General features: G+C 35.4%; 10 protein-coding genes, 2 long non-coding RNA genes and 3 pseudogenes across 32 annotated transcripts; 2 read left to right on the top strand and 13 right to left on the bottom strand.

Moving 5' to 3' along the window:
- Positions 1-28: 28 nt before the first annotated feature.
- Positions 29-3159, bottom strand: LOC104890037 (glucan endo-1,3-beta-glucosidase-like; annotated as a pseudogene).
- A 5547-nt stretch (positions 3160-8706) lies between these two features.
- Positions 8707-10564, bottom strand: LOC104890038 (glucan endo-1,3-beta-glucosidase). Its single transcript, XM_010675392.4, is given in 3 exon segments — positions 8707-8909; positions 8912-9786; positions 10270-10564. Coding segments are annotated over 3 exon segments (1026 nt in total). The 5' UTR covers positions 10352-10564; the 3' UTR covers positions 8707-8840.
- An 8435-nt stretch (positions 10565-18999) lies between these two features.
- On the bottom strand, positions 19000-21184 carry LOC125497103 (glucan endo-1,3-beta-glucosidase-like). The gene is made up of 2 exons (XM_048643766.2): positions 21098-21184; positions 19000-20084 (listed from the first exon to the last, which is right to left on the bottom strand). The coding sequence occupies exons 1-2, from the start codon at positions 21159-21161 to the stop codon at positions 19138-19140; spliced, it is 1011 nt and encodes a 336-aa protein (XP_048499723.2). The 5' UTR covers positions 21162-21184; the 3' UTR covers positions 19000-19137.
- A 1086-nt stretch (positions 21185-22270) lies between these two features.
- Positions 22271-25282, bottom strand: LOC130591223 (uncharacterized). Its single transcript, XM_057394174.1, has 2 exons — positions 25097-25282; positions 22271-22723 (listed from the first exon to the last, which is right to left on the bottom strand). The coding sequence occupies exons 1-2, from the start codon at positions 25280-25282 to the stop codon at positions 22271-22273; spliced, it is 639 nt and encodes a 212-aa protein (XP_057250157.1).
- Positions 25283-28136: 2854 nt separating this feature from the next.
- On the bottom strand, positions 28137-29173 carry LOC104890269 (uncharacterized). Its single transcript, XM_057394173.1, has 3 exons — positions 29035-29173; positions 28527-28927; positions 28137-28475 (listed from the first exon to the last, which is right to left on the bottom strand). The coding sequence occupies exons 1-3, from the start codon at positions 29171-29173 to the stop codon at positions 28137-28139; spliced, it is 879 nt and encodes a 292-aa protein (XP_057250156.1).
- Positions 29174-31497: 2324 nt separating this feature from the next.
- Positions 31498-36955, top strand: LOC104890041 (glucan endo-1,3-beta-glucosidase). The gene is given in 4 exon segments (XM_010675396.4): positions 31498-31659; positions 33894-34390; positions 36163-36708; positions 36710-36955. Coding segments are annotated over 4 exon segments (1170 nt in total). The 5' UTR covers positions 31498-31574; the 3' UTR covers positions 36752-36955.
- Positions 36956-38557: 1602 nt separating this feature from the next.
- Positions 38558-40607, bottom strand: LOC104890042 (glucan endo-1,3-beta-glucosidase). The gene is given in 9 exon segments (XM_010675399.4): positions 38558-38833; positions 38836-38871; positions 38874-39086; positions 39089-39127; positions 39130-39206; positions 39208-39237; positions 39239-39349; positions 39351-39612; positions 40474-40607. Coding segments are annotated over 9 exon segments (963 nt in total). The 5' UTR covers positions 40538-40607; the 3' UTR covers positions 38558-38702.
- Positions 40608-47396: 6789 nt separating this feature from the next.
- Positions 47397-66549, bottom strand: LOC125497099 (glucan endo-1,3-beta-glucosidase-like; annotated as a pseudogene).
- Positions 50161-52275, bottom strand: LOC125497101 (uncharacterized). The gene is made up of 3 exons (XR_007273745.2): positions 52128-52275; positions 50992-51054; positions 50161-50318 (listed from the first exon to the last, which is right to left on the bottom strand). It is a non-coding gene; the product is annotated as an uncharacterized LOC125497101 (long non-coding RNA).
- Positions 58159-60275, bottom strand: LOC125497100 (uncharacterized). Its single transcript, XR_007273744.2, has 3 exons — positions 60055-60275; positions 58920-58981; positions 58159-58249 (listed from the first exon to the last, which is right to left on the bottom strand). It is a non-coding gene; the product is annotated as an uncharacterized LOC125497100 (long non-coding RNA).
- Positions 66550-82872: 16323 nt separating the features above from the next.
- Positions 82873-90561, bottom strand: LOC130591222 (glucan endo-1,3-beta-glucosidase-like; annotated as a pseudogene).
- On the bottom strand, positions 90508-92898 carry LOC104890043 (glucan endo-1,3-beta-glucosidase). The gene is made up of 2 exons (XM_010675400.4): positions 92737-92898; positions 90508-91669 (listed from the first exon to the last, which is right to left on the bottom strand). Exons 1-2 carry the CDS (start codon positions 92798-92800, stop codon positions 90711-90713), a joined length of 1023 nt encoding a protein of 340 aa, XP_010673702.1. The 5' UTR covers positions 92801-92898; the 3' UTR covers positions 90508-90710.
- An 11818-nt stretch (positions 92899-104716) lies between these two features.
- Positions 104717-114031, top strand: LOC104890044 (lysine histidine transporter 2). 3 transcript variants are annotated; one of them, XM_010675402.4, is made up of 8 exons: positions 104717-105004; positions 110793-110956; positions 111649-112041; positions 112254-112647; positions 112767-112872; positions 113014-113105; positions 113235-113303; positions 113675-114031. In XM_010675402.4, the coding sequence occupies exons 1-8, from the start codon at positions 104969-104971 to the stop codon at positions 113771-113773; spliced, it is 1353 nt and encodes a 450-aa protein (XP_010673704.1). In that variant the 5' UTR covers positions 104717-104968; the 3' UTR covers positions 113774-114031. The 3 variants fall into 3 exon arrangements, with proteins under 3 accessions (XP_010673704.1, XP_048499718.1, XP_048499717.1); XM_048643761.2 differs by lacking the exon at positions 104717-105004 and adding an exon at positions 106210-106359; XM_048643760.2 differs by lacking the exon at positions 104717-105004 and adding an exon at positions 108559-108797.
- An 861-nt stretch (positions 114032-114892) lies between these two features.
- On the bottom strand, positions 114893-125855 carry LOC104890045 (hypothetical protein). The gene is made up of 11 exons (XM_010675404.4): positions 123034-125855; positions 122671-122910; positions 121497-121623; positions 120310-120462; positions 119970-120214; positions 119824-119893; positions 117864-118070; positions 116665-116897; positions 116396-116474; positions 116182-116319; positions 114893-115577 (listed from the first exon to the last, which is right to left on the bottom strand). Exons 1-11 carry the CDS (start codon positions 125415-125417, stop codon positions 115377-115379), a joined length of 4077 nt encoding a protein of 1358 aa, XP_010673706.1. The 5' UTR covers positions 125418-125855; the 3' UTR covers positions 114893-115376.
- A 4696-nt stretch (positions 125856-130551) lies between these two features.
- Positions 130552-142702, bottom strand: LOC104890046 (hypothetical protein). Of its 19 annotated transcripts, none has more exons than XM_019248844.2 (14): positions 142389-142694; positions 142196-142293; positions 141120-141202; positions 140833-140959; positions 140508-140571; positions 140185-140282; positions 140006-140090; positions 139344-139464; positions 138331-138432; positions 138091-138155; positions 137298-137379; positions 136512-136631; positions 131065-131144; positions 130552-130964 (listed from the first exon to the last, which is right to left on the bottom strand). In XM_019248844.2, the coding sequence occupies exons 1-14, from the start codon at positions 142631-142633 to the stop codon at positions 130907-130909; spliced, it is 1428 nt and encodes a 475-aa protein (XP_019104389.1). In that variant the 5' UTR covers positions 142634-142694; the 3' UTR covers positions 130552-130906. The 19 variants fall into 19 exon arrangements, 17 of the variants coding, with proteins under 17 accessions (XP_019104389.1, XP_048499714.1, XP_010673707.1 ...); XM_048643757.1 differs by having other exon boundaries at positions 136512-136622; XR_008969205.1 differs by having other exon boundaries at positions 130904-130964; positions 136512-136575.
- Positions 142703-144179: the final 1477 nt, after the last annotated feature.

Here is a 144179-nt window from a genome sequence, read left to right as displayed (position 1 = left end):
ATAATTAAAATTTTAAACTAAATTAATATCGAGATGAAAATTCATCATCTTATTTATTATATATTCCCACAAATTAACTAGACAAGGATATATAACACATATCATTAAAAACTTATACTCATATATACTAGAAATACAATGATACATACATTGATTTGTTCCTTAAACCATACTTCATGCAATTAATTACTATGCACAAAAGTTGAGTTGTCCATACTTGGGTTTTTCATCAGGAGTAAAAAGCCCATAATTCTGCTCACTCACGCCATTTGTTTTATTATTCTCATCAAACATTGCAAACAAGTATGTCTCAATCTCTTCTCCTGGTGTCATAGGAGTTCCCTTCTTCACATGATTGATCAAATTTGGTGTAGTAAGTTCTTGCATTTTCTATTGTGGCATATTCCTCTCCAGGTATAGAAGGCTCCTTTTGATCATTGCTACTAGTGATTGTTTTCTTAGCATAATTGCGCGGCTTCTTGCCGCTAAATCCGCTTTTCGACGGCCACCCGCTTTCGGACACCGTCACTTTGACATTTTTGCCACCTTTCTTTTTATCATCATTCAATGAATCAGTCTGAAGTGTAACAACAACTTTCTCTATAGCCACATAAGTTGCATCATATATTGCGTCGAATAAGTTTTGGTAAATTTTCCTATTGTTAAGATCAGTAAATTCAGGCTCACTCTTCTTAAATAATGCATAGTCAATTTTAATATGCGTAGGATCTCCTAATAAAGAAATGTAAGGTTGTATATTGACCAACATAGGTGAATCATTTGTGGTTAGAAAGTTTATTATTGGTGTAATGTACGATAAATTTTTAAATGTGGAATTGGATGGTGGAAAAGTGTTATCGAGTAATCCTGTATCAGTAAATTCAGGAACCTACAATGTTAGGTGGCATTCCCATGAATTACTTGTTCCCCTTCATCTGTTGGGAGTTATGGATCCAAAGGAACCAACTAGTTTTCGAAAACAAAACGCTTCCACCTCCAGAAACTACTATCGAAAGAGCCCGTCAAAAGGCTACGGCCCATTATAAAGCGATCCCAAACCCCCTCACCTCTCAAAACCCGACTTTAAACTACTCAAAGATAGCCCCTCACCCGTGGACAACCATAAACGTTGACGCATCCTTTGTGAATATATATTCTGCTTCTTGTGTGGCTGGGGTTATGTTTGATTGTACAGGTATATGGATTCTCGGGTTCGAAAGGAAGATCTATGCAAACAGTGCTCTACATGCGGAGACTCTCGCAATCTATTGGGCTCTAACCATAGCACACTCAAAGGGCATGACCCATGTAGAGATTGCAACTGATTGCAAAACAGCGGCGCAACAAATTAACAACCCCAATATTTGCACAACACAAAATGACCAATCTATTATGCTATGCAGGGATCAAAGCCAGTATTTCCAAAAGATGAAGGTCCAATCTTGCCCAAGAATGCTCAACTCAATAGCGGACGCAATGGCTAAGGAAGGAAGAAGAAGTGTGTTAGATATGAATGTAACTATGCTTATCCCCACCCCCCCTAGTTATCTTTTGAACATGTGGGATGATTATGTACTAAGGCGTTTAGCCAATAACATTTAAGCTTAATTTAATCCGTATTTCACCAAAAAAAAAAAAAAAAAAGAGTAATCCTGTATCAATAGCCGTAGAAACCTTAATTAGGCTTTCTAAGCTATTTGTAATTAGTGAATTCAGAATGTTTTGCATAGCTGGTTCGACGGACGAGGCTAGTGGATTATTAGTCGGATTGATTTCGTTTCCGACGGCGATGTACTTGATAAATGATGCATAGGGGACGATGTTGGTTTGGACCCATTCGTCGGCGGTAGGTTGATCGGATGCTATACATGGAATGTCTTCATTAGGGACACCTAACATGAGTTTGATATTTTGTGTTCCTTCTAAGAGGGCTTGGAGTGTTGCTTGATCAGGACCATAGAGTCTCATGGCTCCTATTCCATTGGATTCATAGAGGTTTACCACATCTTGTGCGCAAGGTAAGTTGTTTCCAAGCATTCCATAACATACTCCAACACTTGCATCTAGTATATGAATATAATTATTAGTACAATATAAGATGTAGTATGTCTATTGGGGACCCAAATGAGTATAACTTGATGACCAAATATCAACTTAGCTAAATTAATTCAACTCTCGATAGCTAGTGGAATATAATAATAAAAAAGACCGACATGCTTTGAAATTTATTTAATTGACATGACATGACACGGTATAGACCCTAGACGATACAAGACCAAAATAAAAATTGAACCAGCTCATATATGTATCAGTTACGAATTAACCTTTATTAATCACAAATTGAGATAAAGATTTAATCGTACCCCATCCGAACTAGTTTGCCAAGTGAGACTTGATCATCCGTTCACATTACATAGCATGTACAATTCAAAGTTAAAGAATGTATAATGCATAATAAAAGAACATATTTCGACTTCATCTTTAAAAAACATGTAATTCATAAAGTAAATTAACATACACTAGTTAACTATAGTAATTTGATAAAGGAACATGGAGGAATAATGAAAAGAACATAATTAGTCGTAACCATATTCCATATCATGCTCTTTATCAATACGTGTATAAAAGCTAAGCTTCCTAATAATATGGGTGTTTATTAATAGTTTGTGAAAAATGCTCACAATCAGAAACCATTCAATTCATGAAATGTCTTCTGAAGCTAATAGAATATAGTTAAGGAGTAAAAGGTGTAGGACCATGGAGGGTGATAGTATTGTAATTAGGATTTTTTCCACCTCCTAGTTATTGTTCGAAACAACTACTTTCGAATTGTAATATGTTTAACATTATTAGGTAATGAATGAAATGCCATGTTTATCAAAAATAAAATAAAATAAAATGTATTTTAATCGCCAAAGAGTTAGAACCAAATATAGTTATAGAGAGATACCTGTTTGGTGTAGGCTTTTTAATAGAACAATTGCTGTGATGAATAGCGAGGTGGCAAAGGCCATGACAGGTTCCTACTTGAGGCCTTACAGAAAAATTTGAAAAGAAAAAGCAGCAAAATTCTTTGATAAATGCAGGTCATTGAATATATGTCCCTTTATATAGTCAAATCATATTGAAAAAACTAACAATTTTCACTGCGTGCGTCACAACATAGAAGTTGATCTTATAATACCATAAAGATAAAACATACCCTTGTTGTCTTATTTTCTTTTTGCTTAATTTTAATGCACACACCGGAGCAATAATATCTTGAAAATTTAATCGTACATAAGTATAAAAATTTAATATTCTAAAATTATATGTCCACACAAATCAAATGAATCTAAGTGACTGTTTTGTTTCATATATCTCGGTCGACTAAAATTTATGATCAAAGTTTTACTCTTTAAATGAAATATTTCAAGCACGAACACCAAATAGAAACGAAGAGACTACTTGTTTCGTTATTTTATAATAACAACATTTTGATCTTAAACTTTACTAATTTGTTACTTCGACCATTTATATTTCTAATATTTAATTAGTACATTTTTTTAGAATATTCATGTTATGAAAATAAATATTGAAACTAATCCAATAACATGTTAACTGATAATATCATTTAGCTTATATCTATTAGAAATAAATATGGCCAAACGTAATTATATAATAAATAGCTAGTATAAAAGTAACAATGTTGAAAATTTGCCATTATAAAAGAATGGAGGAATTACAACACTAATTAACAATATCATTGCGAAAAATCTAGCAAACGAAAAGTTTGCCGTCGTCTTACTCTTGTCGAGCTCCCGCTTAAGAAGCTAGATGTTACTTCTAGTATGCATTGAGGAGCATCATGTGCTCTTGATAACTTTGATTGATGTATGCATTGTCCTATTATTAACAAAAGAAAAGTCTTAATGGTCCAATTTTTGACAGCAAAAAAAGAAAAAAAAAAATCTAGCAGTGTCCTATCCTAATCAGGACACTGTCGACTCCTATAAATACCCCATGAGTTTGGTCATAAGATATGTTCATATATATTAATATACTCCACCTGAGATATACGAGTTATTATCCTTTACTAACTTATGCATCGGAGGGACGTTCCTCGGATCAACCCCCGAGGTAAGTTTACATGTTCTATTTTGCAGGACATCAAACCGGCTCACGTAGTTGAAGGATACCGGTCCATTCCAACAACATTTATTCCATACCGAAACAACATATATATAGATTTCTACAATAATATATATAAATGTACAAAAGGGGAGAATGGTTAATGCTATCTTGTTGATCAACAACCATATTAAAAGTTTTAATTCTACAAAGATTATTTTGCGCGACAAAGCATTATATAATTAGCGAATGTATTTCGTAGTTGTGTCTATAAGTGCAACACCAACTAATTAAACAGCTTGCCCCCTGTTGGTTGGGTACCCAGACCCATTTCCTACCCGCTCTACCACAAGGGTGGGTATCCACACCCGCTTCATATTTCTTCTATTAGTCTTGAGCTTTCAACGATGGATCGATCAATAGCTCAAAGCCCATATTATAGTATGCAAATTAAATAAGAATATCAATAATGCAACATGGATTCTTATAATTAATTTAAAAATATCTAATAGATAGGACGATAAGTCTATAGTGGAAAAAAGCCGGGGCGGGTGGCGATGGTTCGGGTGTAACATAAAATTCACACCCACTCTACCCTCCATTATGGGTAAGATTGTCATCTGTGTCGGCCATCAGAAGCAGTTCTTGGCCCATGCAATTAGGGCGACGGAACAAGGCCCCAATTTCCAAAAAATATATTTATATCAATTGTTTGAAAGAAAGACAAAAGCAAGTATTTGGATTAGTGGTAAAGTGGTAAGAGAAGGGTGACAAGGACGCAGGTTCAATTCTTGATAAGAGAAAAATTCATTTCTTTTTGTTGTTTTAACTTTTGGGAAATCCCATATGATGCACATTAAATATCACACGACGTCATTAGGTCATTTTACCCTTTTTTATGTTAAATATCGATGTATCAGTGTCCAATGAAAATAAATCTTCATATCCCCCAAATCTCATTAATTGCTACTCGTTTTTTCCAACTCTCTTTCATTAATTTCTACTCATCATCCTGTATTTTTTTTGACTAATTATTTAAAAAATAATATTAATCAGAATATTTGTCTGCTATCCTCCAGTACTTTAAAATTGTAAATTTTCAATAATATTTACTCTTATAATTTTTTAAATTGAAAATTTTATATAGAGAACGTATTGTGTCGGACTCGTCCGACCATAATCTTGGTCGGACGACTTTCAGGTGGTTCCAATTTTTTTTCAGGTAGTCTTCATTTTTTTTCAGGTAGTCTTCATTTTTTTTCAGGTAGACTTCATTTTGTTTTCAGTTAGTTTTCTTTGTTTTTCAGTTGGTTTTTGTGCTTCAATTAGACTTACTTGGGTTTCAGTTGGTCTTTATTCTTTTCAGGTAGTCTTCATTTTTTTTCAGGTAGTCTTCATTTTGTTTCAGTTAGTCTTTTTTTTTTCAGATAGTCTTCTTTTTTTTCAGTTGGTTTTTGTGCTTCAGTTAGACTTACTTGGGTTTCAGTTGGTCTTTATTCTTTTTCAGGTAGTCTTCATTTTTCTTCAGGTAGTCTTCATTTTGTTTCAGTTAGTCCAACTGAAAGAAAACAAAGTCCAACTGAAAGAAAACAAAGTCCAACTGAAAGAACACAAAGTCCAACTGAAAGAAAACAAAGTCCAACTGAAAGAAACAAAAGTCCAACTGAAAGAAACCAAAGTCCAACTGAAAAGAAAACAAAACACTAACCTCGAGTTCAGGGCCATGTCATTCATACCCAAGCATTTCTCAAGTAGTTGAAGGAGATTTCTCAAGTAGTTGAAGGAGATTTCTCAACTGAAAGAAGCCTTAATTTGAGTTAACTGCTTGCGTCTTAGAAAGGCGGTCTTTTAGTGGAGGTCAAGGTGAAACTTTCAATCTGCATCAAGCTTTAAGCAAGACTTGCTATCTCCGACAGATCTACGTTTGTCCTAGCCTCGGATAGGGCAGTAATCCTACACTAGTGGAATTTTCTGCTTCCCTCCCTGTAAATTTGTACCAGATAAAGCCAACTGATCTTTATCTTGGCTGCTGATATAGTACATCTTGTTGAATTTTACAATTGAATGTAGAAGGCAAATGTGTAATCAAAAAACAAACTTTTAGTTGGATTATAGTATTCTATATACGATGGTTTGAATTCTCTTTGTTTTGATTTGTGAGAGCCCACAATACCATGAATATATCTTTTATATGTATTTGTAATGTCATTTTCTGGTAAATGAAGGAGCAGTAGAAGAAGATCCGAATAAATTCGGAGTTGAAGAAGAAGAAGTAGCAGCGGAGGAGAGAGAAAAAGAAGGAGCCGATGAAGCTGAAGATGCGGCACCGAAGGAGAGAGAAAAAGAAGGAGCCGATGAAGCTGAAGATGCGGCGCCGAAGGAGAGAGATGGTGAAGGTGAAGCTGAAGAGGTGGCGCCGAAGCCTTAATTTGAGTTGAGGCCCATGTCGTCTGACGAGAATATTGGGTCAGACGGTCTGACCCAATACTTTCACTTTTATATATTTTATGAACTACATATGAAAGGTCCAATTTTAAGAGATTGTATAAGGCCTTTATTATGTTTGCCTCACCCCTATTGACCATCCGCGCCCTATTCCCACCAAACCCACACCCTCGAGAAAGCCTTGGTAACCAACTGTTTGAGTCCAAAAAAGACTCAAACACTCAAAAAGTTACACAATGGTACCATTATAACCTGGTATTGGTATCACATTGTTATCAGGATTGGTACCAAACAACCTTACTTTGGTATCAAAATTTTCGGACAATGGTACCAATCTAACCTAGCATTGGTACTAAACAACACGCGCGTGAAATTTTCAAGGCTTAAAATGACCAAATTGCCCCTGTTTGAGTCTCCTAAAAGACTCAAACAGTTGGTTGCCTAGACAAACTCCCAACTGGGGTCAAGTGGAATGGGACGGTCTCCTCCTTGACCTGCCCACTAACGTCCGTACGTAATGACATGGCTCCATCCACCTAATAAAGTTGCGTTGCCAGCTGAGTATCGTACGATCACATGGGTTAGAAAGAGAATATAGAGATACTTATGGATACTGCTCCTATGTGCCACATATTCACTCCTTGTCTAGATTTGCATTTGGTAATACCCCAAACATTTTGGTTGTATGGTTACAAGATTAGATTATTGTAATATAGAGATAAGTCAATAACTTGGTTGTGGGGTATGAATAAGAAATTCGGAACACAAATTCTTGATACCAAAATAGATTATTTATGTGTTCTACTATGTAGTTTTAAGATTGTAATCTCTCGTATTAAATTTGCCATAGGTATATTCTCTTCTCCCCCATACAACTATATGAAACATACTAAACAATAAGAATAACGTGTGTTTTCAGACTCGAAATGTAACCTTTGATTTGAAATATAAATACATTAATCAAGTACTCTATAATATCATGTTGGTCTATGTTAAAATAAAATTATTCGTAGATAAGATAATGTTTTTTTTGAAACAATCAAATAGAAATGTATGTATTAATACTCATTAAGCTAATGCTATTAATAGTGTGTCCTACATTTCATTATTCTTATGTTAAAAAAAACTCTCCAAATTTTTATAACCTCAATAATTAATATTACTGCACCACGTAAGTAATATATATATATATATATATATATATAATATATATTATATATATATATATATATTATATTTATATATATATATATATTAATTATATATATATATATAATTATATATATTATATTATATATATATATATATAATATAATTATCTATTTTAAAATTATTTAATATGTAAGAACATATATATACATAATCTCTCAAAGCCGATGGTTATACTATTGAATAATTCATATTATAAATTATTGTAGAAAATTTAAAAGTAACTGGAAGATATATGAGTAACTAAATGTGACACATTCACTAAAAAATCCTTTTGTAGCGGATCATTTATTTAGAAAATTAGGAAGCTTAACAAAAAGGCGGAAAAAAAATAGTAACTTAATTACGGAAATCCACCATGCATTATACCCACAATGATTGGTCACAAATTTGGTCGATATTTCCTAAGCACAATTTAATGCCTACAACTCTTTTTTTCCACTTTTCTCAAGCGTTTGATTTAAAACTTCAAAGTTACATTGGTAAATGATCCGTGGCATCGCTCGGGATAACAACTAGTTGAAATTCAAAATTTCCCATGTGCGTGGCACTAAAAAATCCCAATTAATATTTTTATTTATATTAGTAAATTCTGCCTCTGTTGCACAATACATGCATCACTATTACCCTCTTCTATATGTTTCATAATACAATGCACCATTACCTCTTTTGGATGTTCACAATACATCCACCTTTAAATCATGATCACATGGGTTCGAAATGCAATCATAATAACCCTCTTTCTGCTCACCCCCGTTTGTGTGCTATATAGAAATGGTGCTTGTATTGTCAAATGGAGATAGTACACATTGACAAAGATTACAATTCTAATTTGAACTTGAAAAATCAAATGATCAAACAACTAAAAAAGGATGAAATTATTGCAGAGGAAAATCTATTAGCTGAAGTTGAGTTTCCCATAGTTAGGATGCTTATCAAGAGTAAAAAGCCAAAAGTGATATTTTTATTATTTATATTAGTGAACATATCTTGACAAAGATTACAATCTTGATTTCAACTTGAAAAATCAATTGGAACAACCAAAAAAGGATGAAATCATTGCATAGGAAAAACTATTAGCTGAAATTGAGTTTCCCATATTTAGCACGCTGATCAGGAGTAAACAGCCCAAAATGACGCTCTGGTTAGCTCCCGTTTTATTGTTCTCATCAAACATTGCAAACAAGTATGTTTCAATTGCTTGCCCTGGTTTTAATGGAGTCCCCTTCTTTACTTGATTCATCAAATTCTTGTAATAAGTCCCCGCATTCGCTACCGTGGCAGCATCTTCACCTCCCGACGGCCACCCAGTTTCGGACACCGTAATCACCATGTTAGGTGCACCAACCTTCCCAAGAGCCGCGTAAACTGAATCCACCATTGCATCAAATAAATTTTGGTAATTCTTTCCGTTATTAGGGTCAGTAACCACAGTTCCATTGGACGTAAATAGTGCATAGTCAATACTAATACTTTGCTTATTACTAACGTAAGCAAAGTAAGTGTAAATATTAACTAACAAAGGTGACTCATTAGTACTTAAAAATCTGATTATTGGAGTAATATATGATGTGTTATTAAATTCGCCTTTTGAAGGTGGATACGAATTTATGATTAGGGTTGTATCAATGGATGTAGAAACCTTAATTTTACTTGTTAAGGTATTTGAATTTAGGGCCTTGCGGACATTTTTTAAGGCCGATAGAATTGATGGTGCTTGTTGATCGGATGGATGGATTTCGTTTCCGACAACGATATATTTGATCGACGATGCAAAGGGAACGACGTAGGTCTTAACCCATTGCATTGCGGCCGATCGATGCGACGCGAGAGACTTAATTTTTTCATTAGGAACACCCAACATGAGTTTAATGCCTGATCCTTGAAGGGCTTTAAGAGCTGCGAGATCCGGATCATAAAGTCTCATTGCGCCTATGCCGTAGGATTTATAGAGGTTCACCACATCTTTCTCCACCGGTAAATTGTCCGCAATTCTTCCATAGCATACTCCAATTTGTGCTTCTACATTGAATCATCATTAAAAATATTAGTACAAGCTTTAAGGCACGTAATGGTCGATTAGTAGTACTTCATTCGTTTCATATTACTCGCTACATTTCTCAATTCACGGACTCCTAGGCAATTTTTGGAGAAGAGAGAGGTAGATAGTAAAAAGAAAAGGAACCCATTTGAGAGGAAGAGATAGTAGAGAAAGCTTATTGTCCAAGAAGGAAGTGTAGCAAGTAATGTGAAACTTTCCACAATGGAAAGTGTAGCAAGTATTATGAAACGGAGGAAGTATCTAATATATTATTCATCCCTGGCCCACGCATCTCTTTCTCGAACTCTATTTCATGAAATATGATCAATCAATGTGATCATCCTTGGACTTTTTTTAACTTTTTATATTTTCTCTTATATGAAAAAAATGTATTGATAGCTTTGAATAATAACCGTTAATAATTGAAATAGACGGGATATATATTATATACATAAAAAAGGTACCTGTAAAGCGTAAGCTAAGTGATAAGAACACCATGATAATCAGCAGCAAGGTGGGGACAGCCATGGGATGATTACTTGGCATAGCTACGGAAAATAAAAATGAAATGTATTAGTTTCCTTGATTGCATTAAGTTCTTGTATATGTCTCTATATATAGAAGAAATAGCAGTGTGAGAACTGAGAACAGAAACTTCAATTACTGGGTCAACGGCCAAGTCAATTACTACCCGTGAATCGATGAACTTCAATTGATTATTTTCCACGTTAAAGTTAAATTATTATTGGAGAGAAGAGGGAGATAGGATGTAGAGAAGGAAAGAGCAAGGAAGCTTGCAAGAAGAAGGAGTGAAGGACCCTTCGATCTTAATTTTTTCTTCAATTGTCTTATCAAACTGGTGACTAAAGTTTTGGCCACTCATAAACACACACTTAAGTAGGATGACAATCCAATCCGATCCGCCCCTAGCAGCTCCGATCTGAAGGAAAAAATCCGAGTCAACTTCGACAAAAAACAATCCGAATCCGACTCCATTTGAATTAAAATCCTGACTCCAAGTCAAACGAGTGTTGGAGTCGGATCCCATTAAAAGATCCGACATCCGAATCGGACTTTAAGACAATTAATCCTTTTTTTATTTGTATTATTGTATTATGTATGTATAATCTGACTCTGACTTTAAGGCAATTGTATTATTTAATGTTTTTCCACTGAAGAAATAATTGTTAAAAATGATAGTAATGTTTAGATTATTTGTACTATATATGATTTTCGTACAATTATTAATAAAATAGTAATAATTAGATTATATGTATTATAGAAGAATTTTCTATCAAAAAATGGGACGGGAAAAAAATCGGATCAGATCGGAGTCGGATGTTAGGATTTTAAGTCGGATCGGACTCGAATTTTCGTAGTCAGATGTTGAGGTTAGAGTCGGATTCAGATTTCAAAAATGGGGCGGAAAAAAAGCCAGATCAAATCGGAGTCGGAAGTTAGGATTTTAAGTCGGACCAGACTCGGATTTTCGGAGCCGAATGTCGGGGTCGGAGTCGGACACGGATTTAGCTTTCGACTTCTTGTAGGGTCGAAGTCGGATTATGCATAATCCGATCCAAGTCCGACCCATTGACATCCCAATTCTTAAGACTATTTGTTCTTTTGGAATGAAATCAACCAAACTGAACCGAGACGGTGACATAAAACTCAATTGAACTTAACTGAAATTAAGTCAAAATAACATCGCCTTAGAGCTTGCAATAAATGATATAAAAGTATATCTATGGCTCTATATATAATTAATTAGAGGTAATCATCGGACTAGTAAGGTCGAGCAAGGCTTGGGTAGGGTCGTAGGGAGTAACATAGTCTAGTTCGCATCAAGTAATCGAGTTGTGTCGCGCTCAAATCCATCTAGGCACCGGCGTGCAAGAGACTCAATTGGGACCACTTTTTTTATTATTTAGAAAGATACTTGATGTATGGGTATAACCCAAGTTCATTAACGGCCTTCTCACTAGTGACCGCGAATATACTCATGGACGCGAATACGATAAAACCATTAAAAGGGTCGTTCGAGCCAGTTCATCACCCGGGACCGGCAGTGTTGGCGGACGCCTAACAAGACAAAATAGAGGGAATCTTCCCACCTGTCAAATGCGTCATAGCCCTACACGTGTCAAAGGATCATACGTCCTGTCAGAGGAATAGTACTTCTATAAATACCCCAATGGTACTATTCTGCAGGTACATTCTCTTACACACTAAAAATAGCTTATCTCTCTCTCTCTTATTTCTCTCTCTACGTCCTATTGGTCCAAATATCTGACTTGAGCGTCGGAGGGGTTTCCTCAAAACCACCCCGAGGGTAGTTTACGTTTGCATCCTGTGCAGCTTTCCAGCAAGGACGTGAGCTCTCAAGACTTGGCGGACTCTTGCGAGGACGCTAACCGTTTCGAACCGAAACACTTGACCTACTATGCCAACTTGCTAAGTGGGTTGATTCAATTGGGGCAGTTTGTACCGATTCATAACAGGATTTCGATCAAGGACTAACAACTAAGTAGAACAGTCCAAGCGGGGTTGATTTGGAGGCTTGGAGCTGTCTCACTACTTGGCTTGGAGGTTTGGAGCCGGGTTAATTATGCCACTATCTATATTGCTTTAGGTGATGCACAATATAGTGTACACGTACTTATAGATTACAATTAAGTTTTATAATTGAAATATAATTATGCCATTATCTTACTGCTCTTTTGATCAGCATATTGTTTTTCAGTACTTGATAACATAGATTATGCATACATAAGTGTTAAAAATATAATAATTATGTTAATTAGTTTTTCCTTTACATTGACATTAATCGTTCAAAGCATATAGAACAGCAAAAAAAAAAAAAAAAAATTACTTGCATTTCATTGGGTAGGAGATTATTGGTTATCAATATACTTCCTCCGTTTCAAAATAAGTGCAACATTTGCATAGTGTTTACTATTCACAGTTTAAACTTTTATTAGCTTTGGTGATTTACATTTTAGGAAAAACATAGTCATGTGGGATCTTGTTAGATTCGTCTGAATGTGAATTTTTTTAATATCAACTTTTTATAATTTTTACTTATTGATAATTGAAGATATTAACGGTTAAAATAATGCATTGGCAAACGTGAAAACAAGAAGTGTTGCACTTATTTAGAAACAGAGGAAGTATATCATTTCGACATTTCCAATGGGGACTTTAATGGAAATTGTCGCCAAACTTACTTTTTCTAGCTAAATGTTTTTCAATATCCCAACTTCCCAAGTATATATAACCAAGTAAAATATAAAATGCCCAAACAAATAATTGTATGTGAGACATGTCTATTATGAAGTTATGATACGTTTTGCTTAATACGTAATTGATGAAATCATGTACAAAGCAGCATTATATTTCACTAATGTATCTATATCTATACAAATATATTAAAAGGCGTGTGTCACAATGTATACACGCCATGTGTCACATTTGTTACTCCATTAGAATGTCCAATGTGTATATAAGTCATGTCGTATTAATAAAAGTAAAATTAGCTTGCAACAAGATTTGAACACGTGACCTCTTGCTATTATAACATGACACAATTACCATCTCAACCAATTTTGAAACATGCTTTAAGTGTCCACAATAAAAATTTAATTTAAGTTACCATGCATCTAGGACAAGACATAATACAATAAGAAGCCACCAGAGAATCAACCCTCTTGCACTAGTAGAAAAAGGTCAATTTGCGTCGCCCCATTTGCGTCGCACAAACACGGAAACGACGCAAAAACAAAATTTGCGTCGCATGCTCACTGGGGTACGACGCAAAAGACAACACACAAGCACCAGGTATGAGTGATGTGCGTCGCATCCTTCCTACCTGCGACGCATACGGACCATATGCGTCGCACCATCATGGAGGTACGACGCACATCGCTTGAAAATAAATGAGGCCTATCTGCAATGTGCGTCGGATGGTATGTAGAGTGCGATGCGGATAATTGGGCCCAATAATATAGACACGCGGATAACTTGTACACTCCTTTTTATTTCCAAACCCTACTTCATTACTTCCTCATATCAGCCGTCATCTCTTCTTTTCTCTCTCTCTCCTTCTCTTTTTCCTTCCTCATCATTAGTTCATTTTCAGTAACTTCTCTCCTTCCTTAAACTTCTCTCTCCTTCTCATTTTTCTTTTTATCTGTTACATTTTTATTTTCATTTTATCATCCCACATTTGTTTTTCTTCGCCGAAAAATCTGCAAGTTCTTCGTCAGATTAGTCAGATTTTTCAAGGTGCTTGTTGGCGGATTCTTCACTCAACCCTAATTGCGCTCAACAATTTTCTCAGTTCAAGTTCTCTTTCACTCAACTCCGTTTTCCGGCCATTCGAACGAACGAACGAAGGGAGACATTCGAAGAAGAGCTGCGCAGAAATCTGATTTTCGGCGACTACACAGGTTTGTTTTTTTTTTTTCATTTTTCGATCTGATTCATTTTTTTCAACTACTTGATTTTTCAACTACACTCGAAATCGCGATTTTCGGCGACTACACAATCGCCATTAAACAACTCGATTCCAACTACTCGAAATCGCCTTTTTTTCATTTTTTAGATTTGATTTTCGATTTTAATTTTCAGATCTAAAAATACGTTTTTTCATTTTTAGATCTAAAAACTAAAAACTTTCTACTGATGACCTTTTGTTTTTTTTTCATTTTTTTCCGTTTAAAAAACACAAGCAGCAGGTGCTTGGTGGTTCACGAAACAGAGCGGCAGCAGCAGCCAGGAACATAATGTGGTTTGGTGGTTCATGAAACAGAGCAACACGCACTAGTGTAGAACACAGACTCTTTGTATTTCGTTCCTTAGTTCGATTCAGTTAGAACAATCTTGTATTTTCTTGTAATTTCGATTCAAATTTACGTTCCTCATTTCATTCTTGTACTTCTTGTTGTTTCGATTGTATTTCGTTGTTTCGATTCAGATTAATGCAAATCAGTTAGTACTCCCATATTTTGTATATTGATTTTATTGTTGTGGAGTTGTATATCTGTAATTTTATTTTATTGTTGTGGAGTTGTATTCGTTTTTATTATATCGTTTTATCTGTTTATTATTGCGTTTGCAACAGAACGTATCCTTCATTGATTTTCCAGTCATGAACGTTTCTGTAATTAATTTTCTTTTCCCTCTCAAAAAAAATTTTTTTTTTTAAAAAAAAAATACCAATTTGCGTCGCACGTATCCCAAGGTGCGACGCAAATCACTCATCTGCGTCGCACCCAAGCAGATGTGCGACGCACATTACAGCTCTATGTTGGCTGGGCAGACTCATCTGCGTCGCCCCGTATATAACGTGCGACGCAAATAGCTACTTAATCTGCGTCGTTTCCACATACGACGCAGATCGTTTCTTAGTCATTTGCGTCGAGGGCTTTGGCGTTGTACCAGGGTCCGACGCAAATAGACGCTTCACATCCGACGCAAATTGCCTTTTCTGTACTAGTGTTGGTAAAAATAAACCCCGACGCCATCGCTTTGCATTATGAAAAAAGAAAACCTCACTTACAGAACTACATAAATGGAAGTAAGGATGTGTAAATCAATAAACATTAAAAAAAAAAAATCTGAAAATCTATTTAGCACGGAAACTCTCATGAAGGTCATGTTGTTTCCCATTTCCGAAACTCGAGAGGACAAAATTTCTTTGAATGACCTGCGAATTTCCTGCCTCAATGATATTCAGTAGAAATTACTTTTTTGGGTTTCACTAGAAATGAACAAATGTGGTGTTTGAAAGCTTTTGGAGGCAACGGGATTGGTGCGAAATATCCGCACAACGTTACAAGTCACGTCGGCTCTCCTAGGAACGTTTCAAGAAAATATCACCATTGAAAAAGAGTCATGTAGCTTGGAACGAATATGTGGATACCTTTATGTTCATTTCGAGACTATTTTGGATTTCACGAGAAATGAACAAATGGGGTGTTCAGAATCTTTTCGGGACAATGCAAATGGTGCCAAGCACTGGCGCAACATTACAAGTCACGTCAGTACTGCTAGGAACGTTTCTGGAGAAAATATGATCAGGTCCGGAAAAGTACAAACATGTCGCAAAAACAGCAAAAATTGATGGTTATAATACATCATTTCGAACTTTCTCGGGGGTCCAATCAACGAATGCCACATGATGCCTCCTAGGGACATGGAGGTGACTGGAATGGAGTCATGTGACTTGGAACGAATATGTGGATGCGTTTACGTTCATTTCAAGGTTTTGGGTTTCACGAGAAATGAACAAATTGGGTGTTTAAATGCTTTTCGAGGCAATTCCAATGGTACCAAGTACCCGCACAACGTTACAAGTCACGTCGGCACTTCTAGGAATATTTCGGGAGAAAATATGACCAGGCCCATAGAAGTCCAAAAATGTCCTAAAAACAGCCAAAATTGAAGGTTATAATACAAGCTTTAGGACTTTCCCGGGGCCGATCTCCCAACGCCATGGGATGCCTCCTTGGGGCATGAGAGGATATCGGAAAGAAGTCATGTGGCTTGGAACGAATATGTGTGTGGATGCCTTTATGTTCATTTCGAGACAATGTTCGGTTTGACAAGAAATGAGCAAATGGGAGTTCACAGGCTTTTCGAGGCAACAAAAATGGTGCCAAGTGCCCGCCAACGTTACATGTCATGTCGTTTTTCCTCGGAACGTTTCGGGAGAAAATATGATTAGGCCCGGAGAAGTCCAAAAATTTCCCAAAAACAACCAAAATTGAAGGTTATAATACACATTTTCGGACTTTCCCCGGGTCCGAGCTTCGACGCCACGGGATGCCTCCTAGGGAAATAGGAGGTCATTGAAAAGGAGTCATGTGGCTTGGAACGAATATGTGGATGTCTTTACGTTCATTTCGAGACAGTTTTATGTTTCACGAAAAATGAAAAAATGGGGGTATTTAGAGACTTTTCGAGGTAACACAGCTAAGCACCCGCGCCACGTTACAAGTCACGTTGGCTTTCCAAAGAACATTTCGGGAGAAAATATGATCAAGCCCGGAGAAGTCCAAAAATGTCCCAAAAACAGCGAAAATTGAAGGTTATAATACACGCTTTCTAACTTTCATGGGGTCCGAGCTTCGAACGCCACAGGATGCCTTTTAGGGACATGGGAGGTCATTTGAAAGGAGTCATGTGGCTTGGAACCCAAATATGGATGCCTTTACGTTCATTTCGAGGCAATTTTGGGTTTCACGAGAAATGAACAAATGGGTTTTCCGAAGCTTTTCGAGGCAACGCAAATGGTGCGAAGCACACGCGTAATGTTACAAGTCACTTCGGCAGTCCTAGAAATGTTTCGGGAGGCAACATGACCAGGCTTGGAAAAGTCCAAGAATGTCACAAAAACTGCCAAAATTGAAAGTAATACAAGCATTTGGACTTTCCCGGGGCCCAAACTCTGAACGTCACGGGATGCCTGCTAGAGACGTGGGAGGTCATTGTAAAGGATTCATGTGGCTTGGAACAACAATATGGATGCCTTTACGTCATTGCGAGGTAATTTTGGATTTCACGAGAAATGAACAAATGGGGTGTTCAAAATCTTTTCTTGGCAATGCAAATGGTGCCAAGCACATGCGCAACATTACAAGTCACGTCGGTACTGCTAGGAATGTTTCTGGAGAAAATATCCAGAGAAGTACAAACATGTCACAAAAACAGCAAAAATTGAAGGTTATAATACATGCTTTCGAACTTTCCCGGGGTTCGATCTTCGAACATCACATGATGCCTCCTAGGGACATGGGAGGTGATTAGAAATGAGTCATGTGGCTTGGAACGAATATGTGGATGCGTTTACGTTCATTTTGAGGCAAATTTGGGTTTCACGAGAAATGAACAAATTGGGTGTTTAGAGGCTTTTCAAGGCAATTCCAATGGCTCCATCCACCTAATAAAGCTGCGTTGCGCGATGAATGTCGTACGATCACGTGGGGTAGAAAGAGAACATAGCGATGTTGATAAATAATACTCTCATGTCTATTCACTCCTTATCTAAATTTGCATTTGTTTTTTTCCTATTGTCATGGACTCACCTCTACGAAGTATGGATAATAGGCCATTCAAAAAAAAAAGAAATATGATTGATTTGTCATAGTCTGATAGAATGAGGAGATGTCTTATAGGGACATGAGTGAAACAATGTATCATACAGTGATACAACCTTCCTAAAAAGTGAAACTTTTACGAAATAAGTTAAAAATATGCGTTGGCAAACATGTTAAAAAAAGTGTCAATTATTTTGAAACAGAGCAAATATACAATATGTAAATTTTATGATTGACGTCAAATTAATTAGTGAAATCAATTAGTATAACTCAACTTTTGTACGCTTTTCTTGAAGTATATATGTGCTTGCAAATAAACTTTGTAACTAATTGTAATTCCGCTAATTAAAAATTAGACAACGAAACTAATTCTAAGGGGCGGGTCGCTATAATACTACTATGTATTACGTTTGCGTACAACAAAATATTATTGTTCGCACCACTAATTTCATGCACAACGACCGACGACTTAGAAGGAAAAAATAGTCTTCTTGCTATTCTCAGTGGGCTCCTCTCGTTCATATAATTGGATGCATTAAGGAAGCTTGACATTCCCTCTTACTACGGAAATAGTACTGTGGCTACTAGCTAGTGTTACTGACAATTGTTTCTTTCTGATATACGTACTGTTTAGGAATGTGCAAATTTGCGGATTATCATTATGAATTATGATAAGTGAAAGAGTACATATTTCAATTAGCGAAAAAAGGGAAATATAGGGGGGGGGGGAGTTTCAGCAACGTACCGTTGACAATCGAGAAAGAAAGAGTATGAGGCCCTGTTCTTTTGGACTTATTTTTAGTTCAGTTCAGTTTAGTTCAGTTACTCTCAGCTGTTCGATTTCTAAAGTCAAAATAATTCATAACGAATTTCCTTTAAAAAAATCTATAACTAATTTTGAAAAGTTAAATATTGCTTTCAATACATATGCGCGTATTAGAAATATAGAGTATGTGAATATATTCATAGTAATTAGTCATAAGTGTCATCCGCTGATAAGGACAAATTCGTGGCTCACATTAATTTCTTACGGTAGCCTTTTTTAAAGAAGGCTATCATAAAAACATCTCATAATTGGTTGAGATGCTTATCAGAAGTAAAAGCCAAAAATGATATTTTTATTCATATCAGTAAACATATGTTGACAAAGATGAAATGGGATGCTTACACTCTTAATTTGAAGAAAAATGAAATGGAACAACTAAAAAGGATGAAATCATTGCATAGAAAAAACTATTAGCTGAAGTTGAGTTGCCCATATTTAGGAGTCTTATCAGGAGTAAACAGCCCAAAATGACGCTCTGTGTTAGCTCCCGGTTTATTGTTCTCATCAAACATTGCAAACAAGTATGTTTCAATTGCCTGCCCTGGTTTTAATGGAGTCCCCTTCTTTACTTGATTCATCAAATTCTTGTAATAAGTCCCCGCATTCGCAACCGTTGCAGCATCTCCACCTCCCGACGGCCACCCAGTTTCGGACACCGTAATCACCATGTTAGGTGCACCAACCTTCCCAAGAGCCGCGTAAACTGAATCCACCATTGCATCAAATAAATTTTGGTAATTCTTTCCATTATTAGGGTCAGTAACCACAGTTCTAGTGGACGTAAATAGTGCATATTCAATACTAATACTTTGCTTATTACTAACGTAAGCAAAGTAAGTGTAAATATTAACTAACAATGGTGACTCATTAGTAGCTAAAAATTGGATTATTGGGGTTATATATGATGTGTCTTTAAATTCGCTCTTTGATGGTGGAAAGGAATTTATGATTAGGGTTGTGTCAATTGATGTAGAAACCTTAATTTTACTTGTTAAGGTATTTGAATTTAGTGCATTGCGAACATTTTTTAAGGCCGGTAGAACTGATGGTGCTTGTTGATCGGATGCGTGGATTTCGTTTCCGACAACGATATATTTGATCGACGATGCAAAGGGAACGACGTACGTCTTAACCCATTGCATCGCGGCCGATTGATCGGACGCGAGAGACGCAATTTCTCCATTAGGGACACCTAACATGAGTTTAATGCCTGATCCTTGAAGGGCTTGAAGAGCGGCGAGATCGTGACCATAGAGTCTCATTGCGCCTATGCCGTTGGATCTATAGAGGTTTACAACATCTTTCTCCCCTGGTAAGTCGTTCCCAAGTTTTCCATAGCATACTCCAATTTGTGCTTCTACATTGAATCATCATTAAAAAATATTAGTACAAGCCTTCAGGCAATGGCCGATTAGTGGTATCTAATAGTCTATTTTAATTTATTAGGAACAGTTCCTCAGGTACTCCTGAAATTTGAAATAATTCTCAAATTACCCCTCCTATTTGGAAAGTTTTTTAGATACCCCTGAACTTTGTGTTTGGATTCAAAATACCCTTATCATACACCAAAATTCAAATGCATTAGTTTTCCAAGTTACCCTTGAAAGTTAAACTTTGAACTTCAAAATTCAATAAGGGTATTTTGATAATTAAGTCAAACCTCAAGGGTACCTCAGGAAATTTCCCATTTTATTATATATGATAAACTAATGTGATCATCTTTGGAATCAAACTTTTTACATGTTCCTCTCCCTTTAAAAAAAACTTTGTACATGTTCCCTTATATGAAAATAAATGTATTTATAGCTTTAAATAATAACGGTTAATAACTAAAATAGACAGTACACGCACACGCGCGCGCGCGCGCGCACACACACACACACACATATATATATATATATATAGGGTTGGATTCTGGTGAGAACTTTCTTATGGTGAGAACCGTGAGAACCACTTAAAATGAGCAAAAACTTCCTAAAATGAGCAAAAAAAAGTACAAATGAACAGAAACATAAAATGAGTAGAAAATATAAAGTTGTCAAAAACGTAAAATGTACAAAGATGTAAAAGAAGAAAAACGTAGAATGAACATAAAAAAGTTCAATGAGAAAAAAAGTAAAATGAGCAAAACGTAAAATGAGCAAAAACGTTGATAAATGAGCACAAAATTGTTAAATGAACAAAATCATAAAATAAGTGAAACAAAAAATGGGCAAAAATGTTATGAAATGATCAAAATCTTTGTAAAATGAGAAAAAAATGAGTGATTCTCACGGTTCTCATATATATATATATATATATATATATATATATATATATATATATATATATATATATATATATATAATATATATATTATATATATGGTACCTGTAAAGCGTAAGCTAAGTGATAAGAACACCATGATAATGAGCAGCAATGTGGGCACGGCCATGGGAGGATTACCTGCATAGCTACGGAAAAAAAATGAATTGTATTAGTTTCCTTGATTGCATTAAGTTCTTGTATATGTCTCTTTATATAGAAGAAATAGCAGTGTGAGAAGTGAGAACAGAAACTTCAATTACTGGGTCAACGGCCAACTCAATTACTACCCGTGAATCAATTGACTTCAATTAATTAGTTTCCACTTTAAAATTTAATTAATATTGAGCCACTAATTCATATTTCATTATTAGACTTATTATTGGAGAGAAGGGGGGAATGAGGATATAGACAAAGAAAGAGCAAGGAAGCTTACAAGTCTTAGTCACTCATAAATATACTCTTAAGCCGTATTTTTTTTATTGAAATTAACTAAACTAAACTAAACTCAAACGATAAGAGAAAATTGAACTATACTGAACTGCAATTAATTCTAAAAGAACAAGGTTTTAGACCTTGCAATAAATGATATGGAAGTATGGTTGACCTAGGCTTGGTTAGGGAGTAACAAAGACTAGTTGGTAGTTGCAAGAAGCAATCGAGTTTTGTCGATCTTGGATCCATCTAGGTGGCGGCCTGCACTAGAGCTGATTAAGAGGGACCACTTTTTTTGATTATTTAGAAAAAATACTTGGCCTACTTGCCAACTTGCTAGAGTAGGTTGATTGAATTGGGGTAATTTTTACCGATTCATAATTGAAGAGTTGGAAGGACTCACAACTAGTTGACTTTAGTGCCATTATCTACATTGCTCATTTGTTCCAAGTGATACATAATATACGTATCACTTATTTTTTTTTTGATAGTTTGGTTTATTTTATTTATATCATGCCATATAAATGGAATGGCATGTTGAAATAAAGCTTACATCCTTGTTTCAGCATCAGACTCATTTACATGATTTTCTACATCTGCATGCTTGATACACATTGACTTAAAGCCATGCAATAAAATCATTTTCTCTACGTAAGCCTCTCTTAGCTAGATAATCAGCTACAACATTTGATGCTCGCCCTTTGTGAATTATCTGAGCTTTTATTTGCGTGCTAATGACATGTCGTATGAAGTTTAATATGAAGTTTAAATTCCAAGGTCCTCCATCCTTTGCATTACACCATTTTACTGCATTTGCGGAGTCGGATTCAAATATAAATGTGGAATTCCTGATGGCGGGGAGGATATTGAGAGCTTGATGGCTCGAAATATTGCATATACTTCCGCGGAGTTGATCTCCAAAGGTGGAATGGGGCATGAGAAGAGGCAAATGAAAGAACCCGAATCATCTCGTAGAACACCTCCTACGGCACTGAGGTTACAGGAAGGATCAAAAGATGCGTCAATATTCCACTTCAGAGCAGTTTGAGGGGGAGGTCTCCATAATTGATGTTCACTGGAACCATGGTACTCTTTGAGTTTCCTTGGAGTTGAGCCCCTTTTGAGGCACATGGGGTTTTGGAGCACATCATTGATTGAATATGGGAATGTTTCTTGCCAACCCTTTATCCACCAATGTAGGCGGAGTAAAACCATCTCTTGAAGCTGTTTGGGGAACTCGCTTCCTTTCTGAAAATTCTGGAATTACGGTCCTTCCACAAAGTCCAGAGTATTATGAAAAACACTGCCCTCCAGATTTTTTTGAAAAAAACATCGCAGGTTCTATAATTCCATTGAAGGAAGAGGTCTTTTAGAGAAGCAGGGAGGACCCAGTTTAGGTTCCAAAGAGCGAACCACCAGTACCATAATTCTCGTGCAAAACCGCAGTGGATGAACAGGTGGTCACCAATTTCTATGTGCTGATTGCAGAAGACACAGTTGGTTTCATCGAGAGGGATGATCCCCATTCTCGACAGTTTTTCACGAGTGTTGAGTTTCCCCAATATAGCCAGCCAAACAAAAATTTCTATTCTGTGTGGTACCAAGCCTCTCCACACATTTTTCAGAGTTTTATTTGCAGCAAGGGGGGAGGTTTTATCTAACTCTCTCGTGAAAGACAATACAGAAAAATTACCTGATTTATCGGGTAGCCAAATGAATTTGTCCACGCTGTTTGGGTCAAGAGCGACCGAGTCCAGGAGCGAGAGAAGCCGGCCCAGCTCAAGTGTGTCGCGAATAATATACGTATCACTTGTTACTTCTTAATGCTCTTTTGATCATTATATCGTTTCTTAGTACTTAATAACTAGTATTTTGGCCCGTGCGATCCCTCAGGTTAATTACTATTATCAAATATAATATTATTCATAAAGTTTATAATTGATTATATAAGTTTTTTGTAATATTATATCTAGTGCAATATAATTATAGTCTATATGTTTTTATAATAAAAAATGTAATTATAAAATTTTATTATGTTTTACTTTGAAACATTGAGCATTGAAATTTTAATTGATTAGTGGTTAAACTCTCACATTTCATTTCAAAAATCATGTGTCGGAATCCTAATAATTACACGTTGTTAATATTTTGGATTGAGATTATAAACATGTGTATTACTCCCTTCGTCCCAAAATATAGTTCTTATTTCCATTTTGGGTGTCCCAAAATATAGTTCTTCTTTCTATATTTAGTTCCACATTTTCTATAATTTGGCTTGAAAAATTGTGTCCCTATCATTTATTTAAAACTTGAAATTAGTTTTTTGCTTGACTGCGTTACTCGAGTAAGACTCTATGTGGAACTTAAACTTCCAATAAATTACATCTTCAACGCTCGAAAGACATGGCTCAATATCTCAATCTCGCATAAAGGTCGCAGTGCCAACATTGGTTGCTGATTCTCTTGCCAAACAAAGATTAGTAAGGAATGCGGAATTCCTTGCGTTCATTTTCGTGTAAGGGTACCATGTTGCTTGATAAGTCATAGTATATATAGTTTTTAGGTGCATTTAGGTTGTATTTTAGAGCATTTAGTTTCATACTAGAATTTTTTGCACGCGATGCGTGCTTGAATTTTTTTCGAAACAGAAACTCGATTTTCTTCGGCATAAGAGTCAAAATTTGAACATTCGACATACGAAGTATAATTGTTTTTAGTTGTAAAATTTGATTGGTTTAGTTTCTGTCACTTAAGTATCTCATTCTTTTGTGTTTTTTTTTTTTTTACTTTGCAAAGTTAAATTCTATGAACAAAATAGAAATTTTATTGAATTTATTTATGATTTCTAATATTATAATTTTTTAGTTGATTTTTGAATTAAGTACAATACTTCATAATTTGTAAAGAAAGTGGACACTTTGATTTCAAATCAATTTTTTCATAGGTTGTAGTTTGTAAAGTTTTCTCATTTTAGTGATTTGCATAATGTAAATTATGCAATTTTATGATTTTAGTTGACTTGTGAGTGATTGTTATAATTATGAAAAAAATTTATGATTTGAAGCCCCTTTGATTTATAAGTGAATCTGTAATTTAGAAAGAGAAGGGGGTAAAATAGGCATTTCAAAAGAGGACACCATTTTTCCTCCCTTCTCTTATATAATAGATATTTAGGTTCATTATTGCATCACATTCTTAAGTTATGTTATTCTACTCCTATTCGGTATGTTTTCTTGTTTTTTTATGAATTTCAGGTAATGAGAAGGTATTTGGAGTACGATTAGCTAAGCTTGAGGATTAGGAGCACTTGAAAGGAAGCTACAATACATAAGGATCGTCATGGATATTTTATAATATGAGTTTAAGCGAAAACGAAGCGAAAAATCATTAGGAGACATGTAAAAAGAGTTATGTATACTTTTGATGTGATTCTTAGAATCGAGTAACTCCAACAGATTTCGAAACTAGACTTGAAGAGCTTTCCAACGATAGGTGGCACGTCCGAAGGAGATTTCTAGTCAAGGAGTTATGCCTTTTTGAAGTTGGGACTGTTTTTGTTGGAATTTGTTTTTGCACGTCCGAATATTTTCTGTGAATCTATTAGAATTTGTTTTTGCACGCCCGATGAACCTGTTCTCTAGGAGCAATCAACTGTTGATACACCTCTTTAATAGAGTACTTTTGAAGCCTTTGGATCTCATGCCTACTGTATAGAAGCTTGATTTTCTCTTTTTTAATCTCACACACACTTTTCCAATACCAACTGCTACCACTAGATGGCTGGTAATTCCACCAATCTGCTCCCTTTATACACATTGTGCACCCACTTCACCCAGACATTGTCCTTTTTGTTGGCTATTGCCTACACATATTTAACCAGACTTGCTCTATTCCAACTTTTCACATGCAAACCACATGTGCTTTTGCTCTTGCAAAGTTCCAGCCAAGCTAAGCCACATATCCCCTTGTAGAACTAAAGTAATTTTCCGTCCACAAGAAGGTTCTACACTCATTCTCAACATCATGAATGACTCTTTGAGGGAGAACAAAGATTTGAGCCTAATAGACATGGATGCTCATAAGGACACAGTTTATAAGTTGAACTATTCCAGTGTATGAAATATTCCTTGTGCTTCAAACTCTAACTTTTACAGTCATTTTCTCAACCAAACAGTCACATTGAGCAATAGAGATTATTTTAAAATAAATGGGAACACCCAAATATTTAAAAGCCGGTGTACCTCTCCTAATGCCAGAAACTTGATGTATTCTAGTCACCTCACTCTCCTCTATCCCACAACAATAGAAAAAGGATTTCTGCACATTAGTCTTCAGGCTTGAGGACTTAGAGAACAACTTGAAGGCTTTAAGCATCAGATGAACAGAAGCATAGTCTCCCTTAGTGCAGAGAATCAAGTCATCAGCAAAGCTTAGATGAGTTAATTTCATAGGAGTGCATCTGGGATGAAAGTGAAACTGATCCATCTAACATATCTTCCCCAATATTCTAACTAAATACTCCATGCAAATAACAAAAAGCAGGGGAAAGATAGGGTCTCCCTACCTTAAACCTCTCTTAGACTAAAAAAAATCCCATGAACTTCACCCTTAATCATTAGTGAAAATTTAGGAGTACAGACACATTTCACTACAATTTTCACAAATCTTTCAGGGAAATCGAAGGCAATCAACATGTCCTATAAAAAACCCCAGTCAACAGTGTCATATGTTTTTTGCATAACAAGATTTATAATACAGCTTCGTGGAGCATTCTTCCTATTATAATGCCTAACAAGGTCTTGAATAATCATAATGTTATGGACAATATGCCTGCTATGAACAAAAGCACCTTGTGTCTCCACAATCACATCTGGTAAAACCATCCTAAGCCTATTACAAATTATTTTGGTTATAAACTTGTAAATGGTGTTGCAACATGCTATACGTCTGAATTCACTAACAGCTTTTGGGCAAGAAGTTTTAGGGATCAAATTAAAGTGAATAAAGTGGTATTTAAAGGTTTCAGCATTTTACCATGATTGAAAAAATCCAATATTTCTTCTGTCACCTCACTCCCAACAATGTTCCAAGCATCACAAAAAAAAACCACCAAATCCATCAGGGCCAGGGGCTTTATTTCCATCAATAGAAAACATAGCTCTCTTAACATCATCATCATTGTATGGAGCATTCAAAAGATTCTTGTGATCCTGAGTTAGGATGTTACCTGATCTCACAAGCTCCCTATTCACAGCTGTATGCCTCACACCAGCATCACCCAGGAGCTTATGGTAGTATTCTAAGAAAGCTCACTTCACAACCTCTATAGAATCATGTCAAGAACCACTCATATTATGAATGCCATACACATAGTTTTTGATTCTTTTTTGTCTGATACTTTGATTGAATAGAGATGAGTTTTCATCTCCATCTCTAACTCAAGCAACCTTGGTTTTCTACTTCAAAAAAGACATATAAGCCCCTTGTTTGAGCTTGTAATCAACTACAACCCTCAATTCCTCATTGGCAGCATCTACGTCACCAGGTTGATTATGCATTTTACTTCCTCCATATAAGCAAAGGCTTTCAAAGCTTCGGCTTGAGTCTCTAGAAAGCCATTTCTATTAAGCTCTTTTAAACTTTTTTTCACCAACTTAAGCTTTTAAACCACTTTATACATTTTATTTCCACTTATTGCTTCAGACCAACATTGCCTGATTATCCCCTCAAAGCTTCTAGAAGTACTCCATATGGTAAAGTATTTAAAAGGCCTTTTGATATTGTCAGGCCTAGGATAAACTGAGATGATTGTTGGGCAATGCTCAAAATTCACCCTCATTAAGAAAGGCACATTAGGGTACTCTTCCTCCCATTTTTATTTATTCCCAAAAATTCTGCTAAGCTTAACATACACTCTAGGTTTCCCCTCCTATTTATTATTCCATGTATAGAGGTTGTCATCCTACTACTCAGATAATGTAAATCACATTGAATCAGGCATAATCTAAGTGGTTCAGTTTTCCAACTCCAAACTTGAGCCCCAATTCTCTCATCACTAGACAAAACACAGTTGCAGTCCCTTCCTACCATCCATGGACCCCTCACTGCACTTGCAATTTCTCCCATTTCTTTCCACAACACCTCTCTACTATTTTTATAATTGAAAGCATACGCCATTGTATAATTAAAACCTATTGTACCATTCTTTGGAGTTATAAAATAGTGGATACACTAACTTGCACCACCCTTTATATCTATAGTGAAAACACTTGGATTCCAGGCCAAGATCACCCTGCCATCCTTATGAATGCAGCATTTGAAGTGAAGCACCAATTTTGAAACATTACTTGATAAAGCTTTTCCATAGCAGGAGCTTTACCTTTGTCTCCAGCAACCTAACTACTCCTACAGTGTGCTGAGAAATAAAATTCCTCACAACAATCTGCTTCCTAGGACTATTCAAGCCCCTGACATTCCATATACAAATTTTATACATTTGGGGAGGAGAGACCTCTCTCCATCATCATCAGTCATCTCATTGTCCATCTCACCATCCTTCTCCTCTTTATTTTCATCCATTATTGCAGTGAAAAGATTCCTAATAATAGTTCTATGTTGTGGGCTTTTTGGTGTTCTCATCACTCTACTAGCAGGCTGGAATCTATCAGCATCAACTTGTGGAGCTTGTGTTGCAAACCACCACTTCTCTTTGCTTTTCCCCTTGCTGTCTAGGCACCCATATATGTTTCTTCCTCTTTCTGCAAGTGTGAACATCATGACCAAAAAACATACAGTCTTTACAGTATGTAGGCTTCCAATCACAAGTAACATGCACCCTTGTATCCTTTTTCTTCTCATTTTCAAAAATGATTTCATCTGGACAAGATTGAGTTATGTCAACCTCAACCAAAACCTTAGCCAACTGCAATTTCTCTCTTTTCAGCGTAGCATTATCAACCTTCAGATACTTCCCAACCTTGCTAACAATTTTCGTCAAACATCTCTGACCCTAATATTTGAAATCCAAGTCAAGTTGCACCCATTTAGGTACTTGTCTAACCTCACCCCTCTTGAAATCCATATCCTGATACCACGCTTTAATCATCACTGGCTTGCCATCAAAAAATGGGTATCTGCCATTAACAACCTTATCTCTATTTTCCATTGAATTAAACCTTACAATGAAAATCCCCTTTTCTACCATTCCCACTTTGTCCACGCCCAAATTCCTCCAAATACGCCTTACAAAACCTTCCATCACCATTGTAGGAGGGTTTGCCCCCAACACATGATAAATGATAGCTGAGTTCCAATAGTCTACTTCTTCTTGAATATCATCTAAGCCAATCTGAATCTTAGGTTGATTCTTATCTATCTCAATTTCAATTTCATCATCAATCACTTCATTAAACTGCTGCAATATTGGTAAACGATTACCTGAAGATTGTACTGCTTGTCCTTCTGGATTATCAGGGTGATGAATTGATGTATCCACTCCGAAAATGTACGATTCAACTCCAATTGTTGTCGAATTTGGATAATCGATTCCTTTGGTGTCAAAATCTCACCCACTTCAAAACCTCCAAATTCCAATGCTTCTATGCCCATTTCCTCTTCAATTGATCTCGTCTTCTTAGCTTGAGAGTCCGAAGCAGGCCCTCGAGTCTTTACAAGTGCTTTCACCGGAGTTTTCCCCTCTGATTCCATCGGACTTCCGCGCTTTTGGCCCCCTTCTTCCCCACCGTGGCTACAACGAAGATACTGTGTCTTACAACCTTTTGGCCTAAACTATAACTTTATCAACACAAAACTACCTAAATTTCTCTCTCCTAATCTAATAAAAAAAAATATCCCACTAATCTTGACTCCAAGAGATAGAGTGGGAACTGTATGCCAAGCCGGCATGCATGTGAAAACTGATGGATAGTGGTGGCGGCGCGCAATATGTTTAACAAATTATGGAATATTTCTCTAAATAAATTAGGGTACAACTTTGTTCTTCGCCAATGTGGGACAACAACAATTGAAGTTAGATAACTTTCAAATTTGGACCAACATACATAAGCCAAAATATTCTAAAAAGAAGCATTTATAACCACACTACAACTTATCACTTTAAACTATGTGTCCCAACAAATGATCAAATTTTTTAGGACGATGTAGTATAATTTTAATACTAATATAGCAAAAGCTATATTATCAAGTACTGAAAAACGATATGATCAAAAGAGCAATAAGAAGTAAACAATAATACGTGTACACTATATCAAACAATACATTTTTTTCTGCAATGATATTATACATTACTTAAAGCAATATATATAGATAATGGCACTGTACAAAAGCCATGTAGTGAGACATCGGGTTTGGACTGTTCTACCTAGTTGTGAGTCCTTGATCCAAATCGTGGCCTACCAACTCCGAATTATGAATCGGTACAAACTGCCCAATTCAATCAACCTACTACCTGTCTACTTGGAGTAGGCCAAGTTGTTTTTCTAAATAATCATAAAAGTTATCCCTGTTTATTGGCTCTCGTGCACGCCGGCGCTTAGATGGATCAAAGATCGACACAATGAATCATGCAACTAGTCTTTGTGACAAAAACGCGAACTAGTCTTTGGGTTGAGCTGTGTCACTGTGTGAAGCAATGTAGGCTATGACTCAAAGTCATATCATAGTCCATATAAACTTCCACTTTTTTAAAATTATATTTTACTCCATCTGTCTCATATTATAGTGCCTACATTTTATTTTTAGTATCCTAAAATATTGTGCCTACTTTATTCCTTATCAATTTATTGGACTAAGTTTTCCTCAATTTTTACACAAACTTTTCAAAATATTCATATCTTTATTTAAAAACGTGTGCTCCTATTTATTACTTTGCACCATTTCAAGAAAAATTTATTGTCATTTTGATTTATTTTTAAGGAAAAAGAATATAAAGAAGTATTTCTAAGAGAAAAGTACTTCATTTGTTTTTTCTTTATTAGAAAATTTAATATGGTGGCTTTCAAGTTTCAACTTTTTTTTCTTTGCCACCATATAGAAAAGTTAAAACTTAAAGGTCACCACGTAGAATTTTCCTTTTTTTTAGAATCCTACCACTCTCTTCATTCTCCTTAGTTCTCCTGAAAAAAAAGAAATAAGTACTATATTATAAGATGGATTAAGTATTATTTTAGATATAAAGACCGGTATAAAATTAGGAGGGAGTGACGATTTAAACGCTTCATAATTGAAACATAAATTTCAGTGTAATTCAGCCCATGGCCTAGAAAAATGTGAAAAAGTCATTCTTGTTCTTCTCGTGTTTAGGCACAATATAATTTTAATTTGCTTGAATGTTGGGCCTAACCCGACTAATTTGCTCGGAGAGGGACACTTTTATGGGAAAAATCCTATACCCAAACTAACCCATGATCACCTCTTATGAATCCCAAAAGAAATTATTGCCTGAAAAGGACCAGGGTCATATGACTTTATGTTGGAAGTTAAGAAGGCCGTGTTCATACCAACAACAACAACAATTAAGCCTTATTCTCAAGGTGATTGGGGTCGGCTAACATGAATCGTCAACTGAAATCGTGACCAGAGGAGATGACATCGTCAAGAGTGATAAAATTTTTTTTTTTTTTAAAAAAACAAGATTTACACCAAAAAGTGTTTAGAAAATAAAAGTTTTCAGCAAAAGGTTTTAATACCAACACAATTGAGAAAAGCAAATAAATGCAGTTTATTTTTCTAAACTTGTACGTGATTAAATCTTTCTGGCAAAAACATGTATGAGATGTCCTATTTGTCGGTAGTCAAAATCATTGTCTCACCAGTCACCCATATATAGATTATCATACTTTTCAGACAATTAACAAATGACAAAAACAACTTTATTCCTAATAAATATGGCTATTTTTTTACCAGGTGGGGTGGAGGGGGGAAATAAAGATTAGATCAGTGTCCTGTGTCCGTGACTTTGTACTACATGCATGCATTTTCTTATTAGTTGGCTCTATATAAAGGAGCATATAATTGGAAGTAATTGCAATCATCATAAAAGTTACTTTTGCTTCTTTTTAAATTTTGTCTAAGACCTCCGATTCTATATATGCACATGAATTCTCCCATGGCCTTCCCCATTTCGCTTTACATTTCCACCATAGCATTTCTATTGCTAAGCCTACATCCCACAGGTACATCTATTATGTTCTCTGATCTCTCAAGTAAACTGTTTTAGGCTCTTTCTCTTTGGCAATTATTACACATTTTGCTCCTGAAATTAGTACAGTAGAAGATAAGTTGGATAGAATTTCAATTTGCGAAAATTCTAAGTTTATTAAAAACTTAAAAACACACCAGAAAGAAAATTAGGGGGAGCTTATAGGAATGCTAGCTATATGATTGTATGAGTGGATGACTAAATTAAGTCTCTCTCATTTAGGCTTCGTCCTAAATCTTTGCTCTATTTTTCATTTTATTTTGTTGCAAATTTTGCTCCATTTTATTTTGTGAAGATCTTTCTATTTTTGTTTGAAGTTTGGATCGGAAATGGATCCATACCCACCGACATATCATGTGTTCCAATTGATTTTTAATGAAAAAGTTCAATTATTTAGTCTAGTAACTAGTAAAAGGTTTGAACCTTGAGTTTGTGTGATCAAATTTTATCAGAAACATATTAATGTATTAGGGCTTCGTCCTCACTCTTTTCCTAGAAAATTTTCCAAAAGATCTTGCATGTCTAGCTAGATCAGGTTGATCAAAGCGAAACGTTGATCCAATTGGACACTTTGTGTTTTTTTTTATGCATTTGTACTTTAATACTATTCATATACTTAACTTTAGTCATCATTTGTGATTTGTAGATTGATTAGGAAAAATACAGTCATGTGGAATATTATTAGATTCATCTTAAACGTATATGAAGTATTTTCTACATATCGACTTTCTATATAAATTTTACTTATGCGTAATTGATTAGTGGTCAAAGTTCTACATTGACAAACATTAAAATTAAATTGTGTAGAATAAAAGGAACAGTTGGTCTTGTAAGAGGTCTTCCTTTTTTAAATTTAAAATAAGACAACGACTTTAGCTCACTATTAAGAAGAGAAAATACCATTTTTCTGAATTAGTGACTAGTTTAATCTATTTAGTGATCAATTTAATCCACTTAGTTCTCACATTCTTTAATCCATTTAGTGAATAGTTTAATCAATTTTGTAAGACTATCAGGTTAATATATAAAATTGTTTGCTGTAGTTCGATATTAAAAGGGAAAAAATGAAAGGAGAAGAGACGACTAAGTTGGAACGAGATTTTTAGAAATAGTGTTGGATTAGAGTGAGACGGATAAGCTTGTTAGTAGATTGTAGGCTTGAGTTTGTGTAATTTTAAATTATAATTAGACCGTTTATTTTACTAATTTGTGTAAAAGGAAAAGATGTAATACTTCTCATTTGGTTTTTAATTTGTATTCTCGGCCGGCAGGAATTAATTCGATTTTGTTCTAGAGTTGTAGTACTTTTGTTTGAGTTTAATTATTGGGGACCTGATGAGCTACTGTACGTGGGCCTTTGCCATTTCAGAAAAGTTGTATCTTTCTTTTGAGCTATAAGGTGATGAGTCATCCAGTTTTGCACATTTAAGTTTAATATACTTCTTAAAGTTGATTTTGGTAATAATTAAGTCAATGTCAGATGGGATAAATGTAATATTTGGAATCGGACAATTTATAGAATCTTTCATTTATGAACATTTTATGTTCATAACCGAATTGACCTATAAAATTATAATGAATTATTTCGAGGTATGGTTATTTGGTACGGTTTATATAGGATTCACTATATTTCATCTCTTTTTTAGCGATCTAAGATTTATCTAATTAGTGTTTTTCGTTGGCAGTTGGCGAGATTTTATGCTTTCGAAAATTTCTAGTTTTCTTATGTTAGAAGTATAGTTTGTATAGTGAACTTAATATAATCCATGCTAATACTAAGCATTTTTAATTCGAAAATTGACAGCCACAATGTTGACTATAAACGTCTCTTTCTAATTTTCATATAATTGTTTTTTATTTTATTTTATATTAAAAAACTGAAAATGAAAAAAAAAATAATAAATTAAAAAAGCTCTTAAGGGTAGTTACGTTGTACTGCAACATATCTTGCTTATAGATTGATGGTAAAATTAATTTCACAAATTTTGGACTGAATTTTTTTTTATATGGGCCCGAGTATTTGTGAGCAATAATGCAAGCTAAGCATGGGATGAAAATTATCAATATAGCCAAAACATACAATTCAATATGTATTTGAATCTCTTATTTTAAGCTCGCGCGAGATCAATCGAAATTAGGCAGCCTTTGCGCAGCACACGCTACGCATTACATCTAAAATTGTACTAATGAGTAAATTTTGTATATCAGACGCAACAATCGGAGTATGTTATGGAAGATTAGGAGACAACTTACCTTGTGCTCAAGATGTGGTAAACCTCTACGAATCCAATCAAATAGGAGCCATGAGACTCTATGATCCCGATCACCCGACACTCGAAGCCTTACAAGGAACAAACATTAAACTCATGTTGGGTGTCCGCAACGAAGACATTGTATGTATAGCGTCCGATCAATCGGCCGCCGACGATTGGGTTGAGACCAACGTCGTCCCCTATGCAACATCAATCAAGTACATCGCTGTTGGAAATGAAATCCATCCTAGTGATGAACAAGCCTCATCGATGGAACCAGCTATGCAAAATATTCTAAATGCGCTAAATGCAAACAACTTAGGGAGCCAAATTATGGTGTCAACAGCCGTTGATATGACCTTACTTATAAACACTTTTCCACCATCACATTCCAAATTTCAAAACTTATCATATATTACACCAATTATTAACTTTCTAACAACTAATGATTGTTGGAATTAATACTTCAAATTTATTTTAAATAGTTTGTTATTTTTGAGTCAATTAATTAGTCAAATTATTATCAGTACTTTCGGTTATTTAGGAGCATGTGGTTAGTGGGTTAGTATTAGTTAGTAAGTTGTGGGATCATGGGATGGTTCTCCCTTACTTTTAGCTATCACTTTGTTATGTGTTAGGCTATTTAATACCCATGTATTTCACTATTATGTTTACACGAATGCAATGAAGTAAATCAGTTTGCTTTGCTTTATCTTTTGATTTTTTCCAATTCTTTCATTATTTATCTTAAAATCTCAACATGGTATCAAGAGCCAAAAAGATCCTGAGAGCTTGTGAGGTATAAACATACAACAACAAAAACATTGAGCTTCGAAATTCTCTTTTTTTCTTCTCATGGCATCAAACAATTTTTCAGTTTCTATTCCTATTTTCAAAGGAGAGAATTATCATTCATGGGTAATCAAGATGCAATCATACTTGAAAGCCTTGAGTCTATGGGATAATATTGAGCGTGATATTAATCCTACTCTTCCACAAGATCCAACCCTAGCCCAAATAAAAAAACATGACGAAGAAATGGCAAAAAAATCAAAAACACTTTCATGTCTTCATTCCGCAGTGTCGGACGAAATTTTTACAAGCATTATGTCTTGTGATTCTCCCAAAGAAGCATGGGAGAAACTGAAGGAGGAGTATGAGGGAAACGATCAAACAAAATTGATGAAAATCTTACATCTCAAGAGGGAATTTGAGATGTTGGAGATGAAGAAAATGACGGTGTTAGAGAATATGGAGGTCGATTAATGTCACTTGTCAACCAAATCAAATTACTTGGTGGAGAATTTGACAATCAAAGAGTAGTTGACAAACTACTTGTCACTCTTCCGGAGAGGTATGAAACTAAAATCTATCCCTTGAAGACACAAAAAATTTCACAAAATTAACAGTTTCGGAGTTAATTAACTCACTCCATTCTGTGGATCAAAGGAGGATCATGAGAAACGAAGATAGTGAAAGCAAAGAAGAAAAGGCCTTTATAGCTAAGTCCTTTTATCGCAAAGGGAAAGGAAAATTTGTCAACTGCACTCATTGCCACAAAGATGGTCATGAGGTAGATGATTGTTGGCATAAAGGAAAGCCACAATGCTTTAATTGTAAAAAATTTGGGCATTTGGCTAAGAATTGCAGATTAAAAAAAGAAGAAGACAGTAGCATGGCACAAGTGGCCGTGGAAGAAACACTGTTTTAGAGTTATTGATGAGAAGTGCATCAAAAAATGTGAAGTTGGTGAGAGGTGCATCAACAACTAGTGGTGAGAAGTGCATCATAATCGAAGAGAAGTGAAGTTCCAACAACTAGTGGTGAGAAGTGCATCATAATCGAAGAGAAGTGAATTAAGTTCATGATTTTTTTAAAAAAAAAAAAAAATTTGAAGCAAGGGGGTGTGTTGGAATTAATACTTCAAATTTATTTTAAATAGTTTGTTATTTTTGAGTCAATTAATTAGTCAAATTATTATCAGTACTTTCGGTTATTTAGGAGCATGTGGTTAGTGGGTTAGTATTAGTTAGTAAGTTGTGGGATCATGGGATGGTTCTCCCTTACTTTTAGCTATCACTTTGTTATGTGTTAGGCTATTTAATACCATGTATTTCACTATTATGTTTACACGAATGCAATGAAGTAAATCAGTTTGCTTTGCTTTATCTTTTGATTTTTTCCAATTCTTTCATTATTTATCTTAAAATCTCAACAATGATTGGCCTTTGATAGTTAATATTCAACCTTATACTACTTATATAAATGATCCCAAAAATATTTCACTCGACTTTCTTTTATTTACTTCATGTGGGGATGTATTTACTGATTATAAAACTGGTAAGGGATACCAAAATTTATTCGATGCACTAGCTGATGCAATGTATGTAGCTGTGGAAAAAGTCGCGACATCGGATCAAATCAATTTATTCCAAAATATTGGTCGTAACCAGCGGATGAGCAAGACCCAGGTGAAGGGAGAAGTATCGATGGCCTCAAAGGGCGGATTTCATAGTATGGTGAAAAGTAGTGTTTGGCGAAATAGTGCTCGCTATCCTACTAAGGGATCGGAGTGTGGGCAGCCAAAGAGCGGAGAAGCTGCGACAGTAGAAAATGCAAAGACGTTTTATACCAATATGATCAAACATGTTAAGAAGGGGACTCCTTTGACACCGGGGGAAGAAATTGAGGTATATTTGTTTGCAATGTTTGATGAGAATCAGAAACCAGGAAATGAGAGTGAGCGCCATTATGGACTTTTTACTCCTGATGGAAAAACCTAAGTATGGCCAACTCAACTTTTGTGGAGAGTAGGGAAATCATTAGAGTATATGGTTTAAGGTATAAATTATAATGTATGTATTGCTATTAAAAATGTTATGTATTAATGATATAATTTGGAGAAAGGAATAAAGGAAGTGTATTAAGTCCTTTGCCAACTATTTTATATTTTGTATAACAAATTGTTAAGATATTGTCTAATTAGTTATTAAATTTCGATACTTTATTTATTTCTAAGCATTAGGCATTATATATATAGGCCATAGCAATGCCACTATGCTGTTAAGTGGCAGGTCCAGAATAATATCATATTAGGTTCAAAATGAAACTTAAACATTTTATTAATGAAGAAATAATGCAAAATTTAATACTTCCTCCGCTTTATAAGACTGCAACACTTGGATATTTAGAGTTAAATTTTTTGACCATGAATTCCGACAACTAAATAAAATAATAACATATTCATGTAAGATCTTTTCAAATTAATCTCAGTCTGTAGTTTCAAAATATAATATTTTGATATTTATATTAATACATATTTAAAGATATTTATGTTCAAAGTAATGCCTTATATTGAAAACCGTGAAAACTGCAAGTATTACATTCTTTATGGAGCCATGATATTCCCATATCCGATATTGGTCAATATCATGGCATTTATGTAATTTTTATGACAAAAGTAATATAATTAAAAAATTATAAATTTTTTGTTTTTCATATTTTTTTTCAGGCTTATTGGTTGAAATCTTATATCATATCTTAACAATATCTTATCATATCAGTTAGCTATTAAATTATATCTGAGCTACTTAACTTTTGTACTCTTTTGCTGAAATATTTTCGTGCATGCAAATAAGCTTTATAACTAATTGTATTCAGCTAATTAAGAATTAAACAACAAAACTAATTCTAAAGGGGCGGGTCGATCGCTATAATACTACTATATATACTAGATACAACAAAATATTATTGTTCGTACCGCTAATTTCATGCACAACGACCGACGACTTCAAAAGAAAGAATAGTCTTTTTGCTATTCTCAGTGGGCTCCTCTCGTTCATATAATTGGATGCATTAAGGAATCTTGACATTCCCTCTTACTACGGAATTAGTACTATTTTTTTTGGTGTTTGCACCCGGTTCACCCTTTGGGCTACATCCGGATCGAGGCCAAGTTCGGGGTGGTTAGGTTCCATTCCTCTCCCAAGGGTGTTGCGGGGATTCGAACACAAGTCCGTCCTACCAAAGCCAGTCCCCATCACCACTGGGCCAACACTTACTTGGTTATAGTGTTGTGACAATTGTTTCTGATATACAAACTGTTTAGGAATGTGCAAATTTGCGGATTATCATTATCAATTATGACAAGGGAACAAGTACATATTTCAATTAGCGAAAAAAAGGGAAAATATAAGGGGGAAGTTTCAACAACGTACGGTTGAAAGAGAAAGAGTATAAAGCCCTGTTTTTTTGGACTTATTTTCAGTTCAGTTCAATTTAATTTAGTTTCAGCTTAGTTTGGTTCAGTTCAGTTCAATTACTCTTAGTTGTTCCATTTCTAAAGCCAAAATAATCCATAACCAATTTCCTTTCAAAAAAAAAAAATCCATAACTAATTTTAAAAAGTAAATATTGCTTTAAATCCATATGCGCATATTAGAAATATAGAGGATGTGAATATATCCATACTTCCATACTAATTAGCCATAAATGTCATCCGCTGACATGGACAAATTTCGTGGCTCACATTAATTTTTTATTTTTTACGGTAGCTTTTTTTCAAGAAGGCTATCATAAAAACATCCCATAATTGATTGGGTTGCTTATCAGGACTTAAAAGCCAAAAATGATATTTTTATTCATATCAGTAAACATATGTTGACAAAGATTACACTCTTAATTTGAAGAAAAATGAAATGAAACAACTAAAAGGGATGAAATCATTGCATAGAAAAAACTATTAGCTGAAGTTGAGTTGCCCATATTAAGGAGTCTTATCAGGAGTAAACAGCCCAAAATGACGCTCTGTGTTAGCTCCCGGTTTATTGTTCTCATCAAACATTGCAAACAAGTATGTTTCAATTGCCTGCCCTGGTTTTAATGGAGTCCCTTCTTTACTTGATTCATCAAATTCTTGTAATAAGTCCCGCATTCGCTACCGTAGCAGCATCTCCACTCCGACGGCCACCAGTTTCGGACACCGTAATCACCATGTTAGGTGCACCAACCTTCCCAAGAGCCGCGTAAACTGAATCCACCATTGCATCAAATAAATTTTGGTAATTCTTTCCATTATTAGGGTCAGTAACCACAGTTCTAGTGGACGTAAATAGTGCATAGTCAATACTAATACTTTGCTTATTACTAAGTAAGCAAAGTAAGTGTAAATATTAACTAACAAAGGTGACTATTAGTAGCTAAAAATTGGATTATTGGGGTTATATATGATGTGTCTTTAAATTCGCTCTTTGATGGTGGAAAGGAATTTTATTAGAGTTGTATCAATGGATGTAGAAACTTAATTTACTTGTTAAGGTATTTGAATTTAGTGCATTGCGAACATTTTTTAAGGCCGGTAGAACTGATGGTGCTTGTTGATCGGATGCGTGGATTTCGTTTCCGACATATATATTTGATCGACGATGCGAAGGGAACGACATACGTCTTAACCCATTGCATCGCGGCCGATTGATCGGACGCGAGAGACGCAATTTCTCCATTAGGTACACCTAACATGAGTTTAATGCCTGATCCTTGAAGGGCTTGAAGAGCTGCGAGATCGTGACCATAGAGTCTCATAGCGCCTATGCCGTTGGATCTATAGAGGTTCACAACATCTTTCTCCCCTGGTAAGTTGTTCGCAATTTTTCCATAGCATACTCCAATTTGTGCTTCTACATTGAATCATCATTAGGAAATTAGTACAATTAAGGCAGTGGTCAATTAGTAGTATCTAATACTCCCTCCGTCCCAGAATATAGTTCCCATTTGCATTTTGGGTGTTCCAGAATATAGTTCCCATTTTCATATTTAGTTCCACATTTTTCAATAATTTGTCTAGAAACACTCCTATCATTTATTTGTTTCTTGAATTTTGATTTTTCCTTTGTCGTTTATTCAACCAAAATGTTGCAATTAAGGCTCTTTCACCAATTATTCTTCATTCTCTCTCATAAAATCATCTTTTTCCATATGTCATTTATTTAAATAAACAAAAAAAATTTACTATCTCTCTTAGATTCTACTGCATAAATTACCGTGAAAAAAGAGAAATGGAAACTATATTTTGAGATAGAAGAAGTATATTATTCATTTCTGGCCCACACATCTCTTTCTCGTAGTCTATTTTATAACATATGATAAACCAATGTGATCATCCTCCGACTCTAACTTTTTTACATATTATCTTATACTATCTCCGTATTTTTTAGTTGCATCATTTGGTTTTGTTGCACTATTATTCAACCAACTTTGTTAAATTATCTCGCGTTATTCTATAAGTAAAAAAACATAGTCAAATGTGGTCTTATTAGATTCGTCTCAATACACAGATTTCAAATATCAAATATTTATAATTTTTTACTTATACCAATAAAGAGATATTAACGTTTCAAAGAATTGTCTCAGCAAATATGAAAAAGCAAATCTTGCAACTAAAAAATTACAGAGATAATGAAAATAAATTTATTCATAGCTTTGAATAATAACGGTTAACAATTGAAATAGATGGGATATATGTATATGAAAAAAAGTACCTGTAAAGCGTAAGCTAAGTGATAAGAACACCATGATAATGAGCAGCAAGGTGGGGACAGCCATGGGAGGATTACTTGGGATAGCTATGGAAAATAATGTTACAATACACCACCGTCCACTCTCTCTCTACCTATATACTATTTGGTAAATGTTTGCTGCTGTGAATTTAATGCTTGGATAGAAATTCAAGCCACCTTACCTCTTCTTATAAGCTATAGTAGCAAAAGTTGGACTAATGATGTAGCATGTGTGAAAGCTGCCAAAGGAGCAGTATAATGTGGTAGTATAAATAGGTAAGGTGTTAGTATTGTTGATCTGTGCCTAGCCTTATGAGTTGTGAAGTAGTAATACTAAGTCTTAGTATTACGAGAGCTAGTTTGTGAGTGGAAAATTGTTAAAGAGTGAGTTTATTAATTTCATGTAAGAGTGTTCTACATTAAATAATATAAGTGTGTTTTAGTGTTTACATTTGAGCAACTCTTTAATTCTTATATCCACTTATCTGTTGTTAATCTTTCCACATTATTACCCAAAATATCTACATTGGTATCAGAGCCATTCGTTCGTTAAATTTTTGGGACCATTTTTTGGCAAATATCGGTCGGGACTGATATTATCGCACGGTATAGTCAAAAATATTTTTGGCTAACTTAACGGTCGGGGACCGTATTGCGAGGTGATTTTCCATTAGTGCACAGTCTGGGACTGTGAAGCTTGTTGGTCAGGGACCAAGCTTACTTGTGTATTGCCGGGCAACAAGTCACAAATGGCAGATATTGCTAGTTCATCTAGTAATATTGAGAAACTCAACAATGGAAATTATAGTACGTGGAGTACACGTATGCAATTCTATTTGTTGGGACAAGATCTTTGGGGTATAGTCGGTGGTAGTGAAGTTACAATACCAACCGATCCAGAAGAATTAAAGAAGTGGAAGATTAGGGCCGGAAGAGCCATGTACGTGCTAGCAGCAACCGTCGAGGACGAGTTGTTATACCGCATCAAGGATGCGAAGACACCCAAGGAGGCGTGGGACACCCTTGCAGCTTGTTCTCTAAGAAGAACGATGCTCAACTTCAGCTTCTCGAGAATGAGTTGTTGTCGATCACAGAACAACATGACGGTGAACCAGTATTTCACCAAAGTTAAAACTTTGTGTGAGCAAATCACAAAGTTAGATCCTGAAAATCCATCACAGAGACAAGGATGCGCAGGATTATTGTCCGCGGTTAAAGCCTGGATATAGTAGTCTTGTCACGGCGATCCGAGGTTGGGCTACACAACCATCTCTAATTGAGTTTGAGAATGTGTTAGCCAACCAGGAGGCTCTAGAAAATCAGATGTCTGGAGTTTCCGTCAAGGATGAAGAGAAAGCTCTTTTTGGCAACAAGAAGTCAAATAAGGGAGGTGATAAGACAGGCGAGTCAAGTAATCAACATGGCAAGTCAAAGACAGTCATGGGGATTCAAAAAGGACAACGTAGAGGAGGCTTCCATCGAGGGGAGAGCTCGACAAGATCGACAACAGGATGAGAAGGAAGGGAAAAATCAAACACGACGAGATGTCGTGTGTTATAACTGCAAGAAGAAGGGACACTATGCTCGAGACTGTTGGTCCAAACCAGCAGAAGGGAATGCTGCAACTTCGTGGAGCATGAAAGCCGAAGTGAAGTCGAGTGGGATGCACAAGCATCCTACGCAGTTGAAGAGGAACAGATCTTCGACATGGAGGTAGTGTCACCCAGCAGTACGGAGCCAGAGGAAGCTGCACTTGTCGTAGTCAACGACAAGATGATCAATTACAAAGATGATTGGATCATCGATTCTGGTTGCTCCAATCATATGACTGGAGACAAAGAGAAATTTTTGAGCATGTCCGAGTACAAGCGTGGTCGAGTTGTGATAACAGCAAACAACTCAGAATTGCCGATAACCCATATTGGCAAGGCAGTGGTGATTCCACGATTTAGCAACAAGCAAGTTCAGCTGGATAATGTCTACCATGTTCCTGGTATGACGAAGAACCTGTTGTCAGTTTCACAACTGACATCATCCGGAAACCATGTTGTTTTCGGTCCTCGTGACGTAAAGGTGTACAAGACAATGGAAGGAAATTCTTCTCCTATATTGGAGGGCGACGTCTTGAATCAGTCTACGTGATGTCTGCTCAAACGGCATATGTAGACAAGGCGAGGAAAAATGAGACAGCTGATTATGGCATGCACTTTGGGTCACGTGAGCTACAACAAGCTCAAGGTGATGATGAAGAAGTCGATGCTCAAGGGTCTTCCTCAACTAGATGTCAAGGAAGATATAGTTTGTGCTGGATGTCAATTTGGTAAAGCACATCAACTTCCATATGAAGATTCAAAGTTCAAATCGAAGGAACCTTTGGAGTTGGTTCACTCAGATGTGTTTGGTCCAGTAAAGCAACATTCGTGAGTGGCTTACGTACATGATCACCTTTATTGATGATTTTTCAAGATTGTCTGGGTCGATTTCATGAAAGAGAAATCTGAAGCATTTGGCAAGTTTAAGCTGTTTAAGGAAACAGTAGAAAAAGAAGTTGGTGGTAAAATTCAGTGTCTACGTACAGACAACGGAGGAGAGTATACATCCAGAGAATTCTCCCAATACTTGCAAGATTGCAAGATCCGACGCCAGCTCACTTGTCCAAATACTCCACAACAAAATGGAGTAGCTGAAAGAAAGAATCGACATCTTGCAGAGACATGCAGAAGCATGTTACATGCCAAGAACGTGCCACCACGTTTTTGGGTCGAGTGTATGAGAACAGCGACACATGTGACAAATCGATTACCTCAGGCGAGACTAGATTTTGTCTCACCATTTGAGAAGCTAAGAAAGATGAAGCCAGCAGTGAGCCATTTCGAGTTTTCGAATGTGTATGCTACGTGTTTGTTCCTGAGCATATGCGTAGCAAGTTTGATAAAAAGGCTATTCGTTGTATCTTTGTGGATACGATGATCAGAGGAAAGGTTGGAGGTGTTGTGATCCAACAACAGATAAATGTCACGTGTCACGAAATGTGGTGTTTGATGAAGCATCATCTTGGTGGTCACCACAAGCTTATTATTGCCAGACTCGAAGGAGATCGAGGAAAAGCTTCAAGAAAAGATGGACGAGAAAGAGAAGGTCAGTCTAGTCAAGATGGTGGTAGTCTTGAGATGAGATATCTCAACCTACACCAACAAAAGAGAGAGAAAAGTTCATGGCAAACAGGAGCACATCATAGAAATATGAAGAAGAAAGGCCAAGTCAAATTGAAGATTTTGAAGAAGAAGAACCTCACCAAGCACTACGCAGGTCCACAAGGCACAGAAAGCCAAATCCAAGATATGCAAATGCTGCAATGGTTGAGGATGTAAAAGAGCCAAGTAGCTATGATGAGGCAGCTCGAAGCAAAGATTGGAGAAAAGCCATGGAAGAAGAAATTCAAGCTCTGCACCAGAACGAAACTTGGGAGTTAGTGCCAAAGCCTCGAGAAGTTCAACCTATTTCTTGCAAATGGGTATACAAAGTGAAGACTAGACCTGATGGTACCATTGAAAGGTACAAGGCACGACTGCTAGCTCGAGGATTTTCTCAGCAATATGGGCTAGACTAGATGAAACTTTAGCCAGTTGCCAAGATTACAACAGTTCGTGTTTTACTAGCACTTGCAGCTAGTAATTCTTGGAAGCTCTGGCAGATGGATGTCAAAAATGCATTTCTACATGGTGAGTTGGATAGAGACATTACATGGATCAACCTAAGGGGTTTGAGAATCAGCTTATCCACACCATGTATGCAAGCTGAAGAAGGCCTTTATGGTTGAAGCAAGCACCACGTGCCTGGTATGGAAAGATAGCGGAGTTTCTGTTACAGAGTGGTTATTCTGTAGCACCAGCGATTCGAGCTTATTTGTGAAAGCTCAAATGGAAAGTTGGCAATAGTTCTTGTATATGTGATGATCTTATCATCACAGGAGATTTTGAAGAGGAGATTCAACAAACAAGAGCTAATCTTTCAGTACGATTTCAAATGAAGGAGCTGGAGAACTAAAACATTTTCTTGGTCTTGAAGTGGAGCGGACTAAGGATGGGATATTTCTATGCCAACAGAAATATGCCCGTGATCTTCTAGAAAAATATGGAATGGTCGATTGCAAGCCTATGTCAACTCCAATGGAGGTTAATGCAAGGTTATGTTCAGTCGAAGGCAAAGATCTAGAAGATGTGACCATGTACAGACAGTTGGTGGGAAGTCTTATCTATCTCACGCTATCCAGACCAGATATTGCATATGCAGTGAGTGTGATTAGTCGGTTTCATGCAAAACCGATGAAACGTCACTGGAGGCGTACGCGGATATTAAGGTACGTGAAAGGACCATTGACTATGGAATCCTGTACCGCAATGATAAAGAGATTTAAGTTGTCGGATACTGTGATGCTGACTATGCTGGTGATCTCGACACACGTCGGTCAACTACGGGTTATGTATTAATCTGGGTTCTGGAGCAGTCTCTTGGTGTAGAAGAGACAACCAACAGTGTCATTCAAGTACGGAAGCGGAATATAGAGCAGCAGCTATGGCTACACAAGAGTGTGTGTGGTTGACGCAATTACTCAAGGATCTGCATCAACCAATTGATCGAGGAATCAAGTTAGCTTGTGATAATCAGTCTGCGATACGTTTAGCGGAGAATCCTGTTTTTCACGCAAGGACAAAACATGTGGAGGTACATTATCATTTTGTCCGAGAGAAGGTTCTACGGGTGAGATTGAACTTGAACAGTGAACACGGAGGACCAAGTTGCAGATATATTCACAAAAGGTCTTGGAGGACCAAAGTTTCGAAAAGTTTCGAAAACAACTTGGATGACCTCTAGACTATCTGAGAGAGAGTGTCGTTGAGGGGAGTGTTACAATACACCACCGTCCACTCTCTCTCTACCTATATACTATTTGGTAATGTTGCTGCTGTGAATTTAATGCTTGGATAGAAATTCAAGCCACCTATCACCTCTTCTCTATAAGCTATAGTAGGAAAAGTTGGACTAATGATGTAGCATGTGTGAAAGCTGCCAAAAGAGCAGTATAATGTGGTAGTATAAATAGGTAAGGTGTTAGTATTGTTGATCTGTGCCCAGCCTTATGAGTTGTGAAGTAGTAATACTAAGTCTTAGTATTACGAGAGCTAGTTTGTGAGTGGAAAATTGTTAAAGAGTGAGTTTATTCAATTTCATGTAAGAGTGTTCTACATTAAGATAATATAAGTGTGTTTTAGTGTTTACATTTGAGCAACTCTTTAATTCTTATATCCACTTATCTGTTGTTAATCTTTCCACATTATTACTCCAAAATATCCTACAAATAATAATGAAATGTATTAGTTTCCTTGATTGCATTAAGTTATTGTATATGTCTCTTTATATAGAAGAAATAGCAGTGTGAGAAGTGAGAACAGAAACTTCAATTACTGGGTCAACGGCCAAGTCAATTACTACGTACCCGTGAATCAATTGACTTCAACTAATTAGTTTCTACTTTAAAATTTAATTAATATTGAGCCAATAATTCATATCTCATGATTAGACTTATTATTGGAAAGAAAGAGCAACGAAGCTTACAAGTCTTAGTCACTCATAAATACACTCTTAACCCTTTTTATTTTGCACTGAAATTAATTAAACCAAACTAAACTCAAACAGTAGGAGAAAATTTAACTGTACTGAACTGAAATTAATTCTAAATGAACGGGGCGTTAGACCTTGCAATAAATGATATGGAAGTATGGTTGAGCTAGGCTTGGGTAGGGACTAGGGAGTAAGAAAGACTAGTTGGTAGTTACATGAAACAATCGAGTTTGTCGATCTTGGATCTGTTAAAATACATCTCCTACTTTGGTCAAATATTGCTACTCTAATGTAGATTGTAAAATCTACCGTCCTAGTTTCCTACACCCCCTCCCTAAAGCCTATAATACACCTTAGTTGAAAATTTTGCCAAACATTAATTGCTAGTGTGAAAGGAGCAAAAGCAATAGTAGAGTGTAGTAGTATAAATAGGTGTTGTATGTATGTTGCAATGTGTGCTAAGAAAACTTTGAGTGCTAGCTACAAGAAGTAGTAGTTGTACTACGTTAGTTTATTTCTAAGTGGAGAGAAATTGTAAAGGAGTGAATTCTTATCAATTTCATGTAAGAGTTCTATCACTAAATAATATAAGTGTGTTTAGTGTTTAGATGTGAGCAACACTTTAATTTTTATATCCACTTATTTGTTGTTAATCTTTCCACATAATTACCCCAAAATATCCTACAGGATCCATCTAGGCGGCGGCCTACACGAGAGCCGATTAAGAGGGACCACTTTTTTGGTATTTAGAAAAAAAATACTTTGGCCTACTTGCCAACTTGCTAAAGTAGGTTGATGAATTGGGGCAATTTTTACCGATTCATAATTGAAGAGTTGGAAGGACTCACAACTAAGTAGAACAGTCCGAACCGGGCTGGTTTAGAGGCTTGGAGCTGTCTCACTACTTGGGTTTAGTGCCATTATCTACATTGCTCATTTGCTCTAAGTGATGCACTATATACATGAATATGTTATTATTTTATTTAGTGGTCGGAGTTCATGGTTCAAATTTGTAAAGTTTAACTCTAAAAATGCAAGTGTTCCAGTCTTATAAAGCGGAGGAAGTATGAAATTTTGCTATTTTTATTCATTAATAAAATGTTTAAGTTTAATTTTGAACCTAGCTAATACGATATTAATTTGGACCTGCCACTTAACAGCATAGTAGCATTGTTATGGCTTATATGTCTAATGCTTAGAAATAAATAAAAGTATCGAAATTTAATTACTAATTAAGACAATATCTTAACAATTTGTTATACAAAATATAAAATAGATGGCAAGGACTTAATACACTTCCTTTATTCCTTTCTCCAAATTATATCATTAATACATAATATTTTTAGTAGCAATACATACATTATAATTTATACCTTAAACCATACTCTAATGATTTCTCTACTCTCCACAAAAGTTAAGTTGGCCATACTTAGGTTTTCCACCAGGAGTAAAAAGTCCATAATGGCGCTCACTCTCATTTCCTGGTTTCTGATTCTCATCAAACATTGCAAACAAATATACCTCAATTTCTTCCCCCGGTGTCAAAGGAGTCCCCTTCTTAACATGTTTGATCATATTGTATAAAACGTCTTTGCATTTTCTACTGTCGCCAGCTTCTCACTCTTTGGCTGCCCACACTCCGATCCCTTAGTAGGATAGCGAGCACTATTTCGCCAAACACTACTTTTCACCATACTATGAAATCCGCCCTTTGAGGACATCGATACTTCTCCCTTCACCTGGGTCTTGCTCCTCCGCTGGTTACGACCAATATTTTGGAATAAATTGATTTGATCCGATGTCGCGACTTTTTCCACAGCTACATACATTGCATCAGCTAGTGCATCGAATAAATTTTGGTATCCCTTACCAGTTTTGTCATCAGTAAATACATCCCCACATGAAGTAAATAAAAGAAAGTCGAGTGAAATATTTTTGGGATCATTTATATAAGTAGTATAAGGTTGAATATTAACTATCAAAGGCCAATCATTAGTTGTTAGAAAGTTAATAATTGGTGTAATATATGATAAGTTTTGAAATTCGGAATGTGATGGTGGAAAAGTGTTTTTAAGTAAGGTCATATCAACGGCTGTTGACACCATAATTTGGCTCCCTAAGTTGTTTGCATTTAGCGCATTTAGAATATTTTGCATAGCTGGTTCCATCGATGAGGCTTGTTCATCACTAGGATGGATTTCATTTCCAACAGCAATGTACTTGATTGATGTTGCATAGGGGACGACGTTCGTCTCAACCCAATCGTCGGCGGCCGATTGATCGGACGCTATACATACAATGTCTTCGTTGCGGACACCCAACATGAGTTTGATGTTTGTACCTTGTAGGGCTTTGAGTGTCGGGTGATCGGGATCATAGAGTCTCATGGCTCCTATCTGATTTGATTTGTAGAGGTTTACCACTTCTTGAGCACAAGGTAAGTTGTTTCCTTTTCTTCCGTAACATACTCCGATTGTTGCATCTGATATACAAAATATACTCATTAGTACAACTTTAGATGTGATAGAGTATAAATCTAATCCTGGGGCCTCAACCATTAGCTTAGAGTATAAATCTAATCCTGATGCCTCAATCATTAGCTTAAACTTTTGGTTTAGTTGGTCCGTTGACAAGATGTAATGCGTAGCGTGTGCTATGCAAAGGCTTAGAGTAGCTCAAAAGAAAGATATGACTTTTCTGAAATGGCAAAGGCCCACGTACAGTAGCTTGTTAGGTTCCCAATAATTAAACTCAAACAAAAGTACTAGAACTCTAGAACCTATAGGAGTACAGATATTTAATTTATAAGAGTTTGTTACAAGTTAGTTAAAGTCGGTTATTACTAATTGTAATATCAACTATATAAGCTGTCATTACAGCTACAATGTTGCTTGTAACCTCATAAACTGAGAAATGAATATTGCTTATTTCTTTCTCTAAACCTTTCTTCTTTCTTCTTCTTTATTTCTTCTTACAAATCTATATGGTATCAGAGCCTGGAATCTCTTTCTGAGATTGAAATTCTTGATTCTGTTTGTAAGAAATCTTCTGTAATCTTGCAAACAGTGAAGTAATTGTGAAATTTCTTGCGATATTTGCGAAATTTCTTGCAGTAAACATTGAAACATATTAACATTTTCTTGAAAATGTCTGAAGAATCTGCAACTAATGGAGATGTTTTGAGTAAAAATCAGCAATCAAATAATGGAGGTATATCTGATCCTTATTTCATTGCTACGTCTGTAATCCAACTGCTTCACTTGTATCTACTGTTTTTTCTGGAACAAATTTTGTGAGGTGGAGTAGAAATGTGAGGCGAGGTTTAATTGCTAAAAATAAAGAAGGTTTTATCAATGGAGATATTGTAAAACCTGATGTAATTAGCAAAGATTATCAGAAATGGAAGCGTGCAGACTTTATGGTGGTAAGTTGGATATTGAGTTCAATGAGCTCAGAATTAGCTGATGATTTTGGATATATTGAATCTGCTATAGATTTATGGAGAGAATTGAATGAACGATTTGGTCAAACTAATGGACCATTAGTTTATCAATTAAAGAAAGAGATAGACAATTTAAGACAAGAAAATATGACTATAGTGTCATATATGGAAAATTGAAGAAGCTGTGGGATGAGATGCAATGTCTAAGAATCTTTCCTTCTTGTTCTTGCGGTGCTATGAAGAATTGTAGTTGTAATTTTCTTAAAAGATAACTGAATTTGAAGATGAAGATAAAATGATGAAATTCTTGCTTGGATTAAACAGTGGATTTGATAATACAGTAACAAATGTATTATCTATGGATCCACTGCCAAGTATCAATAGAGTATTTTCAATTGCTCAGCAAATTGAAAAACAGAAGGAAGTAAGTGGTGTTGTTCTTGAAATGTAACGCCCCGACTCCTAAGCATCATTAATTCATTAATTAACACTTACTTAGCAGCGGAAGACTTTAACTTAGTCGGTGCGTTACTGCCGTACTTTCCCTTTGGAAAATACAAGGCAACATAAGTTCGTTAAAGAACGTAACTTTATAAATATTAAACTTCATAACTAATTTAGAAATGCATAAATAACTAGGTGAATATAGTTAAGGTTCACAAATTTATGTTCTTAAGCTTAGAATACATAATAGTAAGAGTATGCATAATTTAAGTACTAATTATTCCTCACTGCTACGCCATTCCGTCATCCCCGTCATTACCTAAAACAGAAAACAACAAAACGTCATGAGCGAGGCCCAGTAACATACTACTCTAACATCGTAAATTCATTTCAATTCATTTTAGTTGCAAACAGGGAGGAGAGAGAATAAAGTAAAAACATTTCATAAACATTTTATGTAAACATAAATTCATTATTATCTTCATATCATAATCATCATCATAATTATCTTATTGGTAACTTGGCGAGTATAACATACAGGGACGTCTCCCATCATCATCATCGCATCATCATAATCATAGGGCAATAGCCACCAGGGACAATGTCCCTAACCAGAAGGTGGCATAAAGCCATGCATAGTGCGGTGCCACCAGGGACAATTGTCCCTAACCAGAAGGTGGCGTTTCCGCCATAGAATAGAACGGTACGTGCACGACCAACATAACATCGTACTGCCAAGAACCATCTTTCACTTTTGTTTATCATGTTTCATTTCTTTTTATTCATACATTATACTTCACAATCATCATGGAAATCATATTCTTTAATCTTTCGCAATTCATCATAAATTACGTAACGTCATGAAATATCATGTTTAAAAAGTATTTCATATCCCGCAATCCATAAAAGCATACATTTAACATAAACATTATAAATATCAACATTAAACAGATATTTAGAAAGGGAATGCGGGTGTTAGCAATAGACGTTACCTCAAATCCTGCTTAGTAACTTTGATAGTCGGGGGAGGCTTGCAATATCCCTTTTTCCTTAATCTAACCAATAATTGATAACGAGACGATTAATATCGTAACATTCCTCATATGTTATTACTATAGTTATAAGGTTGACTCGTTAACCATAATAATTGCGGAACTATGTATATTCACTTATTTACTAAACGTTATAAGTACCGTCTTATTACTTAAATAATTATTACTATTATTATTACTATTGCATTAGCTTTTATAAAAACTTGTCATATTTAAATATTGATAGATTAAGGTTAATAATATGAACCTAGTATTATATTTGCTAAACTTCTTTCACCCACTTGCCAATTAATTAAGCTAAGTCATATTACTTAGATTTTACATTTAACATTGTAGTAAACTAGTAACTAGTTGTAATTTTACGTATTACTTCCAATAATATAAATGGGTAGTCAATAGGTACTAGTATCAACATTTCATAAACTTATGTGAATTGTTTTTAGTAAAATATGGTTAGGTACATTAGGCCAAAATCACTAATCAAGTTCAATTATTAAACAATATTAATACTTATCTAAACCTTAAGACTTATCTCCTATATATTTTTTTTTATATGTCTTTGCCTACATTACTTATTGAGAAATTACATGAAGTCATATTATTATCATAACCTCCTTCATTTAAAATAATCATTTCATTTTCGTACATCTAACTCACATTAGAACTTATTTTGATTATCAGTAAAGTATGCTTTCCCATGATTTAGTGGATATGTATGAGTTACGAGTTTCCGTATGTATGTAAATTAAATCAAATTTTATAGTAATTAATTTATCTTGTTCACATGACAATAATTTAGATCAAGTTTTTATGACTAACGTTAGAGTTGAAGAATTAGAATAGTAATATATATAGGTTGATTACTTTTAACAAGTTTGTACATGGATTTATGATATAATAGTTAGACCTTAAGATGCATTAGCTTATCTCGACTACATCTTAATATGTTTGTCACATTATAGGCCCATATATCAATAATCAGGCTCATATATTAAATGAGCCCACAAATCATCATTAAACTAGCAGAATTATATCAAGAGAGAAATGAAAGGAAACAGAACATATGGTTCATATACCTTGCGGCAGAGGGCGTGCGACAGCAGTGCTTCGCCGGAAATTGAGAATGCAACGCGGCACTGGCTGAGGGTCGAAGTGGCGGGGCCGCGAAGGGGTTTCGTTCGTGGTGGAGGCTCGACGCAGGTGGGCCGAGGAGAGAGAAAGGAGTGCGTGTGTGTGCGAGAGGAAGGGAGGCGAGGTTGAACGGTTGCTGGTAGGTGGAGGTCCGTGGGTGTTCGGTGGTTGGCTGGGTAGTGGCGGCAGACGTGGGTGGCGAAGTGGTGGTGCGGTGTGGTCGCCCAAAAACAGAGGAGGAAGCAAGCAGTGGGTTTAATTTTTTTTTTGTATTAGTTTTGGCTTAATATTAACTCCAAAATTTCTGATTTTCGGTTTTGTTTTGTGTTGGCAAACTTGGGAATCAATCGGTATTTATAGAACTTGTTGGAGGTTGCCATTGCCTTGCTGTTCAGTTTATAATTCAAAGCTTATGAACTTTGGTCAAGTTACATTAATGGAGGAAGATTGAAATTCAAACTTTGAGGCTTCTTCCAGATTTTGTGAGATATTGTAGAAAATTTTATTGACTAATGAAGAAGATTTCTGACATGGGTGTTGAAATGTAATGGTGAATATTGATTTCATGTGTGAACATGAAATATGTCGAGAAAGAAGGAAATTGGAGGGAGGAAGAAGATGGGCTAGTGTAGACTCATAGGGCACTTTTGTAATTTCATTTTTTACTTAAGTATATACTTGTTTATTGTCCACAAGTTAATAAAGGAAACTTAAAATAGCTTATTATATATTTTAATATCTATAATTCTTGTTTTTGTTAGTTTGAAAATTTAATTTATAATTAATCCGATAATTAGTATTACTTAAATACGGGATATTACATCCTCACCCCTTAGAAAAAGTTTCGTCCTCGAAACTTACTAAGTCAAAATAAGGTCATGCAATGCATATCAAAAATCATTATGAAAGTAAAACATATTCATACTTTAGATAAATATGCAGATCAAACATGATAAACATACATAATAATCTAAGCAAATAGATGAGGGTATTTCGCTTTTATTTGATCTTCAACTTCCCAAGTTGCTTCAGTCGACGAATGGTTGGCCCATAAAACTTTACCATGGGAATTACTTTGTTTCTGAGCTGCTTTTCCTACGGTCAAGAATTTCAATCGGTTTTTCTTCGTAAGTCAAGTCGTTTCTCAGTTGTAAAGGTTCATGCCTAATCACATGGCTTGGATCAGGTATGTACTTTCTTAACATCGATATATGGAAGACATTATGCACCTTATCTAGGTCTGTCGGTAGTGCCAGTCGATAAGCCACGTCATTCACTCGCTCGAGAATCTCATATGGACCGATATATCTTGGACTAAGCTTACCAGATTGACCAAATCGCATGACACCTTTAGTAGGTGAGACTTTCAGAAAAACATGATCCCCACTATAACTCTAGTGGTCTCCTCGCGTCTGCATAGCTCTTTGTCGATTTGCGCAGTCTTGATCCTGGTCTGAATTAATCGTACTTTTTCTGTCGTTTCTTGTATCAAGTCGGGTCCGATCATTCGAGCTTCATCAATATCACTCCAACAAAGGGGTGTTCTACATCTTCTTCCATAGAGTGCTTCATATGGGGCCATTTTGATGCTAGCTTGGTAGCTGTTATTGTAAGAAAATTCTACCAGTGGCAAGTACTTCTCCCAACTTCCTTGAAATCTAACATGCATGCTCTTAACATATCTTCCAGGGTCTGATTCGTCCGTTCCGTCTGACCATCAGTTGCTGGGTGGAAGGCTGTACTGAAGTCGAGTCTAGTGCCAAGAGCTTTTTGCAATTCTTTCCAAAACTTTGCTGGAATCTTGAGTCTCGATCAGATACGATTGAACTCGGAACTCCATGTAGCCTGACAATTGTGTTCATATACAACTCAGCTAGCTTGTCTAAGCTCCAATTATTTCTTATAGCTAAGAAATGCGCGGATTTCGTCAATCTATCCACAATCACCCAGATAGAGTTCATGCCTCGAGTTGACGGTGGTAGTCCCATTATGAAATCCATCGAGATCGAATCCCACTTCCAAGTAGGGACACTCAAAGGTTGTAGGAGCCCTGCAGGTCTTTGGTGCTCTATCTTGACCTTTTGACAAGTCAAGCATCTTGCCACAAATTCAGCGACTTCTTGCTTCATGTTGCTCCACCAGAATGTCTGTTTCAAATCTTTGTATAACTTGTTTCCTCCAGGGTGGATTGAGAAAGGACTATTATGAGCTTCTTCTAAAATCCTCTTCTTTAATGTCTCCTTATTGGGGACACATAACCTTCCTTGAAATCTCAAGTACCATCCTCTTGGATCACAAATCCTGGCGACTTCCCTCTTTCACATCATTCTTTATTTTCTCTAACTCTGGGTCTCCATCTTGTCCTCCTTTATGTCTCCCAACAATGTTGGCCTCAACTCCAATGCATTCAAGTATGCACCTTCTTTTCTCTGAATGATCTCTACTTTCATTTTCCAAAGATCATCTTTATAGCTTTTGGTAGGGTCAAGGTTGTGTTTAGGTGAGCTTTTCGACTTAGGGCATCAGCTACAACATTTGCTTTTCCAGGATGATATTGAATGTCAAGGTCGTAGTCTTTTAGGAGTTCTAGCCACCTACGTTGTCTTAAGTTCAACTCTTTTTGGGTAAAGATGTATTTGAGGCTTTTATGGTCGGTAAAGATTTTGCACGGAACACCATACAAATAGTGTCGCCAGATTTTCAGGGCAAATACGACAGCGGCTAGTTCAAGATCATGGGTTGGGTAATTTTGTTCATGCGGTTTGAGTTGTCGAGAAGCATATGCTATAACCTTCTCGTTTTGCATCAGCACGCATCCTAATCCATGCTTGGAGGCATCACTATACACTACAAAGCCATCTGTACCAGAAGGAAGGGTTAGAATTGGGGCAGAGGTAAGGCGTTTCTTTAACTCCTGAAAAGCTTCTTCACATTCATCGCTCCATTCAAACTTGACCGACTTCTTCACCAATCGCGTTATAGGCATAGCTATCTTTGAGAAGTCTTGGACGAATCTTCGGTAGTATCCAGCTAAACCCATAAAACTTCGAATTTCGGGGACATTGGTGGGTCTAGGCCACTCCATTATGGCTTTTATTTTCTGAGGATCAACGGAGACTCCATTCTCAGAAATGATGTGCCCTAGAAAGGCAACTTCTTTCAACCAAAATTCACATTTCTTCAGCTTCGCATACAACTTTCTTTCTCTTAGTATTTCCAACACCTTTCTCAAGTGTTCTTCGTGCTCACTTGAGTTTCTTGAAAATACCAAGATATCATCGATGAATACAACAACGAATTTATCAAGGTAGGGCTTGAAAACTCGGTTCATCAAGTCCATGAAAACGGCTGGGGCATTGGTTAACCCAAAGGGCATCACCGTGAATTCATAATGGCCGTATCGAGTTCTGAAGGCGGTTTTTGAGATATCTTCTGGCTTAATGCGAAGTTGATGATATCCAGACCTCAAATCTATCTTGGAGAAAATGGTTGCACCTCGCAGCTGATCGAAAAGATCGTCGATGCGGGTAAGGGATATCTATTTTTGATGGTAATCTTATTTAACTCTCGATAATCGATGCACAACCTCATACTTCCATCTTTCTTCTTTACAAACAAGACTGGTGCACCCCAGGGTGAAACACTGGGTCGGATGTACCCTTTCTCGAGCAATTCATCTAGTTGCTTCTTCAATTCTTGCAATTCAGCTGGTGCCATTCTATATGGTGCCTTCGAGATAGGGGCAGCTCCCGGAATAAGGTCGATGCTAAAGTCTATTTCTCTTTGCGGAGGCATACCAGGTATGTCTTCTGGAAATACGTCAGGGTACTCTTTTACTATAGGGATGTCGGACAAAGAGACTTCAGGTTTTGTTAGGTCTATTACATTGCAAAGGTATCCGTAACAACCCTTCGCAAGTAGTTTGAATACTTTTGAGGTTGAGATAATAGGGTTTGGCTTTTCTTCTTCGATAAGAACACCTTGCCCATCAGGTCTTCTAAGGGTTATCTCATGGTTAAGGCAATTAATGTCGGCTTGGTACTTGGATAACCAATCCATTCCCAATATCACATCAAAGTCGGTTAATTCAAATTGAACTAGGTCAACTAGGAACTCATAGCCTCCTATAAGGATAGGGCAGTTTCTATACATGACATCACATGAGATAGATTCACCATTTGGGATGGAAACTGACATGGCAGAGAATTTAGGGCATGGTTTTGCATTCAAAGTTCTAGAAAATGCAGTAGTATAAATGAATGTGAAGCTCCAGAATCAAAAAGAACACAACCGGGTATAGAGTGGACAGGAAAGTACCAGTGATGACGGTATCATCAGCTTCAGCTTCTTCTCTTTGCATCATGAACACTCTCCCAGCTTGTGGAGGTCCTCTCGGAGGATTACGATTGTTGTTCGCATTGCCGCTATAAGTGGAGTTCTGTCCATTCCCTTGATTCCTTGTGAAGCCATGGTTGTTCACGTTGTGGCCTCGTTGTTCTTGAACAGGACAATCTTTCACTATATGGCCTTGTTTACCACATCGATAACATTGGTCGGTGCCTTTACGACAGTCCCTTGCCCAATGGCCTTGCTTGTTACACTTGTTGCACCGAGGAACTTGTCTTTGATTACGATTCTCCTCCAGTAACCAGTATTCAACTTCTTGTGGAAAATGTTGCTTGATTGGCCTTCTTGAGGTTTTCCTTTCCTCTTACCATTCTCAAACACCTCCTTTCTAAGTTTCGTCTTGCGTTCGACATTGATGGCCCTATCATACAATTCCTGATAGGATTTGCTCATATGTGCTGCTAGTTTCTCCTGAAGGTCAACGTTTAGACCTCCTTCGAAACGATTCATCGTTGACGATCAGTGGAAACCAAGTCTGGAGCGAATCGAGCAAGTTCATTGAATTTCACCGCGTATTCCAAGACTGTCATATTCCTCTGTTTCAAATGAATAAACTCCGACTCCATTTGGAGTTGCAATGACTGAGGGTAAAACTGGTTGCGCATGGCCTCCTTTAGATGTTCCCATCCGAATCCAGGATGCTGTTGCATTTCCTTGGCAGTTTTCCACCAGAGATCGGCTTGTCCTTTCAGATAAAAGACTGCAAAGTTAACTTTCCACTTATCGGGGCACTGGGTAGCATCGAACAATTTTTCCATGCCGTTGAGCCATTCTTCAAACTCAGTGGGGTCTGGCTTTCCATCATAAGTTGGGGGCTTATGAGCCGAGAACCTCTTGAACATGTTTGAGCACTCTTCTTGTTCAGTCCTAGGCCTTTGTCGATTTCCTTGTAAAAGCTCCATCATCATCAGCCTCATTAAATCCATTCGGTTATCACTAGCATCTCCGGTGGCATCTCCAAAAACAGGGTCGCTACGCAATGCGTCAATCCTTGCCCTCATTTCTTCGAGCGTGACCTCGGATTCGTGGTTTGCGTTTCCTCCATTAATAGGGTCACTTTCGCTTGAGGCCATGTCTAACACATAAAAATTTTACGTTTATGACATACTCATTGCCAGCAACATACTCTGCAACAGCGTTAAAGTAGCGTAAAAGTTTCCCATTCCCGTCCTATCTCTCACACTCATATTCATTAGTTTTCCTTATTTATCTACAACCATTTTATTTATATTATTATTATCTCATTTAGCTAAAGATTATCCTAAACCATTTTAGTTCTTATTTGAAATACGTAAAACCTGTAAGGTTTTACTTAAGGTTTCGGAACCGTTGGCTCTGATACCATTCTGTAACGCCCCAACTCCTAAGCATCATTAATTCATTAATTAACTCTTACTTAGCAGCGGAAGACTTTAACTTAGTCGGTGCGTTACTGCCGTACTTTCCTTTTGGAAAATACAAGGCAACATAAGTTCGTTAAAGAACGTAACTTTATAAATATTAAACTTCATAACTAATTAGAAATGCATAAATAACTAGGTGAAATATAGTTAAGGTTCACAAATAGTTCTTAAGCTTAGAATACATAATATAAGAGTATGCATAATTTAAGTACTAATTATTCCTCACTGCTACGCCATTCCGTCATCCCCGTCATTACCTAAAACAGAAAAACAAAACGTCATGAGCCGAGGCCCAGTAACATACTACTCTAACATCGTAAATTCATTTCAATTCATTTTAGTTGCAAACAGGGAGGAGAGAGAATAAAGTAAAAACATTTCATAAACATTTTATGTAAACATAAATTCATTATTATCTTCATATCATAATCATCATCATAATTATCTTATTGGTAACTTGGCGAGTATAACATACAGGGACGTCTCCCATCATCATCATTCATCATCATAATCATAGGGCAATAGCCACCAGGGACAATGTCCCTAACCAGAAGGTGGCATAAAGCCATGCATAGTGCGGTGCCACCAGGGACAATTGCCCCTAACCAGAAGGTGGCGTTTCCGCCATAGAATAGAACGGTACGTGCACGACCAACATAACATCGTACTGCCAAGAACCATCTTTCACTTTTGTTTATCATGTTCCATTTCTTTTTATTTATACATTATACTTCACAATCATCATGAAATCATATTCTTTAATCTTTCGCAATCAAATAAATTACGTAACGTCATGAAATATCATGTTTATAAAAAGTATTTCATATCCCGCAATCCATAAAAGCATACATTTAACATAAACATTATAAATATCAACATAAAACAGATATTTAGAAAGGGAATGCGGGTGTTAGCAGTAGACGTTACCTCAAATCCTGCTTAGTAACTTTGATAGTCGGGGGAGGCTTGAATATCCCTTTTTCCTTAATCTAACCAATAATTGATAACGAGACGATTAATATCGTAACATTCCTCATATGTTATTATATAGTTATAAGGTTGACTCGTTAACCATAATAATTGCGGAACTATGTATATTCACTTATTTACTAAACTTTATAAGTACGTCTTATTACTTAAATAATTATTACTATTATTATTACTATTGCATTAGCTTTTATAAAAACTTGTCATATTTAAATATTGATAGAATTAAGGTTAATAATATGAACCTAAGTTATTATATTTGCTAAACTTGTTTCACCCAACTTGCCAATTAATTAAGCTAAGTCATATTACTTAGATTTTACATTTAACATTGTAGTAAACTAGTAACTAGTTGTAATTTTACGTATTACTTCCAATAATATAAATGGTAGTCAATAGGTACTAGTATCAACATTTCATAAACTTATGTGAATGTTTTTAGTAAAATATGGTTAGGTACATTAGGCCCAAAATCACTAATCAAGTTCAATTATTAAACAATATTAATACTTATCTAAACCTTAAGACTTATCTCCTATATATTTTTTTTATATGTCTTTGCCTACATTACTTATTGAGAAATTACATGAAGTCATATTATTATCATAACCTCCTTCATTTAAAATAATCATTTCATTTTCGTACATCTAACTCACATTAGAACTTATTTTGATTATCAGTAAAGTATGCTTTCCCATGATTTAGTGGATATGTATGAGTTACGAGTTTCCGTATGTATGTAAATTAAATCAAATTTTATAGTAATTAATTTATCTTGTTCACATGACAATAATTTAGATCAAGTTTTTATGACTAACGTTAGAGTTGAAGAATTAGAATAGTAATATATATAGGTTGATTACTTTTAACAAGTTTGTACATGGATTTATGATATAATAGTTAGACCTTAAGATGCATTAGCTTATCTCGACTACATCTTAATATGTTTGTCACATTATAGGCCCATATATCAATAATCAGGCTCATATATTAAATGAGCCCACAAATCATCATTAAACTAGCAGAATTATATCAAGAGAGAAATGAAAGGAAACAGAACATATGGTTCATATACCTTGCGGCAGAGGGCGTGCGACAGCAGTGCTTCGCCGGAAATTGAGAATGCAACGCGGCACTGGCTGAGGGTCGAAGTGGCGGGGCCGCGAAGGTGGTTTCGTTCGTGGTGGAGGCTCGACGCAGGTGGGCCGAGGAGAGAGAAAGGAGTGCGTGTGGGTGTGCGAGAGGAAGGGAGTGCGAGGTTGAACGGTTGCTGGGTAGGTGGAGGTCCGTGGGTGTTCGGTGGTTGGCTGGGTAGTGGCGGCAGACGTGGGTGGCGAAGTGGTGGTGCGGTGGTGGTCGCCCAAAAACAGAGGAGGAAGCAAGCAGTGGGTTAATTTTTTTTTTGTATTAGTTTTGGCTTAATATTAACTCCAAAATTTCTGATTTTCGGTTTTGTTTTGTGTTGGCAAAACTTGGGAATCAATCGGTATTTATAGAACTTGTTGGAGGTTGCCATTGCCTTGCTGTTCAGTTTATAATTCAAAGCTTATGAACTTTGGTCAAGTTACATTAATGGAGGAAGATTGAAAATTCAAACTTTGAGGCTTCTTCCAGATTTTGTGAGATATTGTAGAAAATTTTATTGACTAATGAAGAAGATTTCTGACATGGGTGTTGAAATGTAATGGTGAATATTTGATTTCATGTGTGAACATGAAGATATGTCGAGAAAGAAGGAAATTGGAGGGAGGAAGAAGATGGGCTAGTGCTAGACTCATAGGGGCACTTTTGTAAATTTCAATTTTTACTTAAGTATATACTTGTTCTATTGTCCACAAGTTAGATTAAAGGAAACTTAAAATAGCTTATTATATATTTTAATATCTATAATTCTTGTTTTTGTTAGTTTGGAAATATTTAATTTATAATTAATCCGATAATTAGTATTACTTAAATACGGGATATTACATGAAAGCAACGCTCTGGCAGCACAAGTGTACAGAAATAATTCAAGAAATGTTCCAGGAAGAAGAGATTGGAGAGATGAGAAAAAGGATAGGATAAATAAACAATGTACTCATTGTAAAGGGAAAGGACATACTATTGATCAATGTTTCAAGATCATTGGTTATCCTGAATGGTACAATGCAATTAAGGCTGCAAAGGAAGGCAATTCTACTGGTGCTGTGAATAAGAATAAAATTGTGGCTAATGTTCACACTGAAAGTCAGTATTATGCTGATGATCCTCTTGCTGATTCTACTGGAGATAATAGTCTGAATACAGATATGTTAAATGCCATATGTCAAGAGGTTATGAGAGCTATGAAAGGGAAACAACCTCAATCTGGTGATGATGTCAAGACAAGCTATTCTCTAGCTAATTTTGCAGGTATCATGTCATACTCTTTTAATTGTCATATGAATAAATCCAATGAAAATTGCTTATGGATAATAGATTCAGGCGCATGTGATCATATGACATATAATGAGAATTGGCTAATGAATACAAGAAAGCTAAATATACCTGTGAAAGTAGGATTACCTGATGGAAGATGGAAGAATGTGGAGATTATTGGTGAAATAAAACTGAGTGATACATTGGTTTTGAAAGATGTTATGCTGGTTAAAGATTTTAAGTACAATCTTCTGTCTATTGGAAGATTGATTGAACAAAATAACATTTCAGTGCAATTCACAAGTACTGGTTGTTATTTCCAGGACCTTCATAGATCAGTTGTTCTTGGTGCTGGCACAAGAAAACATGGTTTGTACTATTTTGATAGCTGCAAAAATCTGAAGATTACTCAAAGACAGGTGAAAGATGATATTGTTGTTTGCAATACTATGGTAAAAGATGTAGATAGTGATGGTAGATACAATAATGATGGTAGTTTGTTACCTGATAAAACTGCTACTAGTATAGCTCAGAATAAGAAAGGAAGTAGACATGTATTGGATTTAATGCATGCTAGGCTTGGGCATGCTTCTCTTTCAAAGATGCAACATATTCCTGATTGTGAATGTAATGGTTTACATGAATACAACTGTGGAGCTTGTTTCAATTCAAAACAACATAAATTACCATTTCCTATTAGTGTTAATAGGGCTGCTTGCTTTGATTTGATCCACATAGATCTATGGGGTCCATATAGAATAAGAGCTTTAAATGGTGCTTCTTATTTCTTAACCTTGCTTGATGATCATAGTAGAGTTACTTGGACCTTTTTATTGCATAACAAGATGCAAGTTGAGAAAACTGTAGCTCATTTCTTGGAGATGGTATATACTCAATTCAATAAACTGATCAAATGTATAAGATCAGACAATGGGACTGAATTGATTAAAGAAGCATGTACTGACTTGTTTGCTAGCAGAGGTATATTACATCAGAAAAGTGTTCCCTATGTTCCACAGCAGAATGGAAGGGTGGAAGGAGACATAGGTCTTTGCTTGAAATTGCTCGGGCATTGAGGTTTCATGCTTCTTTACCTAAGAAGTTCTGGGGTGATTGTATATTGACAGCAACTCATTGATAAATAAACTTCCTACTAAAGTTCTCAAGTGGCAGTCTCCATATGAGGTATTGTTTCAAAAGCTTCCTTCATATTCTGAATTAAGAGTATTTGGCTCTCTTTGTTTTGCTTACAATATGCAACTCAAGAGAGACAAATTTGATTCTAGAGCAAGAAGATGCATATTTTTGGTTATCCTTGTGGACAAAAGGCTTTTAAATTATATGATCTTGATTCCCATACTACTTTTGTTTCTAGAGATGTAATATTTTTTGAATCCATCTTTCCTTACAAAATTGCCAGTATTTGCAATCCTGTGTCTTCTGTTAACACTAAACCTATAATTCAGTTTGGTGATGATTCTGAACCTTCTACATCTCTTATACAACACACAACTACACCACAACATGATCCTATCTGTTCTTCTTCTCCTTCTACCCCTAATTCTTCTACTCACATTTCAAACACTCATATCTCTTCTAATTCTGATAATTCTATACCTATAATCCATGTTCCTATTAGTACTACATCCACTGATTCAGTTCTTAATTCTCCTTCTCCCATTAACACTGTTTTTCCTACTCCACAAAGAAAGTCTTCCAGAAAATTAAACCCACTACTGCTCTTAATGATTTTGTTGTTGGTTATATACCACACAAAAACTTTCTTCTACTGAAAACAATTCTCACTCATTTGCTGTTAATTCAGCTCAGATTGTGGAACCTAAAACTTATAATCAAGCTAAAAATGATCCTAATTGGATTATAGCTATGGATAAAGAAATTGCTGCTCTTGAGAGTAATAACACTTGGGAACTTACTCTTTTGCCTGCTGGGAAAAAGGCAATAGGTTCTAAATGGGTGTTTAAGATTAAATTGCATCCAGATGGTACTATTGACAGATACAAGGCCAGATTAGTTGCTATTGGCTATCAACAAGTAGAGGGTCAAGACTTCAATCAAACTTTCTCTCCTGTTGCAAAATTAGCAACAGTTAGAACTGTGATTTCTCTTGCTGCTGTTAGGCAGTGGCCTATTTGTCAATTGGATGTGAATAATGCATTTTTGCATGGTTTTCTTGATGAAGAAGTGTATATGTACCCTCCTGCTGGTTATAAGAATGCTACATCTGGTGAAGTTTGTAGACTAAAGAGGTCAATCTATGGATTGAAGCAAGCTTCAAGGCAATGGAACAAAGAGCTTAGCAAGTTTCTGAAAAGTTTAGCTTTTGTTCAGTCAAAGCAAGATTATTCTCTTTATACTAGGAGTCAAGATGGTGAATTCTTAGTTCTATTGGTGTATGTGGATGATATTTTGCTCACTGGTACTTCTTCTTCTCAAATAACAGTAGTCAAGCAAGCTTTGGATAAAGCTTTTACCATCAAAGACATTGGTGCTCTTACTTACTTCCTTGGAATTGAAATCTGTAGAACTGACAAAGGTATTCCTTTCTCAAAGGAAATATATTAAAGATATCTTGAAGATGTTGAAATGCAAGAGTGTATTCCTGCTCCTGCCCTTTGTCTTGTGGTTTGAAGTTGTCTACTGAAGTGGGTGACTTATTACCTGAACCTGATGTCTATAGGAGGCTAGTAGGCAGATTGCTTTACTTAGGCATTACTAGGCCAGATCTCTCTTATTCTGTGCAGCATCTGAGTCAATTCATGAATGCTCCTCGTGTTCCTCATCTCAAAGCAGCATTACATCTAGTCAGATACCTAAAGGGTACTCTTGATAATGGCTTATGGTACAATTCAGATACTGACTTCACAATCACAGCTTACAGTGATTCTGACTGGAGCTCCTGTCAATTCAGTAGTAGATCTTTGAGTTCTTATGCTGTTTTTCTTGGCACTAATCTCGTTTCATGGAAAACAAAGAAACAATCAAGTGTCAGCAAATCTTCAGCTGAAGCTGAATATAGGAGCTTATCTGCTACTGCCAGTGAACTTGTTTGGCTTCAAGGTCTCTTAGAAGATCTTCATGTTTCTGTTTCGTTACCTATCACACTTTATTGTGATAATACATCTGCTCAACACCTTGCTCATAACCCATGTTTCATGAGAAAACTAAACACATCAAGAGAGACATGCACTATATCAGAGAGCAAGTAGAAGAAGGTTTCATACAAACTGCTCATATCTCTAGTGCTCATCAGTTAGCAGATTTGTTAACAAAGCCTCTTGCTTCTACTCAACATCAGTTGTTGTGTGCCAAGCTTGGACTCATTTCTAAGGTCCAGCTTGAAGGGGGAGTATAGGAGTACAGATATTTAATTTATAAGAGTTTGTTACAAGTTAGTTAAAGTCGGTTATTACTAATTGTAATATCAACTATATAAGCTGTCATTACAGCTACAATGTTGCTTGTAACCTCATAAACTGAGAAATGAATATTGCTTATTTCTTTCTCTAAACCTTTCTTCTTTCTTCTTCTTTATTTCTTCTTACAAATCTATAACCTAATTAAATTGCTGCCGACAATACAAATTAAAAACCAGATGAAAAGTACTACATCTTTTCCTTTTATACAAATTATTGAAATATACGGTCTGTTTATTACATAAAATTAGACAAACTCAAGTCTATATTCTACTAACAAGCTTATTAGGCTCACTCTGATCTAACACCACACTATTTCTAAACATCTCGTTCCAATTTAGTCGTCCCTTCTCTTCTCTTTCTTTTTTTCCCTTTTAATATCATACTACAGAGAACAATTTTATAAATTAACCCGACAGTCTTACCAAATGAATTAAACTAGTCACTAAATGGATTAAACTAGTTACTAAATGGATTAAATTACTCATTAATAGATTAAACTAGTCAATATATTGAAAAAGATGGTATTTTCTCTTCTTATTATTGGGCTAAAGTCGTTGGATTATATTAAATCAAAAGTAGGCGGTCTCTTACAAGACCAACTGTTTATTTTATGCAACATAGTTTAATTTTTATGTTTATCAATGTATAACTTTGAAATATATATTCAATTATGCATAAGTAAATTTTATATAGAAAGGCGATATGAAGAAAATACTTTATATACGTTTAAGAATGAACAAAAATTATTAAAAGAGGCAGTCTAATTTTAATATAAAAGTAGACCTAGTAACTAAATGGATTAAATTAGTGACCGAAATAAATTAACCTAGTCACTATTGGGCTTTAATATTGGGCTTAGCATTGCCTAATTTTAATTTAAAAGTAGGCGGTCTCTTACAAGACAAACTCTAAGACGAATCTAACAATATTCCACATGATTGTATTTTTCCAAATTAATGTATAGATCACAGATGATGATTAAAGTTAAGTATGTGAATAGTATTAAAGTACAAAGTCTGTACAAAAAAAAAAAAGTGTCCCATTAGCGTCGCTTTGATCAATCTGATACAGCTAGACATGCAAGATCTTTTGGGAAATTCTCTAGAAAAAGAGTGAGGGGAATCCTGATCCCTAATGCATCAAAATGTCTCTGATGAAATTTGATCACACAAACTTAATTTACTAGACCGAACCTTCATTTAAAAATCAATTGGAACACATGATATGTTGGTACGGTGTATATGTATCCAAACATCAAATAAAAAGTAGAAAGATCTACGTACACAAAATAAAATGGAGCAAAATTTGCAACAAAATAAAATGAAAACTAGAGCAAAGATTTAGGACGAAACCTAAATGAGCGAGAGACTTAGCTTAGTCATCCACTTATACAATTAATCATATAGCTAGTTTTTTGGTGTGCTTTTAAGTTTGTGAGAAACTTAGCTTTTTCGCAAATTTAAAATCCATATCCAATTTATCTTCTAGTGTACTAATTTAAGGAGAAAAATGTGTAATAATTGCCAAAGAGAAAGAACCTAAAATAGTTTACTATAGAGAGAAAAGAAGAGATATACCTGTGGGATGTAGGCTTAGCAATAGAAATGCTATGGTGTAAATATAAACCGAAATGGGGAAGGCCATGGGAGAATTCCTGTGCATGGGAAGGTCTTAGACAAAATTTAAAAAGAAGCAAAAGTAAGTTTTATGATGATTGAAACTCCTTCCATTATATGCTCCTTTATATAGAGCCAACCAATAAGTATATGCATGTAGTACAAAGTCACGGACAATGATTTTGACTACTACTCCCTCCGTCTTTTTTTATTTGCTACAAGCACTTTTTCACAAAGACCAAGGAGGAAGTGGGGACCATTGACATAAATGGAATTAACAAAAAAGCAAATAGGTAAATTGTGGGACCTATGTATTATATATGGAAACATTTACAAAATCAAGAAAAGAGTGATGACAAATTTGTAAATAAAGTGTGGGACCTATGTACTATATATGGAAATATTTGCAAATGTAGCAAATAAATTGAAACACCCCTAAATGGCAAAATGTAGCAAATAAAAAAAGACGGAGGGAGTATCAAATAAAACATCCACCCCCACCTGGTAAAAAAATAACCATATTAAGTAAGAATAAAGTTGTTTTTGTCATTTGTTAATTCTCTAAAAAGTATGATAATGTATATATGGGCGAGACAATGATTTTGAGCACTGACAAATAAAACATCTCACACATGTTTTTGCCAAAAGGATTTAATCACATACAAGTGTAGAAAAATATTATCCTAAAACAAAGTGTTATTTTAATGAGGAACAAAGTCCAAAATCCTAAAACCAATTAATAATAGTTACGTTAGTCAAGAAGCTTTCATGTTGCAAATTTTTTCCTTCTTCCCTTAATATGAGATAAACTTGTAACTATGTTTTCTCTTAACACTTCCTGTCGCACCCCCTTTTTTCTTACAATATGGAACCTCCTTCTTAAGTTCCAACATATATAAGGTCATATGACCCCTTTTAATACAATCACTAGTATTTAGAAATCATATTAAGACAGACCACTTTTTTATTATTTAGAAGAAAATTTTAATTTTTACTTTCTTTTAAATCATAAATTTTAAGATAACCGCCTTATAAGCTTATTTTTGAATACCAATTAACAGAATTTGTCCAAGAAATTGGTCTTAAAGAAGGATTTAAACCTTATAAACATTCTAGTGAATAAAGGCGGAGGTGGTGGAATCGTTCTTAAACCCTTTTTGAGGATGATATTGTTGAGAGAACATGTCAATTAGTAAGTATTTAAAAGGATTTAGGTCATTAAAGTGAATATTAAAATAAATGAACATATAAGGTGGTTATTTTGAAAAAAATCGTAATTTTATAAAGTGGTTAAAATAAAAAAAATCCTATTTAGAAAAATAACTTTGCATGCTATGCTAAGTAGGTTGATTGAATTCTGGCCGTATGTACCGATTCATAATTAGGAGTTGGTAGGCAAGAATTTCGATCAAGGACTCACAACTAAGTAGAATAGTCCAAACCGGGTGTCTCACTACTTGGCTTTAGTGCCATTGTTTATATTGCTTTAAGTAGTGCACAATATAGTTTCTTATTGCTCTTGATCTTATCGTTTTATAGAACTTAATAATATAGCTTTTGCTACATAAGTATTAAAATTATATGTACTCCTACCGTCCCAAAAAGATATAAACTATTGTTGCATCACGTAATTTAAGGTGATAAGTTCTAATATATCTAGTTAATAAATGTTAGTTTTTGTTAGAATAGTTTGGCTTATGCTTGTCCAAGTTTGAAAGTTATAGCTAACTTCATTTGTTATTGTCCCACATTGGTGGAGAACAAAGTTATACCCCAATTTATTTTGAGAAATATTCCATAATGTGGTAAACATATATTATTACGAGGGAGATAGTAGATATCTCACGCGTGCTGCCGTCTCTACCCGTCAGTCCTTACACGCTCAGACAATATCTTGGATCAGTTACATATGCCTATTGTGCCTCTATAAAATCTCGGATTTTATGCTTAGCCAAATACACAACAACATACACCTTCTCCCTTCTGCTGACAAAAAATAACTTCTCTCTCGGAGTGCATTGTTGTGGAGATCTATCGATTTACGGTAGTGATAAATATCACGATGTCCAAATTTTTTTAGATTAGTTTTTCGGTTTTTCTCTTTACTAGTTCCAAAAAAAAATTTTAAAAGTAAATTTGATAGGAATTAGTGGGGTATTGTTTTATTAAAGGAGAGAGATTTAGGTAGTTTTTTATTGATAAAGTTAAGAGCGTGGGCCAAAAGATTGTAAGAAAAGCATAATAATAGTGAGGTCATGCCAAATAAGAATAGTTCAGAGCGTGTGCCAAAAGGTTGTAAGAAAAGTAATGTACGTGAGAGATGTCTCGTCTGATATGTTTTGCTTAATACATAATTGATCGATGAAATAAGTCCGGTTACTTTTCTCTTTCAGAATAATGATTGTCACGAGTACTTGAAATTTTTTGTTAAATCTACTAATATAGTTTCATTTGTGAATGTTGATAAGTGACATTTATGTCACTTCTAGGGGTAGTTTTTAGAGTATTTTTGTAGTTTATTTCATTTATTTTAACTTTTTAAGCCTTTAATTCTTATTTTTCTATTTATGGCTTAATTAGATTAATTAGTTATTTTTACTAGTTTTTAGTTCTTATTTTATTATTTTTATATCTCGTATCTCCCCTCGTGTTTTGATGTTGCTTGTAGGTGAGCATTTTGGAGCTATGGTGTGAGATTTAAAATTACAATACAAGGCTTATCCTCCACCACACTATTGCATATCCTACACCACACCCCCAACCTTTCCTACACCACACCCCAACCTTTCCTACACTCATTCCAACTCCCTTATTCACCTTAACCTTCACCACATCTCTACCTATCCTACACCACACCACCACAAACCACAAGCCACCACACATCTTCCCTAATTAACCCAAAACACCATAGCACCACCATCACCAACACCATCCTCAACCTCACCAAACTCCATCTCCACTGCAATCCAAGTATTTGTCGCAAAACACAAGAGAGCGGGCGCTCCTCTGTACAACGGAGCGGGCGCTCTGTTCAAACTCAACAAAACAGAATGATAGGCAGAATTTAGGAGCGACCATGGAGCGACCTTAGAGCGGGCGCTCAAAGAAAAACGTGTTCAATACTCATTAAATGAATCGACGGTCGTGATTCATTGAAGAAAATCAATGGCCGTTTATTCCCGTTGATGATGATGTAGGAATATATAAGTACTATAAAGCGGAATTTCATGAATCAAATTCATAAGCACTTAAATCAGGATCACATGCATATACAATTAAGGATCACATACAAGTTTAGAAATAACCTTTGTAGCGTGATTTCCACAAAGCTTGAATAACCCGGATTGAGAATCTCAGATGTGATTCCTCTACTTAGTCCACCAACCCGGATCAACACTCCACCAATGCTAGTTGGAAAGGAAGAAACTTCTTCTTTGTTTTCTTGGAGTATAACGTGACTTTTGAAGAGAGAGAATAGGAGAGAGAAAATAATAAGAGAATAAACTGACTATTTTCTTTTCTGCCTAACCCAAATATATAAAAGTTTTAGGTCAGATTTCTCTCCCCTTTTCCTATCTCTTGGCCGGCCACCCTAGGGCCCTCTTGGGCTCTAGGTTTCTTTTGTTGATCCAAGTTTAATGTGTGACCTTGTAGGATCCGTTACATTGGGCTTCGGGTTTATTTATTTACTAATCCGAAGTTCTATAGCTTTCTCTAGCAAGACGTATAGACGACCCAATATAACGAACTTATTATCTCTATAATACGATCCATTATATATTAGTAATTGCATTTAAGTCGAGGACATAAATCCTTCAATCTCCCACTTGTCCGAGACGAGTGTGCAATGTTTTTATTCCTCAAGTCTCTTAATGTCTTAATTTGATAGTATGATCATATTTCTATATCATCCATACTAGCTTTCAAATTATTCCTTGAAATCCGAGTTCAAATTGTCAAACAAATGATCATCGAATGATCCATTTGAGCACGGCCATGCATTTTCAATTTTTCACTCTTCAAGGGGCCAAGACACCTATCCTATCTCATATAGGAGGACTTTTCCAATCTTGTAGTAACCAATACTCCCACTCAACTTTTAGCACAACCTGAATGCTGCCTTTATAGTCCCCTTTTACGGCATGACGTTTGACAGTATCAAAGCTATACTAATCATTGGGCTAGTAATGTTCTACTCATGTCTCAGGAATCTACTAATATAATTTCGAAGTTATAAAACTTCTAAGTAGGTCAAGTTCGACTATGTATCAACTATACATGTCCATATGATTGATTAAACATCTCTATGTTTCCATAGCCCATGAAACGGCGCTATCAATCAATCTTATATGCTAATCCCTTTAATAAGTCATTTATGTCCAGTTTAATGACTTAGATTAGGAACTTTAATATTCTATGAATTCTGTTCACTTATGGTGTTTCATTCATCAAATCACATATTTGACAAAACCATAGAATTCAAGATATATTTTGGACATTTTATTTAATACCAAACCAAAATTAAATAAGACAAAATTTATTATTATAAACATAAATAGCAAAACCATGTCTTTACATTGCTATAAGTTTCTCTAAACCTAGTACAATCTAAAGCCACTCTAACATTTGCTTCAAGCCTATAGCCCTAGCGTGACACTCATGCTTGGGTTGAGGTAGTTAGTTAGCGGATCAGCCACGTTCTCATCCGTATGAACTTTGCAGATTCTGACATCCTTCCTGTCAACTATCTCTCGAATGAGGTGATACTTCCTCATCACATGCTTGGACTTGTTATGTGACCTTGGCTCTTTTGCTTGCGCAATAGCACCATTGTTGTCACAAAACAACTCAATTCCTTCCAGAACACTAGGTACGATATCCAGCTCTGTCAAGAATTTCTTTATCCAAACTGCTTCCTTAGCTGCTTCAACTGCTGCTAAATATTCTGATTCTGTCGTAGAGTCTGCTACAGTGCTTTGCTTTGAGCTCTTCCAGCTCACTGCTCCTCCATTCAGACGAAAGACATACCCTGACTGAGAGCGGTAGTCATCTCTGTCGGTTTGGAAGCTTGCATCCGTGTAACCTTCAACAACCAACTCACTTTGTCCCCCATATACTAAGAACATGCCTTTAGTCCTCCTTAAGTACTTAAGGATGCTCTTAGCTGCAGTCCAGTGTGCTTCTCCTGGATTTGCTTGGAACCTGCTACACATGCTCAAGGCATATGCAACATCAGGTCGAGTACTTATCATGGCATACATAATAGACCCTATAGCCGAAGCATAAGGAATGCTACTCATTCGCTTTAACTCATCAGGCTCAGTCGACACTGACTCTTGCTAAGCGATATGCCATGTGACATGGGAACGAAACCTCTCTTCGAGTTTTCCATGTTGAACGTTGTAAGAACCTTATCAATATAAGTTTCTTGACTAGCCCAATCATCCTTCGAGACCTATCTCTATGGATTTTATTCCCAGTATGTACTCAGCTTCTCCGAGGTTCTTCATAGAGAAACAACTTTTAACCATTCCTTGACTGACTCAAGCATTGGTATGTCGTTTCCCATGATTAGTATGTCATCTACATACAGAACCAAGAAGACTAAGCTGCTCCCACTAAACTTCTTGTAAACACAAGACTCTTCTTCGCTTTTGATGAAACCAAATTGTTTGATTGCCTCATCAAACCGAAGATTCCAGCTCCGAGATGCCTGCTTCAATCCATAAATGGATCTCTGAAGCTTGCAAACCCTTTTAGGATTTTCTGGATCTTCAAAACCTTCAGGTTGTGTCATGTACACATCCTCATTCAAGAACCCATTCAAGAATGCGGTTTTGACATCCATCTGCCAAATTTCGTAATCGAAAAATGCAGCAATCGCTAAAAGTATCCGAATTGATTTAAGCATTGCTACTGGAGAAAAGGTCTCATCATAGTCTATACCATGAACTTGTCTGAATCCTTTTGCAACCAGTCTTGCTTTGTAGACATAGACATTTCCATCTTTGTCTGTTTTCAATTTGAACACCCACTTGCATCCAATAGGGTTAACCCCACCAGGCAAGTCAACCAGTGTCCAAACTTTATTCTCAGACATGGAGTCTAACTCGGATTTCATGGCCTCAAGCCATTTCTCAGAGTCTGGGCTCGTCAAAGCTTGTTTGTAGGTAGTAGGTTCTGAATTTTCCAAAATCATAATTTCAGAATTTCCAGTTAATAGGAAATCAATCAACCTTTTGTTTGGAATCCTTGGTCTACTGACCTACGCGGGGTCTGAGCATCAAGAGAAACGTTCTCTTCAACAGTTTGAAGATTTTCGCTTGATTCAACTTCGAATGGGACGGTAGGAGGTTCACGCGTTGAATACGTTATCTCCTCAACATGACTTTCGTCTTGTTGGGCCGTCTCTGACATGGTGTGAGCCACGTCCAGTTGTTGCTCATCTCGAATTTCTTCGAGTGTTATTTTACTCCCACTTGTCTTTCTAGAAACAAATTCCTTTTCAAGAAAGACACCATCACGAGCAACAAACACTTTGTTCTCTTGACGGTTATAGAAGTAATAACCCCTTGTCTCTTTTGGATATCCCACAAAGAGACATTTATCTGACTTGGGTGCGAGTTTGTCTGATAGTAACCGCTTTACATAGACCTCGCATCCCCAGATTTTAAGAAAAGACAAGTTTGGAGGTTTTCCATTCCATAACTCATATGGAGTCTTTTCTACAGCCTTTGACGGGCTCCTATTTAGTGTGTGTGCAGCAGTTTCGAGAGCGTATCCCCAAAAAGAAATCGGTAGATCAGCAAGACTCATCATAGATCGAACCATATCTAGTAATGTTCGATTCCTCCTTTCAGATACACCATTTAACTGTGGTGTTCCTGGTGGAGTTAATTGTGAAAGAATTCCACAATCCTTTAGATGATCATCAAACTCTTGGCTCAAATATTCACCACCACGATCGGATCGTAGTGCTTTTATTGTCTTACCAAGTTGATTCTGTACTTCATTTTGGAACTCTTTGAATCTATCAAAAGATTCCGACTTATGTTTCACAAGTAAATATAGCCATATCTACTCAAATCATCAGTGAAGGTGATGAAGTAATTAAACCCTCCCCTTGCCTTTGTGCTCATAGGACCACATACATCTGTATGTATGAGTCCTAAAAGATCGCTGGCCCTTTCACCTTTTCCAGTAAATGGTGATTTTGTCATCTTACCCATTAAGCATGATTCACATACATCAAATGATTCGAAATCAAATGATGGAATTATACCGTCCTTTTGTAACTTGTGAATGCGCTTTTGGTTTATATGACCCATTCGGCAATGCCAAATATAGGTTAGGTTAGAATCATTTGATTTCTTTTTCTTGCTATCTATGTTATAGACTTGTAATGATTTATCAAGCACATATAAACCATTTATCAAATTAGCTCTGGCATAGAACATATTATTGTAAGAAATGGAACAACATTTGTTCTTTATTTCAAAGCAAAAACCTTCAGAATCCAAAACTGAAACCGAAATTATGTTCTTAGTTATTGTAGGAACGAAATAACAATTATTTAATTCTAAAATAAGCCCAGATGGCAAGTGTAGACTATAGCTCCCGACGGCAAGTGCAGCAACTCGTGCTCCATTTCCAACGCGTAGCTCTACCTCGCCTTTTGCCAACTTCCTACTTCTTTTTAGTCCCTGCACATCATTAACTATGTGAGAACCACAACCGGTATCAAATACCCATAAAGAAGTAGAAGTCAAATTGATTTCTATAACATATATACCTGAAGTAGAAGCCCCAGACTTCTTTATTTCCTCCAAGTATATCGGGCAGTTCCTCTTCCAGTGTCCAATCTTGTGACAGTGGAAGCACTTGCTTTCCGCAGCAACCTTGGGCTTGGCGGTTGGCTTAGGTTTTTCAGCGACAGTGGCAACTTGCTTGCCTTTGTCCTTCTTTCCTGCCCATTTCTTTTTGAAACCCTTTCCCTTTTGAACCAACAGAACCTCTTTCTTTGGTTCAACCTTAGGGATGTTCCTTTCAGCATTGACCAACAATCCATGCAGCTCTTGCAAAGTCTTTTCAGACTCATTCATATTGTAGGTCATTCTGAACTGATTAAAACTTTCAGGTAGTGAGTGGAGAATGATGTCAGTAGCCAACTCGAGCCTATAAGGGAACCCAAGTCTTTCCATGTTTTCGAAAAGACCCATCATTTCGAACACATGGGGGCCAACAGCTTGACCCGGCTTCAAGTGACATTCAAGGATCTCCCTGTTAGTCTCATACCGCTCAACTCGGGCCTGAGTTTTAAACATGGCCCGCAGCTCTTGCATGATCGTGTAGGCATCCTTGGTTTCGAACCTCTTTTGGAGGTTCGGCTCCATGGCTGCTACCATCAAACAAGTGATTGGTATAGACTTATCACTAGCCTGTTTTGCACGACGTTTTTCAGCGTCAGTTGATTCATCAGTTATTACAGGAAGCGGGGTATCTAAGACGTCCTCTCGACCCTCAAACCTCAGAACGAGTCTTAAGGTCCTTTCCCAATTAAGGAAATTTTCACCATTCAGTCTGTCCTTTTCCAGAAAAGGACGAATGTTGAAACCGGAGTTGTTGTTGTTGTTATTAGACATGATATCTACAGACAGAAAAATAAGGCAAAGTTCAATTTTATGTTTATAAAGCAACCTAAAACATGTAAAGGTTTCTAGGTTGACCACCTATTCAAAATTAAAGTCCCCTATGAATAAGTGTTTTACAAGATCCTATCAACATGTAACACTAAGCAGACGGAGGCCTTATCATAACGTTACATTATCAAGGTAAGTAAACTCTTTTACTAATTATAACACTTTATAACTCTTGTTTAGATGGATAAACATCGCATGTTTAACTATCTCTTGCTTCAAAATTCAAAACGCTTTTGATAATTTTGTTAAGGACAACCAAACTAAGTTGTAAAATTCGCAATTTTACCTTATATCCCAAAATTAATGATAACACCCTGCGGAGGCATGACCTATTACTATTAATTAAGGGTTTTATAAGTACTTTATGTTTGGAAAAGCAAACCTTAATATTTACGGGGCCTAAGTTTATTATGTTGTTATGAATTAGTGAACTCTAGCGCATCAACAACCAACATACAATAAACTTATAAGCATTTTAAAGAATAATAAAATGCGAAAATAAAATGATCTAGTATGGCCCCTAATCCTAAGAACTAAGCATCAATGGCTCCTTCTTGGACTCTTCATGGATCTCCATCCACCTTTTCCATGGGCCTTCTCTTGATGGACTCTTCTTTGGATTACATAAGTATCAAAAATAATTTAATAATAACTAAATTAAATAAATTACAAAAATACTTAACGATACGCAGATCGTATTTAAAATTACAAGAATACATCACGATACGCAGATCGTATTTTCTATCTTAATTTGGGCCATACTAGTCATACATAGCAAATATATCATATATAAAAGCCACATAATAATATCACATATTATACTTGCCAATCAATTAAAATATCAAATATTCTTAATTAAAGCAAGAAGATAAAATTTTAAGTAATATCTAATCACCTAAAGATTCTATCCCTTAAAACTAGCCTAATTAATTTTAATTAGATTAAAAAATCAGATTATGGATTGAAATTTATGACCAAGTCAATAATTAACATAATTGAAATTTACTTATCTTTCTCAAAATCTGTTTTCAAAATAAAACTTCCAAAAGATAAAATAAAAAAAAAAAATAAAAAATTCTGCTGCCCAGTCTTTTAATCACGTTCTTTTATCAAAAAAAAATTTTTTTTTTTATTTTTTATTTTAAAACTTTGAGAAACCGTAAAACGCAGCACAAGACTGCTTTCACGCAAGTTTCACCGCCAAAAGTTCCGGCAACCATTGCAGGCCACTCCTGTCGACGACTTCACCGGCAACTCGCCGGTTTTTGAGACCGTGAGCCGACGCCGGCAGAAAGACCACCAGCGCCAGCCTATCAACTACCGAAATCGCGGCTAACAGCACTGCTCGCACGTCAAACGTGCGTCGCCTGCCGCCACGCCCTTCCTCGCTGACGCGACTACTCGCCGGCGTCTGCGACTCCCTCCCCGCCTTCACGCCGGCAGACCACGGAGCAGCCACCCTTGGCTGTTCCTTTTCTTTCTTCCTTCAAATTTTCTCCCTTTTTTTTTTTTTTTTAATATTGAAGGAAAAGTAACTTTAGTGATCTTGATCAAATTAAACATAACTCTTTATGCTTAATACAGAAAATTAAATTTTAAAATCTCTATTTTAATTAATTTTCAGATTTATTCATATAATTAATCATAATTCATATAAAACACTTTTACATGAATTTATCTTCATACATAAACGATTTTAAGCATGAAAATTTTATTAATAACATGAATTTATTTTCGAAATTTAGAGATCTAAAATCAGAATTTTATAAATTTCGAAAATTAGGTTTTAGGAGGTGAAAAATTTCGGCTATGAAATATTGAGAAAGAAAGTAATTAAAACTCCTTTTAACAAATTTCAATTAATTATTCAATCCATAATTTAATTCCTCCCCTTAATCAAATTAAAATTAATCATACATAAACTAAACTTTATGACCAAAATTTATATGCAAGAGGCTAAAACTGATACCACTGTAGGAATATATAAGTACTATAAAGCGGAATTTCATGAATCAAATTCATAAGCACTTAAATCAGGATCACATGCATATACAATTAAGGATCACATACAAGTTTAGAAATAACCTTTGTAGCGTGATTTCCACAAAGCTTGAATAACCCGGATTGAGAATCTCAGATGTGATTCCTCTACTTAGTCCACCAACCCGGATCAACACTCCACCAATGCTAGTTGGAAAGGAAGAAACTTCTTCTTTGTTTTCTTGGAGTATAACGTGACTTTTGAAGAGAGAGAATAGGAGAGAGAAAATAATAAGAGAATAAACTGACTATTTTCTTTTCTGCCTAACCCAAATATATAAAAGTATTTAGGTCAGATTTCTCTCCCCTTTTCCTATCTCTTGGCCGGCCACCCTAGGGCCCTCTTGGGCTCTAGGTTTCTTTTGTTGATCCAAGTTTAATGTGTGACCTTGTAGGATCCGTTACATTGGGATTCGGGTTTATTTATTTACTAATCCGAAGTTCTATAGCTTTCTCTAGCAAGACGTATAGACGACCCAATATAACGAACTTATTATCTCTATAATACGATCCATTATATATTAGTAATTGCATTTAAGTCGAGGACATAAATCCTTCAGATGATGATGCACCGTTGATGATGATGGACGCTGATGATGAAGAAGATGGCGTGGCTGCTGTGGTGAGCAGGAGCGCAGCGAAGAAGGGCGAGAAGGAAGAAAATGGATCTGAGAGTTTGAGTTTTGGTTTTTTTCATTTTTTCTATTTTCAACTTCCTTTTTCCTTTTCTTTCTTTCTTTCTTTTCTCCTTGGATGTACTTCACGTGCTCCCCTTTTTATCTTTCCTTTTCCTTTTTATTTTTCTTCTTTTTTTTTCATTCCTTTATTTTTATTTTCTCTTTTCTTTTATTCTTTTACCTTTTTAGCTTCTTTTCTCTTTTAATTTTAGGACTAGTTTAAATGGGGAGTTTTTCTTTTTAGCCTAGTTTTTATATCCACCATTCTTAGTTTTAGACTTTTTAGGGTTTTAAGGAGGTTTAGCCTCCATAGATTACTTTATGAAGAAAAGAGAGAAAACTCAAAGAAAGATGGAAGATTGTAGATTCAAGGGTGACATTTGTATCGAAACTTTCAACCATTAATCAATGAGCATTTCTTACTCTTTCTCCTCTTTTATTGTTTTATTTTCATTGTTTTTCTTAGATTAGTTGTTCTTGATTAGTTTAATTATTTATGATTTATTTTATTTAGTTTAATGTTAGATTAATGATTATTATCATGTTATTAAAGTTTAATTTCTCTAAATTCCTCATTTTTGTATTTATGGAGTAGTTTGTTGGTTAGGGTTTGGGTGAAAACCCAACCATGATTGAATTAGGCATTTGAAATTGGATTTAGAGATTTGTGTGATTAAATTATTGCTTGTTTAGCTCTTCTAATCTATGTTGCATTCTCTTTGATCACTTGAATGTCGTATTAGATGGAGTTGATTGATTTAGGTTGGCATGAGAGTGTGACCTATTGATTTCTATTATTGACTTGGGTTACCTTGAACCTCGGGATATGTTAGTAATGGATGAGAGTCCTTATTTGATGTCTTTGAGGATTTCTCCGCCTATGAGAGTGGGATGGGAGTTGTGTGTTGGGTCAATAGCTAATTCAAGTAGTGTTCATGTATTATCTCTATGTTTGATATTCTTATGCCTATTTCATGATTAGTTGGTGTTTAATCCCATCTCCTAACTTTAGTTATCTTTGATATTTAGCTTTTTCGTAGTTCTTAGTTGGTTATTGACAATTTCCGACTTGATTCCGGCCTAGCTTATTGTTTTATCAATACATTTTGGTGTTCCTTAGTCCCTGTGGATTTCGACCCTTACTTATCACTTTACCTAGTTTAGTGATTTAGTTAGGTTTTGTTTGATTTTAGGAGGCTAGTGACGACCTAGTTTTTCCTATATCAAATGTTCATCAATAAACTATAGATCGTCTTGGGTCAATTTAACCAAAGTTTTTTTTTATTAGGAAATTAAGTCAGCCCAAGGGCTAATCCTTACAAGGCTACTAGCTGTAGGAAACACCAACACATTGGCTGGTAAGGCATGCATAGCATGCTAAGGAAATACCCCAGCATAATGCTGGGGGTAAGGATCGAACACCTGACCTCGGGGGCCAAGGGGAAGCGCTCTATCCACTTGAGCTAACTCCTCCCCTTTTAACCAAAGTATTTAACTAGACTAGATATTAGAAATAAATTCAACAATATATCAATTTGATTTGTTTTTTCTCTTATATAAATCACTAAATATATAATCAAAGTGTTCTAACATTGACATAAATTAAATATTCCAAATACGTTAAATAAAAATTACAAAAGATAGTCAAATAGACATGAGAAGACCTAATATATTTAGTATAGTAGACACGTAGCACATACACAAACAAAATATATATAATCATAGAATGCATGCACAATTAGCAATTTTCCCTTGCTCTCGACTATCAACTGAAATTTGGGAGGCGATATTTGGCGGTTTTATTAGGATAAAAAATCCCAAAATGACGCTCAACTTCGTCCCCCAGTTTTTGATTTTCATCAAACATTGCAAACAAGTATGTCTCAATTTTTTGGGTTGGATTCAATGGAGCCCCAATCCCCATCTTTAGGCGGTCAATCAATTTTTTGTAGTACGTCTGTGCATTTGTTGAGTTAGCAGCAATTCCAATACGAACACCAAGTTCAAGGCTCATAGGATGCTGGAATGTGGCGGCGGACGACAGTCCAGTTTCACCCACCAGTGGCTCAGGCGGCGGATTCGAATTTTTATTGCCGCTAGTAAGTGAATTGGTGCCGGGTGCGGTAACATTTTTTACCGCTGTCACAACTGCGTCGTATTTTTTTTTTTTTGGGTAAACAAAGCATTCATTCATTAATTAATAACGTTAAACATATTACAATCCATAAACATATTACAATCCGCAGATAGTTCACTAGTAGAAAAATGACGATTTGCGTCGCCCCATTTGCGTCGCACAAACACGGAAACGACGCAAAAATGTTACTTGCGTCGCACTTGAATAAGAGTGCGACGCACATCATGGGTAAATGAGAACCAAGATGAGCTATATGCGTCGCATGGTACATTAGTGCGTTGCAAAAACCCAATTTGCGTCGGACCACGTGGCAAATATGACGCAAATCGTCAAAGCCAAAAGTAGTTTTGGGCCATGATCTGCGTCGGATGGGCCGTTCAATGCGACGCAGCTGGATCTCCCACTACCCGTTACACTTTATATTCCCCAAACCCTAAAAACTTTTCGTTTGCCGCTTCAATCTCTCATTCTCTCTCCTGACCCAACTCCCCACACCTCATTATTCTCTCTCTTCCTTCATCCTTCACCAGATCTGTCGATTAATTTCTCCCTCCTCTCTACCGTAATTCTATCCCTTTCTTTCTCTAAATTCATCCTTCATTCTAAATTTACTGAAGATGAACTAGATCTATCCAAATTCAAAGACGAGGAAGATCAAAGATGGTGTTAATAACAAGAGTTCGAGATTATATCAATTGAATGCTCCAAGATATATCCGACATGAATGTTTTTTTCTATACTTGATTCTTCTATGGTACGTTTACAGTTCATCTCTCCTCTTTCGTCCTCCTCATTTTAGTGTTCTTGAATTTGTACAACTTTTAATCAAAATTTTATTTCTACATATGATGGCTGAGAAATTCTAATTGATGATGATTAGGTTGATGATTATTTTGGGGTACTGAATTCGTGAATTTCATTCATGTATTAGAACGAGAACGAAGTTGGCCCAACAACGAAGTTAGAACAACAAAATCATGGCCAGTAGTAGTGGAAGAACGAGAACGAAGAAGAACGAAGTTGGCGATTTAGATTTTTTAATTAAAAATATATTTAGTGCAATTTTATTCATGTATGATAGATCTGGTTTTTTGTTTTTTAGGTTCAATTTTATTAATTTTGTTTTTTGGGTATTATATCTGATTTTTAAATTTCGTTTTTTGTGTATTAGATCTGATTCTAAATTTCGTTTTTAATTTTTTTTTTATTTTGTTTAATTTTGCATCGTTTCGTTTTTAATAGGAAGAAGATGAATGTTTGTTATTATCTTTGTTTAGTTTTTAAATTATGTTAGATCTGTTTTTTGTTTCTTCGTTGTGTTCTTATTGACAGTTGATGCTTTACTTGGATTTACTTCTTCCATACGACCTTTTTCTTCGTTGTTATTCATCGTTTCGTTTTGTTTCTGCGTCGCATCGTTTCTTGACGCTGCTCTTCCAAGTTTTTTTAATTAAAAAATTTTTTTTAAAAAAAAAAACTGCAATTTGCGTCGCACGTAGCCCATGGTGCGACGTAAATTATTCATCTGCGTCGCACCCTAGGCGATGTGCGACGCACATTATCCTTTGAGCTTGGTGTTGGGCTGGGTAGCCATCTGCGTCGCACCGTACACAAGTGCGATGCAAATAGCTAACTAATTTGCGTCGTATGCGAAACGACGCAAATCGAATCTGAGTCATTTGCGTCGAGGGCTTTGGCGTCGCACCATAGTCCGACGCAAATAGGCGCCTCACATCCGACGCAAATTGCCTTTTCTGTACTAGTGGTTGTTCCCTACAATAACTAGGGGGGGAGGGTAAAATCCTAGTTACAATGCTATCACCATCCATAGTCCTACACGCTTTGGCCAAGAGATCGGCCACTTTGTTCGTTGTCCACTGCCTGCACATAGTAAGTAAGTTGGAGTATAGGTCAGAATGACCCCCCTTGATCAGGTGGGTCGCATCTTTGCAATCAGAATATATAATCGCCTTTGGGAGGTTATGCTTCTCAACAAGATAGAGGGCCTCAAGAATTGCAAGAAGTTCTGCTGCAAAACAATTATGAGTGTAAATCTTTCTCAGAAAACCCCAAAACCATCTACCTTCTGCATCACGAATAACCCCCCCAATCCCAGCAACTTCCCTAGGGCCAACAAAAGAAACATCAACATGAATCATTAGGAACTTGGTAGGCGTGTCGCGCACCTAACAAAAATAAATAACCTAATTAATCCTCCTAACTATGTAGTAGGGTAAGTCAGAGTCGATCCCACAGAGAGAAAGTTGTTCTATGATTAGCTCTTAAATAATGGTAAGACTAAAGGAGATTAATATCAAGAATAATGGTGGAATTAAACTATACTAATCAATATAAAAATAAAAGACTCTACAGTTAAGTATCCCCACTAGCACGAAATAATACAAAATAATTCCTACCCCAAATTAATGAATTAATTGTTCACAAGGAAAAGTACACCCTATAAAGTACCATAAACCTCTCCCGAGTATTTATGGCTTCTCTAATATGCATTCAAGCCTACTCTCGTGGAATCATGCAAATTAAAGACATTAAACACGCACTTTAACTTCCTAACAATCCATTCTACTACTCCCGTGGAGAACTTCATGTCCTTAATTGAAATACTCAAATCCGTCAAAATCCAACTCCCGTTGTGATCAAGACAATGGAATCATAACAATACTAGTTATCCCTAATCTAGTATTGGAATATGCACAATCAACTAAGCAAGAACAATACAATTAGTATGAGAATTTAAAGAAACAATCATGAATTAAATCATACTAGGGTTCAACTTAACCATAGATAAAAGAAACTACTCTATCATGAAATAAATAATGAAATCTAAAACTATAAAAGAAAACATAATTAAAGAAATCAATGAAAGAAACTAATAGAACTCATGAATTAATGAAAAAGAAAGAAAATTAGGGTTTACACTAAAAACTAGAGAGAAAAAGAAGAGAGAAAACTAAAACCTAAACCTAAAAGAAATAACGTGAGAAGGGAGAGGAGAGCAAAAGAATGAAAACCTATCTAAATAAATATTCAATAACCTAATATGACTTGGAAAGTAATTTACAAGATAAAGAAAGTGTTAAATAAATCATTAATACGCGGATTAGTGATCCGCGCGTACGCGTGGCATATTCCAGCAGAATCAGCGCAATCTTCCGAAAGGCATAACTCCTTGACTAAAAGTCTCCTCGGGGCGTGCCACCTATCGTTGGAAAGATCTTCAAGTCTAGTTTCCAAATATGCTGGAATTACTGGATTCTAATAAGCACATCAGAAGTTATGATCAGAAGAGTAGACGTGACTCCTTTTTCACATTTCTTCTAATGATTTTCCGCTTCGTTTTCGCTCAAATTCGTACTATAAAATATCTATGACGATCCTTATTCATTGTAGCTTCTTTCCACGCGCTCTTAATCCTTAGGCTTAGCTAATCATACTCCAAATACGTTCTCAATGCCTGAAATTCATCAAAAACAAGAAAACATACCGAATAGAAATAGAAAAACATAACCTAATAATATAATGCAATAATGAAACTAAATATGAAACTAAATGCTCTAAAATGCAACCTAAATGAACCTAAAAACTATATATAAATATGACTTATCAGAACTCTTTTGAGTGGACCAAGACGAGTGGATCCCTAATTTGACTGGTTGAACCTGTAGCAATATAATCGAGTACCTTTCTCCTAGCCCTAGCTCCTATAACTCTAAAGGGGGAAGGATTCTTATTTTTAAACACACAATCATTTCTATCCTTCCAAATCTCATGGTATAGGTAAGGAAAGAGAGATCCCCAAGGTAGGTCCCAAAACCGGTCCCTGGATACCATATTTTCCAAAAGCCACCCTTTAAACTCTGCATTTGTACTCACAGGCATCCCCGGGCAAGTCCAAACATCCCTACTTTTGCTACAATCCCGAATAATGTGCATACTATGTTCAAGGTCGGTCTGACATCTCGGACAGGAGGGGTCCTGAGTTATGCCTCTAGTCGAAAGCAAGTGCCTGTGGGGAATGCGATCCTGCCATATAAGCCACATAAAAAACTTGATTTTTGGCTCACAGTTTCCCTTCCAGATCCAGGAGAGGTCCCCATGCCCCTCATGGACAGGCATTTGGGCCAGATAAGCCTGTTTAAGACTGAAGCCCTTATGGTCAACAAAATCAGGAATAAGGAGGTCAGCGGGGGCGTTCTGGGGGAAGGGGTGGGGGAGGGAGCAAAGGATCCGATTTACAAGATATGTTGGGAGCTGAAGGGATAGGGGGGATAGATCCCATTGACCGGACTGTAACAGACTATGAACTTTCCTCCCCTCCTCCTCCAGAGAGAGCGGTCCCTGGATCCAATCACGCAACGCCCCAATGGAGAGCCAGTCATCCTTCCAGAAGTCAATAGTTCTACCATCTCCTAGACACCAAGAGCTATTCTCCCTAAGCAGGTCCCATCCGTTCCCAATACTTTTCCAAACGACTGACCCATTTTGGAATTTCGTGACATGATTTTTGTACATATTCTTAGACCGGATACACTGCTGGGCCAGATTCGTTTGACCTTGGGCTATCTTCCACCCAAGCTTAGCCAGGTAGGCTCTGTTCATGAGTCTCTGGCTTTCGATTCCCAACCCCCTGGTTTTTAGGTAAAAAGGTGATTTGCTTATTCACAAGATGGAGTTTCTTCCTCCCTCCCTCCTCACCCCAAAGGAAATTATTGCATATAGAGTCAAGATCATTGAGGGTACTGGCTGGGAGGGAAGTAGCCTGCATGTAGTATGCCGGAATAGTGCCAAGGGTTGAGGAAATGAGACATAATCTCCCGGCATTAGACAGGAACTTAGTTTTCCAGTTCGCTAATCTGGCTCTGACTTTTTCCACAATGAATTGAACCTGACTTCTAGAAGGGCGTTTGTGGGATATTGGGAGACCCAGATACACCCCCAGATCTTTAGTTTCACTGATGTTAAGGGTTTCCATGAAAAGGTTCTTATGCTCACTTTGGGTATTTGGCGAGAAGATCAATTTGCTTTTGGCCTCATTTATTTTCTCTCCCGACTCATCACAAAACCTGTCTAAAACTCTACGAACCGTGAAGGCAGTGTCCTCATCCACACGGCCAAAAAGAAGGAGATCATCCGCAAACAGCAAATGGGAGACAGGAATCCGACTTCTCCCCACCCAGAAAGGAGTCCACTCTTTGTTCATACAAGCTTCATTAATCCTACATGTCAGGGATTCTAGACAGATATTGAACAGATAAAGGGACATCGGGTCACCCTGCCTAAGCCCTCGGGAATGAGTGAACTCCTCAGATTGACGTCCATTTATCAATACACGAGAAGAAGCACTCGAAATGCAGCTCATAATTAGGTCAATTGCAGGCCGGTCCAAATGAAGGTCCAAAAGGCATTCCCTCATGAAAGACCACTCAATCCGGTCATAGGCTTTTTCTAGATCGATTTTAAGCGTGAACCAACCCCATTTACCCTTTTTCTTCTGCATGGAATGAAGAACCTCAGAAGCGACAACAAGGTTCACGTCAGGGCCCCTACCTTTAATGAAGCTATTCTAGTTATGGGAAATCCAGGAGGGAATTAGGGGTTTGAGACGGTTAACAAGGATCTTGGTCACCAACTTATAGAGGATATTACACAAGCTTATAGGTCGAAACTGTCTTACCGTATCCGGAGCGGATTGCTTTGGAATAAGACAGATTAGGGCCTGACAGAGATCCTCCGGGATTCTACTCACATTAGATACTGGATCACGCTTACGTTCATTAGAAGTAAATAATAAAAAGGGAAGATCAATTGACGAAGAACTTGCAAAAGCAAAAAGAGGCTGAATATTTACCACTATGTTGGATTATGCTCCAAATTTAGTCAAATAGTTTACCTAATAATTAGGATTAATTGCTAATAATTAGTTAGTGGGTTAACAAGTAATGGTCTAGATAATGGTCTAGTTAGTGGGATAGCAAGTAGTAGGCTACATAGTGGACATGTTATTAGTAGTGCTTTGTATTCGTATTTAAAGGTTGTTTTGTTTATTCATTAAGTGAGTACATGAAAAATATATAAAAATGTAGTCTTTCTAATTCTCTCCAAGTTTCTCTTTTTTCTCTTCTAAAAATTTCTACACACTAAAGGTGTTTCATAAGTTGACAAAAAAATGAATTATTGGGGTAATGTATCCCATGTCTCCGAATGTGGCACTAGATGGTGGGTAGGTTTTTTTTGTCAAATTCGTGTTAATGGCCGTTGAAACCTTAATTTGATTTCCGAACGTATTTTTATCTAGATATTTACGAATATTTTGCATACCTGGGTGCACCGATGATGATAGTGTCGATGATGGATCGATTTCATTCCCAACTGTAACGTAATTTATTGACGCAACATATTGGGAGACGTTGTTATTTACCCATTCATCCGCGGCTGATTGATCGGACGCTATGCGCGGAAAATCGTCGTTAGCAACACCAAGCATGACTTTGATGCCTGACCCTTGTAGAGCTTGGAGAGTCCGTTGATTTGGTTCGTAGAGTCTCATTGCACGTATACCAATATACCATTGGACTTATATATAGAGGTCCACCACTTCTTCAGGAGACGGTAAGTTGTCTCCATTCATACCATAACATACTCCAATTTCTGCCTCTGTGTACAACAAGCTTAATTAGTGTAAGACATTTCGATAGTACTTTATCAATTTTTAGACTAAAGTAGTTGTAACATATCTAATTTGAAGGAATCACATGAGAACACTTCTTATATGATAAGTAAGAAAATAATGGAAACCGTGATATTATAATTTATTTTTTAAATATTACATAATAATATTTTTTTTTTGTTGAAAATGTAATCATTTTGGAACATTGGCTACATATGGGAAAAAAGGTTTTAATTTAGCCAAACGGATTACATATATACACTATCTGTCTCTTATTGAGGAAGTATTCCCCCATACTTGGTAGGGGCCAACTTTTCCCATATCATTTACTTGATTTGATTATATATAGCTCGAATATAATATAATAGCTAACTGATATGATAAGATAGTGTTAAGGTATGATATAAGATTTCAACTAATAATCCCCAAAATAAAAATATATGAAAAAAAAAATGATAATTTTTTAATATTACTTTTGTCATAAAATAAAATTACATAAATGCCATGGCATTGGATAATACCGGGTATGGGAATATCATTACTCGTCTCTTAATTATTAGTTTATCCACTTTTTTTTTGGGGTTCTCCCTTATTAGTGTACCCACTTTATTTTTTCGGTTTTGAAAGGGTCCCACTAATTATTTACCTTCTTACCCTACTTTTCATGGCCCAAAACATTAACTTCAATATAATATGCTAATAAATTAATATAATTTTTCTTGTATGATCCTAATACTTATTTATCCTAAAACCGATCTCTTCCCAAAAAACTGGAAAAGAAGGGTTGTTCATAATATGGTCTGGATCACACCAAACCGCAACTCAAACTGTTTTTTTTTTTTGTTTGGGTTGGTTTGTAGTTTCAAAATTGTGGGTTGTTTGTGATTGATTTTAAATCTTTGTAAAGCCAACACTAGTAGAAAAACGACGATTTGCGTCCCCTGATTTGCGTCGCACAAACACGGAAACGACGCACAGGTGGGATTTGCGTCGCATGTGGGAGGAGTGCGACGCACAACATGGCCCATTTGCGTCGCACCTGCTTTACATGCGTTGCAAAAGCCAAATGTGCATCGGATACCCTCACTCATGCGACGCAAATAGTCTCTATATTAAAAAAAATTCAAACTATGTGCGTCGCACGCACGTCTTTTAGGTGCGTTGCAAAATACCCAATTTGCAATGCACCTCTCTAATGTGCGACGCATATTAAGGAGAGGCCCACTTCAGAAACCCTAGGCTCACTTAGTCACACACTCACATCTCACATGCCCTCTCATTTCTGAGCCCCTCTCCCTCCCTCTCAATTCTCAGCGCATCTCTCTCTCTCTCTCTTCTCAAACACCAAATCCATTTCGTCGAATTCGAGTGCTGAACGAACGCCAAATCCAAATCTCCGTCGAACACCGCGTCGAACACCGCGTCCGTCTCTCTCTCTTCGTTGCAAAAGCCAAATCCAAATCTCCGTCGAACACGGCCTCCGTCTCTCTCTCTTCATTGCAAAAGCCAAATCTCCGTCGAACACCGCGTCGAACACCGCCTGCAAACACCACCAACGACATCAGATTCGTTATTTTCTCAGGTATTTTTTAGTTCAAATTTTATTCTGAATTTCTTTGTTTTGTCATATTTATGTTTATTTTTTAAATTTGAAGAACGAGATTTCTTTCTGTTAGATCTGGTTTTTAGCGATTTGAAGAAAGAGATTCGAAGAATGAGATTGAAGAACGAGATTTGAGAAGAACGAGATCTGGTTTTTGGCGAATTTGTTCGTTCCATTTCGCAATTTGTAATTTTTTTTAAATATATTTAGTGAAATTTCTGTTTGTTAGATCTGGTTTTTTTTTTAGGTTTAGTTTTTTAATTTCGTTTTTTTGTTGTATGTTAGATCTGAATTTTTTATTTTTGATATGATTTTTGAGACGGTTGCATCATCGAGTATATTGTATTACAGATTCATCATCAGTATATTGTATACTATTGATATGATTTTATTTGTTGTATGATTTTTAATATGAATTTTTTATTTCTGTTTGTTTGAATGATTTGAATTGTCCTCCGTCTTTTTAGTTGTATGAAGCACAGCAGTATTTCTGTATCTCTGTTGTTGTACCATTTCAAGTTTTTGAGTTGTTGGATCTCTGTTTGTTGTACCATTTCAAGTTTTTTTCATTTTAAAAAAAAAAATTAAAAAAAAAATTTGCGATTTGCGTCGCACGTAGCCCAAGGTGCGACGCAAATCACTCATCTGCGTCGCACCTTAGGCGATGTGCGACGCACATTACCCTTTGAGCTTGGTGTTGTTGGGCTGGGAAGCCATTTGCGTCGCACCGTATACAACGTGCGACGCAAATAGCTAACTAATCTGCGTCGTTTTCGCATACGACGCATATCGTTTATGAGTCATTTGCGTCGAAGGCTTTGGCGTCGCACCATAGTCCGACGCAAATAGGCGCCTCACATCCGACGCAAATTGCCTTTTCTGTACTAGTGCAAACTGCACCATAAACCGCAAAACTATATAGAAGAATTATTTTTTTAATTTTGTATTATTGGACCCTTTATATCTGATTATATATTTCTAATTTTACGAGAACTATGTATTAGATTTTCGACAACTTTAATTTGTACCACATATTTTAGTTATCTATGAATTATTTTTTCAATAATATGTTCACAATATGGTCAATGTCGGAACCTTGGGTCAATGATTGAAATCTGACATAAGGTTTGTTCTCGCAAAAAAAAGTTGTTTAAGGTTTGTTCTTGCAAAAAAAAATTGTTTAAGATTTGTTTTCGCGAAAAAAAAATTATATAAAGTAGTTTCTCACAAACTTCATGTTTTATAAGGTGATTTTTATTTGAAAAAAAAGCCTAACTATTTTCCGGCAACAAATTTACAAAACTTTAATTTAGAATAGTCTACAAATATATAAAAAAAAAAGTTAAACCGCACCGACCAAACGATCACAAATATAAAAATGGTTACAAGAATCACATTGCAGATGAAAAATAGTGAAGCTGCATCGCACCAAACACATGGTGCGGTTTGGGCATGCTTTGGGAAAAAGTGCGCCACGATTTTGTTTGGAAAAATGTTAAATCGCATATTTGCAATTTGGGGCTTGTATCTCAAATGGCACCAATGACCAACCTAACCCATGAACAGTCCTAATTAGCACAAGTCCTCTTCTCTTCTAATATACTTTCTTTGTTACAAAATATTTGATACACTTCTTCGGCGACGCTTGCCAATGGATAACTTTAACCATTGATATATAATTTCCTACATGTAAAAATTATAAAAACTTAATACGAAAGTATATATCGAGAAGAATCTAACAAGATCTCAGGTGACTATACGGTCATTTAACACAAAATGTTTCATCCGCCTTACAACAATGTATTATACAACAGTCTCATTCAAGAATTTGTAGTGGTAAATAAAATAGTCAAGCAAAATTTTTTTATTATATCTAATAAATAAATAAAAACTTCTCATGCATTATGCACGGATCAAAAAGCTAGTTTTTATGAGAATTATGTGGGAGTCTAATGGTTGGAGCTCCCACCTGCTCCTAATCATGAAGTTGGGAGTTCGACTCTCATCAACCCCATATTTGGGGTGTTTGTGTGTACATTTGCTTCTGGGTATAATTCCCCAGTTTTCAATCTCTGAAAGTTTCCTTATGAGTTGGGATCCCGTTCTTACCCTCTAACTCATGAGGTTGAGCCTGCATAGGCCAATAAATTACCGAACCAAAAAAAAAAAGCTAGTTTTTATATATACATCATTATTCTTCTTCCGTTGGCAGATGTCAAGATGGATGAAAATAGAATACAAACCAAACACTGTAAAGATGATTGACTATACCGATATCGTACCATATATGTAGTCTCTTTTAAGTTACACTGGAAGGCTTATTTTATTTATTGCAAGTAATATGTATATATAGATAGCATGCTTATAATGAGAAATAAATTACGAGCTAAAGTTTACATATATTTTTTTGGTGTAAACGAGCTAAAGTAAAATATCAGCTGAAGTTGATTTGGCCATATTTAGGATGTTGATCAGGAAAAAAGAGCCCAAAGTGACGCTCAGTTTCATCATTTGGTTTTTTATTCTCATCAAACATTTCAAACAAGTATGTTTCAATCGCCTGCCCTGCTTTCAACGGAGTCCCTTGATTCACATGATTGATTAAATTCCTATAATAAGTTCCCGCATTATCCACTGTAGCAGCATCACCATCACCGTCCGATGGCCACCCTGTCTCGGACACGACAACCGCCGTGTTAGGTGCACCGGCTTTCCCTAGCGCAGCGTAGACGGAATCCACCATCGCATCAAACAAGTTTTGGTAATTTAAGTTATTGTTACTATCAGTAACAACATTACCGGGTGCCTTAAATAATGCATAGTCAAGAGTAATATCTTGTTTGTTACCATATCTATAAGAAAAGTAAGGGTAAATATTAACCAACAAAGGAGAACCGTTACTAGTTAAAAAGTTAATAATCGGGGTAACGTATGATATGTCACTAAATTGACCATTAGATGGTGGGTACGAGTTTGTGATTAAGCTTGTATCGATAGATGTAGAAACCTTAATTTGGTCATCTAAATTGTTTGATTTTAGTGCATTAAGAACATTTTGCATGGCTGGTTGCACTGATGAGGCTTCTTGATCGGACGGATGGATTTCATTACCAACGGCGATGTATTTAATCGACGACGCGAAAGGGACCACGTTGGTTTGGACCCATTCCATTGCAGTCGATGGATCAGATGCTAGAGATTGAAGTTTATCGTTAGGTACGTCTAGGATGACTTTGATGTTTGTACTTTGTAATGCTTGGAGTGTTGCTTGATACGGAGCGTACATTCTCATTGCTTGTATGCCCTTGGATTGGTAGAAGTTCACCACATCTTGCTGTGATGGTAAGTTGTCACCATTTTGACTACCGCCATAACATACTCCAATTTGTGCCTCTGTATGTATTGGATCATATGTATATTAGTACAAATTAAGGGTGTTTATTTTCATATCTCATTATTTTTGAAATTTAAAACTTCAAAAATTATTAAGGGACGGTCTAATTTTAATATAAAAGTAGACCTGTTAACTAAATGGATTAAACTAGTCACCGAAAGAAATTAAGCTAGTCACTATTAGGCTAATTCTCTTTTTAATATTAAGCTTACTATTGTATAATTTTAATTTAAAAATAGACAGTCTCTTGCAAGCTAAGACAAACTCTTAAAACTTACATATATATGAAAATCAGACAAGTTATTACCTTTACTTTGTAATTGGTTTCTAAAATAAAAATGACAAATGTAAGCATAACTTCTTCTTTTTTGAAAGAGAAATTTCATTAATTGAAGGTCAAACGACATCTACAATAGGTATTAAAGAAAAACAAGATACAATTAAACAAGAATAAATCAAATTCGTCTTCGAAGAAACTACAATGAACCAGATGGAGCTAAATGTAAGCATAACTAATTGTAAGTTTACTATACAATTCATCAATATATATCGTATTACTTTTCAATTAAAACCATAATGCAAAAATTGGCAATAATATCAGACATATTCCGAACTTTAAAACATAACGTTCAATTTCACGTTTTTCATATCTCATCAATTATATATATGAGAGTTCATCGTGAGAAGACTTCAAAAAAAAACAAGTATTCCCTACGTTTTTTTTAAATTCTACTCATTTTTTGTTCATGTAGTCAAATAGAGAAAGTTTCGACCATGTTTTTTATTTACACTTCTTTTCCAATTTACTTGCAACATTTTATGCCTTCCAATTCACAATTTTAACCATCAAAATATCCCACTATATAATCATGAAACTCGACATTTTGAAAGTATACATCGAAACAAAAAATCTAACAAAATCTCATGTGACTATAGTAAAAGTCCATATGTTGCAGGTAAATTGGAACATATGTAGGAATAATTAAATAAGAAAAAACATTTATATATATAGAGGTAGTATAACAATATAAACAAGTAGTTCTGAAGCAATAACTTATTTAGCTACCTGCAGTATGTTGTATGCTGAGCAATAAAATTGCTATGGCAAATAGCGAGGTGGTAGCTGCCATGGAAGGAGTGCTAGTAGCTCAAGATAGCAATGGAAAAAAAATATTTTAGGAAGCTGTTAATTAATATGTTTGATGGTTTTGAGTTCTTCAATTTGGCCCCTTTATATAGAGGCAATGGTCTTTAATCTAAACTCAACTAAACAGGTCAGTCAATTATTCCATGGACTTCAATTACTTCTTTTTTACTTCAATAATGTTAGGTAATACACCAATGGTCATATTCTCAACTTCACGTACACTTCGTATTCAAAAATATATGAATGTGAATGTCATCAACTTATCATGCATCGTCGTCATCCCTATTGTTATTTTCAGTATAGGTGACAGTTCAATATTAATGCATAAATTTGGTCACGATCAATTTAAATAGACGCATGAGGCTAGTTCAGTTTCTCTTTCAAAATAACGTAATATTTACGAGTATTTGGAAAACGTTGTCATGTCTACTAAAATGGTTTTATTTGTGAATGTTCTTCAATACATTGTAGATCAGTTTAACCAAAGTATCTAACCAGAGTAGGTATAAGTTAAGGGTTAGGCGCAGTAAAAAGTTTCATTGCATTGAACTATTCTTTCAATAGTAGACTAGTAGTCATATTTGATTGAACTATTTAGTGCTTATAAGACTAATTTTTGTATAATGAACATTTCTATGGCATAGTCGACAAATTAAGATCTTAAGGTACATGATCAGAAAATAGGATGATCTTACACCTTGTAATGACTTGTCCAATTGAATTAATTAATTAAAATACAAATCGATCGATAGAAGTTGTAAGGGTTATATTTGTCAAACGTATACAAGTGCAATTTTGAAGCTAGTGAAAGTGTGAATGGCCTTAATATTGAGGGAGTCTTATTGACAAGAAGAATATGCATCTAATGTCCTAGTTGATAAGTCCATTAAACATTCAAAGTCTCAAACGTACTCTTTGGTGTAGAAAATAGTGGCAAATTTTCTTGTTTGAATCAATGACCACAAGAAAATATAGAGTATTGTTTTGTGCTAACTGTAGGGAAATTAACATTAGCGTGTCCTAGGTGTTAAGTTTGCGGCAAAATGTGAATGGGCTTGATGAATCTTGAGAAATTAGCGTACAGACTTAAATAGACTATTCTTATCTGCACGCAATGCGTGCGATAACGACATAACGTGTGATAACAAATGAAGTGGAAAATAGAATTAATTGGGTAGAAAAACTGTCTTTATATCTTATTTTCTCAAAAAACTGATGTTCAATTTAAATGTCCTACTTTCCCCCCTTTTTTCATTCAAATGAAACAGTTAGTTATCCTCTTTTTTTTTTCTTTTTTTCCTTTTTCTATTTTTTGGTGTCCCCCATGTGTTACCTTATATAATAGAGATTTAGCCGTGGAAAAATACTCCGTTCATCATTTTTAATCGATACATTCTTTTTTTTTGGTATTATTCAGATGACAACTTTGACCTTCTTTAATTTTATATACGTAAAGAAAAATATAGTCATGCAGGATCTTGTTTTATTCCTCTTTATATGTACTTTCCAAATTAATAATTTTTATAACCTTCTCTTATACATAACTCAAGATATTAAGGTTTGAAGTTGTATGCTTGTGTATATAAAACTGTGAAAAATAGAATGTAGAAATTAAGGGTGAGCAGAAAAATGGGTATCCGATTTCAGACCCAGAACCGGTTGGACCTAGTGGGTATGGAATCGAAAATGGTCCTGTTGGGATCTGGTCTGGGTCCAAATATGAGGACCTGGTTACAAGTGGTCCCAATACTGGATAGTAAAATGTTGGACTCGGTACATATTAGGTACCCGATAAATCTAGCTTTTGAATGCCATTGCGTACGTACCAGATACCCAATACTAAACTCGGTTCCTACCAATTCCAATACCAATTCTAGAAAGTCACCTCCAGTCAAAATCAAAGTTACATCACACTTCCAGAGAACCGGGTACCATACCCGGTGTTGGAACTAGTCCCAGGGGCGGATCCAGCGTGGGTTCAATGGGTTCAACTGAACCCACGTGGATCCGTGAGAAAAACTGAATTTTACCGGAAAGAGAAAACGAGTTTATATATTTAGGCGCTGAATAATATTCACTATGTATGGTGTGGTTCAGTGGTGACGATGTCCGCGTGAAATCATGACCCATGTCTTGGGTATGCTTGATCGCGGGATCAAATCCCAGCACAAGCATGTTTTTTTTTCCTTTCTTTTTCTCTCTTTGTTTTTTTTTTTTACTTTGTTAGCATGTTTTTTTTCCCCTTTCTTTTTCTCTCTCTTTGTTTTTTTATTACTTTGTTAGCATGTTTTTTTCCCCTTCTTTTTCTCTCTCTTTGTTTTTTTATTACTTTGTTGGTTCTATTTTCCCAATATTTTCTAATCCTCCAACTTTCCTTCTTTAGAAATTTTCCCCATCCACCTACTACTAGTACATTAACTACTATGAAGGCTTTAAGACTAGTATTAAACTGAAAATTAGGGATTAAATCATGTATAACAAATTTATTATTCTTGTTGTATATGGATCACATATAGTAAAACAATCTAAGTGAGAGCGTCACGTGGCGTCGTTCCTTGGTTAAGAACACCTTTGAATATATTAGTATAGATAGAAAATGAATCTCGTCTAATTTCACCTTTTATCGAATTTCCTTGCTTAAGCAATCAATTATCAATAACATTTATTTATTTGCCAAACTATATTATAAAGACTTTATTATTGTTGAATGATTAATTATTTATTTTAGATTTTATTTTTTTTGTTGATTATTAGTACTATTTTTTTTCTTCGTTTCACGAGTGAGAGTTTTCAGAGTTTATAACACTTGTTTACCTAAAGACAACTTATCAAAATTTATCAATATAAGTTCAAACAAACAGAGTTTTAATTCATTGGTTGATTATGAAGATTAATATATGTAGTGAGATTATGTCCTTTTCAATACTTAATTTTAAATTAATAGTTGCAAATACATATTTTTTCATCTCATTGAAAGATTAAAATTGAAAAATAATGTCGACTCAGAATACAATCAACCAGTATAAGTGTCTTTAGCGCCTTTGAATATAAGTATTAAAAATAAAATTTGCGCACGCTTCGCATAGTACGGTTTTGGCTCTATGTTTGAACAAGTTCGAACCCACGTGGTCCAATTTCTGGATCCGCCACTGACTAGTCCCAACTGGTTCCAAGACCAATTCCATAAAATGAGGACCTGGTCCAACGAATTCCAATTCCGGTTCTGACTGAGCCCGAGTCCATTTCTCGCAAATTTGACCAGGTACCGGTTGTGCTCACCCCTAGTAGCAACTAAAAAGAGATAGAGGGAGTGTAGTAAGAACTTACCGGTTACACTCATTTACTTTTGCTAATATTCTCCATTTCAAAATATAAGACATTCACGTTTTACAAAAATTTGTTTTGATCATAAATATCTCTCGTAATAGGATAAGTAAAAATTATAAAAATCATATCGTTGAATTCGTCTTAAAAAATCTTAGGATAACATTATTTTTTAAAAATCTTTTATCAACATAAATTAAAAGTACTTAACTGTCCAAGTTCAACCTTTAACATCGTATTTACCTTATATTTTAAAATGGAAAAAGTATCTCGTAATAAGTTGGTGCAATCTGCAAATTGTCTTACTGGAATTCTTTTTCGATATAAATTTTGATTCAATCAAAAAATATCTGAGCTTCAATTGTTAGATCAATTTCTTTTACGGGTGTGTGCATTATATAGAAATTCTTTATTCCCGAAACCATATTATAGTGCCAATTGGTTACTTCCTTTATTGCCAATGAGTTTTAAGGTGGAAATTCTTTTGAGCTTGTAAGTTGTCAACAGTCCAAACTCTCCTCCATTAACAGGTGCGACATACCTATTTAATGTTTTGATCACAATTAACATAGTATCAAAAGTCAGATCCACATCAAGGACCATTAATATACTCTGCGGCAATTGAAAATGGGACCTCACATGTGTGTAGGAGTGGGAGTGTTGAAATTATGATGTACTTCCTCTGTGTTTTTTTATCTTTCTCACTTAAAATTTTGACTCTATTTACAATTAGAGAGAATTTTTTAGATTTTTCTCAATATATAAGAAAAAAATATAGTCATGTGGGGTCTTGTTTGATTCGTCTCAATGAGTACTTTATTAATATTCGATTATTATAATCTTTATTAATATGCAATGAAAGATATTTAATGTAGAATAAGTACATTAGCAAACGTGCAAAGTCAAAGTAGGAAAGACAAAAAATACATAGGGAGTATAGTTATAGCTCATTGCCCAAACAACATATGTGAGTGTCCCATATCGATAAAAAAAAAGAAATATAAGTTCACTTTAAAGCTAATGGGTTCTCTTTATCATTCTATGGCTTTAAGGTGAAACCTACTTTGATCTTATAAAGTAAACTCTTCTTAACCTTATAGAAGGTGAGAAAAACTCATTACAAAGATAATAATCTGAAATAGGATCATTCCAAAAAAAAAAAAAAAAAGGTAGGTATACTTACAGATTATAGAGCATTACTGAAACAACACATGTGAGTGTTTCATATTGATAACAGAAGAAATATTAGTTCTCTTTATAAGACTAATGGATTATTCCCCTTATCGTCCTATGGCTTTAAGGTGGAACTTTCTTTGATCTTGTACAGTAAACTATACTTAACATTATAGAAAGTGAGAAAAACTTTATTACAAAGATTATCATACTTCCTCCGTTTCGTTTTTAAATGCAATAAAGGGGTATTTTTTGTGAGATATAAAATATTCATTTATTGCATTTATAATGAAACTGAGGAAGTATAAAACTTGTAGAATCATTCTAAAAAAAAAGTGGATAAACTAATACTTCCTTTGTTCTATAATAAGTGAAACACTTCTCTCTTTTATGTGAGAGCTTTTTTAGAGAAGTGTTTCGCTTATTATGAAACGGATGAAGTAATAAATAAGCAAAAGAAAAATAGGTAAACTGATAAAATTCGGAGGAAATATGACCTAAATGAAGTACGCATAACGAGATTATGACAATTTTCATGCCAAAACCAAGTCAGCAGTAGTAATCTGTAATTCACTAATTCCTATAAAAATGATCCAATTCTAGATAAAGAGATGGATGTCTGTGGGCCGTTGCAAGATTTTCATGTAGAAAGGTTTTACAAGTTTGGGATCCCGAATCCGGGCCCGGAACCACTTGACTTCTGCAACTCCAAGCCCACACTATTGGGCCTCATATGACTTATAAGCCATTTTCTTTAAATGAGCTAACGATCCACAATAAGGTTGACGTTTCACTAAATGGAAGGCCCATACAAGCATGTATTATCAACATCAAAAAGTTAAATTTTTTCTTCAAGAAGAAAGATAGATTTCATTAATCGAAAGTTGTACGACATTTGTCATTAATATTAAAGAAAACGAATTACAACCTAATTTGATCAAATAAAATTCTTTTATAATATCTCGAAATTTTTAATTTAAGGTAATGAGCAAAACAAACAATTAGCAAAAAGTAATTAAACCCTTCTAATTTACAATTATTTATAGATTTTGAGGCATTGGAGATAAAGATTTGCTCAAACAAAAGTAAGTTGTCAAGAACTTTTAAACAATTAGTGTTTATTAAAACTAATTATTAGATTAGAAAAATGAACTACATGAATATCAATATATGTTATTAAAACATATGGGGAAAAATTGCACCTCGTCATACGTCGCCTTCCCCTCTCTCAAGCGCTTACATGGCATCGTTGTCATCCATGAAGTGGCGATTCTTTGTCGACGTGTATCCTCCCATTGTATATGATACAAAAGGTTGTGCAACAAGTTTTGTTCCCTTGATCATCTATTTATATATAGTATCATCATTCCACATTTTCACCACCAAACTAAAGCGCATTTTTGTAATTAAACGTCTAAATCCAACTATTAAATGGCAAGACAAAGAAAAAGCATACCCCAAACAAAGTACCTAGGACATTGTTCGGGCTCACAAACTAGTTTTGATTTTAAAAGTTATCACAAACGGTACATTAAGGATTTACCCTCAAAAGATAATTTTTGAACTCTTTTTTTTTTTTAGGAACCTTATTTTTAAACTTAATTATTCATAATACATATTGAAGTAATAAAAACTATCTTAAATTCTAATTTACCATTAATAAAAGTTTTAATATGGCCAAATCTTTAAAATTACTTCAAAATTGTTGTGGATCAAGGCCATAAAAATGTTGTATCATTAATTGGGATTTGGGACATTGATTTATGGTTTGAGCATAAATTCACTAAAAAGAGTAAACACGCACCTCTTATATTTTTGTGCATCGACATGTAATAGTATTAACGTGTTTTTTATTTAACTTATTTTGACTTATATGAATTTGTCTTGTCTTATTTGAATTATTTTTTATCTTATCAGTCCTTGTCTTATGTCATCTGAATTTATATTTTTATCTTATATCAACTTATTAATTAAACTTGATGACGTTTGTATTATTAAATTTATTTCTTTTTATATAAACTTATTTTTTTCATCTTTTCTAAACTTATCTGAACTTATCTTATCTTATCTGAATTTATTTTATTTAATTATTTAAACTTATCTCATCTCTTTTAAAAATATTTTTGAATTAAGTTGAACATAACATAACTTAGTAAGAAAGTCCACCTTCAAATTAGAACATGGGTCTTACCGTCTTATGATGGAGAGAACTGAAGTTTCAAAATATTTTTTTGAGCTTCTATTAGTATAGAAGTATTTACGTTGGCCAATCATTGAAGCAAACAGTTGTTGATCTTCATAAAACGACATCTCTTATGAGAGAAGCACTCAAATGTTTAGTACACCGTATATATTATATTATGATTTTTTTTTGTTAAAAAACTTCCTTTGACCATGTCATATGTCATGTCTAGGAAAAGAAAATTATAGTAAGACAAGATATATTATAATCTATAAATATGCTAGTTCTTAAGTTACGGTTTCTATAAGAATTGTCCCATCACTATAGATTTTTGCGAGTCGAGTTCAAATTTGAACTAATTCGACTCGACTCATTAGCATTTCGAGTCGAATTTGAGTTGAGTCGAGCTCACTCGAGTCGAGTTTTTCCGAGTTTTGATCGAGTTCGGCTTTGATCGAGTAGTTTGCAAGTGTCTCATGTTAAAAACAACAATAAGGTAGAAAAATGTTGAATTTAGGTGTTTTGCTATTGATAATTGGATATTCGAGCTTCTCGCGAGTTTTCGAGTCGAGTATCGAATTGCTCGAATCGAGTATCGAGTTGCTCAACTCGACTCACCAACATCTCGAGTTGATTTCGGTTCGAGCTCACTCGAGTCGAGCTTTGGCCAAGTCAATCTCGAGTAGCTCGCGAGTTGTCTCCGTCTCATTACCACCTCACCTATAATATTATTCTTGTATTAGTATATTATTGATTAACCATTATTCCAATCGTGAAAAACTTTGCAAGTATTATAAAGCCAACCGAAATAAAAAAAATTCCGGCTAATGATTTGAGAATGGTATTTCAGTCAAACATTTTGGCTCCATAATAATTTAACAAAGAATCAAAAATATTATAATTAACCTAACAACCTATTCTTTAGATGATCTGAAGTGTGAAAGTGATCATTCTAAAATTAGCTTTAAACAACCAGTCAATTATATGTATATATGAATTAGAGCATATGACTAAAATTAAGTGTGAAAAATTAATATTGGATTTAAATCAGGGTAGCTTTAGGGCAAACACGGATACGTCTCAAATTCAAATTAATATTCAATTAGCAAATACTGGTAAGTTACTAATTTACACATATTTTATCTATAATCTGATGTAGTTAAAATAGTAAAAGAATATAATGAAACAAGATTATGGATAAATGAGTAATCGATTATATTGTTTGACATAAGAAGATATAAACAATGAGAAAAAAGTGGTGTATTCGTGTAGATAAGAAGCTAAGACATTTCTAGGTGGGAAAAGATTTGGCATGAGAAGATAATTTTGTTGTTCTTTGCAAATTGTCAAAATTTGACATAAGAGGTTGCGGCCAAGACTTCTAACTCCGACTTACACAAACAAATTAGTCCCAATATGCCAAAATAATCATGTATACATGTGGTCACATTTTATTCTTTGATCGTCATTTTTTTTAGAGAGGTCATAAAGGCAAGATGAGAACCAATTTCAAAATCTTCTAAAATTCGGATAAAAGCTCCAACCAACTGAGTTATTCTTCACTCTATCTCGTCGTCATATATTAAATAACATACAACTTTTTATTAATTAACTGGTTGTTGGACTTAGTTAGGTCCTGAATTATTTGATAATATGTTATGATATAATTATTTAGATTGATAATTGACATTTTATTATGAGTTTTGATATATGATGAATACTTTTAGAAGTTGGACTAGGCGGTTGGATAAGATAATCTCAACTCGACCTGCTATTAAAATCTTCGTCAAAAACGACATGTAATTGAGGCATGGTATGCATGCGCAAGTAATAAGAGATAGAATATTAATTAAGGTGAAGATAAAACGTTAATAGAGATAGGTCCAATTTATTCAAAGATAGCTAATAATTAATTAGGTTCATTCCATTCTTTCTAAATAACTAGAAGAAAATGAGAATGATGTAACACTAGTATGAAGGATATTATGAGGAAATTACTTTGAAATAATGACTATAACAAATTTCCTTCCATGAGAGTGCTTTTCTAATGATTAACCTGTAACTACAACCACGCAACTTAATTTAAATTTTATTACAAACCTGCTTGTATTTAGAGAAAGGATACGACGGGTTTAAAATTTAAATCACGTGTAAACTACTTGCAAGGCTGAAATTTTGACATACTTGCATCTAAATGTAGAAATGAAATTCAGAAAAAGACACCACAAGGCTCACACCCCCAAAGAATGAATGAATTTAATGGTGTGTGACGGATCTTGAACCAAAAGTTTAAAAAGGTCAAGTTTTGAGCGCCTAAATATTATAGTAAAAGTTGAATCCTTGATCATTATGCTACAAGATTTTTTCAATATGTAATACAACTTACATGTTATATCCAATATACCAAAATAAATTATTAAAGAACGTACTCCTACCAGCTCCAATTAAGATCCTTCTCTGACGTCAGGTGATGTCATAATACAAGTATACAACATACTATGAATAGTCAACGCATGAAAAAAGCACATATGAATTATGATATGATGGTTGTTGCCTTGTTGGCAGTGATTAAGAATTGTAATCTTATAAGCAGCCGTACTTCTTTGAGTGTTGACCCGATAGAAAATGGTAGTGTGATTTTGTGAATATGAAAACTAAGCTAGTTGATGTACTTTACAGGCTAAAAGCCATGGTTGGGCCGATTATCAGGCCTGATAAAAATCAAGTCCGCAAAATTGGGCATGTTAATGCAAACCAGACTAGTCTTAGATACAATATCAGTCAAATTATCGGCTATCCAGTATCTATACAAGTTGATCGATTTGGTGATTTAGGTCAACGAGTCAGGTTTTCATTAGGAAAGTTTTAGCTTTTTTTTTTTTGACTGCTTTGATATTTCCTTTTCGTTCTGTTTTAAATAAAACGTTTGTTTTTTTTACACAACCTAAGACGGTTCTTTGATCATTAATATCTTTAGTTATGCATGTATAAAAAATATAAAAAAGTTATAATTCGATACTATGGATCGAGACGAATCTAACAAGATCTCATTTGACTATGTTTTTCTTTATATAATGACAATACATTGGAGTCAAAATTGATCAATAAATAGTGTCATTTCACCCAATGTTTCATTTATAACAGAACGGAGGAAGTATATGTTTAAATTTTGATAAATAGGTCAATGATGTTAGATTTGGATTATTTCTAGGTTCCGATTTCTCTCAATAATTTGAGAGCAGGGTTGAGTTGAATCAGCGTTGTCAAATTTGAATTTCAACGAACTATTTTGAGATTGGATCAGACTAGTTTCATACTGAATTATTTGAGTTTTACTTGATTGTGCAACGAAATAAGGTAACTGTAATTTTAAATCAAATTAGAATTAATGGTCAATTGAAATCATATTGAATCATATGATTGATATTAAATAAATTTGCATAATTAGGGCCTGTTCTTTTCGGCATAAAACAGCTGAACTGAACTGAACTGAACTGATTGGAGCTGAACTGAACTGAACTTATTGGAGCTGAACTGAACTGAACTGAATTGAATTGAATTGAATTGAATTGAATTAAATTAAATTGAATGTAATAAATATATAAAAAATATTTTTAAACAATAATAATATGAATATTAAATAATAATTATAATGACAAGTAATAATAATGAATAATAATAATAGTATTTTGGATATTTTTAAATGATAGTTATAAATAAATAATATTAATAATCATAAATTATTAATAATAATAATTAATGATAATAATGATAATTAATAATAATTATTTTATATTATTTGTATTAATATATTAATACTTGATGATGATATATAATAACAATAATATCTAAGAAGTAAATTAATATTACTATTTTAATAATTAGATTTATAATATAAAAATATTTAGTAATAAAAATAATGATTGGGTTGGACCGCGAAAATTACATCATAAACCGTCTTGACGCGAATTGATTGGTTTATGGGCTAAAAAAAGTGGGTTTATTTGTGCTTTGACCTAAACCATGTTCCTCCTAATAATAATAGTAATAATATTGAGTAAAGCTATGATAAACAAAATAATATATAGAAATAACAACAACAACAATAATAATAATAATAATAATACTTAATAGTAATGATATATATTTAAATAATAATAATAATAATAATAATGATAATAATAATAATAATAATAATAAGAGTAATTAGTAAAATAAATTATACCAATATAATAATAATATTTAACAAAATGGTTATAAAAGAACTGAACTGAACTGAACTTATTGGAGCTGAACTGAACTAAACTGAACTGAATTGAACTTATTGGAGCTGAACTGAACTGAACTAAACTGAAAATAAGCTGGAGAGAACAGATCCTTAGTTATTAAGAAACAAAAATCCTAAACCTAACTCGAAATAAACTGAAAAAAAATGCATCATAACTTGAAAAAGGCTCAAACTAACGCAATCAATTATTAAACCTCGAATTATATAAAATTAATTTGAATGGCTTCTCTATCAACTTCTCTAACAATGGTAATATAGATTTCCCTTAGCTAAAAGTCCCAATGTATCTCTAGAAACACATCCCCCCCCCCCCCCTCCAACACTAAATCAAGAATGCTTAGACCACAAATCACACATGCTTGTTATGTTACATTCACACATTAAATATTTTTAGACCAACTTTAATTTGCTTAGCAAAATTTTCACAAGTTATTACCACACAAAAACACTCTTTAATTTGGACTTTATCCCCTCAATCACATATTCACACTGACATCAAAATTAGACAATTTAAAAAAAATCTCCCTCTAATTATAAAAATGTAGATTATACTTTTGATAAACATCAGTACAAAGTACAAAGAAGAGAAAAGGAAATTCAAACATGTGACCTATCGTTCACAAAACCTCAATCTTAACCACTAAGCCAAAACATGATACTCTTAATGAACATCTTAATTAAATGATAAATATACTTCTTCCGTTTTGTTATAAATACAGCAAAGAAATATTTTATATTTCAGTATCTCACAAACAATACCCTTTTATTGCATTTAAAAGGAAACAGAAGAAGTACGAAATATTATATCATCGGGTCGACATATAATACGGATCAACGCGCGTGGTTCGTAGAATTTTCCATATACGTCAACCTCTCTACTCGCTCTCTTCCGTTGACTCAAACTCATCCTCTGCCCATATAAGGTAGCAAATAAACACAACTCATTTCCAGAACTAGAGATTTCAAAGATCAACAGCTGCTCATTTGAAAGTGTTGATATTCTTACTATATATTATATTATATACAGTGTATTATATACTACTATATAGTAAGTATATTGCTGATTATTAGCTGGAGAAATCAGCAGGAGATTAATTAGCTTGAAAAGTTGGATTATTTATATCTGTTACTACTATAAAGCTAAGTTGATCTGATTTTTGGAGATTTATTATCAAGCAAATAAAATGGGTACTCAAGCTCCTGCTGAACACTATAATACAGTATGTTTTTCTCTTCTCTTTTTTTTTTTTTTTTTTAATGTTTTAAGTAGTTTTGCAAAAATATATTTTTGTTATGTGAATTTGGAGATCTTTTATAAGGTTGTTTTACCCTATAAGTTAAATTGCAATGGTAATTTTATTTTGTTCGTTTTACTTTTTTCTATGTTTTTTTTACTTTATACCAACTGGGGTTGGCATGTGTGAGTGGTTAAGGGATTCTCGCTCCTTAACCAAGGTCTCGGGGTCGAGCCTTGGATATTGGAAAAAATCTCAATTGGGAGGAATGCTGCCTTTTGAGGTACTTATACAAACTCCCACAAGAGATTAGTCCATTCACAGAGGCAGTGGAAACTCCTCGTCGTAGGAGGAAAAAAATATATGATTTTTACTTCATAACATACATATACAGATATACTTCTAATTGATGTGGGGTAGCCCATATTGGTAGTTACCTAGTTTTCCAAACTCAAAAGTCAAAGCGTCAAAATTGAGTTGAAGAAGCTAAACATACATAAAGTTATCAATTTCTAGTTGATTTTTTTTGTTTGTAATTGAACGATTAAGCGCATTGATGTAAACGACATTGAATCACAGCTTGATTATCATTCACACAAGACTTTGCCAAATAAGCTATAATTGATTATTAGGGTGATTTTTTTACAAAAAGCTTTTGTTATTAAGGTTACTAAACCAACAGTTGTGTGCGAAAGGCAAAAAACGAAAGGCAAGATCATGAGAACAGACCACATATGTTCACATAAAACAGAGTTTCTGTCACATTTAAAGGGATAAGATTTTAAACTGATTTTACCAATTAATACATCAGTAAAAGAAATTTTTTTTGGCACCTTATGAGAACTTGTGGTAAGATGAATTTTCTCTACGTTGTCCTCACACAGAACCAATCATCCAGAGGTCCAACAAGTCCCAACTCATAGCTTCACCTATTCGCCTCGCTTAATTTTTTTTAAAGAGAAATTTCATTAATTATAAGTTAAAATGTATTTCATTAATTTTTTCTAAAGGAAGATACGTTAAATACTAAAATTCGTACTTTTATCTCTCATAGATAATGTAATTCACAGACTCCATGCTCTGTCCATAACTATATAAGGTAAGTATATCACCACAACTCATTGACAGAAAAAAGAGAGAAAAATTACAATAAGAGAAGATTTCGTCATTTCTAATGTGAACTCATTTTGTTTATATATTCTCTCTATATATATATATATAGCTACTTCGCAAAATCATTTGTTAAAAAACTAGAAGCAGAAAATCCACACACAAAAAAAGTTCATCAAATCTTCTTCTGGTAATACAAAGTTAATCAAGCCATTATGGGTACTCGCCAAGTATGATTTTCTTCTCTTTTCTTTATTAGTTCTTTATGTTCATGTATAAAATAAGTATGATATTCATAATTCATGTAGGACCAAATTTTTTGAACTAGTTGAATTTTTTTATTTTCTTGTTTATTAAATTTCACACAAATTATTAGAATAGGCGGTCTAATTTTAACATAAAATTAGACGAACTCAATACTGAATTTTTCTAACAACCCCATTCTAGTTCACTCTAACCAAACACTATTCTAGTCATCCCTTCTCTTCTCCTTCATTTGTTTTCTTGATTCTCAAATTACAACAAACAATTTCAAAAAATAACTCGATAATCTTACGGAACAGATTAAACTAGTCACTAAATAGATTAAACTAGTCACTGAATGGGTCAAAGAATATCATTACGAAGTATATATATTAAATTGATCACAAAATAAAAGAAATTGATCCCTAAATAAATTAACGTCTTGTTTGTATGTTATCAATATCTCTTTTACTATAATATATGATTAAAACGTCCTAAGCGTAACGGAAACAATTACTGAGGATTATTATATTAGATGGAGAGTTTTTGTTTGCATCTCAAACAATATAGAAATGAGATATTGAGAATAGTAGTTATTGCTATAGCTAAATAATGTTGTTTATTTCTGAAGTTATTTGGAATTCATATATTACTATGCACGATTTTATATGAATCTTGATATTTTTTTTAGCCATTGTGAGTTGTGACTTGTTGATCTCCAACAGCATCCTAGGCAATAATATCATTATTTTTCTTTAACCCTAACTTAATAACATTAAACCTATTCACAGGACCACGACTAAGATCTCAACCAAGTGACACACACTAGATACTTCTTGTATACTCTTTTTTTTTTCTTTCTTTTGGGTATATAGAAATTCAGAAATTAACTTTCGAGTTTTAGTTACCACCACCATAAATGTTAGTTCAAAAATTATTCAAAGAGACGGTCTGATTCTAATATTAAAGTAAACCTAGTCATTAAATGAATTAAACTAGTCACGGAAAGAAATTAACCTAGTTATTATCGGACTAATTCGTTTTAGATATTGTGTATATCTATGGAGTTATTTACTTATGAATGTTTATATGGAAGTTTTCAACATTGAACATAGTCAAGGTTTTTCTTCAAATATTAGTATTAAAAAATATTCAGATAAACCCTAGAAAGAACAACAGAGATGGTCTAACTATGTTATCTCGTGAATCTCTAATTACCTAATAACAATATATAAAATGAGGATGAGGTCAACAATTAATATTGTTACATACTCACTGTTTTTGGCCTTCTCCTTAAATAAGGACAAAATAGTCATTAACATTTAGAAAAACTATTATCTTGCTATATACAATTAGCTTAGCTATAGTTTTTCTTTGTAGCGAACTCATAAATGAGAAATGTAAAATCCGCATATATGCGGAAAAAAGAGTGTGCGTAACCTTTTTGTTCAACAATAGCTAAATTCTAGAGAATTGTCATGAGATGTGTCATTTTTGCTTGATTAGAATACTTATTTAGATGATCATATATTTGATAGCTACTAACTTGGACTTTATAGTTGAAACTTATACTTCCTTCGTTCATTTTAATTGTTACATTTTGATATTTTACACTATTCACAAATTTCACTTTAATCATCATTTGTGATTTATAGGCGGATCGGATGAAAATATAGTCATGCGGGATCTTGTTAGATTCATCATAACACGTATTTTATTAATATGTACTTTTTATAATTTTACAAATACAAACTAAAGATATATGTCCTCAAAATTTTACATTGACATACGTGAAAAGTATAAATATGTAGAATAAAATAAAATGGAAGGATCGAGTACATGTACATACCGCTTGAAGTACGAAACGTAACATGCTACAATCCAAGTAAGAAAGGACAAAAACATGACAAGAATATTAAAAAAAATATAGATGGGGAACAAATTAGAAGTTTGGAAAGATTAAATACCCCAAAAAAATAAAATTCCGTATCCTGAATTCCTCAAAAAATAGGCAGAAAAGTCAAAGTCAATGATGAGGAAATCATTTTCTTTTTCTTATTAGTTTTGTTTGCCTATTCACATCACCCTAATAAAGTTAAAAATATAATAAAATAAAATTCTATGAAAGAGAGAAGAATATTCAACGTAGAATGTAATTCATGCTTAGATGTAATGTTAAGGTTTAATTAAGGGTGTGGTGTGGGGCTTGACTTTGCTGCTATAAAAGTGATGTAATGAAAGCACCTTAAAAGACTTTCAAAAGTTCATAATTTGGCAGTTTCTTTCTTTTTTGGCTGTTTTTTTGTTTTGTTTGTCATTGCTTTTCCCACAAAATCTCCAATCTTTTTGGTCAAATTTTCAAGTAATTACATAATCCACCAAAATGGCTCCTCCTGAAACGAATACTGTCTACGGTCGTCTCGATGTAATTCTCTCTTTTTCTTCCTCTACAATATGAGCATAATTCATTTACATTTTTCATTTTACATTAGTATTATTGAAAATATTACATCTTTTTCCTTATCTAAACCACGTATTGGATTTTTTTTCCTCTCATCTGAACACATTTATTCATTCGCGAAATATTTTTTGCTTTCTTTTAACCAAAAATAAGTCTATTGGTAAGTGGTTTTCGTGAGCAATTTGTTAAAACATTCAATTTTTACAAAAGGTGGTATTTGAATTTCTTGACTAGCTAAGATAAAAAAAAACGCTTGATTTACTTACAATTTTAAATTTTTGTCTTTTGAAAGTTTATAATACATCAATTGAATTGCATTAGGTCATAGTGTCTCAATAATAGAAAACAGATAATCTCGAAAGAGATTGACATATCCGAAATAATTTACGTGAAAATCCTTAAATTTTAATTATCTAGTCAAAATATTATTTCATCAAATAAAAGTATTACTTAAATTTTTTTGAAAGGGTAGAATAGGAATACTCTACTCCATTGCAAATTGTCTTAGTGGTTGGCTATTAATACTCAAGATATACCCTCTATCATGTGAACAAGTTGTCATTTGATATAGAAGTAATTTTCAGAAGAATAAATAATTTGTCAAATTTTCTATTTTCGCACTCCATGTGGAAAAGACTAGAAATAAATGACCTATTGACTTTGAAACTGTGTACTAAGCTGTTTCCATGCTGTCAATCTATAATATTTTTTTAATTTTTTATTTCTTTTATGGTTTTATCTTCGAGGCACGTCATCAGTTGGTCCAATGAATTTTACGGTCTTTTTTTTTATCATAAACTAGTTATTAGGCCCGGGCTATGCCCCGGGTAAGAAAATTTTCATTTATTAATATTGTACTTTGATATAATAACACTAAATACAACTTGGTCTAGTTGTTAAAACTTTAGTTCATGAACTTGAGGTCACGGGATCAAAACATATACTATGCAATTTCTAATTTTTTTTATTGTACATGGATTACATGAACTAAAACTCCCTAGGGAAAGCGCCACGTGACACCATTTCTGATTTACGCACGCCTTTTAATATATTAGTATAGATTTTAGAGTTTTACTAAATCAAATGCTTTAGTATTATTTTACTGTCCCCGTGAACCCACCGATACTATCAAAGATCAAACTATCAAGTATGATCACATTCACGAGTATAATTAAGTCATAAATATAGTATAGGTTCTTATTACTTTGGTTGTGATTGTTGTTTCCTATTTAGTTCTTTTTTTATGATCCATTTTAACTTTTTACACGTAATTTTGATTATCTTTTGTAATTTATATTTAAGAAAAAAATATAGTCACGTGGAATTTTGTTAGATTCGTCACAATGTATTCACGTACTCATAACACTTGGAGCGAAAGCTCTTTATGCAGTTAAATAATTTAAAAATTATACTCCGGTGTAGATGATCATGTTGTTTTCATTTAGTTTATACCCTTTTAAGCTTTCTCGAATGAAATTTTTTAAAAGAAAATTCAAGGGAATTTTAAGGGATCGCGTGATGTCATTAGCCAGATAAGGGATCACGTGATGTCGTTAGGTAAATAATATTGAAGTTGGATATAATAATGAAGTAATGACATTACTCTTATATCAGAAATTTGTGATTTAGAGTTTAAATTTTTATGTGTTATCTCAAGAACTTATCCTTCCTAATTTTTGGGTGGATTCCCCTCATTTCCCCACACAATATGTTCGAATATTTTATTCCATAGTTTTACATTGCAGAAATAATCACATTAATATGTTGTTTTACCAAGGATGTCTTGGCCTAGTGGTTAAGATTGAGGTGCTGTGAATGATAGGTCACATATTCGAATCCCCCCTCCTATTCTTTGTACTTTGTACTTATTTGTACTACCTTCGTGGCTAATATGTTATTTTAATTGAGTAAACACTAATTATATGTAATCTAAAATGTAAATTGTGTTGTATATATCAGCCGGATATTGAAGCAAAGTTGCAAAAACAAAAGGACATTGATGCTTGGCTTCCGATCACTTCTTCAAGAAATGCGAAATGGTGGTATTCTGCTTTCCACAATGTCACTGCCATGGTTGGTGCTGGAGTCCTTAGTCTTCCATATGCTATGTCTAATCTAGGATGGTAAGTTTTAAACAAAGTTGTTTGTGACATTCTATTGTTATTGGCCAAGAAATCTTGATTAGTTAAAGGCACTAATTTTGTATAACCCAACTAAGTTGTAGGCTAAAATGCATCCTTTTAAAGTTGGTCCTGCGCTTTTTTTTATTTGCTACATTGTCGCTTTAGGAATGAAGCCACTAAGTTTGATCGATTATCTTGATTATTTTATAAGTGAAAATATAGTCATGTGTGGTCTTGTTAGATTCGTCTCCACGTGTAGATTCATAATATCAAATTTATATAATTTTTACTTAAACGAAATAAGAGATATTAAGGATTAAATAATGCCTTAAAAATGGTGCACAACAATGTAGCAAATAAAAAAAGAAGTAGAGATAGTAATATTTAATATATATTTAGGTATATAACAAAAATACAGAAAGACATACATGTTGGTGATTTTAGTACCAAGCTTGCTTGGTGGAGGTGGTGGGGAACTTATCTTGTGACTTTGAGATCACAAGTTCGAGCCCCACTACCTACTTGTGCTTGGGAATAGAGATTCCCTTAAACCCCTACTCTCAAGCGTTGACCTGTGTAACTGTGTTGGCTGACCTGCGATATAAAACTTATTCGTAGTCTACCCAAATGTCGTTATCATTTTGTTTACCATCTGGTTAGACCAACTAATATAATTTTGGTACGTTGTATAGGGGACCAGGAGTGGTTATATTAGTATTATCATGGATCATTACATTGTACACTCTATGGCAAATGGTGGAGATGCACGAGATGGTGCCAGGGAAGCGATTTGATCGGTACCATGAGTTGGGACAATATGCCTTTGGTGAGAAACTAGGCTTGTGGATTGTGGTGCCTCAACAACTTATCGTCGAAGTTGGTGTTAACATTGTTTACATGGTCACTGGAGGCAGGTCCCTCGAAAAGGTCCATGATATTATATGTGCCAATAAAACAAGTTGTACCCCCATGAAAACCACCTACTTCATCATGATCTTCTCTTCTGTCCACTTCGTCCTTTCTCACCTCCCTAACTTCAACTCCATCGCGGGCGTGTCCTTGGCTGCCGCGGTCATGTCTCTCAGGTACACACATTCAAATATCGTGATTGATTAATGAGATAAGGTGTGACGAATATTGAAATTGGTATTGGTTGTCAGAGAGACACTTAACAAATATTGTTACAAAAAAAAATGTGTTAACATTATTTAGAATAAGAGTAAAGAAGTGACTAAGAATGTGATCCAAATTGTAAAATTTTCCAATCTTTTGACTCATACCGTTGTTTATGTTATAGCTACTCCACAATTGCATGGGCAACATCACTAGGCAAGGGTGTACAACCACATGTTACCTACACAAGTAGGCACCACAGCGACGTAGGAAAGACATTCGGGTTCTTCAATGCTCTCGGCGATGTGGCTTTCGCATACGCAGGCCACAATGTTGTGCTCGAAATTCAAGCAACCATCCCTTCCACCCCAGAGAAGCCTTCTAAGGGACCTATGTGGAAGGGTGTCATCGTCGCCTACATCGTCGTCGCCTTGTGCTACTTCCCCGTTGCCCTTATTGGTTACTATGTTTTTGGTAACACTGTTAGAGATAACATCCTTATTTCCCTTGAGAAACCTGGTTGGCTTATAGCTATGGCCAACATTTTCGTTGTTATTCACGTCATTGGAAGCTATCAGGTAATTGCACTTATTTCTTTTTGCCTATATATTTGTCAAATGGTTCATAGTTCTAGCTACTTATGTCAAATTTTCTTAAATGTTGTACCAAGATATTAATGTCTCTTTTTTCTCTCTAGATATATGCCATGCCAGTGTTTGACATGATCGAAACCGTGCTAGTGAAGAAAATTCGCTTTAAGCCTACTTGGTACCTTAGATTTATCGCTCGTAACATCTATGTTGGTACGTATTCATATGTTCTTACTCTTCATACATTTGCTTCCTCTAGTAGTTTTTGTTAGATGTTTTCCTTCAATTTCGAAGTTAGTTGTCACATTACTAGTTCAATATTACGATATTGATGATTCCAATTAACTTCCACAGCATTTACAATGTTTGTTGCCATTACATTCCCTTTCTTTGGTGGACTTCTTGGATTCTTCGGAGGATTCGCCTTCGCTCCAACTACATACTTTGTAAGTCCATCTTACAAAACACACTACATTACTTTACTAACATGTAACATTACCATGTAACATTCAATCTACATTGCAATGTTATAGATGTTCTTATTTTTATGGTATATCCTTCTCTTCTATCTGCAGCTTCCTTGCATAATGTGGCTTGCTATCTACAAACCCAAGAGATTTAGCCTCTCATGGTGCGCCAACTGGGTATGTCACTCTCTTAATTAATATTCCACCAATTCTTTCTACACATTCTCTCGGGCTCAAGACGAGCTTTTTCAGCCCAAAACTTCGGGCTGAGATGAGCCGCCTAATTCTTGGGGCACATCCCAGCTATGTTACTCCGACACCTTCATTTACCTCAAAAATTGGTTGTCGTGTCGTGTCCGACACTGGAGTTGAATACTTTATTTTTTAAACAAAAACTTATCTTTTTTCTACAAAATAGCCGAGTCGGACGACACCCATATCCGAGTAGACACTCAATTCGTGTCTGAGTAACATAACATCCCAGCCCATGATCATTTATTATGATGTTACACTTTTGTTGCTAACATGTTTTCTTATGCACAATTCAGATTTGCATTGTTCTGGGAGTTATATTGATGGTGTTAGCGCCCATAGGAGGGCTAAGACAGATCATAATTGACTCAAAAAACTACACGTTCTACTCTTAAGAAGCTTCCTAAATTCGCGGTTTGAAGAATTAGCAATGGAGTAATTTGTTTTGATAATGGGGGATATGATGAAAATCCTACATTATCTTAGTGCAAATTAACTAGGGTACAGTCAGTCATACATTTTCTGAAACCTCTACTATTCTCTTCGTTAATTCAAAAGTGTTTTTTGTGTGCATAATAGAAATATTTCTGCTCTGTGTTTCCAATCATACTCGGAGTATTTTCAAATTTATGTATAAAGGGTTGTTTTTGCCAGTTTTTATGCATTTATATACTTCCTCCGTTTTTTTTACATATTACACTTTCTATTTTAGAAAGTCTCAAATTAGATGTTACACTTTTATTTTGAGTAATAACTTCTCTCTATCTCTATCCTATCACATGTTCACATGAGACCCTTTTGTTTTCTTTCTCTCTCCTCTCTAAAAATTACCTAGAAGTCCATAATTTGAAAAGTGTAACATGTAAAAAAAACCGGAGGAAATACTTCATTATACAATTTCAAACTTCTTTCTAAGGTGGTCGAAATATAAGTTGAAGCGTAGCTGCCTTTAAAGAAAATCCTAACCCACATAGAGAAGAATATCAAGACTCCTAATATAAGGAAAGTCTTTATCATACAATTCCTAACAAAAGTTTTAAAAAAAAACTATACTTCTTCCGTTTCATAACAAGTGAAACACTTCTCTAAAATAAACTTTCACATAAAAGAGAGAAGTGTTTCATTTATTATGAAACGGAGAAAGTATATTTTATCGAACACTCCTATATATATGTTCATACCTACTAGCATCTCCAAGTAGAGCTAGGTTTTGAACGGGTAAGGATATCACTAATCCATTGTTGGCTCAAATCATCACAAGCCCTGCAAGAGTAATGCTATATTGTTATCCATTATTTTAAAAAAAGTAAAAGATCTCGAGATGAAAATGATCCTATTTGACCATTGTACATCGCTAACATCGAGAATTGGAATAATCGAGAATCCCAAGTAACTAGTCAAAGCGGTCTTTTAGCAGGATGAGACTCCTGTTTTTTCCATCAAAAGTCTTGCGGATCAAGTATTTTGCAAACTGTCCTAATTCTGTGTACATACGGATTGCAAGCTTGTGTTGCTTAACATATGCAAATACTATCGTAATTTCATTTCAAACAAAGCAATTCTACATGCTATACAAAGTAGCCTGTATTTACATATCTCAAACTGGAAAATGAACCTCATCCTCACATACAAACACCTCCACACCCCTCCCAACCAAAATGATTAAAAAGGAGGAAATAGAAAATGAAAAAAGAGAGAAATGGGAAGAAAAAAAACATTGATAAATAGTTTTGAAAAAAGGGAAAAAGAATCTAGAAAGAAATTGGTTTCTTTTTTGAACATCTATGTACTCCATCGAAACTCGCTCTGCTTGCGTGCTGTGATCAATCACAACAATGCTTGTGAACTCCAAATTTAACACAAGGCTTAGTCGAGGGTCTCTATCGTAGAATATGAGCAATGAATCGAAATAGTATTTACCGTTGAAAAATCATATCGAGAGATATCTAACGGTTTCCCCACAATTTGAATACCCTGATTCATCTGGCTGTCCTACTATCAATAGTATCTACCAGGTCTAGTAGGCTCAAACCCTCGAGAATAAGGGTTGGCAGAAGATCTCCACATTTCTTGCCATTGTCGCCCAGTACCACCTCTTTCTGCAGCTTGAAATGAAGTCTCCGTATGCATTCTTGACGTGTTACTATTGCCTTTCCTGTGGCCGTTCCTTGTCTCCTCTTCAATATCATACTGGTAGCGCTGTAAATGAATGACAGTAATTTATGTTAGTAACATCATGTAGTCTGGAGATATTTTAATCAATTAACAGTAGGGCAAAAATGTTGGCTTATCTCAGAAATCATCTCTCGCATGCTTAGTATAACTGATCAACTTGATCCCACCCCCACTAACCCCCCAAAAGACAGGATTGGGACACGAAATTTCAGCAGAGCATCAGGACCCAAATTTTAAGCAACGTCCTCAGGTTTGAGGAATGACTTAACCGCGAATTATAGTTTTTTGTTTAATTTAGCCTTGGTCTGAACTAGCTCAGCTTGGTTTTCCCAGCTTTGGGCACAAATGAGTTTTTAAGAGAAGTCCCTGCCCGGCCCATGATCAATCCACTAACGGGCATATGAAGTATGTTGTGACACTTTTGAACTGCTATTACCTGTTAGATTGTAAGTTCAGAAGCAAACCCCAACTGCTTGGATTTCACCAGAGTTAGCCAGTACTCAGTAGTAACCTAACTCTAAACTTGATTTTACTAAGTTGGGAAATTATGAGAAAATCACATCACAATATGATCAGTGTAATTAAATGTTTATTGATCCTATTTATTCATTATGTTTGCCAACGTTACCTTATCAGGGTCTGAAAGAACGGCATATGCCTCACCGATCATCTTAAAAAGCTTATCAGCATCATTGTAGGCCCCCTCGGATATTTCCTTCCACAGACCATCATCTCCACTCTCAGCTCTTGCCAATGATTGACCCGCCTATATTTAGCAAATATCATGTCAGCTTCATGCAATAGATATTTGGCAAGTAGAACAGCAACGTGAAGCCTGAAACCTTATCAGGGTGATGCCTCAAAGCAGCTTTACGATAAGCTTTCTTCAGATTTGCTGCTGTAACAGATGGCTCCACTCCCCTGCCACCAGAATGAGAGTGAAACTGATGTTAGAAGATGGTAGTCATTTTCTCGCTACTTTGCAACACTGAATGCACAAAGGAATCAAAATTTCTACACGGCATAGTAGATTTTATATAGAAAATAGTGAAAACCATATTCCAGCTCTCTGGAGTCAAAAAAATCAAACTGATCATATCTCAACACTCACAAAATGAGGTAAAAATTTAAAGGTATCCCTTTTCTAGTTTGTTCCTCCATCTGATAGAGCCGTTGACGTGCTTGTCTTAAATCAGCTACAGAACCACTCGGCAAATATGCTCCTGAGTGATGGGACTTCTCCTCTCCCTGCTTGGTGAGAAGAGACACAAGACTTTCAAGATCTTTTGCTGCCTGTTCATAATCTCTAATCATCTCAAATAAGGTAGCTCTTCTGGATATTGCCTGAAACATCATTCATATTATCCTTTAATTAGAACTTTCCATCACTTATAGGCATGTTGAGTAAATCGTTCAATATAACTTTCAATAAAGTGACAAGTACAACGATCATGTCTTCCTAATAAACAAACTGCATAAACAAGAAGTTTTCCTAAAGCAGTCTACCACTGCCCTCTCCTCGACTATATGATTTATGCTAATATAGTATCATGGTATTTTTGGTACCAATTAATAAATCTTCAAACAGTATAAGCAAGTTCTTCCTTAGGAGACAAAGTCAATATAATTCCACAGCGGCGGACTGAAAAAAGGTTTTGATGTACCAGTCTAGATTTCACTGTAAGTAGATTGTCCAGGTATGATAATCTCAAAATCCATTGTACTGATCTAAGATTTCTGCAATCTTCAATATCAGTCTGAAAGTTTCATAACCAAAGTTACCAACTTGAAACATCGTAAAAAACAGGAGTCAGAGCCTAAAATGTATTTCTCCAAAACACGAAGCAAAGTTCTGAACTTTGGCCTGCTAACTTAAAGAAGTGTTTCCCCATGAGAAAGGACCTAACTTGGAGTTACAATTTCACATGCTTTGAGCATACCAAATCTCATAAAACATGTACTCCTAATATGTCATTTAGACCACAATGGTTTTTTTGAGGAGAAACGGGCGTATCTTGTTACTCTCAGCCATTTATATGAGATTAGTAACAAATTGAGGTTCAGGCATTTGCTCATGTAATCGTGTACTAAAGAAGGGGCCATTTTTATTGTTACAGTACAAGCTGTTAAAATTAGGTCCGCCCTACAGCCAATGGTTTTTCTTTCTCCCAAAAAGATAATATCCAAAATCAAGGGTCGGGATTTCTCTTCCAGTAAATTTACAGACAAAGGAAGAAGAACAATTTTTTAAAAAGAAAGGTAGATCTAATGCTCTAATGATTAACAAATGAGGTGATAATTGGTCAGAACCTTCAAGTAATGTCCATCCAGAGCTATTGATAAGCTGCAGTCAGCAATTGCATCAGTGATCTGCCCCAATGCCTGGTAAGCTGCAGCACGATTGGCAAAACATACAGCACTGAAGGGACGGGACTCAACATTGAACGACAAAGCAGCAGTATAATGTTCAACAGCTTCTTTATGCTTTCCTGCTTGAAAGGCTCCATTTCCTGCAGACTGCAATCAGCAGCAGATGGCTTACAAAACAGACATATAAAAACCTGCAGGATACCTTACAACAAGAATCTATAACTCTAGCAGAACAGGAAGCATTAGAAGACAAAATGTATCCCAAAGTTCTTGTCCACAGACTGCAAATGTACTGTGCAAGTGGAATATAGAACTCCTTTCATCCCAGTGTAAATGTCTCACTATTAATACAATGGTGATTAAGAAACAACCGTAGAAGAGGGAACAAGAAATACATAACAGAGAGGAGAGAGGAATCAAAGACCACAAGAAGATCATTATTAGTACCACTAGGACATAAATTCTCAGAAATCACGACACAAACCCAAAGGAACTACAACATTGGCCAGGAGATTCAAGGGAATCCCATGTGCTGACAGCAAAATTTGCTATTGGGAGTTTGTGACAGAATGGTATGTAATACCTATTAAGGCGACATTGTGAATATGCCTCTATATAAAAGTTTGTAAAGCCCTTACCCTAGATATTTCTGAAAGCCTGGAACTTTCTTACACTTTTGTGCACTTTTATGACTTAAATTAACTATATAGAGGGAGTATTACAGTAACTTCAAAGAAAAAGTAGAATTTCAAAACATAACTAGTTTGCTAAACGACGCCCTAGAATTTCCTAGTAATGCCCTAAATACGTATAATATACCATATTTTCTCATTTTCAGATTTTCTCTCCTTCTTCCTTCACTTTTCCTTCCATCTTCTTCCACATAGCACCATTGCCGACGCACCACTGTCGCACCACCACTGCCGCACCACCGCCGCCGCACCACTACTGTCGTCAGACCGCCGCACCACTACTGGCGTCGCACCCTTCTTCTCTCCTCTACTTTTACAGTGAATCTTTTTTTTAAAAAAAAAAGGGAGGCATCCATGGCAGGCGCTCCACCAGAGGGTGGGGCGCCTGCCATGGACGCCTCCACCGGTGGTGGGGCGTCCATGGTGGACGCCTCTCCATAATTATCTAAAAAAAAATTCAAAAAAAAAGGTGTCCACCATGGGCGCCCCACCACCGGTGGAGGCGTCCATGGTGGACGCCTCTATATATATTTTTTTTCAAAAAATCACCAGAACTTGTGTTGTATGAATTTGTGCTATATGAATCTTCGGTGTTGGTGTGGTGGTGGTGCTGGGGTGTTGGTGTGATGTTGGTGGCGGCGGTGTTGGTGGTGGTGGCTCCAATGGTGGTAAGAGGGAAAGGGGAGGGGAGGGGAAAGAAAGAAGAGAGAAAAAAATGGAAGTATGAATAAAGTCATAAACTGTATAAAAATATTGTATTAGGGCGTTAGTAGGAAATACTATGGCGTCAAATAGCAAAACCCAAAAATAATTACTGTGTTCTTTAGACCTGAGTTTGCTCAAGTAGAGTGCCAATTCCGGATGTATGAATAGGATCCTTGCAATTTTGTTCCGGCACTCATGTAAAACTGTCTACTTGTCAACAACAACTAGCAAGTGTACAGGACTTCAGAAATGAGTGACAAAGTACAGTATGATTAAATGATCAACTGTTTCGTAGACGACAAAAAAGAAAAAGACAACTTTAGAGAGGTAAAGGTTCTCCTTCTTTCTTTAGGTGGAAAGATTTCAAAGTTCTCCTAGTTTGAACATGAAGTGCTTAATCAGCATAAAGCCTTTCAATTTGCACATAACGGAAGGGTGCCATTGACAGATAAATGCTGCACTCAGTCTAACAGAAATTACAAAGGAAAAGGCCAATGACATACCTTGTGACTTAACAGCTCATGTGCTGTGGAGAGCTGCGGTATTAATGTCTCAAGAGTCTCACTTCCAAACCTACATTATCTTATTTCCAGTAAGATCCTTAACCAAATAATATCTCAATTAATTGATTAAATGAAGGATGCATTACTTGGCCAACATAGACCTCCAGCACTCTTGCTTCTCCAGAAAATCAACAGCTTCTTCCAGTTTTCCTAAATAAAAGTTTGATCTGAATATAAGACAATAACGCCAAATCCGGAAAGAATAACACTTCAAGAGCTCAGAAGCCTCCGAATATGATGACTGTCCATCAGCACCCAATAAAGGAGAGTTCTTTTCAGCAGCTTCCAGAGTCTGTCCACATAGCTGTATCACCTCCTCATACCTCCGCAACTGCACATGGGAAAGTCTCCTATTCAAAGCTATCAAGAGAAACATTGACTAGAAGGGAAAACGAAAGAGCACTGACACACTAAGAAACCACAAACCATGAAAAGTGCTTCTGCTTTACTTTCCAGCAACTTCTCCGAGTATGGGCTTATAACTAGAGCCTCAGCAATAACTCCTAGAGCATTTTCTGCATCAGAAAAAGTCTTTTGCAGCAAAAGTCCAGCAGAACGATCCATGAATTCAGACGCTTTCTGCCAATCAACACAATTCAAGTCAATCTCATTCCTTGGTATGATTGCACTACTTACACCCCTGTGATAGTGCTAAGTGCTAACAATATCATGACTCGCTAAATACTTCCAAGACGATGTCAACATTCTTTCTGAACGGAATTTGGAAAACTAACACCCATAGCAGGCAGCAGCATATGGTCTCAATGATCCGCTCATAGAGCATAGCTTAACTAGTAAATAATGGATCAATCGATGACCAAGACCATGAACTATCTCCAAGCAATGGCTATCTAGAACTAGATTCTTTACACGGTGAAGAAAATTGTTTCACGATTCAAAGTTCCTATGTGTGTTAAGAGACCTTAATCAAGCAGATACCAAATCCTCCACATATATCCAAGCTAGAGATCACAGAGACCTACAATGCAAATTATTCTAAACCAACTACACAAGACTACAACATTTGCAAATACTTTTCTCAACAAATACAAAAGTAAGCATACAACTTTTCCATTAAAGTTTCTATTTTCTTCGCACGTTTGAGCAGATTCTTGCCACATACACACCAGCACCATATTTTTTCTACAAAAACTTGCATTTTAGAAATTAATCCTCAAGCCCCTAAGTCCTAACGCTTAAAGAATAAAAAAAAACATGTCTCTATTTGCACAATCCTTTTCAGTAACTCAAGTCACTGGGGGTAATCTGGGGTTAGACTACAGACATCACTGTCTCAGATTAAAAAAAAAAAAAAAATCAGCCAACCCCAAAAAATTGATATATCATCCTTTGTTTTAATCAATTCTCCCAGATATTCCTCTATAATTGAGATGACTAGGCAGTAGGCCCAATCAATTAATCTTGATAATATGAAGCTTGAAATTTCAACCTAAACCCCAGCATGTGTGATCAGCTACAATGAAACTTTACAGTTTTTCTTTTGCAATGAGGCAACTTGTCATTGTTGTATTTCGAATAGAGAACGTGGAATTGTGAAGGAAAAAATATATTTAGTTTGCAATGGCCGATGGAGAGCATACAGACAAGGATACCTGTGCCTTTTGTAGGCCATCAGAAGCTTCTAATATTATTTTCCTCTCCACGCAGACATCAGATGACTGCAACAATTTCTTGAAATGTTGTGCCGCGTCGCCAATTTCACCAAGAGCAAGGTAACAACTAGAACAACAGAGTTCAAGAGATGAAAATTATAAAGGATGAAGTTACGTTCTAATATAAGAACAGCAAAAACACAATAAAAGGAGCGTAAATATTGCAGACAAGCGAAAACATCAAACAAATCACGCTGCAAAACTGCCTTTGAGTCCTAACTTCTAAAAATTAATGCTAGATAGAGTGAAAACATTTGAAATTCGAAGAACCTTTTGCAAAATAACCGATGCACTTGGAGTTGGAATGTAGCACAGATATGTCATACACTTATACTATTTGCTCATGCTGATACAGGTCTAATCCAGCATTAGCATCCTACCAGTTTATATAATTGGTAAAGTTCGATTTGCACATGGAAGCTTCAACAGATCAGAAATTAAAACACATGACTCATCATATTATATATGTGCAGCTAGTCAATCATTGTACACATTTCTATTTCTCCACATGCTCGGTGCAAAAGATAAATATTTCACAATCGTATCTCAACAGAACGTTCATTTCAACTTATAGAGATATATGTTTTACAATCACATGCAAAGTGCAAACAGCAGAATAGTTGTGTGAAGATTTGATGTATGACAAGAAAAATGTATATAATTTGAAAAGCATAGCCTACATATGGGGTCGCCTGAATGCTAAAATTGGCAGTATGCTGGCATCAGGAAGAAAAGATCATGGTACGGTAAGTAACAGGACAAAGAGATGAAGGCTATTGGCTCTCCAGTTTGGTATGCTTAGCTGGGAGAAAAAATATCCTGATGACAGAATAGCATATCTAAATGCAGTACAATTATAGAAGTATTTCCAATTCATAAAGAAAGGAAAAGGTAAATGAAGGTGAACCAAAGAATTTCTTGTTTTAGCTAATCATAATGAGTGCGTTATGTATCAATATCAAATGACAATGATATAAAATTGGATGACTAGAACCAACCTAAATGCATTAAAGTTATGAGCTCTTCCAATAAGGGTCAAAGCAAATTTGTGTTATTAATTGCTAAAGATAAACTGCAGAACAGAAATTAGGCCACCAAATTTTATGGACATTACTTTGCAGCTCTGAGTTGAACTCTGAAGAATTTGGGATCTATCTCTGCAGCAACCAGACTGTCTCGTAATGCTTCTCTCATTCTTCCTCGAGACATACGAGCTGCAGCACGATTACTGTAGCAAAGTACCAATTCTCGGAGGCAATCCCTAGATGTTTCATGTTGAGGAATGCAGCTTAACGCCTGACTATAACAATTCTCCGCTTTCTCCATATCTCCATTTGTATAAGCTTGGTTTCCCCTAAAGGTGTACATCATGGTTAGCATTTAGCAACATTTAACAACTCAAACAGAATGGTAATCTAATCAACATTTATAGAAAACATAACTACAAACAATCAAAATAGCCAAACATGAAATTCACCTGATACGCCACTTCTCACAAGCTTCTTGTGCTGCACGAGCTGAAGCTGTAGGAGATGAAATAACCTTCTTTGAATCCCCGAATATATTACCTCCCACTGCCATGTTTATTGGAGAGGTAACATTTTTACCTCCTCCTAATGGAGAAGTTGGTAAACCATCGCTTTGCACCACCTGTGAGGGAAGCACAGAAACTCTAGATATTGGAGAAAACTGTGCATCAGATGATTCAGCAGTTCTAGTGGGAATATAGATATCTGGAGTAGCTTTCCTTTGTATCTTCTTCTTAAGAAAGCGTGTAGCAGCTGATGCTTGATCTTGAAAAGAACTGGAAGCAGCAAAAGTGAAGTCTCCACTGATTGCAGAACTTGCAGCAGAGAAATACCGAGTTTGATCACAACTTTGTTCCTCACTGTTTGATTCGGCTTCATTCTCACCGTTATCATCCAAAGTCTCAGATGCAGACATAAAACTTTCATTCTCAACTCCAGACACACATTGCACTGGAGAGCTTGCCGCAGCAGCACATGTATTGCCAGTGCACTCTGAAACTTGCTCTTCTGCTTTATCATGCTTCCCATCATTGCTTTCATTAATGTCCATTCTTTCTGTAGCTCTAATTAGATCCTCATCTATGGCATCATTAGAAAAGGATGCCTGTGAATCAATTGATGTCTGGTTCTCAGATGTCAACGAAGGCTCTCTACTTGATTGCTCGTCATCCCCAGTTTCACGATAAGGAGAAACATCCATTGGTGAATAAGATTCAGAAGGTTCATCTTGGATGTTGTTCTCCTTCGATGTAAAATTCTTCCCCATGGGAAATAGGATTGATGTAGGTTCTTTTATTTTTGCCTTCCTCCCCTTTGGTTTACCATCTTTAGCTAGTCCCTTCCTGGTGCTGAATCCCGATTGCAATTTTGATCCAGTGAATGAAATGCCTTTTGAATCAGGTGTCATAAAGTCAACATAGGGAATCCTCAAACCTTCTCGTTTACTACTAAAAGCAAAACCTTCCGACATCTCAGCACCATCACTACAAGGCACTTTAACTTCATGCCTCACTGGCTGGAAGTGGAGACCAGCAGATGCAAAAGATGTAGTTGGTGATGCAGATGCATCATGAAATTTAGATCCCTGTTCTATGGTTGGGTTTAGAAAATCCATGGGATATGATGTTCTACTATCTTCCTTGGTCATGCTTCCAATTGATCCTGTCCTTAAAAATGAAGACTCACTTGTACCGGCTTGATCACTAAATTCCTTAAAATCACCTCGAATTTTCAACTTCTCCATCTCATCCAAAATCATTGTATCCACCACACCACCCGATCTAGTGCTACTAGCATTCCCAGAGCCAAATGTCCTATCGTTCTTGTTGATATTCATTTCTTTCTGAGTGCCACTAAATTTGTCGGAATCTGATACTTTTAAGTTCTTAATTCTATCAGGAAGTGTGCTTGCTAAGCTGGGGTCATTAGAATCTTTCATTGTCCTACTGCTCCCAAACACAAAATTATTCCTACCAGAAGCACCAAAAGCAAAATTACCACTACCAATTTCACCACTATCTTTAAGATTCAATCGCCCCAAATCATTAGGAAGTTCAGATGCCAACGATGTACCAAATGAATTACTCACATTACCAGCACCATGTCTCCCACCAACATTGTCAAACGCAACCCCCGATACTTTCGAAGTCTCGCTACCTACACCTCCAAGGTTCAGCTCTTTCATCTTATCTGGAAGCTCAGCTTGCAAATCCTTGCTACCACCTTTGCTAGGCTGCTGAATACCACTCCCCTTTTCATACAAATTCTTGCCACTTTGACTACCAATATATTGATTCTCTATTCTCAGTTTCCTTATTTCATCAATAAGTGCATTCCCTACTTCTTCATGCTTACTTGTAACCTTCAAATTCAAATGTTTGCTACTATTCATAAATGAACCATCATCATCATCCTCACTCTCCACCCTAGATGAAACCCCTGTTCGATTATCCGAAAAGGGCCGAAACGGATTAAAACCCGAATCGATTTTCCGGGTTTCTGAGCTACCCATTGACCTGGTATTCTGAGATTTCCTAGACTTCACCATCTTAGGTCTTGAAAGACTAGACATTGAACTAAATGTGGGCTTTTCAGACCCCAAATTCGAAGTTGACGAGGAACTAAACTCAAAATTTGCATTAATTTCACTCGAACTAACAAACCCAGATTGTCCATGTGATGAATTCATGTTATATGATGATGCAATTTGATCGTTGGAAATAAACCCAGAAAATCCCAACACAGAAATATGCAAAGAACTCAAAATCTCACCTTTATTAGGGTTAGATGTATCCAAAATTTGTGCACCGGTGCTTAGCAACGCCGGTGACATATCAAGAAACGCTTCATCAAATCAAAAACTTGTGATTCTTTATCTTCTTCTACCTGCGCAAAGATGCATACTTTGTGTTCGACGAAATGCGTCAGAGAAATATGACAGCAGTTATAATGGTTTTTGTTTTTTTTTACTTAGACATGAAGGTATTTTCAGGAGAAAATGAAATGGAGGATGTTGTGAGTTGTTTGGAGTTCCATTAAGGGTTGTTAGATTAGATTAGGCTTACACACGACATTTCATTTATGTTATTTTAGGGTGTGAATTGATAGCAACATCTCTTGATCTGGGTCAGCAAAAGTGTAAACTTCATGTGATCACTTCTTTCCCTTTCTAATTTCTTTTCTTTGTCTTTTGATTTTCATTAGAACAAATTAGTGATGCACTTTTTTTTTCTGATTGAAGTTGTGGTGTAGTACTTGATATATCTAGTTGTGGAGAATTGCTGGTACATTTTTTTTTATATGTACAAAAAAATTCAAATTGAACGTTTTATTTATGATTTATATGCCTCTAATAGACCGTCATGAAAAGAAAATATCTAGTTATGATTAAATATTTATTGTTGTTAATTCCAGACTTTATGTCATAGAAGTTTCTTATTAGAAATGAGGTCAAAGTTCATCCAGTCGTAGAAATTAAATATGGAATCATGATTTGTGGTATATATTAGTTGCAGGGATGTTCATTTCGAATATCCGGTCTAATTTAAAATTTTAGATCGGGAAAATTGTGATCTGAATCCAATCTGAAAATTTTCGGATCGAGACGGATCAGATATCCTAAATTTAGCTTGGTCGGGTATCCAGAAACAAAAAAAAAATGAAATTTCCAATAGAAGAATTCATAAAAGAAGTTTCGTATCGGGTATCCAACAACGTTCATGTTTGAAAACTAACAATCGGATCGAAAATTCGAAAAATCAGATTAGATATTTATGAACACCCCTAATTAATTGGTACATCCCGGAGATGCACTCGAGGCTGCTAAAGAACTTGTTCGGTCGAAAATAATATCACCTTCCCTTCTTCTTTTTTTTTATTAAGTAATATTATATTAGGTTTCCAAGTCCTGATTTTGATGGTAAATTAGGTAAGACTTGAGCTGTATATGATCAAAATTCTATTTTATGTTTATGAAAATGATTAGGTGTTTATATAAGTAAGAAATCTAAATATCAAAGAAGTCACCTTGCTAATGCAATTTAATTAAGGTTCTATATATAAGACCTATGTTTAGAGTTAAAAAGCAATTAGTATTACACAAAACTTTGTAAATATGTTATAGGAGGTGATTTTAGGAGGAAAAAAAACGTCTTTAATAAGTTTTTATTTATTATATCCATAGTAGCATAGATTTCTTTTGACCTTTTATTGACCAAAATTATGAATTGATATTTGGAACATCTATGCTATAGGCCGGGTGCATAGCATAAAATAAAATAAAAAATAGAAAAAGAATACGTGATTGATTCCAAAAAAAGAATCCGCAAATGTTGTGAACTATTTAAATATGTATCTAGATACATATTTTTCACAATCTTTATTAGTAGGAGTATAATCTAAGAGTAATGTGTAATTAAAGTTAAAATCTTCTAAAATAATTATTATACATAATTGATACATTGCTTATATTACTTTAAAATGTACGTTTTGGAAATATTATCATAGTTTTTGAGTTGGTCAAGGATAAGTCTTCTTTTCAACAATCCTTAACAAAATAAAATAAAATAAAAATTAGGGTAATGTTATATGTAGCCCTTAGGGCTACATATAAGCATTAAATACATTTCTTAAAATGGAAACAGTTTATGAATTCATAACAAAATTTCACATCATTTAAGGTAGTAAATGCTTGATTCAAATTTTTATTTCTATTTTAAGCTTCTTATACATCGCCCTAAGGGCTATCCGGCTATGTATATCATTTTCCTAAAAATTAACGGAGTGTAAGAACGGCTAATCCATTTATTGTCAAAAATATATTTTAGTGAAATTTTTATATCTTTAAAGTTGGATAATATTGATTACTTTTAAACAACAATAAATAAAATTTGCCTTGTAAGGGAGGAAAAAAAGTTCAATAGGATATTATACAATAATAAAATGATTTTTTTCTAATCTAGATGACTAGATATGATATAAGAACAACCTTTTTCTTTTTGCAAAATATCAAAATTTATTTTTTCTACTCTTTATGACTTCTAAATTGTGACTTATGAGTATATGTTCTATATATGTTTTCGTCGTATTCTTCTCTTTGAATAAAAAGATTTAAAGACACAGATGGAGGTGTCAAAGTAGATGTGTTTGGACAACTAACATCAATGATTAGCCAGATCCAATGAGATTGAAAGATGCCAAACAATATAGATTGTAAAGCATCATATATAAAGAATATATATTAAGACTATCTCATGGGTGGGGGATACAAAGAGAAATTATACCATATTACAAATTTATAATGTTCACTAGACAAAAAAATCAAGTATGCTTAAAAAAATAAAATGGTAAATTTAATTTTTAAGGATAAGCTATAGTAATTAATACTTTTAACTAAGTTACTCCATCTGTTTTCTTTTGTTGTTATTGTATTTTCTATTGGAATACTCCAATATATTAACTCACAAGGCTATAATCTTTGCTTTTAATATATTTTATTTTATTTCATTAAAATAGTAGAATCTTTCCCTTTTTTTTGTGTTTGCACCCGGTCACCCTTCGGGCTACATCTGGATCGAGGCCAAGTTCGGGGTGGTTAGGTTCCATTCCTCTCCCAAGGGTGTTGCGGGGATTCGAACACGGGTCCGTCCTACCAAAGTCAGTCCCCATCACCATTGGGCCAACACTTACTTGGTTGCATTGATTTCTTCCTCCGAATCTATATAGGGACAACAAAAGAAAATGAAGGAGTAATTAATATCCGTATACGCGCTATATTTTAGTGCTTATCACAATTGAAACGAGAAGGCTATTATTACAAGTCTTTAATTTTTTCATGATATTAATATTGTGAAATAATGCATTAAACTTGTAACTACATAATGGCAACTAAAAGATTATCTCCTCTCTCCCTCTCTAATTCTCTTTCTAGGATTTTTATTTTTCTTGGTCTCTTAGGTCGGAAAGAGTATAATTTCTTTGGAAATTAGACTATTATCGAACATTTTTCTTAGTTTTGAGGGTTACTATTTTCTTTACTACTTTCTTTTGTTTTATTTCGTCCATTTGTGAGAATTTATTCATTGACTTAATAATTTGGAAGATGATTTGAATCCGTGAGTGTTTACTTTTTTTCATTAATTTGTCACTGGGAACAATAATTATATCACAAAATTAAATTGTGAAGGTCTCCACTTAAAAAGATGCAAAGACATCGAAATACACTGCTCGTATCAAGCTTGAAGCAGTGGAGTTGAAGTTGCGCTCGAGTATGCTTAAAATTAATCGATTCTATTAATGGTGAAAGTTCTTGTGATTTGCTAAATTTTTATTTCAATTCTTAATTATAATTCTATGTGTTACATGTCTTATTATCAATGATATTTTTTTCTCCCTGTAAAAAAAAACTAAAAAATACTCATATACAGATGTATTATAAATTCAATTTTATTAATTTTTTTTGACATAAAAAAAATTAATAAAATTGAATTTATAGTATTGATAGGGATGTAAGCGAACTGCGAAAAGTCCAAAGTTCAATTTTATTAATTTGAAATCAAAAGGTTGGAGTGAGCATACAAACTTGTAAGAAGAACCGCAAATAAGTCAATAATTAAGGAGAGAGAAAAACTTGTGATTGGAAGTTAAACACAAACTTACATGGATAATGTTGTCTATATTAACACTAATTAGAGAATATGATTAGAATCATTCCTATTAAGTTGAATCCATGTGGATTTCAACCATAAGAACATATTAAAATACTTTTTTGAGTATTAAATTGTTAATTGTCCACTTATCAAGCTATTTTTATAAGACACAGGACAAAATAATTCTAAGATCTTAATATATCAATTTTTTTTTAAAAAAGTTCACAATATACTAACTCTAATTCTATAAGATCTTGTCATGCATTATTTATACCATCAAAATTTAGAATGAATATTATTATATGTGATCATGTTGGATTCATGTTAATACATAATGTTAAAAGTTTAGCTTTTCTTAGTAGTAAAAAATATACATAAAAAATTATCAAAAAATATATAGAGATCTTTGGAGAGTATAAATTATATGTACCTTCATTATATTGCATCAGTATATACATATATATATTTCCTCTATTTCAAAATACTAGACACACTTTTATGAGCTCGTTTGCATATGCATAACTTTAACAGTCAATATTTTTAATTCTAAATATTTAAAAATTTTAAAAAAATTGATACTTTAAAAGTATATATCGAGACGGATCTAACGATATCTCACATGACTGTATTTCTATCTATTTTTATAATAAGCTATATATTGAATAAAGGAAAACAGCATATATGCTTCTTTTGAGGGGTTTCCCTATTTGCTGTCTCTGGGCCATTATGGCATTATGAATCTATATGATTGTTTAGTAGGATTATATGGACATGTACTTGTCAACCACCTATATGTTGCCATATGCAGTGGACCCAACTTTTAGACTTTTAGCTTAGCCAAATCTTTTCGCCACTTGGCTCCTCCCAGTTGCTATGGCCAAATACTATTTAGATAAACTTCATTCGCAATGTCGAGCTTGACATGACAATGCCATAGTATGTCAATACTACTTGTTTACAACATGAGATGTTTGCTAAAGCAATTAATCAACCATGTTCAACGGCTAATCCTTTGTATCATATCCATAATATATATTAAAGATAATTTTAATTTAGGTAGAGCTTTTTTCGTTTAATTTAGGTGCGTATTTAAGATCCTACAAATAAGTAAATCAACAAGAAAATAATATTGTACTATAAACACGTGAAATCTTATATAGACTTACTTGCAATAATTTATCTGAAAACCGAATTCCGTTTTATATATAAAAGGTTTTTCGTTAACTTATTAGATGAGCTTGAGCTTTTAGCTGATTATGTGTTTCGGTTATTGTCTTAAAGAGTTTGTTCGTTTTAAGCTTGTGTTGCCAACTATGTATATGTTGTCTAAACAGTCATTTACATATTCTGAATTCACAAACATATAAAAGAGGATGTTTGCCGCTTCAATCATTTACAAATTTTACCAAACTTTGAATCTCAACTTATATAAAAGGACCTTGATTTTGTGAAATGGTTGCAACTTGCAACACTTCACTTCCTTCACTCTGTTCTTACCATTCATTTCCGAGTTAATGAAGCACATGATCCAGAGTTCCAGACGCAAGAATGAGCTTTCATTGTGCAGAAATTTCATATGAATTTGAGGAATAACTGATAAGCTCCGTCGAAATTGTCAGTTTGTATCCTTGTTGTGAAACAATCCGCTGAAACCTCAAGTTCAGTTGAGCATTCCTCAGACATATATGCCTAAACCAAGCTCTTTTGGGTTAGTCTCCACCATCCAAGGAGGCCTGTAAAATCATGCAAATGAAGATCATATAAATTCGCAGAAGATGACAAGTTTTAGAATTAAAGCCAAACAGCTAAATTAGTGTCAGTTATAATCGGTACTTGTTCATCACAAAATTCATCGTTCCACGGGCAGCACGCTCCAATAATAGATTCCTTGCTTCCACTGCGATTCCTTCAGGCTATATACAAATTATTCATGGTTAATAGCATGGAAACATGTTGAAATCAGCAAGTTCAACAGGTAAGGTGATTAGGTGAGATAGGTGATAACAAATTTCACACATTTTCTCAAAATAATCCATTTTTCATTACTTCTATTACTATGTTGTCTAGGCCTCAGGGGCCCTTTGCAAATTATCCGAAGTGTTACTTTCTTGACTTTATCAAGTCTTCTTGTCTGTTTTCTACAACGAAAAAATAGCACTTAAAATTTTCTTCGAAAATGTTCTATTTTGAAAAATGTCTCCCAGTAGCTTGGGGGTCATTACTATTTTTTTTTTTTTTTGAGGGGAAACATTAAAAGTGGCATTACTCAAGGGACAAATTGTCCATCAAAACGTAGGGAGCCACCTCCGAAGGATAGTGGTTCTCCCAAATCTGTTCAACTCCAAAAGGAGTGAGTTTAGCTAAATGATGCGCCACATAATTTCCGTCTCGTTTAACATGAGACCAATGAAGAGAAGAAAAACTAGAGCAAGAGACTAGAATATTAGATAATATATTATCTAGATCTGACAGATAGATGGCATTCTTCGAAAGGCGAGCGATAATTGATTGACAATCCGACTCAAGGATGATGTGGTGAAGCCCAAACCGCCTACACATCCGCACGCCCCATTCCACTGCCTTCGCTTCAGCAACTTCAGGGGCCCAGTTAGCGCGAACTTTGCGAGTTGCTGAAAGAACCACCCTGCCTTCGTGGTCTCGCACTATACCTCCAAATCCGACCCAGCCAGCCTCCGCCAGTGAAGCATCAACATTCATCTTGTGCACCCCAGCAGGAGGCAAGCGCCAGACCTTCGAGCTACTAGTGACATCGCGAGATGGACGAGCATAGAGAGCCTTCGCATATTTGCCTTGTTCTTCCGCGTACCTTGTAATTCTCTGCGACAAAACTTGGTTTGGGGTTTCCTTACCATTGAACACCTTGTTGTTGCGCTCTCCCCACATACACCATAACAAATAAGCACCTTTCACCCTGATCTTGGCATCCACCTGTTCCCAGCTTTCAATGATCTCACACATAGAGCGATTCGCATCTGCTTCTCTCATCTCAACACAGCCACTCTCCTGCCAAACCTCCTCCCACCGAGAGCAACAAAAAAGGGCATGGGATGTTGTTTCGGTCAATCCACAGCCCCATGGGCAGCTTGCATCTTCCATGAGATGACGATGATGTAATAAACTCCGAACAGGAAGTGTATTGGTGCAGACTCGCCAAAGAAAGTGACGCACTTTTGGGCTAACGTCCAAACTCCAAATAAAAACCCAAGCTCTATGAAAGTTATCAAGATTACCTCCTTTCCCCAACATGTAAGCTGTTTTCACTGAATAATGCCCATTCTTCGAGAAACCCCAAGTGATGACATCTTTAGGGGCGGGATATGTTAAGGGAATAGTCATAATGCACTTAATATCACGCTCATTAAACACTTCTTCTATAATATCCAGCTTCCACTCCATACAACTTTCATCAATTAAACTGCTCACCTTTGGATACAAATCATTCGGCTCGGACGTAATATGTCGCCCCTCATCATCCATAACCCACGGCATACCCCATATGTCCACATCCTTTCCATCTCCAATGCGCCATAAACACCCTTCCTTAATCAAAGCCTTGGAACTCCAAATACTCTTCCATGAGAAACTACAAGAGTGACCAAGATACGAGTCAATAAATTCACAGTTTTTGTAATACTTAGCTTTCATCACACGCCCAAGGAGAGAATTAGGGTGGTGAATTAGCCGCCAAGCTTGACGTCCCAATAGTGCATCATTAAAAACCGCTAGATCCTTAAAGCCCATCCCTCCCAAACACTTCAAGGTACACATATCCGCCCAGTTCTTCCAATGCATTTTCCTCTTGCCACTTTCACTCCCCCACCAAAACCGTGCCATAGCTGCATGAATTTTCTGAATGATTAAGCCTGGAAACTTGTAGACCCCCATCAGATAGGTCGGAATAGCTTGTATCACTGCCTTCAATAACACCTCTTTCCCTGCTCTAGATAAGAGTTTTTCTTTCCACCCTTGGAGTTTCTTCCAAATTCTATCAAGAATCGAATCAAAAATTGCTTTTTTCGATCGTCCCGCAATAGAAGGGATACCAAGATACTTGTCATGTTTATCCACCCTGCGCATCTTAAGAATTCCCATAAGAGCTTCCTGTTGCTCTTGGCTTACTCCTTTACTAAAAGATACCTCCGACTTTTCATAATTAATTTTCTGCCCAGATGCCAACTCATAGAGGTTGAGAATATCAACTATTTCTGTGCATTCCTGTCGGGTAGCTCTAGTAAACAACAAGCTATCATCAGCAAAAAGAAGATGGGAGATTTCAGGGCCACTGCGGCTTGCTCTAGCCCCATGAAGTGCTTTCTCCTGCACTCTCTGCTGAATCATCTTAGAAAAGACATCTGCAATCAGGATGAATAAGTAAGGGGAAAGAGGGTCCCCTTGTCTGAGTCCTCTAGCAGGCAAAACATCTCCACAAACACCACCATTAATGATGAAAGAATAAGAAACAGTGGAAACACAATTCATTATTAAGTTCACCCACCTACCGTCAAAACCCATGGTTAAGAGCATTTTTCGAAGAAAACCCCACTCCACTCTGTCATAAGCCTTACTCATGTCCAGTTTCATAGCCACCACACCCCTTCTGCTTTTATTTCTGTACTTCATAGAATGAAAAATTTCCAGAGCAATGAGGGCATTATCTGTGATGAGACGCCCTGGGACAAAAGCACTTTGGTTTTCTGTAACCATATTCGGCAGATAATTTTTCAAACGCATAACCACAGCTTTTGACACCAGCTTATAGAGAACATTGCAGAGTGCAATAGGCCGAAATTCTGAAGCAAGTTTCGGATCCTTGACTTTCGGGATGAGAGCAATGTTTGTCTTGTTTAAACAAGGCGGGAAAGGGGAGCCATGGAGAATACTACAGACAAAGGATGTCACATCATCACCAATAATGTGCCAAAATCGTTGATAGAATATGGCATGCATACCATCAGGTCCAGGGGCTTTACTGGGGTGCATCTGTTGCAAAGCTGTATAAATCTCATCCTTAGAATAAGGTTTAAGGAGAGCTTGATTACATTCATCAGGAACACAAGGAGTAACACATTTCAATACATCCTGAAAATTCATGTCAGAAGGGTTAGAAGACATAAATATAGTGCTAAAATAATGGCCAAAAATGCGTTCAATATCTTCCTCCTTGTCGTGCCACACTCCACTTGTATCAAGAAGTCCCTTCACATAATTTCGTTTCCTTCTCTGCGAAGCCTTATGATGAAAATACTGTGTATTTTTGTCTCCATCCTTAACTTCCGCCACCCTAGACCGTAAGTGCCAGTAAGCTTCATTCTTCTCATGAAGATCATCTAACTTCTTCTCAATCGCCGCACACTCTTCATTATTTTCAGTAGAAATAACACGTTGCTGGGCTAGTGAAAGGGATTTCTCAACTTTTTTAATTTGCTTCCCTAAGTTATTGAAATGCATGGCACTCCAAGAACTTAAATTGTTAGCTAGCTGCGACAAACGTGTAGGTAACCCATCACCCATCGACTCCTCCCAAGCACGCTGAACCACTCTTTCACAACCATCATCAAGTAACCAGCAAGTTTCAAAGCGGAACCCACGTCGTTTTTTCCGTCGAGTGCTACCAGGCTGTGGACGAGTGATAATGGGTGCATGATCTGATTTATATCGAAGCCCATGTTCAACGATGCAATCAGGAAATAAGTTAAGCCAATCTAAAGTGCAAACATACCTGTCCAGCCTCTCTCGAATACATGTTGCTGCAGTTAAACCCCTCTCCCACGTGTACCACATACCAGAATATCCCAAATCACGAAGCAAACAATCATCCAGCGTAGCTCGAAACGAGGCCATCTCACGCCTCTCCCTATCAGCTCCTCCTTCCTTTTCTTCGTAGCATAAGATTTCATTAAAGTCCCCACCTATGAGAATAGGAACACTCGATGTATTGCAGAGGTGACGAATTAGCTCCCAAGTGCGAAACTTTTCCTCCTCCTTAGCCCACCCATAAATCCCCACAAACCTCCATCTACCATCACCATTACCCACATCACCACAAATATGGTGTTGAGAGAAAGAGACTAGAGAAAAATCAATATCCTCCTTCCAATATATGCATAAACCACCAGCTCGCCCTTGGCTTGAAACTCCAAAACTATTCACAAACCCAATTTTGTCTTTCAACATTTCCGCATCTTTCTTCTTTAGCATTGTTTCTGAGAGAAAAATGATGTCGGGGGCATAAGAGCTGCTCCATCTCCGGAGCTGACGAACTGACCAAGGGTTGCCCATCCCTCGGCAGTTCCAGCAGAGAGTATTCATAATGACAGGCGGGGTTGGTCATCACCAACCTCCGCCAACGAGATGGAAGAGTTAATATGAACGGGGCTCAACTTTGACCGCTTCGTCACACCATCCACAGAACATTCCTCCATAATATCTTCATGTGAGCGTTTATTAAGTTCCAGCAAATCTGTTTCCATAAGAGACACTGCACCTTTTTCATCCATTGATGAACGAGCTTGACGTTTCCATGAACGACCTTTGCTACCATTTTTATGAATTTTAACTGCCTTGGAAGCCGAGAATAAAAAGGGTTGTTCAATGATGGGGTCCTGCTGCACACTATCCTTTAGAGGAAGAGGTTTAATTAATATTGCAGGCTCATTAATAATGGGTGGGGAATCTGTAGGAACATTTTGCTTTTGTTGCTCGTGAGTCACCAAGCAATTATTGACCCTGTCCCCACTTTCAACAACATGCTCCAGTGATGCACTCATCCCAATACTAACTACCTGCTCCAACTCATTAACAAGATTATTCCTCCCCTTGTCGCCATCTGCTTGTCCATTACCTTGGCCAACAAACAACAACTTCTTATTCACACTGAACTTCTTCTCCTCCTCTATCTCCTTAGCTCTTCCTTTTCTAGGGGTAGCTTTTAATCCCAAACTCCAGCCCAATCCTTCCTGCTTATCTTCTTCAGTAACCAATTGGCAATCTCTTTCAGAGTGCCCCATAATACCACATGCGAAACAGAAAAAAGGTAACCGTTCATACGCAAAATCAATTTGTATCTGCCTACCATGTTTATCCTTAATCCGTCTAAATCTCCGAAGAGGTTTTGTAACATCAATCATAACCCGCACCCTCCTATAACGACCAATTCCCAGAACATCCTCCTCAATATCAAGGATATCACCCATATTCCCAATCAGAGTACGTACAATTTCATCAGAACGATAACTAAAAGGAAGGTTTTTAATACGTACCCAAAAAGGCGAAAGGTTGATGATGACTCGATCTGGTTGTTCCTCCCCATCCGCTTCCTTCAGGAGGATTAACATATTGTCGAAACACCATGGACGGCCGTCCATAACTTTCTTCAGGTCCTTCCAATGAAAAAATTGAAAGGCATAAAGATTAGGGCTTAAAACCCTAATAACCAGACCATTAGAAGGAGCCCATACAGTGGTAATCGTTCGCTTAAAAGCTTCTATATTATATGATCGTTCAGTCAAGATTCGCCCTAGGAGGAGTAGGGCAAGTTTATCATCGTCAGTATTAGGGTTCAAAAGTTCGAAATCCAACACTGTTTCTTCCTCCTCATCTAAGCGTAGTTTAGAGCAGGCTTGTGAGAGTTCCTCAGTCATTGCCAAGGAACTAGGTCCGCCGCGGCGGAGAAGCACCGAAGAGGGTGGAGATCGCCCTATCGGGTAGAGAGAGGCCTTTTTTTCCAAAGGAGTTTTTTTGGGGGTCATTACTAAATAACTAAAAGCTAATATCGTTTTGAAATAATAATGAAGGTTGGAATGATTGATGTCAATTTCTCCAAAAAAAACAAAAGCGTAAAGATATAGGACTGTAGTTCTCTAAGGGTGCGTTCCTTTCACCTTAAAATAATAATTCTCGTCTAATAATTTCAAGTCCTGATAAGTTCTAACACCTTACAGGAAAAAAAAAAAAAAAAAAAACATTCTAATAGTATTGGATAAGTACAGATAAGTTTAATTTAACAAAAGATAAAAATGAGACAATAAAGGATTCTGAAGTATTACCTCTTCTGGAAACCATACTCCACGTTGTGTACTACCCTCTAGGACTGCAAGGACAAATGCGGCTGTAGATACTCCAACTGATCTGTGAACAAAGTAAGAGACTTGATTGTGGAAGAAATAATTTTAGGTCTAGTGGACCTTCAATATGACTGGCAATTGTTCTCTATATAAGCCAATAACCATATATTGCAAGTATTCGGAGAAAATGATCTCAATGCAACAGCACAAGATGAGGTGGACCTTAAACATGTCTTCCCTTCACATTTGTTCTCTATATAAGTCAATATACCCATATTGCAACTATTCGCAGAAGAAAATATTGAAACAGCAGCACAAGCTGAGGGCTAGAAGATTCCTAGTGCTAAAGCACAGATGTCATTGTCTTGATCTTCATCAGGTAGCACTGCATCAATACTAAGATCATCATAAAACTAGGGTCCTACACTCCTACTTCCCTTGATAAAATGTGTCTCAACAAAAAAAATTCCATGATTCCGTGATTTCCGTCTCTAGTTCTATTTTTCTTCTGCATGTCTGTTTATGTCGAAAAACCCTACCACATTTATCAGTAAGCATTTATTCTGGGATAGTGAGACATCGAAAATCCATATGATATTTTTGAAGATAAATGCTGCTCGTGGGAATAAGGTCATCTTTAACAATTTAGTTTATGCCACAAACTTTGATCTAAGCAGTACAGCACAAACCAGTAAGACAGAACAGTAAGATGGTAAGAGCTGGCTATTACCATAAAACAACATGACTATTTATAAAGCATAAGCCTGGTACTTACACAGATAAGCTCTTATGAGTAAATAAACCAACCGTACTGCGCCCATCTGAACATTCCAAATCAACCTGTCAAAAGAAGTGAAAAATATAATTTGCAAATACCCCTAACCTAACTTGGAGAAAAGCATTAATCAACTATACAAGGGGATTGTGACAAATTTATCAAAGTATTGCTACAGCCGTATTACATTTATTCCATGTATTACAGCTGTATAACAGTAATCAGATTATAGCACCTTACCCTCATTGAGACACGCTCCCCAGCAAAACCATCAACTGCCCGAACTACAGGGTCAAACAAATCAACCAACTGCTGGACTTTTTTTCTGTTGCGTAGAAAATCCTGCATAATCCAGTCACATGAGTTCATGGACATATGATATCTGGTCACCAGATGCAGCAACCTACATGCAAAGTCTTCTCTTTCTTTTTAATTTTGTTTATCAAATACCTACATGGTTGACTGTTGAATAGAGTATGTATGACTACTAAAATGCTAAGAAATGGCCGTAAAATCTATAATCAATACCAAAAAAAAAATAAAGATGCAGCATCTCATGGTATCTATCAATGCCATGACAACAACCCAAAATAAGGAGTCGACTAAAACGTCCATTTACCACAAATCCTTTTTGTAAAAAACTTACTCCAAAAATCTCCTAATTATGGTTCTTTCCTTTGAGCATCTCGGCATGTTAGACAGTCAATAATTATTGTTATCCAGAAAGTTTTTCAGGACCTGTCCAATGAGTCATTCTTGGTTAGATAATCTCGGTTGCGTTTGGGTCGAGCAATGCTTGTTCAAAGGAAAACCTTCGCGTTCAGGTTCGGGTTGGCTCAACGGGTCAAATGATTGTAAGACCCCCCTACATTCTTATATCTGAACGTGATATATACAACCTGGTCTAAATCAAAATATCAAAAAAATACATGTCTCACATAACAAGTCAAAATAAACATATTAACAATAGTAGCTGAAGGTATCTTGCTCATGAAGGTTCTCATAATCAGATATTATTACATGAATGTAATGGTTTTTGGGTCAGATCGGATTTGATCCAAATTAATCGGGTAGTTTTGCTTCAGGTACAATTGGGTTCAGGTGGCAAACTTTTGGTCAAAACACACTTTTGGGGGGTTGGATTCGGCCGGATTACAATTTGATTAGCATTGACAAGTCTAGTCATATCCACTAGCCCAACAATGGAGCCACAGTCCACAACAGCCAAGACAGGAAAGGACAGAGGAGTATACCTGTGGGAGTTTAGCCATTATGGCCATTCCCCAGTTCCAAAAGAAGGGTGCAGTCCCGAATCTAGCACTGACAGTTGGCACCCTCAGAATTTCATGGGCACTTCTTACTTCTGGCAGATTCCTGGAGAAAAATTACAGTTGTTTATATTTTGAGGAACTTTCTCTAATAAAAACTAGATAGATGTTTTAAACAGGTGCCGGGGATGACAAGTTGACAATATTAAACAACTGAAACTTTGATATAATCTTTCCATAGTTCAACTAGTTACACAGTCCAAAATAAGGACAAGAGGATTCACGCTCTAAGCACATGGAGGCAAATGAGTATACCGCACTCATGAGGGTAAGCACCGAGCTCCATTGAGTTCATTTAAAAAGGAAGCACAAACTAAATAGTAAATACACTCAAGAACTGTAGATGCATCTGCTAAATTTTGGACCTGGAGACGTAGATTACTAGTTGGTACTATAGCACTTCCAGTCTTACAGGACATTTAGAAGATGCAAATTTTTTATCTCTAACAGCAGAAAACAAATGGTTCAAAACGAATCCTGAAATGTATCTCTTTCTCATTATGGCAAATAGCAATTGAATGAAATTCACAATTCCCAATGCAGTGATAAAGCAGTACTGAGCTATAATTTTCTCTTTGATAACTTACAGCAAAAATACATCTCTCTTTCTGATCCCATTTCCAAAATCAACATTTAGCATCCCACTATAAGGCTTTAATTTGACCTTTTCACCTGTTTCCATAACAAGATATCATAAGAGGAAATACTTGATAAATGCTGGTAATCAAGTAAACAACAAGAAGCAACATGATATCAGAAAGAAAACCTTTGCTGTAGGCAACAACCTCTTCTCCTAAAAGTAAAAAGCTTGTAGACAATATTGTTGGACCAGCACCTCCAGTTCCTGCTGTATAGTATGAGAATCTGACGACAACATGCAACAAAAAGAATAGCCAGTGAACTCATGTAACACATCTTCCATAAAGGCATTAAAATCAACAGTCAAACCGAGAGACGGACGAACATATACACACAAAATATGACAAGAGTTGCAAATATTGAAAGCAAACACCTAAGAAGCACATGTTTCAAGGTTGATCATGGATTAACAAAACACATAATAGTAAATTCAAGAATAGAAACAGTCACCTGAGCCTTTCAGGTTCACCCCTTCCTTCATCTTTTGCTGCACGAACAAGCTCTGCCGCCATCACTGTGATTAATGATTCCAGAGTTAGCAAAACTCTCATTCAAACAGCATATAAACAACGGAAAACGGAATTATTTCCAATATTAGGCTCGTTTGGTATTTCTATGAGAGATTTCTAGAATCTTCACAACTAATCACATCCCTTACAAAAAATAAGGTAATCTTGACTCTATAATGCAGTTTCTGTATTGCACATTGGCAATGTTAAGAGAGTTAAAGGACAAGGGAAAACAGAATATAAAAGGATCGTTCAAATATAAGAACCATTGCTCACTCCAGGGTAAATCCCAGCAGTTGTAATAGCTGGAATATTAGCAGCCATAGCATCTTTACACAAAGATTTGGCACGAACTGAATATCTTGTATCATCACAAACATCAATATATGCTGTCTGCAAAAATATCCACAAAGTATGCATCAAATTAAAAATCCCAAAAGGACCTCAAAACTAGTATTGACTCTTAAATGTGGTGCGCACAATAAGGATCACAATAGATCATCCATCAACAAAATTTGTCTAAAATAGTGCTTAGATGATTACCTCATCTCACCTTGGTACGAATAGCAGCTTCGAGTACAGGGCATTTTTCAGTCTGCTGGAAAGGCCCTGCAGTGTGAACTACAAGATCTACATCTGCAAAAGAGGCACTAAATTTCAGTACATCTATAATTTACTACTGATCAACCAAACTAAAGAATGAGTAAACTATTTATACAGACACACAACACGGTTTATCAACGACTTAATCATAAGAGTATCAAACCAAAGACAATAAATTTTTGAGGCATAATTGTCATTTGTCAACAAAATTGGATTACTTGCTAGAAATGTCAACGAGCTATTCAACAACATATAAAAGTTCCTGACTCTTTAACTTAGCTAGGTTCTTAATTACATTTATGCAAAGCTATGGGAGTTTGGATTCATCAACTCCGCCTCCTCGTACGCACTCAGTGCCGGTCCAAATCCCGGATATAAGAGGTTTGTGGTAAGTGACAACCAGCGTTAAAACTCAGTAGTCAGTACTGAAATTAAACAATTCTCTACAATATTGAACACAAAATTATACCATGTATTTCCTCATTGATTAATTCAAATAAGCTATAAAATTCTGGAGACATGCACAATCAATTGATCAAAATAAACCTTACAAAGAGTCCAAAATTCACCTTCTAAAGCAGCTTCCCATGCTTCCACATTATCAATATCGAATTTTTACAAAATTATACCACGGATTTCCTCATTAATTAATTCACATAAACTATAAATTCTGGAGACATTCACAATCAAAATCCTTACAAAGAGTCCAAAATTCACCTTCTAAAGCAGCTGCCAATGCTTCCACATTATCAATATCGAATTTTCACAAAATTATACCACGGATTTCCTCATTGATTATTCACATAAACTATAAATTCTGGAGACATTCACAATCAAAATCAACCTTACAAAGAGTCCAAAATTCACCTTCTAAAGCAGCTTCTAATGCTTCCACTGTTCCACATTATCAATATCGAATTTATAAAACTTATACCACGAATTCCTCATTGATCAATTCACATAATCTATAAATTCTGGAGACATTCACAATCAAAAATCAACCTTATAAAGAATCAAAAATTTCACCTTCTAAAGCAGCTTCTAGTGCTTTCACATTTTCGATATCGAATTCGACAAACTCCGATTTCTCCCCAAGATTTTTCACCATCGCCTCACCTTTCACCCTACAAATCAAAATCAACATCAAATATCCAAAAACTCCAACTCCAATCACAAAAAAAAAAAAGAAAAAAAAAACACATCGAGAAAAAAATAGTACCGATTTCGTCCGCCGATGAAGATGCGAAGATCAGGAGAAAGTGCCGAAAGAGCGACAGCAGTAGAACCACCAACTCTACCAGTCCCGCCCAAAATCAAAACCCTAGAATTCCGAATTTTGTCGTCGGAAACTGCGAAATCGATTTTCGGCTTTGAAATGTCTCTCTCCTTTACTGAGCTTGAAACCGCCATTAATGGCGGCGATGATGAGGTTTTGAAGTGTAGGAGCATACAACCTCCCGCCATATTTTCTCTCTCCTCACTGAAAAAAATGGAAGATGATAAACTGCACTGAGTGACGTGTGTAAAAGATGGAAGTTGATTCAGTTATCTTTGATTGTTACAATTTTGTGGGTGACGTGGCGATTTTTAATCTTTTTATTTTTGTTGGGCTTTATTGAAAGCAACAAAAAATATGGGTCATATAAAATGTATTTGATTTAGCGCTATATATGTCCGAGCTTGGCCCAATTGGATGGGATACGGGCCTTATTTAATCATAGAAGATCGTAGAAATATGACTGGGCTCATTTTTGGAGAAGTGTATGTAATAACTTAAAATCAATAAAATGGGTGACTTTTAAGTTAAAAAGAGTTGTAGCTAATGGGTAAGTTTTTACCTTAAATGATTTTCCTTAAAAGGAACACTTGTATATAAATGACCGATTTAGAGTAAAAAGTTACCGTCGACTCAAAATAATTTATTGTGCACCTGTTTTATACTATTACTTTTCAAATTCCGTGTGATAGGGGGTTAAATATACTAATAGTGCATATAACAATTGATTTTATATATTCATAGAAGTTAATTGGTCAAATTGACGCATGAATAAATTATTATGAATACTTTCTTTGTCTCAAATATAAGATTAAATACACTATTATTTAACTTTTGCATTAAGTAATTAACTCTAATTTGACCATAAAGTTTTACTTGTACGTAAATATAAATGCTAGTATATATGAATTTGCCTCGACATATAACTTTTTATATTTTTAACGATAAATAATAAAAGATATGTAAAATGAATGTTGTATATTGGCGAGTGTAAAATCAAATTATTATATTCATCGTGGGACATATAGAGTGATGTGCAAAGTCATAATGAAACAACAAAAAAAGGTTGGATAGTGTAGTATTCTATCTGTCTATATTTACTTGTTATACTTCTTTTTACACAATTTTCAAGATTTTTTTTTAACCTTGAATACCTCTTATTCCATCTAAGTAAAAATTTACAAAATATCATATTATAAAACTATGTATTGAGACGAATCTAACATGAGTACATGACTATATATTACTTATAATATAAAATAAAATAATCGGTCTAAGCTGATAATTTACTTCATTAATTCAATTCAATTTAGAAAAATTAAGTTCAGTTTTGGAAAATTCAGTTCAGTTCAATTAGTTTCCTCTCACAATTTTCATTTAATTCAGTTCAGTTTAAATAAATTAAGTTCAGTTCAGGAAAAGTCAGTTCATTTAGTTTTCTCTCGTAGTTTTCATTTAATTCAGTTCAAATAAATTAAGTTAAGTTCAGTTCAGACCAAAATCCATATAGTCTAACCCATTTATGACTATCCCTTGTTTGGAAATATCCGTTCAAATAAATTAAGTTAGGTTCAGAAAAAGTCAATTCAATTCAGTTAATTTCCTCTCACAGTTTTCATTTAAATTAGTTCAATTCAAACAAATTAAGTTAAGTTCAGTTCACGCCAAAATAACACAGCGTAAAGAATGGTTAAAGTACTAGTAGAAAAAAAGCATAAGAGACGGTATGACTGT

The sequence above is a fragment of the Beta vulgaris genome, chromosome 4 (genome assembly GCF_026745355.1).
Source record: "Beta vulgaris subsp. vulgaris cultivar EL10 chromosome 4, EL10.2, whole genome shotgun sequence".
Taxonomy (NCBI): Eukaryota; Viridiplantae; Streptophyta; class Magnoliopsida; order Caryophyllales; family Amaranthaceae; genus Beta; species Beta vulgaris.
The sequence above is the reverse complement of the archived record's forward strand: the minus strand, read 5'-3'. Positions and strand labels throughout refer to the sequence as shown.

Bases quoted from the DNA above. Each gene is read 5' to 3' on its own strand.
- LOC130591223 (XM_057394174.1), bottom strand. From the start codon at position 25,282: ATGTGTATAAAGGGAGCAGATTGGTGGAATTACCAGCCATCTAGTGGT. The intron at 22,724-25,096 runs GTTCATCGGGCG...CCGTAATTCCAG, and splicing joins TGATTGCTCCTAGAGAACAG to AATTTTCAGAAAGGAAGCGA.
- LOC125497103 (XM_048643766.2), bottom strand. From the start codon at position 21,161: ATGGCCGTGCCCACATTGCTGCTCATTATCATGGTGTTCTTATCACTT. The intron at 20,085-21,097 runs GTACCATATATA...GATTCAATGTAG, and splicing joins ACTTAGCTTACGCTTTACAG to AAGCACAAATTGGAGTATGC.
- LOC104890045 (XM_010675404.4), bottom strand. From the start codon at position 125,417: ATGTCACCGGCGTTGCTAAGCACCGGTGCACAAATTTTGGATACATCT. The intron at 120,215-120,309 runs GTTTGTGGTTTC...TCCCATGTGCAG, and splicing joins AAGCAGAAGCACTTTTCATG to TTGCGGAGGTATGAGGAGGT. The intron at 116,475-116,664 runs GTGAGTGTTGAG...TTCTGGTGGCAG, and splicing joins TTAAATTTTTACCTCATTTT to GGGAGTGGAGCCATCTGTTA.
- LOC104890043 (XM_010675400.4), bottom strand. From the start codon at position 92,800: ATGGCAGCTACCACCTCGCTATTTGCCATAGCAATTTTATTGCTCAGC. The intron at 91,670-92,736 runs GTAGCTAAATAA...CAATACATACAG, and splicing joins CAGCATACAACATACTGCAG to AGGCACAAATTGGAGTATGT.
- LOC104890269 (XM_057394173.1), bottom strand. From the start codon at position 29,173: ATGGAATCAGAGGGGAAAACTCCGGTGAAAGCACTTGTAAAGACTCGA. The intron at 28,928-29,034 runs GTGAGATTTTGA...CTGATAATCCAG, and splicing joins ATTTGGAGGTTTTGAAGTGG to AAGGACAAGCAGTACAATCT. The intron at 28,476-28,526 runs GTTAGACAAGTA...TTCAAATATTAG, and splicing joins TGGATTTCAAGAGGGGTGAG to GGTCAGAGATGTTTGACGAA.
- LOC104890046 (XM_048643747.2), bottom strand. From the start codon at position 142,633: ATGGCGGGAGGTTGTATGCTCCTACACTTCAAAACCTCATCATCGCCG. The intron at 142,294-142,388 runs GTACTATTTTTT...TTTGATTTGTAG, and splicing joins TTCATCGGCGGACGAAATCG to GGTGAAAGGTGAGGCGATGG. The intron at 138,433-139,343 runs GTATACTCCTCT...TGGATTATGCAG, and splicing joins TAATGGCTAAACTCCCACAG to GATTTTCTACGCAACAGAAA.
- LOC104890044 (XM_048643760.2), top strand. From the start codon at position 108,756: ATGGCTCCTCCTGAAACGAATACTGTCTACGGTCGTCTCGAT. The intron at 112,042-112,253 runs GTACACACATTC...TTTATGTTATAG, and splicing joins GCCGCGGTCATGTCTCTCAG to CTACTCCACAATTGCATGGG. The intron at 113,106-113,234 runs GTAAGTCCATCT...TTCTATCTGCAG, and splicing joins TCGCTCCAACTACATACTTT to CTTCCTTGCATAATGTGGCT.